Genomic DNA, 109,920 nt, shown 5'->3' with positions numbered 1-109,920 from the left:
AGTTGTGCATATGGGAGAAAAGCCTCCACGTCTCTTTATTTGCCCTTCATTTTTTTTCTATTTATTTCCTCCTGAGTCTCCACTGTACAATAACTCCCCTGCCGAGCAGTGACAGGGTGGTGCTCCGTGCTGACAGGGTGTTAAATAGGTTATGAGGAGGTCTGGAGGTTATTTAAGATTAACTGTTAAGTGTCATTAATTACTGTATAGTTCATGATGTGTACATTAACCTATATGTGATTAAACCAGAGCAAGACTTGCTCTGTTGGAAGTCTGAATCGCATGAGCTAAATTTCTGAGATATTATAAAATCTAGCTTTCTGCTTGATCTTAAGAGCCTTCTGTGCTCCTGAACGCCTCCAGCTTTTCTACTCCAACAAGTTTTAAAAAGTAATGATATATTTGAAAAAAGTCTCTAATTCCAGTCTTATTTTTGTTCATTGCCTTTTATTATAGTACAGTGGAGGCTCTTCATTTGGAGTTTCACTCTGCAGTATATTAAAGGATGAATGTCACGTGAATGATTTGTAGTGATACATATTTTAAAAAAATCACTACAGTGCAATTCTTTCATATAATGGCATCATATATTCAGAGGATTGGATAGGTGCCTTTGCAGACTTTGTGACTGACATGAGAGAGCATGTTCAGCTCTGATCTGTATCTGTGATATCTGAACTGACCAGAATATAGAATTGCATACAGTATTATGTTTGTCCTCTGAGACATATCAGGTTTTAAAACTGAGTGACTGTTTATTATATATTATCACATCCAGGCTCATATAGTATATCATGCATGTTAGCAAGCAGTTGCTTATTTACACATCCAACACACACAGAGCAACATTAGCATCATATTGGATGAATCTAAGTGTAAAGGGTGTGTTTAGGACCCGAACGCAGTACCACCAGGGATTGCTTATAGTGACTTTAATCTCAGAATTGGCAATGTCAGATAAGCAGCAACAACTTCAAAGCTTGGATGTAAAGTCTCTCAATATATTTGATGCTGCAAAGCATTCAACAAATATCACCCAGTTCAGTCTTTTTAGATGGATCCAAAGTCTCTTGAAATGTGAAGCCAACACCAAACAATCAGAGGCAAACAAAGAACCAGGGAGTGTAGGGCAAGACTCATGGTCAGAGACAGCAGACTGATGCACTGACTGCGGAACAGAAGGCCGGGCGTAGTCAAAGGCGGGCAGGTTCAGTAACGAGAGCTCAGTCCAATGGTGAACGATGGAGAATCTTTCATGGAAGCAAAGAAACAATCTGGCAATGACTGAGTGTGTGAGAGCAGCTTGATGGGCTGATTAGAAATGAGGATCAGGTGAGTGGACAGGTGGGCATGGCTGGCCAGGAGAGTGTGTGTGGAAGTACTGTCTGAGCAGGTGAACAGATGAAAAGAATGGCAGCAGGTAAAAGACTGAGGACACTGTGACACAAAGTCCAATATTTTCTCTGTTTTTGGTCTCTACTGACTACTGAAGGAAATATCTGTCTCTTCAGCAGCTAAATGATCCACTTTGTTCTCTGTTTAGTTGCTGGGCAGGTAAAGTACGCTGGGTTCAGAGTGTTTTCATTAAAAAGATGGTGTGGCTGCAAACAACTCTGTGAGAGCGAACCAAAACAGCAAAGTTTCAAGCCATAAAACTAAAACAATTAGCTGAGAGACGCAAAAACTGGAGCTGGCAGTCCTTTCACATGCAGGTAGTCATAGCAGCTTTAAATACATTACTGTCATTAACTGGCTTTAACGATGGATAGTAAAATCTGGGTCGTCTTCGGCTGCTCTCCCCATCTGTATGCTAATTAGCTATTACTGTGTCTGATCACTCACATCACTTGGGTTAATGTGGAGCCACACAACTGGATATAATAAGTGTTTTCACATGCTGCGTATCAGTCCACATGATGAAGAACGTGATTTTAATGTGTGAAATTTAAACGTGCCTAAAATTTCTTAATTCTAAGAAGCACGTTCTGTTTTCACACTTTGAAAACACCAATGCTTGGATTTTTTTAAGTCTAGTTCTAGTTATATGTGACCATATAGAACTATCTGTGTGACTTGGCTTTTACTCTCTTATGAGCCTGTGAGTTCTCTGCAAGCCTCAGCTGAAACTTTTTTTTTCTTTTCTTTTTTTTTTTCTTTCTTTTTTTTTTTTTTTTTAATCTTTTTCTTAATCAAGACTGAAGATTAAAGGTGGCCGGTGCTTTTGCCGTCAGGTCCCAGTAGGCTTTCTTCACCAGACGAGCTCACACTGCCACACTTTAAATCACCTTTGCACTGTGTTTTATGGGGAAACCATTATCTTTTTTTTTTCTTTTTACTTTCATTAGTTCCATTTATTCAAAATTTAATCTCAAATTTTCTGTTTCATATATTTTTGTCCTTTGTTTTGAAAACTGCTATTAAATTAGAAGCGCATCATCATTCTTTGTGTATATGTATGATGCACAGCTGCACAGTGATCTTTACGCACCATTAAAAGCACAATATGACGCACATTAAATTAATATTAGTTAAAGTAACGTGAAGCGGTTTATGATTTGGTTGAGGTGAGCAGAAGGCTGTAATGTATTTTAGTTCTGCTCTAACAGCTACAGTATGTCTGATGCTCCAGGTTGTGACACTCTGGAGTTACTGTTGGCTAAAGCATATGGCGGCCTCTTACTCTGCTTTGTGGACCCTTTAATTAGCCCAGCGGTCCAAATGAGGTTACTGCAGTGAAAGAAAGAAAAATCTAATGAAAAAGAGCAGGGAAGAGAGAAACTGTGTGTGTGTGTGTGAGTGTGAATGGGGTGATGTGGGGCAGCAGTGGGGGTTGGGTGTCCTCAGAGCACAAAATGTTATGTAATTCATTGCCTGGTTATGTAAGGGATCAATAGTGTAACTGTAAGAGAAGTCAAGCCCCCCCATCTGTGTGCACACATGCTAATCATTGTTCTCCTCTGAAGTTCATGGCTAATTGTTTCTCAGGAGAGGTGTCTGCCATCCTCTGCTGCCCCTGCTGTGGAAACAGAGATGGTGTTGCACGCTGTGTTGTCAGACATGCACAGGAAGAACTGCACAGCTGTATTAGACAGGATCCCCCCAGTGCGTTTTAACATTAAAGAGATGGGTCATAGAGAATTTTCTGACATGACTGGCAGAAGTCTTCCAAACCTTTAACTCCAGCTGAAATTAAATGCATGTTTTTTTTTTCTCCTACAGCATTCATGTCTACTCTGAAAATCATGTCCTTTGCTCGGCTTTGAAAGAAAAAAGCATTCATATTTCATACTTTTGGTTTCATGATCGCGCCCATGACCCAGCTCGCAAGAAATATCCAGGCCGGCAGCAGCAGAGTGAAGGCAGATCTTCTGGCTCCCAGCAGGCAGCCAGCACGACGCCTCACCGGTTTGACTAATACGATTAAATGCAGAGTGACTTTATGGTTCAACATTGGCCCTGAGTTGTCAAGACGGCAGGTCTTTGGCGGTTCTTGGTCGGCCCTTTCTCAGCATGCGCCTCGGAAAGCAAGCAACCCCCTCCCTTCAGCTCAGTCTGCTTTGTTATGCTAATATTGTGGTTCACAACCACCCTCCACAACGCTAGCCTCAGCTAACTCTCCACTACTTATTAATATAATAGCCTATAGTATAATTTCAGATAAATAATTTCTCAAAAAAAGTACATATAATGGTTTCATCATGAGTTTCAAGTGAGGCTTCAGAGTAATTTTAGCCATGTGTGGAAAAAATGTGGGCTCCTCATTATTTAGAATGAGGTCACTCCATCAACACAGTGGATAAGTGTACAAGTTAGTTAGCTAATTACCTTCAGCTGCAGCACATTCAAGAAAATAAAAACTTGCCCTCAAATGGCATTTTGGTCAGTTTAAATGCTGGTATGGTCCCTCCTCTTCAACATCGCTATTAACAAAACATTGTTTGCCGATGGCTACCAGGCTACAGCTTACTGCCAGAGTTTGCTCACTTGTTTCCCCAATCCAGACTCAGCCTGCTAGCTGCTGTCAGTTGTTGTCAGTTTTCCTTATCTTCTGAGGGGAACTCAACTGATTTCACACAACAAAGTCTGTTTACAGGTCTCAGGGAATACTGAAAAAAAAAAATGTTGCTCCAGAGGGAGCTACCTGAATTTTGATCATTGCCTCAAGTGATGTCATATGAGGCAACGTCAGTTTGAGTTGAAGACTACAGTTTTGAAAATGACAAAAATCTGGATGTATATAGTTAGGACCAGATCTACGTAGACCACCGCTCGTGGCCTGAGTCTACATCAGCACAACACCTCTGACCAAATGATCAGCAGATGAGTTACATTGTGGGTAATGTAGGCTCCAGGTTTGGACCAGGGATATCTCTGATTCCATGAGAGTACAGTCAGTTTTAAAACCACTTTTTACATCATTTTTGACAGCAAAAAGGACTGAATGATTGTAATTTATGTTCATGTATAACCTATATTATCACCTTAACTTACACTGGAAATATATATATATGTATGTATACACTGCATACATGCTACCACAGCTTTAAATGCTGTTAGGAAACCAAGCTCACTACAGTGCAGTGCAGAGAAGAATTGGCATTTCACTTCAGCTGAATGTCTATATGTGTCAGAAACTCAACGTCATGCACTGTGGAACTCTACATGACACCTGTCAAGAAAGGGAAATGGCTGTTCTCTGTTTTCTAATTCCCCTGCTCCATCAGGATGGCCTTGTATCTTTTCTCACTGTGCAGAGACAGAAGATCACAGGCTCTCCTTCTTACATCTCTTTCATTCACACTCTCTCTTGTCTTATTTTAACACTTTTGCACTCTCACATCTCTTTCATTCCCCTTCTCTTTATCTAATTTCCTAGCTTTTGCTCTCTCTTGCACTCTGTTGCCTTCTTTGTCTTTTGGGTTTCTTCTCTCTCTCTCTCTCTCTCTCTCTCTTTGTCGTTGTGGCCTCACCTCCTTCTTCTCAGCTCAGCTGCTCTGGGATTGTCCCTGATCATTCGACATCAAAATATCTTCTCCTCACTGTTGCCCTGTGTTCCCCTCATCTCGACCATGTAATATTAAAGTCAGAGGGGACAGCCCTGCTGTTTTCAATGAGCGCTTGTTCTCAGCGGAGGAAAAAAAAGATCGAGAGCAGGAGAGGGGAAAGCGATGTCACCCACAGCCGAGCCAGCGAGATGAATGCACTTTGACTAAATCTCCCCTTTAGCCACTTATTATTATTCAGAAAGTCCAAACCCTGCTCTACCGCAGCTCTAAAGCTGCATATAAAATGTGAGGGATGCATTTGTAGACGGTCAACAAACAAAAGCTTTTAGAGGCAATGCTGAGACTGACGACAGACTTAGACCTTTTTAATTGATTACTGATGTTTACTACTGTATCTACATCATCTGCCATAAATGCAGCAGACCACAAAATGTGAATGACAATCATTGTATTTTTCGTTTCCTCATTTGGATCGGTCATTGAATTTCATGTTTCTGCTTGATGGTTGACTCAACTATTTTAGGGAGCAAATGAACCACTCACATTCACCCATTATCAAGAAAAGCACAGGGGACGGCCTGCTGGGAGAGAAAACGCAGACTTTTATTATGTGTCCCTCTGTAGTGAAGCCCACCGATGAGGCTACATAGCAGCACATGTGCAATTAACGCAGGGCAGATGGTCCAAGTTCACATCAAATCAATGCCAGGGATGAAGTGATGGGGAGGGAAGCCTGCATCGCCCCATGAGGCCGCCATGGCTTCACTGTCACTGATGCATGGTTCAATTTGACATGTTTGATCAGGTGACTCCATGCAAGTGTATCCACTTTGAAACTGAAATGTATGCCAGAGAGTATTTACAGTACCCCTCTGTGTTTTGTAACACAGGTGGATCCGCATTACAAAATCTATAATTTTATATGACTCTCATGCATTATGCATGCGACATGCCATTAGTGAAGACAGGTAGAGGTAGGGCCAGGGGGCTTTAATGAATTTTTCAGTTGATGATGATAGGAGGATTTGCATTTGCGGGAGGTGACATTGTGTTTGTTCTGGAAAATCGGTTGAGATTAAGGTTCATGGTCATGGTGTGCCTGTACCAGCTAATACTGTTATAAAGAACTGGAAAACATCAGGTTGTTGGTGTGTATGTGTGTCTGTGTGTGTGTTGTGTTGTTATCCTTGTATTTGGTTAAATTAATTAATCTCTGCAGTAATCCTGACCTTGTTAAGTTAATTTCCATACCAATGAAAAATGTAATACTGATTACTGATACTGATTAAATACAAATGTGACATGTTGTGTCACACAGCATTGCTTCACACTGTGTTTGATCATCCTGGCATATTGTTGCAGACTGCATTGTTTTATTTTTGCTTTGTTATATGACCGCCATCAGTTTGTAAGAAATTAACACCCACACAAGAAGCAAACGCAGGTAAAGAAAGTAGAATTACAGATCTCCAGAAGGAAACTGTTCTTACACAAATGTAATGCACCTTTTGGCATCTTCTGTATCGTCCTTGTACATTAAACAGTAAGACACTAGATTGGCTTTACAGCTCTTCCCCGATCCTTCAAACTGCAGTTAACAAAACAGTATCAACTCAAGGTTCACCTGCTTGTTCCGGAGCTTTCAACTGAATCACAAAGTCCACATCAGATAGGAAATATCATCAAAATGTACCTGTAGTAAAAATAAAGTGAGGCAAACTCCATCTGCTGATGAAGCCTGTTTGATTTAATGGAAAACTCAAAAGGATCTCACAGATCACAGAGCAGTCCAATTAAAGTAAAACAAATTGATAGTCGGAGATAAATATATAATGCTTAAAATAATATGAACCCATTTGAGTGCTGTAAAGGTCATTATTCACCGCTGCAATGTTACCCACTTACAGGAAGGATAGAGGGCCACTGGCTGTGTGAGGCACAGTGATGGCTTGAGCTAAATGCTAACATCAACATGCTAACAAGTGCAAAGTGACAATGCTAATATACCATGTGTAGCAGGTAATTTTGCATTTTACCATGCTAGCATTTGCTAATTAGCGCTAAACACTAAACACAGAGCACAGCTAAGGCTGATGGGAATGCAGTTCTAATAATAGACCACTATACAACATAGAAAGCAAGTTCAGTGCTTTACTGATGCAAATTCATTTCAAAATTAACTCTGGATGGTAAATATTTTATCATAGCCTGCCACTGGCAGCTGAACAAAAAGCTTAATCTCAGACTCTGTCAGTCATAGATTTGTTTAACATGATAATGGTGTAGCCTACTCCTTCCTCCAACAATGAAAGAGACATCAGAGGTCATAAACTGGTTTCTCCATTTGCGACAGAAAGTTAATATTCTACCAGAGGCTGTAGTTTAAAATCAACCAGCCTTCACCAAGAAGAAAGGAATATTTATATCTCACCCTCTGCCAGTACAGCATCAGCGCTGAGCAGCCGTGACTGTAACTGAAGTGTTGCGATAATGACCTTGCTTCGGGTAGTCAACAAAATATTAATTAGAGGTTGCTGTGTTTATGAGTCAGCTGTGGTCGTTATGCAACCCGGGCGAGCAAAACAGCCAACAGTTTGGATGTGAATTCACCAAAAACACAAATGTGTGAGGCTGGTCTTTGTGCATGAAATGAAGCTGCTGTTTCAGAAACCACATCCTTAGCCAGTGCAATGTTTTCCTGACACATATTCAACAGCGCTGCAAAAGCTATGATGGAAAATCAATACAGTAAAAGAGAAGAAGTCTTTTCATTGGCAGTTTTAATAGCAAGCTTGTTGCGTGGCTCTATCATCCCGATGATTTCCTTCAGCACCTGCAGTCACAGAGGAAGCCGTTTGCAGGGGAGGGGAGGCGTTAAGAGTCGATAGCATTATGAGCATCCTCGCTAATTAACTGTTTCTCTTCCCTAACCAAAGCCTGCAGTCTCTCTCTCTCTCTCTCTCTCTCTCTCTCTCTCTCTCTCTCTTTCTTTTTCTGTCATTCCTGCCCCTCCTTGTGTTCGACAGCCCAGTCTGATTTGTATTCAGGTGGCTTCCTCTCCTCCCTGTGTGTGACTCTGCAGAGCAGGTGTCCATGGCTGTGGCTCAGACAATGATAGCCCACTGATAAGCTGCCTCGCACAGACTGATAGATAGGCAGAGACCCTGTGTTTTCCACTGACGAGGATGACATGTTTTCAGTGGGTATTTTGCAGACATGGACGCTTATTTAAATGCGGGGAACAAAAACTTGCAAATCCCCTTGGATGTGTACTTTATCTACACACACACTAGCTTGTTTTACAGCTGTGTGGCACAAAGGACTTTTTGACTATAACTCTGAGCTAAATTCACTTGTATAATTAAAGTTTCTAATGTCTGTCAGCTATGAAATAAAATTTAGCCCTGTGTTAAAGGAATCGTTCATCATTTTGGGAAATACAATAAGTCACTTACTTGCTGAGGTTTACAAGAGATTATCAATTTCACTTTCATGTCTGTACGATAAACATAAAACCAGCCAATTATCTCAGCTGTGATCAGCTACAATGCGGTTCTGTGCCCTTTGTTCAGTGGTTTGGACTCATCAGACACGCCTCTCTAACAACTGCCATGTCCCTCGCTCTGACACTGAAGAGGGAGGACTATGGTTATTTGACTGCATTTACCTCAGACAGATGCACTGATGTTCTTCAGGACTGACGGGTTTGTTTGTCTGCTTATAAATCGCTGGTTTCACAAGCTCCAAACTGCTCAACTGCACGGCAAAAAAACCCTTTGGAACGGGCTTTACCCAGACGGCGCTCTGGGATAAGGTCATAAAACTCTGCATGGTCAGGTCCCCCAAGGACGATATCACGTACCCACATACTCCATTTTGGAATTGGTGTCTCCCTCTCTTCAAAGGCAAGAAGAACAAATGCAAACTTTCTCTTGTCCATTTGTATTAACAGCGTAGCATAATGACGTCATGTGGCTTGCGCTCCAGCACACCTGCACGCAATGCTTAGAAAGCACGTTGTATGTGATCTCAGCCTTAGTAGGTGGACTTTGTGGCAACTGGACGAAGTTAAGCTAGCTCTTTCCGCCTATCTCCAGTCTTTGTGCTAAGCTAACTGCTACCATTTATCATGCAGGAATGAAAGTGGCATCCATCTTTTCACCTAACTTTCAAAAGCGAAGCACATTTCCCAAGATGTCAAAGTATGACATGAGCGAGTATAAACAGCCTGTAAAAAACATTAATAACTTAGATTTAGTCATTGTCTGGTGGATTGTCAGTCAGCCCATCAGTGTCAGCAGCAGGTTCCAGTCCTATGTTGTGAATTTTGGTGGTGTATTGACCTTTTTGTTTGTATATGGATCGCAGATCGTACCTTTAAGCCTCCTGAAAACGCCTGCTATACTTTAACAGTTGTTGCTTATGGACAGATCCCACAGGTCGAAGCGGTCCAGTGTTCCCCAAGTGAGCTGTTCATATGTGATGATATTGCGCTGCCTGGTCCTGGCATCCGGCATGATACCGCGGCGATTATCTCCTGTAATCTTTAATAATGTCCCAGGGAGGAAGACAGAGTGCAATAAGCTGCATCGGCTGTTACGGGCCGAACAAGGTTGGGGGGGGGGGTAGACAGAGATATCTACTGCTAGCCTTCAGTTGCTTGTAGGTTTGCTGTGGCGATGAATCCTCTAACCTCAGTACAAGGTGAAAACTCCCTGTACCTCTTTTGGCGATGTTAATTTTGCAGATTAATTGGAGAACAAAATCAATTTCTGTCCAACAGCCCTCACAGTTTAACTGGTAGAAAGCCGTGGCCTCAGGGCCATTAATTGTTCTTAAATTTTACCGTTTATCATAAAAAATAAAATAAAATAAATTAGTAAAGGGTTTGATACTCAGAAATTAATTTATTTTGGTTCCTGATAGTTATTTTTTTTAAGCAGTGGGGTTTGTGAATTGTAGCTTCAAGATCCATTTTTCATTAAAATAAAGTAACTTTGTGACTTTGGTCACAGGAGCAATGTTTGTGCCTAAGTTTATTTAAGAAATGAGGCCTCAGGGTTTGTCACTCCCCACTGGGCTGCAACATTAATGTCAGTGTGTGCATCTGGGTGTATAATTGAAAAACGACCACATATAAATTAAGGGTGCCGAAGCAACAGCATGGCAATGTGATGTAAATGAAAACTGATGGAAAAGTGGTCGAACATTAAAACACCAACAATAACGTTGTTTGAAAGTGAACCTAAATTACAACATGTAGCTTAGAGGAGCATCCATCTTTGGAGATGTTTAACGTTGGTTTTACACTCTTGAGAGAAGCTGCTAATCTCCAGTAACTGAGCTCAGCGAGGCTAATCTCACTGTTTCAAATATAGATCGAGCTATTGTCCTGAAGGAAATGGGACCTGAGTTCTAAACTTTAAAGCTGCACTAATTCATATTTTCATTTTAATGATGAATCAACTTGCTTTGTGAAATGTGTCGCTCTTCATGATGAACCCAAACTCTGCACTTCCCCTATGCTCTGCTGTGCATTTTTCTGATCAATGTTTTGGTTTTACAGCCCATAAATTTTCTGTTTTTGTTCACTCTCTCAACTGTCAAGCAGCAGGCCGCTGTTTTCAGCGAAATAAAGGTTCAAATGATAGACAATGTTAGCAACTATCTTGCAACAAGGGAATCATTTAGCTCCTAAAGAGATTTCACTGAGGAGTTGGTGGAGGCCAAAAACAAAGCTAAAAGGAGAAAGAGTATTGAATATTAACATTTGTCCAGATTAAAGCTAATGTTGCTCTGCTTACTAACAGGTTCACCATAATGACTTAATACGTCAATACACTGTCAGTGTTGTGTGTACTGCTTGTTGAACTGCTCCCAAGTGGTCAAAGAAATCCATTAAAGCAGGTTTAACAACGATGCACACAAAGCATTTTACAGCTGCAATTTAAATTCCTTCTTGTTGATGAAAACAAATGTCTTTTCCAGTCTTCCCTGTGCTCAGTTATATTTTTTTCTTTGTAACTTAATACTAATTGTTATCAGTGAAGCTTTGACTGCAGCTGCTAACTCATCATTTTTAGTCTCATGGCAGTTTGTGAAATAGTCACAAAACTTAATCTATGGGATTGTTTTTTTTACCTGGACACAAATTTTCCATTTTTTTCACGACTCTCAGCACAAATTTCAAACCAATGTAATCCATTGGGAAGTATCTTTCGTGCCGGCAGTGCTGTGTTTGAGCCATCCATCCACCCTGTCCGCCTCCACATGTGGACTTTCTCCCTCTACTAGATATTTATTATATGACATTCGTCCTTATTAGTTTGAGAGTCGTGTCCCTAAAAAAACTGCACATTCACCCACTGCGAGGGGGGGGGCTTGCAGGCTACTTATTCCATTTTTTATTATTACTTTTCAGAGCTCTACATTAACACACATGCAAATACAACACAGAAAAGGGTACGTTTGTTTTAGCCAATAAGGGAACAAAAGTAAAACTCCCCACAATATTAACTGTGCCAGTTTTAGTGTGTAAATGTCCCTAAAGTCCACTGGATAACAAGGCAGGCTGTCTGCATTATCAGCCTGTGTGGAAATAAAAATGAGCAAACAATCAAGAGCACGTAATAAACTGACAGTATTGATCATGTTGTTTGCAGAGGGAAGGAGGAGAGGGTGGTGTTTGCAGGTGATGGCGTGCTTTTCAACCAGGCTGATGGGCTCAGGTTTTATCTGCCTGTGATAATGGATGACGATTCATGGTGGCCATGGCTGCTCCATGTCCGCCGCGAATCCAGGAAGGATATTTATGTTGACAGCGCTCCTTCTCCCACCAAGCCCAGAAGGAGGATCACACAACCTGTCACTCAGATTGATGTCTCCCCTGACGGCACAAGTTAAAAGGAAAGGAGGAGAAGGTAATGAAGAGAGGATAGAGGATGGAGAGGGCTCCCAGGTTTTCAGACATATGAGGATGATCTCTTGCCGCTGCATCATCGGTATTCAATTCATCACATTGACATTCACATACATACACAAACCATGCCGTATGTACTGGGAGTAGTACCCAGAGCACTGTTGTGTAGAGCAAAGCTGCTCTATTTCACAGAGGATTTGTTGAATATGTCTTTGATGTGCAGCCTCTTCATGAGAGGGGGGAAAAAAACGCATGTAGAGAAGAGCTCGGTCATACAATATGGATCAAAAAAAGGGGAAATAAAAAGATGCAATGTAATGTCAAAGACGTGACCTCATTGCATATTGCTGCAATATTTATTATTTGGGATGTGGTGAGATGGGCAGCAACACAGAGCGGCGTAACCGTTATCCAGTCCCATCACCTTCAGAGTGGGATGTTGTTTGCTTTCGCAGGTACCTTATTCAACCACAACCCAGACTGAATTTTATATCTCTGCATGCTTTGATATCAGAACTGATTTGTTTTCCTATCGTGGCCCTGCATTGTGCAACAGGCAATTTTTGTGCATGCAGAGTGCTTCTACATAATGATGAGAGGAAATATAATCTAATTTCTACTTTCATTTACAGGACAGATTGTTCAAATGGAGTAATAACTATCTCGTCGGCCCCTCGCTGCCTCTGCTCGGCTCTGTCTCATCCCTGCCCTCCTTCTCGTGCTCTCTGCCTATTTCGGCCCTATTCATTCCTTGAAGAATGCATTTGAAACCATGCAAATGAGAACAAGTGAACAAATGAATGTTTCATGAATGCTTTTATGATGAGAAAATGCAAATGAGGATGAGTGAATGAATGAATGTTTAATGAACGCTTGTTTAATGAAAAGGACTTATTAACTAGAGCGCTGACTTAGCACTGCGCCACAGCCCAGGCCTACCACGCATGAAGGGATCACATTATATTTTGGCAAGGAGGTGATATAACACATTTAGATGAACAAGCGCTGCTAATCAGTCGGACCTGATTGACAGGACTGAGACATATTGAATTAGCATTTAACTGTCACTTTGCCTCACCCGCCTCTATTTGTTTTGGACAATATTGCACAAAATTACAATCTGATGGAGTAAAATTGGATGGGCCGTGCCAGCCGAGCCACATTTTTTGGCTTCTGTGCCTGAGCTGGGGATAGAGGCCCACACATGAGGGAGATATATCAATTGCCTCATTAGCTGTTGTTGTCGTATCTCCCCGCATCTCACACAGAGAGCTTGAGAAAAATAATACTTAATTTCACCCTAATGTCCTCTAGAAGATGCTTGAGAGTAGAGGGTGTGTGTGTGTGTGTGTGTGTGTGTGTGTGTGTGTGTGTGTGTGTGTGTGTGTGTGTGTGTGTGTGTGTGTGTGTGTGTGTGTGTGTGCGTGCTTCTCTCACACTCCGACTTACGCTTGCGTTTGACTCGGCTTGAAGGAACCTTTAATCGTATGTTGTTTGTTTAAGGTATGTTTAAAGCCACTGTGGTGCAACTTCTATCTCTTTATGGGATCTTCCTGCTGCCTCCATCGCTCTCTGCAGACAGGCCTCATCACCAAGGAAAACCCGCCAGGAATGGTTGGCTGAGGGAAGTGACTGGAGTGTCGTTACTTTTTCTCACTTCAGTCTTTTTCATTTTGTAGCTCTGTTCCGACGTCACCATGCTCTTGTATAATGACAGTTTTCCCTCCAGGTGCTCTTCCTGTAGTTTCAATAAACTTCTTTCTATTAAGAATTAGCAATTATGGGTTATTTTTTTGTCTTGCATCAAGGGTGCCACTCTTCCCCTGCACCTTTCAGTAGCTTTTTTACTTGAAATGAATAATATTTTAGATAAAGATTTGTTGTTTACTATTAGGGCGGCACGGTGGCGCAGCAGGTAGTGCGCGTGCCTCACAGCTGGTTCGATCCCTGGGTTGGACAGGGCCTTTCTGTGTGAAGTTTGCATGTTCTTCCCGTGCATGCGTGGGTTCTCTCCGGGCACTCCGGCTTCCTCCCACAGACCAAAAACATGCTCATTAGGTTAATTGGTGACTCAAAATTGTCCGTAGGTGTGAGTGTGAGTGTGAATGGTTGTCTGTCTGTGTGTCTGTCTATGTTGCCCTGCGATCGGCTGGCGACTGGTTCAGGGTGTACCCCGCCTCTCGCCCATTGCTAGCTGGGATAGGGTCCAGCCCCCCGCAACCCCGAAAGGGATACGCGGGTATAGAAGATGAATGAATGTTTACTATTAATCTTGGTTTTTCTTAGCTGCAGAGATAAAGTGGCACACAGGTCATAGAGACTTTGTGTGCTCCTATTTGTAGTACTCTACATATCATTTCCAATTAAAATGTGAGTGAGTGATCCACAGTGTCTCCAACATATCTAGTAACTGTATCTGTAACACAGTTGCCTCCATGTTTGTGGATTGGTGGATGTGTGTTGTGTGTTGTTGTGTTGCATTCACCATTGCCAACAACACGTTTCACATTACACACAGTCATTTGATCCATTGTTTTCATAGAAACATGTGTTAGTACAGCTTTAAGAGATATTGTTCTATTAGTGTGATAATAGTTAGTTGTCTGCTTGATTGACAGGTGTCTCAGCCTACCACAGTTAGCTATTTTGAGTGCCATTGCTCATTTGACGTCAGCTCTTCCAAGGGTTCCTCCAACCCCCTCCGTAACCCAACTTTGGAAGTTATGCATGTATATGGATGGATTTCTGATACTGCAATACTGCATGTCAGCAGTTTCACAGTCCAGCAACCACACTGTGTCCTTCAGGTCAGCCAGCAACTGTAAAAAAAAAAAAAAAATAGAAAAGGCTCATCATCTAGTGGCAGGGTGGCACAGTTTTATAATCCCTGTATGAATTTAAACCTTTCACCTCTAAACGCCACCATATTTCTCCAATAACTGTCATTATCCCTCATATTAGCTTAGCAGAGAGAACATGCCAGATAGCAAGGGCCACTCTGTCTCCTGTTTGACCTTCCACACCCACACTTACACTCACTGCAGCCCCCCCCATCACCAGCCCTCCCCTCTATCTCCACATCTCCTCTCTCTCCCCCGTTGCTACAGTTGCGTTACGAGGAAATGGGGCTTAACAAAAATATTGTCAAACTGCCTGGAAAGCCGAGGGGAGGAAGCTGGGCGAGCATATCCAAATAGCCTCCATTTGAATTGCTAATTTGAGCTCCAAAATAAAAAAAAAAAAAAAAAATAGAAAAAAAGTGTTGACAGAGCTGAGAGGAGAGTAGGTCCTTAATAAAACAACAGTGTTAACTCTTGGGTGAGCGGCTTCAGAGTGAGATCAAAGCATTTTCAAACAGGGTGGACTTAAGCTTCTTCAGGGGACCTTCCTCACCCGTCCACACCTCTCTCTCTGTTTCCCACTAATTCTGTCCCTTCAGTCGCTAGCCTCCACAATCCCCTTTTCTCACAGCTTGGGCTTTTGGATGGGAACCACTACTTCCTCAAAGAGCATGCAAATGTGTGAGTGTATGTGCGAGAGAGACAGGGAGGCAGCGAGGAGAGCGAGGAAGAAGGCAAGCTTTGTTAGAGATGTCTAAATTGGGTTGCCTTTGTGCAAACCCGCTGATCTCTTTCGAATGAAAAAGGGAACATGTGCTTTTGTCCCACTAATGGTCTGTCCACACTGGAGCGACCCCCACACCAAAACCCACAGCCACTCGTGGAATAGGAGTCAGGTGACACTACTGACCTAAGAAAGACACCTGAACTATGTTTCAGGTCTCTTTAAACCTACCAGCAGAACAGAAAAGACCATTTTCTAAGGCCCTGGTACACTAATGTAACAGTAACAGTTACAGGTCCATTATTTTGGTGCACCTGACAGTAACAACCTCAGCATCCTTCCTCCTCCTCCCCTTTGCCATGTCTACCTGTCTGCACTCTGGAGAGGGCACCTGATTGGTCAATGCTAAGCAATATGTCGTGGGTGATGTCACACAAGACAAAAAAATTCTGACATGCTCGATTCGGGGGGTCGTGACCTCCTTGCTATACCGTAGTAACTATATATATAAATCCATGCTTGTGCACATTAAGCAAGATTCATCCATCAGCCTTGTTTTCCACTCAAAAACGGCCAATTTACAACTTCTCTCTTTAATAAACGTTTTTGATTTTGTCTGATTGACATGATGTTTCATCTTTCACACGTGTTACTAAAACATTTAAAATACAGCACACTGAAGCACACTTCAGTGGTGTGAATACAAGTGTCAAGGATTGAAAAGGTGCGGTGTTCCTTGTCAGATATGACAGGCCGCAGAAAATTAAAGAGCCCCTCCAGACATGTTTTAACACACATGCAGGTGAAGTAATGATAAGCAGAACACACTTTTGAGTGGAGGGAGACTTTAACATATAAATCTTTAATAGAGAGTAAAGAACTGACACACGCACACACTGGCAACATCTCTTATCAGTAACCAAATATTTCAGGCAAAATGTTAGAAAGATTAAAAGATGTACATTACTGGCATCTACTACAGTCACACATTGACACTCATATATCCCACTTCTCTCCTTATGGGAACCACATATTACAACCAAAATAAATCTGTCTGCAATGGGATCAAACAGAATATTGTGTTCAACCACAACATGACTTGAGACTACACTGATCTCGCCTCAATGAATAAATAAAGCTGCTCACATATCATTCTGTGGGTGTGCCACATTGATTTAATTTTGGATCACAGCCCTGATGAGGACGAGGGTATTATATATTTAAAGAAGAAGTGGTGGAGGAGGAAGTCTTTAAAACGAGGATGCTGAATCTGAAAAATGACTTAAGAAGAAATGTGTTTTCTTGATCAATTAGATGTTTTTTTTTCATTTTGTCAACACACATTATGTATAGAAATGATCGTCTCTTTGTATCCTGTTTAGATAGTTACTACAGTACAGTATCTATTTGTATATAAACACAAAGTCATATGTGAACTGTGCTTATTTATCCAAAACTAGGTCATAAATTAAATGACATCTAGACAGAACAATATTCAAATATATGCTTAGGAGTTCTTATACTTAGTAGGAATTAATGTAGTTTTATGTCTTAATCCTTTAAAAACACACAGAAGTAGATCAAATCAAGAATAAAAATGTACAAGTATGTGAAGTAAACATACCTCACACACATCAGATACTCTCTCGGTACTGCAGCTGATGTTTTCCAAACTCCGTCCAGAGACTACTGCATACTGGAGCACGGCTCATGCAGGCTACATGAAGTGCAATGTAGGTCAGATGTGCGAGCTGCAGTGCCGGTTCACAGCGCTGACCCAGTAACGAGACCTGTCAGCCCACCTGACCTGGCACACGAGGTTAGGTGAGTCCCTCTGACTGTGTCATAGAGGGACTACGAGGCAGGAACATCCAGCTGTCTGATCAGCTGCACCATCGGCAGATGAAGGCATCCAGGATGTCAGTGTGTGGACAGCTGGTTGTCAGTGGAGGGTCTAGAAGACAAGGTGGTCATTTAATGATCCACAAGATGTCTGCTTTTTGAGGGGCGGGGCTGTGGGTGTTGTGATATTATAAGCTCAAAAAGTCTACTTAATATAAATAAGTCGGACATAGCGGACTATTTGATCACCGTTTAGTATTACAATGTTCCAATGCAGTGAAAATAAATCTTCATGAGGAAAAATAAGATATGCCAAGACAGAAATTACTGCTAGGGTGGTTCTGGACCGCCTTTGAGACTAATTCCTGACCTTGGAACAAACCACAAGGAAAGCTTTTGATGTTGTTACTCCGAATGCATTAACCAATCAATTGCTGCAACAAAATAGCCTGCACGATCAATCACATGATTTCTGCAAAGGCAAGTGACTGCTTACAATAATGTTTGCTTTGGTGCAGAACAGTGTTGGTCTAAAGTCACTCAATATGGACTAAACCTAACGACAACAAACACAAAGCTCATCCTGTCAAGTCAGATCATCAGTCTTCAGCCATGCCAGCAGCTCTGGCAGGTTGCACTCAGGCGAAGCAGTGCTTTGAATCAGCTGACTAACATGCGCACAATACTGATTGATAACCGATATTTATCATTGTCACTGTGTTAGTTTAGCATTTTAGCATGCTAGCTTTTGCTACCTTAGTACTGTTCATTCTCTGGGCACCATCAGTCATTCCAACAGTTGTCCAGACGTTACACTAAAAACGTCATTGTCACTCGAGGAAAAGCTCTTCAAAGTCATTAGGCTTCATCCTCTGGACAACATGAATATCTGCACACAGTTTCATGGGAATCCATCCCATAGTTCATCTGGAACAAGCTGGCAGACCTACCAACAGACTGACAATGAGATCTATAGAGCAAAACGACACATTGGTCTATTTGTATTTCTTCTCATTTCCTTCTCATCTTGTTTTGATCTTGGAAAGGCGATGCCCGGTTTCTTTTTCTTGTTCAGCTTATGTTGAAGTTTAACCTCTGTGGGGGCAGTTAATAGCCACAGTGTGTATCTCTGCTCATCTTAACTTGGCAGTTTTACTTATTGCAAACGAAGCTGCTGCTGCTGCCCATTTTGCTGCTTCTTTAAAAAGACTGCACATCATTTCTTGCCGACACAGAGTTTTTTTTATCAGGAAATTGTTAAGAAAAGTTAAGTGAAAAACAGGGTTTGTTTTGAGTTACTGTTATGTTCTAACCAAACTTAAAGGGATAGTTTGACATTTTGTGTGATGCACTTAATCGCTCTCGTACCGAGAGGTCGTCAAGATTGACGCCGCTCTCGTGGCAGCACGGCAATATGAAGCTACTGCTGATAAGTTGAGCTTTGCACAAAGACTGGAGACCAAAAGACACAGCTCGCCTGGCTCTGACCAGAGTTAAGCAGCAACTATCACAATCTGTGGCAGCTTATAGAAATACATCAAGATGTGATAAGACCCAAGTACATAGAACTCAGTGCTATTGCTCCATAAATTAAGTATGGAACAAATTGAATTCTTTCATGGATGCTTTGTATATCTCACAAACCTTAGACAAACCTTTCACAAAACTTAAAAACATAACTGTACGAACTGTAAGAAACAAAAAATATAAGATCATAAAAAAGATGATTGTAAAAACCTTTTCCCTTTTAACTAAAAATACTGTGTCATGTGACATTAACTGCGAACATGGTCCACACTGGCTGCACGGGGCACAAAAATACACTGCAAACATGAACGGCAATCAAACCCAATGTCTTGAAAAAGGTCAAACTCTCCGAACGTCACAACATCACCGTGAAAAGGTAAGACATGTGTGGGTTCACGTGTCCTTTTCACCACACCTGCTTTTTCTCCTGTGAAAAATTGAATTAGCAGGTGGTACATTAAGCAGCTTATGTTTAGTTTATGATCATCGCCCTCCCCCCTCTTTCTACCTCTGTTTCTCGCTCCCACTTTTCTGACGGATGTCGAGTCTCTCCTCGAGCTGCTCCACCTTACTCCTGTACCTGCCTGCGAGGCTCCACCACGGCTCTGTGTGTTTGTCGACTTAAAGCCGGAGCAGGGCTCTAATCTGCCATTAAGACAGGGGGAGAGAGAGGCTTACTGGTGTTTCTCTTACAAATCCACTTCCAGAAAACCCCGGCAGAGATGCTGCACTGCATCCCAACGGATTAGTGATGGGGCTACCACCGACAGGAAGGGTGTCGAGGAGAGGAGAGGAGAGGAGAGGAGAGGAGAGGAGAGGAGGAAAAAAAGGTCAAAAAGAAATGATGTAATGAGGGAAGATGTGGATAAAAAGAAAGGAATGACACAGGCTACAAGTGTGTGTGTGTTTGATCATTGCCTTTGTGTGCGCTTACGTGGGAATACGAGAGAGACGTGAAAAGGAAAATGGCACAGGAAGGCAGGGGTGTAAGAGCAAGAAAACGAGGACAAAAGGGAGAACAGAGAGAGGTGGTGGTGCTGTGTGGGTGCGCTGGTTGTAGAATGAGGGGTTGTGGGCTGAAACATTTAATATCTGGTATCCACACAGCGTTCACTTAATGTTGTGTGCAAATATCAGTTACTGACAAATCCCCGCTCTGCGTCTTAACCCCTTTCAACCTGTTCAAATATACAACAGATTTACTCCTGCCTCCCTCCTTCATCCTCCTTTCTTCGCTCAGCCTTTTGCTTTAATGATAGCCAGACTGTGCGGCCCTCCCAGTGTCACTGTGATGCAGCCCAGGCATGACTAACACCTTTCTGAAGGCTGTCCATCTGTGGTGGGAACACCGGAGAACCAGAGCAGGGGTCTGAAATGGAGCAGTCCTGACAGGCAGATGGCTGAGCTCCTCCGTGCCAGGACTGTGCCCAGTTCCCTCCACCCCCGCAACTCACCCCCTCTTGGCTCAGCCCATCTGTGGACTGGCCTTGAGGGGAATGACTGTGGCCCACCTGGGCTGACTGGGGGTCCCCGCTACAGTGTGCATTTTGTTCTGAGTCAGAGGTCCGTCAGAGCCTAAAACACACACTTAGCACAGGAGAAACCACCCACGCTCATCGCAGGAGCTGCCCCTCTAAAGGTAAGTGAAGGGTTTCTTTTTTTTTTTCTTATTCTCCATCAAACACTCTTGGTTTTCCGTGGGCAGTTGCCATGGCTACAGTAAAAGTAAGCGACCACCTGTGGGCTCGCTTGAGATGTACAAGAGAAAAAGGCAAAAAGAGACAAATCAACAGACTGCAAACTGATTGACCGAGAGTACCCTGGAATAAATCCAACATTTCAGAGCCTCTGATGTTTCAGGAGATTCACGCAGGCAGATAAAAACATCTTGATTCAGCAGACAGGAAAGTCTCTGAATCAGTCAGAGAGAGACACAGAGCTCACAGTGGAGGTGGGCCGCAGATTTGAGCCCGGGTCAAAGCAGCCCGAACCCCCAAAGCAACTCACTCCACAGACTCCTCTGCTGCTGGACATCAATCTCCAGAGCTGCTGTCTAGGCAAAGAGCAGATTTGATTTCTCCAATGAACAGAAGTCAACCCTTGACCCGCCTCCCCTCACAGCCCTGGTAGCCCAAAGTAGTTGCTATGGTTACTGTAAAGCTGGTTGTAACAGTGGTTGCAGCCCTGCAGGACGCAGAGCCGCGCTGAACATTATAGCAATAGGTATAAATTTGTACAAGCCCCTCACAAAGTGTAATTGAATGTATTCAGGAAGCCTGCCCCTGTCAATAAATTACCTATTTATTTCTGGCCTTGAACAAGGTGACTGTGTGTAATATGTGAGAGCCAGAGTCTGAGCAAGAGAGGATCCTGTTTAAAAACACAGTCATGTCTGAGCACTCTCCACTTGTGTATGCATGTGTGTGTGTGTGTGTGTGTGTGTGTGTGTGCGTGTACTGTATGTGTACATACATGTGTCCAAGCGTGTGAGTATGTGTTGACTTGGTGCCAGTGGGTTTCCTCATGCCAGCACCACAGTCTGGTGAGGCAGAGCGGCATGTCGGCTGCACAGCTGCGCGCGGGCAGCTCCCATTGGTTGAGGTTAACGAGGTAGAGAGCACATCTGCATCGGAGCAGGACACGGATGAGGTAGGCCACAGCAGAAGCCGTCATGCTCTCTCCCCCTGCATGTGTTTGTATGTGTGTGAGAAGTGCATGACTATGGATTTATTTTACATCAGGAAGGGTGTCAGTGTGTCACCGGAAGGAAAATATCATTTATTCTACAACAGGATTATTTGCATTAGCCTCTAAAATCATTTCCTGCATGTGTGTGCATATGCATACAGCATTCACTGTGCAAGGAGCCAAGGCAATGCATAGTTAGACCTGCTTCATATTGAAATATAGTTATTTAAATGCAAGCAACCAAGATTTTTTTCCAGAGCTTTCAACCACATTGCATGGTCTTCATCAGTGAATGGAATTCTATTTCCATGTCAGCTCGTCCATAGCACATTTAGGACTTCTCATCCCTGTTGGCAAATGCAGTAAGTTAAGCCTGACATGTCATTCCTGATCTTGGACGTAGTAGTTTGACAAAGCAACCCCAACTCAAGGTCATGCTAGCTTTTTTCCATAGCTTTGATCTTTATTGCACGGTTTGCACCAGCAGAGCTCAGTAGCTGTTGTGTTATTTTATCCATTTAGCCTGGTAACCTCGACATCTAGACATCTTTTGATCTGCAACACGGCAAATCAATGATGCGTGTTCATGTAAAGGGTGGCCAAAATTAACAAAACTTCTCATGAAAGGCACCTCTGATTCAGAGTCTGGAAAAACAACCGTTATTTTCACATCTTTAATCCACAATTACAAATAGAGCTGAATGGTCACATGGACACAGGGACACATAGAACAGAGACATTGTTAATGCTGTTAGTAACACCTGTGCTTTTCCTACTATTGCACACAATGTTGGCAGATTGGGAAGAATATTAGAACCTCGTGAAATTCTCACTTGGGAGTAATCCAGCTTTATTCTAAGATGGGAGTCCCACTGCTGACCTTGTAGTCACATTCTTTGAATAGTCTTATGTAGCTACTTTAGCTGTGCTACAAATTTGGAGCAGTTCTCTAACAAATGACCTCAGATATAAACAGTGAATTTGATTTAATTCACAGTATTGTTGGATTTTATTTGGGTGTAGCAGCCAGCAATTCGTTACAGGTTTGTTGATGCTTCTGTACTTCTTTTCATCCGGTGGGAGATACTATCGCTGTCAGAAATGCCTGATACACTGTCTCTGACTCTGAATTACAACTCGGAGGCTGGCATGAATGTTTTTTCCCACTCGGCTGCTCATAATTACAGCCTTAAAGATATGAATGTGGCACATGACAAGTTAAAATGTCTGCTGTGAAAAAGGTCTGCTCCAAATGAGTACTTCAAATGAAAGTAGTATAAACGGTCTACATGCTGATACTGATAAAACTGATGATCAGAAACCTGCGCAATGTCAGAATCGTCAATGAATAATCAGGTCGTGTTAGGTTCCATCCATTATATGATCAAAAACATTAAAAGATTCAAAATTTGAACACGTATTTACATATGGACATATGTCATCTTTAAGAGAGAAAATCCCTTCTTTTTTACATGGATTTTCAATGCAACATGAAACGAGTCACTCCTGGAACTACAGGTGCATCGGTTTGAAAAACTAAAATCAGCAAAGTTATCGCGGCGAGTGGTGCAGTCATGCAATGGCAATAAACTGTGGGAGTAAACAAGTGCAAACTGAACAAGTGATGCTTCCATTTACTGCTCATCAGATGTCCGTGGTTTCCTACCGTGAACACGAAGGTTCGTTAACACGCCTTCAGTGAACATTTTGCCCAAGTTTTCACATCCCCTCAAGAAGGGGAGGCTTTTATTGTGGAAACATTGCCCTATATCCCACTGCAAACAGTTCAGGACACGTACTGCAGCATCAAAAGAGGACTGAATGACACACAATAGGCCTCCTCATTGTGGACTTCATCTAAATGAGAGCTCATGTTTGTTCATGCATGTGCTGTCCTTGGCCTCACTACGGTCTACTGCTAAGCATGAATGTGAGTGTACCCAGTCATGCATAAATATATCTTTGTGCTTAATTGTGTTGCAGTGCACAGTAGTATCTATCTAGGACAGTAGCATGTAGTGATTGTTGTTTACACTGCCTATTTACATTAGAAAGCCTGGTAACAATAGACGGTCTCACCATGTAGATCCGATAGCCGGGGGTTTAAACGTTGAAGCCCATGGTCCTTATTGTCGGTCTCACCCAGGGAATGTAGAATTAACAGATTAGCCAACAGGAGGGGGGTAGAAGAAGAAAACGCCTGCATCTGCCGTTTGATTTAGAAAAGGAAAGACAGTGGTGATTGTTTGAGCGAGCATGCATGAATTCATATGTCTATTTGGGGATAATGACTGGAATCGTATGTACACAGGACCTGATGAATGCAAGCAGGCCTCGATAATGCGCTGAAACAAGTGTCTCCCTCTCTGTCTCTCCTCCTTTTTTTTTTTTTTTTTTTTTCCAGAGTTTGCATTTGTGCGTGGAGACGAGCCGATGAACCGAAGCGTGTGTGGAGAGCGAGACGGAGAGACAGACAGAGAGAGATAGCGCCGAGATGCGAGGAGAAAGAGAGGGCAAACATATTCCTCTTTACCTTGGATCCACTGGCTGAGTCACTGCAGATGGAGGGCATTTTTCATGCTGCATTGCTACACAGTTCTCTTTACTGCGTTATTTTTTATGACATTCCTCCCCAAGGATGTTGGAGTCTTAAGGAGGCCCCTGACTGTGATTAATATAACAGGCTGCCCATTACCGACTGACATTTGAGTTCTTCTCCTACACCATTACACATCTGCCTCATTCTTCATGGGGCGGGTTATGGCGACAGCCGCCCGTCACGCTACGGTGCATGTGGAGGGATAGCAGTTAGCAGAATATTCAAACCTCCATCTGGCTCTTTCTGGATCTATTTTTCATTTTGCTCTGATTGTCTTCTACCTTTGTCTCTCCTTCTGTCACTCACTGCTTCCCTCAGATGCTGTTTCTCTCCTCCTCCTTCAAAGACTCTCACGAGCATGTAGCATCTCTCTCAAACTGGGTGATTCCTCATATACCAGCAACCGTTTCCATTGCAAGCAGGTTGCAAATATCATACTTGGCCGACCAGCTTAAATGAAATTCAGCTATCCGTCATCAAGCATCACTTGTTAGCGGCAGGAAAGTTTCTGGTGTAATAATAGAGCAGATTCCTTGTTTATTAGGATTTAGGGTTGCGTTCTGAAGCGATGTATCGTAGTAACGCCCCCTGTGGAACAAATCAAAACTGGGTCAGAGCCTCAAAATATCAGAAGAGGAGCCTTATTATCATTTCTGTGTATTGTCAAGCTTCATATTCTGCCAGATAAAAACTCTGTAAACAAAAGGTTGGCACATTTAGGATGGAGATGTGGATGCAGTGGGAGGAGAGGGAAACCCAGAATCCAGATGTCGGAGAGGCAGGAGCTGTAGTGCTGTGTGTTTGTCCAAAGCAGCCTCCAGCCTCTAAATAACTCATAGTCAACATCTTGGTGAACTGACTCCTGCATGACGATCAAAGCCTCCAATCTGGGCCCCGAACCAGCTAGACTCCTGAACCTCTGGGGAGCTTACTGGGGCAGCCCTGCACACGTGGAACAGTGAGTGGAAAACCTACCTGTGTGTGTCTCCATTTGCATCTTGCATGTGTGTGTGTCATGTAAAGTATGTGTGGGTGGTTAAATATATATGTCAGACACAGAGAGGTGTGCAGCAGCTGCACCCATCTGTCTGCATGTGCACAGGAGTGTGATGATGCGAAGATGTGTATGTAGGTGTGCCTGTCAGGGCTGTGCAGGGGAGGTCTGAAGGCATTTGAATGCGCTTGATGGAAAATCAAATGCTCCCTGGCTCCCTCCTCCATCGCCTCCACTCCCTGTGCGGAGCTCCACTTTTCTGACGCGTTCCTAAAAGACCGGCGTGACATCTGGGTGCCGCGCCGCAAAATATACCCATCTCAGCTCGTCATTTATCTAGGATTGAGCCTTAACATCTCGTTTTCCTTATAAAAAGCGAAGGTGTGTGGCTGGAAATGAGAAAATTTGAGTTGTCTACAAAGCTCGTTCACCTGTTTCAAAAATGTTATTGTCTTAGAATATGGCACACTACTGCATTAATGATATTCTTAAACCATGATGATTTGCATTGGGAACAAATCTCAACCCTACTGACTGTTTTTCACTTGCTTTAACAAAAGTAGTTTTTCACAATTATGTGGACTTCTATGGAGGCCTGAAGCTAACAAAATGTTGTAAAGGCTTATCAGAATAGTCCAAAATATAATAAATGCAAAATATACATAAACTGTTCATTAAAAAATTCAAGTGGAGAGAGAAGAAATATGTTTTATACTTGTACCACCAATCAGTTGACAAAATTAATATATAAACCGCATCCAGTTAATAAATCCCTATCTTCCCCATGCAACATTTCTAGTTTTCCTTGTATGATATTGAGATGGATGTGAATCCATGAATGTTCAGGTCCATGACTGGTCCTGGATTTGTGTGTTTATGTAACATCAATGCAGAAATCAAGAGGGCAGTATGGCTCACCAAGCTGCCTAGAAACAATAGTGACTAAACACCCTGCAGCTTGCAACCAAGCTGCAACTACTACTTCATAGTTTTCATCATAAATCTAAAGTGACGATGTTATACCGTGTTCAAGTCATATCGTTCACACCTTTATCACAAGCAGCCAAGCGGGGGGGAAAAGGTCCCCCCTGCCTCTGCATTGTAATTCAGTGTTAGCTGAAAGCTGCCACCATCACTTGCAGTCTAATGTAAATAAAATTAATTACTAGCAATAATCCAGTCTATTGAGCAGTCTACAGTCCATTCAGCTGATTTAAAATTAGCTACACAGAGTCAGCACTTGGTTTTAGTTGTTGATGAACTGCTATAAATATGTAGAGTTCCAAAAGTTAAACTAATTTAGGCTATATCTGCTGTGACTTGACGAGAAAGCTAGCAGTGGGTAACCAACGTGGAATAACACGTGAACTAGTGATGCATGGATCGTAGTATACGACTCTTATAGACTCTTGTAACAGAAGCTAAACCACGTTAGCTGGCAGACTTGTGCTTAAAATGTTAGCTAACTAGCACTAACCAAATGTGCTTCTCACATTATCTTCATCTTTAAGTGCGGGTCTGATAGACTTTTTTGTCAGTTTCGGGCTCCACAAATTGAAGGTCTTGTCAAGATGGACATTTTTGCTGTCCAGCAGTGACAGACACGACATACAATTTGTGAGGCTTTTTTTCTAGAAGTGCAGAGGCACGACTGAAGATGTGATCTCCTCCTGTCCTGCATTTACTGTCTTCAGTTCGTCCCTCTCTGATGCATCACTTTAAAGAGCATCAGGAGACCCATTTCTCTCTCTTCCTCACATCCATTTGACACTCGTGTATGCATCTTGGGATTTTATGCATTGACGTACAACACACACCCACACTGAAAACTCACACTCACACATGCACATCTGTACATTTACACAGCCACAACCCCTCGATGCATTGCAGTAAATACAATGATTGTATTTTGGCTCCATTTTCTTCAGGGTGGTGACAAGTCTTTTTTCCACTCACATGGTTGAAATGAAATCCAATTATATCTGTAATGGCTCTCCAACTCTTCTTCTGCTTTGAAGGAGTCAGCTTGCTTGAGTCACCACTGTTGGACCCAAATGTGCTCAGTAAATCAGTGATGCGCAATGGTGCAAATGTGCAATGGAGACAGATGTAGTGTGTGTGTGTGTGTGTGTGTGTGTGTGTGTGTGTGTGTGCGTGTGGCAGTGTCGTGTGTGCGCATGTGTGTGTATGGCCCATGGAAGTGACTAAACTCCTGTCAAACTTTGTTACTCTGCTAAGTGTGTCGCATGTTACGACGATGGCTGACTATTTGCATATTTTAATTAAATAGCTGGAATTTAGAATTAATCACTTCCTAAATTTATGGGGTAATTATATGGTGTTTGTCCTTGACTTGGCAGTGTCACCCACCCATGAATAAATTCATCATAGCCTTGTGATGGCAGACAAAGTTACGCTGACACCTGCAAACTTTGTTTCCTCCTCTTACCCCTCAATTACCCTCTCTTACTTTCTTTTCTGACACAATAAATCACACACTGTCACATTGTCTTCCCTCTGACAATTTGATCACAGCGATGTGTGGGTGGAAAGAGCATGTACAATACATGCTTCTGCGTGTGTGATGGGATTTCTAAATACTCAGTGCACTGACTGAAATAAAGGGCTTCTTTGACAAACCGGACATGAGCAAAGTGTCGTGTGTTTCCATGGCACCCCAAACAAGCTGATGTGTGCTCAGAGTTGCTGATTGGGCAAAGACAATGCCACCTCACTGTTTTCACTGCTTCACATGTGTAGCAGAGCAGGTTAAAAAAAAAGAAAAAAAAAAAGACCAGATAAGTGATTAAACCTCTTTGGATGATATTAGTTTTCAGAAAAACGTGTGTAACATAGTCTATTAATATATGACATTTACAACTATGGCCTATTGGCACAGGACAAACACTCTAATGACTGATTAATATTTTCAAAATATGCACATCTGCTCATATAATGAGATTAAACAATAAGATGTGATAGCAAAAAAGATGCTAATTGCCCATGGAGTTAAGACTTTGCCAGATTTCTCAAACAATAATTAAGATGTTCAGACCCCAAATAACTGGCAGAAGGCATCTGTATACTATCTTGTATCCATATGTACAGATGCAGTGTAACCACATTGTGTTAGTGCTTTTAATTAAGAATGAGAGTTCAGCAGATGGATATAAATCCATTGCTGTTTCCCTCCCAAAATAAAAACTGGCACCTGTCAGTGTCCATCTGCTTTACTTCCTGTTCCTGTGATTTAATGTCAGCCGCTAATAAGCTGTTGCACCCTGAGCTTGATCTTCAACTGGATTGTTCATGCTCTGCAGCATAGAGAACTTCTTTCTAGCCAAACAGAAAACAGAGCTCACATTTTCACAACTGAGTATTTAAAAAAAGCATTTGAGTGGCTGCATCACAATTTCCATTGTCTGATTATCTCAAGATTTATGAGCAAGATTTTCTCCGGACCTTCATGACCTTCAGAAGACAGCTGGTCTGGCTACGTGAGATTAATGAGCTGGTGTTGTGGCTGTTGGACTCAGACAAGACACAACAATGGCAGAGAGCAGCAAGACACAAGAGCACAACAAAGCTGAAAGTGTGTCCCAGTGCGCAATCCCAGTGAGCCCCAGCACTGCAAATGTTCCACAGCAGTCTGGCTGCATTAATCCTCTGCTGCTCCTCACTTCATGCCTACTGTTTCAAGGCACGCATCTGGTCAAGTGACAGCTGAGTGGGAAAAAGAAGGGCCGAACACTACACCTAGTCCTTCGAGGCAGAAAGTTGCTTAAAGCAGTATTAATGGATTTTTGGCCATTTGAGAGCAGTGGAACAAGCTGTAAACATATTGAGCAATGACATAAAAAGGTGAAGCAAACAGCTGCCTTTATACACATCCTGCAGACACAGAGCAACATTAGCATTCATTCAATCATCCAATATCTCATCTCCTGGCTGGGTGGGTCTCCTCCACTCTGCTGTCTCCTGCCCAATCACCTGCACACCTGATTCGGATCAGGCTCATCAAACCAGCAGTATGTAACCCTGGCTCTCTTCACCTCTGGTTGTCAGTTTGTCCTGAGACCTCCTGTGTCAAGCTTTCCCCTTTGCCTGCCAGCCACGTCCAGCCTAAGTTATCCCGCTCTGCCTCTACTCCCAGTTTTCTCCAAACGGCTCACCATCTGCCAGTCTGCATTTTTGAGGTAACAGGTAAATGCTCTACTATGTTTATCAGCTAGTGGCTAAGTTTGTCTGATTGCTGTCTGATGCTGAACAGGTAGAGTACAGTGGGTTTACAACTGCTTTTTGCATCTGGAAATGAGGCTTTTGTCCAGAAAACGAGCTGAAAGATGCTAAAATGACCTATAAGGCTTAGGGGAACGTGGGCCAATAACGAAACCATTACGGTTTCGTTATTGGCCCACTGGATATGAATCACAGTGCGGATACACAAATTAGTTTCATTATTTCTTGTGCATTATTAAGCTGTTGTGTTGTTAAATGTCTCACTTACTGCTCATCCCTCAAAGCATTTATGCTAAATGTTAGCATATGTGACTGACAGTTAGTTTGAACAACTTCCTTATTGCCCTCAATAAAAACATGGATGTATTACTTTACCGCAGGTGCTCCCTCCTTTGTCCTCAAGACCTGCTGCTAATGTCTGAGTACATGATGATTGGCCATGCTACAGGAAATGAAGAGGTCTGGGGTGAGACTGATAAAAGGACAGGAACTTTTCAGCAGCTGGAGCAGTCAGGGTCAAGGGTCACATGTCATTTATCGATGTCAGGCTTCTCCCTGCCAGCCCTTCCTGAATGCTAATCACTCACACACTGCTCCGACAATACGATGAGACTTGATTAAAACAGTCCATTAGCATAGAACTGAGTGGAGGCCGAGCACAATGCTCAGAAGACGGCCGGCTCTCCTCGATAACACGCTCATTCTGCCACTGTTTTCCTGTGTCAAGAATACAGCTGAAAGGCCTAATCAGCGGTCAGATCTTTAGCGAGCTACAAACACTGGAGCAGATCAGCATCGCCTGTGTGTCCAATAAGCATGTTTTCTGCTGTTGAAGTACATGTTGTGCTGTGATCCTAAAGCTGCTACTCTGTCATTGTAACCAGGAACTAGTTATTGATCAGCTTTCACTCCAAGGTTTCACAGAGAGGTGGGGGAGGGGGGGAGTTTACCATCCCTCCTCTGGGAGATGACTAATCATTTGACCGGGAGCGGTGATGAGAATTTTGACTGCGGTAATCTCTGGATTGAATGGAGATTAACCGCCATGTGGGGTGATGACTCTCCTCTTTGTCTTTTTTGTCTGGATGGGGATCTGCTCGCCTTATCTTATCGCTCTGCCTCATTTCTCCGGGGCAGTTCCCCGCCGTTATCAACACAGCTCCATCTACATGGAAATCAAAGCTTTTGCAGAAGAGGAATACGATTAGGGAGGGGGAGAAAAGTCTAATCTCTCCCCTCTTGATTCATGCTAATAATGCACCTAATGCAGCAACCTACAGTATGAAGAGCTGAGAGACTGGAGGACAACACACGCTTGCTGCAGTTGTGAAGGTGGATGGATGGATGGATGAACAAGGTGGCAAAAGAGCGATGTGCTCGTGTGTAACTCATGAAACATTTCATCTGCAGGGCTTCTTTATGTCTGTGGGCCTTGAAAATGAGGATTAACTCTCGCTTCACAGAACCCAGCTGCCTGATACTGACCTCCTTTGTTTTTTTAATGACCAAAGAGTAGATGCCTGTGTGCATTTGTGTGTGTGTGTGTGTGTGTGTGTGCATACACAGTGGCTGCTAAAGGGAGGGTGGGTTACAGAGGGGATTAGAACCCACACAGCAGTCTCCCTTCAGAGTAAACAAAAGTACATGCTGCTGTACAGTGTGTGTGCCTGTGTGTGTTTGTGTGTGTGTGTGTGTGCGTGTGTGTATAAATGTATAACATGCCACTGCCACTGCTGGTGACACCAGACAAAAAAGAGGAAGACTGAGTCCATCTGTGAAAGCAGCGGGATTAAGCTGTGCTGAAGCCAAGAGCTGCACGTCAATCAACCCGCTAAGTGTATGTGCAAGTGCGTGTACCTCTGCCAGCGTGTGTGTGTGTGCGCGTGCGCGTGATACTGACACAACTGTACACCCACGTACACACACTGCTCTGGTCCGGCAGTGGGGGAGGGAGGACCCCAACACTGTTGTTTTCATTTGTAATCTCTGGGATGGAGTAAAGCCAGCGATGCATCAATCACACTCAGTGGCTGCAACAGGACAAAGAATTGAAAGTTTTTTTGAGCACGTGTGAACTCTCGAGCTGGAATCAGATATGAGTGACTGTGATGTGGAGCTGAAAAACGCCTTATGAAGCAAAACAAGAAAGCTGACATTGAAGACGAAACAAAATATATTTCATGCTGGCTGGTATCTGCTGGAATGTCCCTGACAGTCTTGTTTACACCCTCCATGCATTGACTCCCCCTCCCCTCCTATTGGGGCCTGTCTCTTTGAGAAGCTTGTTGTTGCTCTGTCAGGACCCCCGACTGTTCCCCCATAATGCACCAGCACTTCTGCATGGCCCCCTGTGGGGGCCGTTCTGAAGCCACTAGTGTGCCCGCTGCAGCCTTGCACAAAGGTCGAGGCCGTCATGCAGTAGGTGTGTATATACGTGTGTTTGAGGGGGCTTGACCTGGATGTAGCAGCCCCCTCAGTGGCCGGGCATGAAGGTGGGGGGTCATTATGGCCCCGCGTGCCGTGTAGCAGTGATTGAAGCTGGCTCGCTCCCCTACACCTTTCACCCCGGCTGGAGGGGGAAATTGAAATCAATACAGCCTATGATGAGGCGACTGGAGTGGGACAGGGAATGGGGGGTGGGGGGGGGGCGCCTTGATGGATGGCTGGTTTAAGGGGGGCGATCAATTACCCTGATGGATTGCTTTTTGGGGATTTTCAGAAATGAGACGGATCTGTGCTCCTTAAAGAGCGATCGTCCAGTGAAGGAGAAGGAGTGGAGGGGACGCTGCACCCCGCGAGGCTGGAATATCATTCACTTACATCTTTGTTGTTGTGAGAAGTGGCAACTGGTCCCTCCTCCTCTCCCCAATCCTTTATTTTTCGAAAAATGTTTAATCCCCCCCTGCACACACACACATACACACACACACACACACTCCCTCTAACGACCCCCCTCTCTCTCTACATTATTCTCTGTGCATTTTAATTTTTTTTTTTTTCTGTCACCGGGGGCCCAGTTTCCCCGCCCACTCTCCTCATTTTCGCCTGAGTCTAGAATAGTGGAGCCAAGAAATAGTTAATCTCTCCGGCTGCTGCTATGATTGGCCGCTGTATGCAGCCTTCAGCCTCCTTGAATGAGAAACAGGGGTAACCAGGCAACTTCAGAGCCGGAGAGGAGGGGGAAAAAGAAGAAGATAGGGCTTTACGGGATCTTAGAATTATGGAAGAATTCTGAACATGTAAAAAGCGAGGCAATGTGATTTCACCTTGTGTGTCCGGCAAATGGAATTAACAAATGGATTTTCTTAAACACGCTCTCTCCCTCTCTCTCTCTCTCCCTCTCTCTCTTTCTCTCTCTCTCTCTCTCTGAATGGGGGGGAAAATAGAGCGCTCAAATGAAGGGGACACAGATGTGGATTAAAACGCATAAATGGGACACTCCAGAGAAGCATCCGCTGAGAAAAGGTGAGTGACATGTCAGTTCTGAGCTTCTCTATTAACGGGAGTCTTTAAAACTGTGAAACTGAGGAGCTGTTTAAGGATGCCAGGCAGCTCAGCGACATGGCAAGATTTATGGATAGGATGCGTTGGCCGCTGAATGAAAATGGGTTGCGGAACCGTCCGCTCTGGATGACTGAGACACAGTCACACAGAGGGTCGAATGACAGAAATAAGATCAGAAATGAGCTTGTGAGTAAGATCATCGGTGCTGCTTGGTGGATTTGAATGTGGAGTCCTTTAAAAGCGCAAACGCCGGTCGCCTGTCAAATAACCTGCTGTCCCACATTGAATTGCGCACAAATTGGAAATGGACATTTCGTTTTGAAATGATTTCGATGCGTGACTCTCATGTACACATTATGCTGCTTTACAAGATGTGATCTAAAGATACAAGTATGAGCCAAAAGCTTTTTCAACCACGTCTGAACCCCCTCCCTCCACAAATATTCAAATGAGGAGATGTCCTGCTGCAACAGCAGTAAGTCATCTTCAAACGACTGCCTGTTAACCCGCTCCGGTGGCCGGTGAATGACTGAACGATGACGCAAATGTTGATAAGTGTATCGATTTGTGTTCAGAAACCGTTAGATGATGCTCAGCGGGCTGCATTGGGGGATGAGTACCTGTGGATGGAGGGTTGGATAGGAGCGCGCAGCGCAGCAGCGCCGGTCTGACCGCCAGCGCTGAGCCAAAGTCTGCCTCAAACCAGCGCATAGGCCTGTGGAAGAGTGGCTCCTCTGGTTCTCAATCACGTTCAAGGGTCATAATGGGGATAAAAATCCTGTCAGTTGTGGAAGCCTCCAGGCGTGGGGGCGGTGGGGATACGTGTGAACTGCGTCAAGGTAGGCAGTAGCGCCCACATTTGGATTTCCCGATGGGAGATGGATGATATCAGGGGCCAATGATTCTTCTTTCCCCCTCCTTTTTTTTGCACAGAACACTTGGATTGACTTTTTATAGGCTGTTATGGTTTGTGGTTCATTATGTAACCGTATTGATCCTATTAAGATAATCAGCAGTATAGAAATATTTCGATTAACGCGGCATTTTCTCTTATTGGAGGCGTGTTTTATTAATAAAATTCAAAAATAAAAGTTATGCATTGCAAAATACTTTGTTGTAAGACCAATCTTGAACAATTTCCTCAGTGACCTTTATGAGGCGGGTACTAGTAGAGAGTTTAACCCCGTCCTAACGTGATTTTCCATGATTTTAACCCCTCAAAGCTCATCCCCCCGCCCTTGGGTAAAACTGAATCTGAGCCAATAAGACCAGTTGAAATTTTCAATGCAGCGCTGGACCATATGTCTATCATGATGCCCTGTGTTTTCTGCTTGAGTGCTAATGTAAGAGCAGGCCTGGATGGAAAATGGCTTTGACTATGGCTGTGGAAAAGCAATAACAAAACAGCTAGCAGTGATAAAACAAGCTGCTGGTGAAATGATTGGGCTCACCTCCATCTTGTTGGCTCAAATGACCACAAATCATGTTTATGTTGCGGCTTGGCGCGACATAAGCAAAGGTCGTCGTTTGACATTGGTGCCAAAGTTCATTGGCCACTTCTGCCCATCGGCCAAACTGCCTTTAGTAATCTCCTTACAGAGGATGTTCTGCAACAGATTCTAAGCTGCACCCACTGGCTCAATCGTAGGACACATGTGCTGCACATGCACGCACACACATGCACACACACACGCACATACACACACACACACACACACACATGCATGCATACAGTACAATTTCCAGTTGTCATCCCAAGACAGTTCTTCAGCCCAGTGTGAGTTGTGGGGCTTAAGATGGAGCTGAACAAAACACTAGAGAGCATTAACGTCTCCAGTAGGGGTGTCTTTGTTGGGTCTCCCAGTGGAATCAAGACACTTAATTTAACTCCTGACAGCAAAAGCAGCGAGTGGATATGGGAGCTGGATCTTATCCGATTAAGACCATAATGCCTTTTCCCCTTTTGCAATTATTGTAAAACGGTGAAAGTGGTTTGGTTATTTCTTTCTCATGTTATCTCAGCACAATTACAACAATGCAGGGACAACATTTCGGCTGATTGTTGTTTTGCACTCCTCCTGAAATCCTTGGGGTTGTCTCGCTCATTTGCCGTAGTGTTGCTTCTTGCCTTTTGTCGCGCTGAAAGCTTGGTGTATCATCACATTTGTTGTTTCTCTTCCTACTGCAGTGGCATTACCTCAGCTTGAACTCCCTTAAGATTTCCCAAGTGCTCTGTGATAATGCATCTAACGAACAGGGGTTACAGTGACATTAATGTGGCGTTTCAACATTAGACACATGATTCTTGGAGTGGCCTAAATCTTTTATAAAAGTAGTTCAAATGAGATTGCAAGATTGTGTCTGAGTTCCCATTTTGCTGGCGGCCTTATCACTTCAAGTCTGTTCATTAATGAAGATGTGGCCCTTGGCAGCGGCAGGTCAGAGGTGATCTCAGTTGCCTCACTTGAAAGGGTGGGAGATTGCTGAGATAGTGGTGCACTGTGGGATGCTGAGTGATGCACACGCTCCGTTGGGAGTGTAATCAACATGACAGGTGCATCTGAAGTTGAGAGTGCAATGGGAGGGTTGTGGCAACCAAATGTGTCAGAAGCAAAGGCTCAAACTGCAAGCTGTAAAAGTAGCTAAAGAAAAGGAACTCAGATGTCCTCCATGGGAAGTTTAAAGGGACAGTCCTTTAAGTTTAAGTTTGCTGTTTCATGTGCCAGACTGTTTCTTGGTCTGGGTGAGGCTTATACCAGGGTTGGCCAACCCTGGCACATAACTGCCCAAAACTTTTTTGCACTTATCATTTATACGCATTAAATAAACGAGATATAAAGTGTTAATTAGTGAGCTTTAGAGGAGCTGATTGGTGGATTTTGCTGCCTTTTGACAGAGTCAAGCCAGCTGTTGGAGTCTTTATGCTAAAGTAAGCTAACAGGCTGCTGCCTCCAGCCTCAATTTAGAGTAATTCCGTGACTGCAGTATCAATCTTCTCGTTGAACTCCCAGCAAGACAGCAAAAAGAAATATATTCTCCAACATTTCAAACTATTACTTAAACACATTCCAGGAGAAACATCCTTCAAGGAGTCAAATATGTAGCTTGGACAGGCCTCGGACAGGGCGGTACAATAGTCTCTTGCTGATATCAACACGCTGTTGAGCAAACATAAATCCTGAAATTGGAAAATGTTTTAATGAACATTTCCAATATGTTTGGTCTGCACCTGTTTCAGTGATGAAATTGGAAATAGGCCCACACTTTTAAAAGTGAATACAGCTCCCACAGAGGACAAGATACTATCTTGCACTATTATTATTATTATTATTATTACTATCACTTTTATCTTGTTTTTTTTTTATTCATTTTTTATAATGAGGCTGTGAATTGCAATTCTATTTCCATTAATATCTTGTAACATGTGAATTCATGAAATTCTTTCCAGTAGCCATTTAGACATCTTGCAAGACAAATGGGACGATACTGTTTACAGACGCATCAAAATGGTCAAAGTCATTACCGAATTACTTGTTGAAATGAGAAAAACAATGAGAAAAGTGCAGGTTAGTTAGCTGAAGAATAACAATTACGTCAGCCAATGTTGCTAACGGCAGACGAGGCTTACGTAATGTTTCCATCAATTCACATGTAATTTAGTCATTTAAGTGTACATTCTGCAGTATAGCAGTCAAGCACCATTGACTTCAAGTGTTTTCTCACAGTTATATCCCTTGTTGCACTGACCCTGTTGAGTTGACGATGAGGCGGTGACCCCACCACTATAGAGTGTGTTACTGCAATCAAATGGGGCAGTGAATTGCCAGCCCATCACACAATTATTTCCATTGTGTGGAGCTGGGTGGCTAGTTATCCTTGTGCCTTGGCCTGTAACATCTGGTGAGTGAGTGAAGTGTTCAGGGTGAAGCAGGCAGTGTCAGCCTGCCTCCCATGTTCAGCCGGAATGACCGTCACTGCCGGTTTCACTTCCAGAGGACTGGGCATCTTCAATGCATCAATGACACCAGCCATCACAAGGGACATGTAGCATGCCAAACCAGTGATTCATTAGGACTCAATTAGCTGGGAGGCATGGGGCGTCCTGCCATATGCCTCGAGGTTCTACGGCAATCTGTACCCACTCCCTACTACTGTACTCTCAACTGTCTTTGGCACTGTACAGTCTGTGCATGTGTGTAGCATCAGTGCTGTACAGTACCAGCACAGGGCTACAGTCTGTTCGTTTCCACAGAGCCGTCGTCTTTGTACTATTAAAACAAGTCAGTAGTAGAGATTTAGCGGCTCTGTCTCTAGCCGCCCAGGTTCTGAGCTGGGAATGAGTCACAATGACCTTCAGCTCAACTCATGTTGCGCCAGTTGGCTCCATATGAAATGCTCATCCATCTACTGAAGTATGAGGCTGCGGAGCTCCAGATACTGTAAATCTTAGGAGGTAAGAAAGGGCCCCGCTCAATATCGACTTTGCCTCGCCTGCCAAGAGGCAGCATGTGCTGCCGACAAGATCTATCCGCCCTCAAATCTAGTTTGTCTTCTTATCTGTGCCAAGGTAAAGGACCCCCTTGCCCCATTCCCCGTGGCTCCGCCACCCAATCACACTCCTCAAGAACCCGAAATTAATTAAATTAGATTGAGCAGAGAGGAGCCTTAAAGAGAACAAGGGCAATGAACACACCAAGCTCCATATTTGTGATGTGATGTGATGTGATGTGATGTGATGTGATGTGATGTGGCACATGCACATGTTGCCCATACATGTAAGCTGGCATGTGATACGTATTACTGATACTTCCAAGATTTTAAAGGTCAGTACGTCTAATTTGGTATCAAAGCTGCCACTGGGCTATTTGTTGCACTCATGTTCAAATATTAAAATTTATGTAGCCTACATTCATCAACATGTGACTTTGTTGGAGTGAAATGGAACATGTGTGTGGGATATCAGTTCAAGAGGGATTTGGTCAAATCATTCAGCTATTTGATTGAACTGCTACAAAGTGGCTGCGGCTTCAAGATCATGATTCTAGAGAATTTTTACATCCACCTGCACCTCCCTCACCTGCATTGTTAGATGAGGAGGTGGAGAGTGAGAGAGAAGTTAATAAATGAAACCTCAACCACACACCAAATCATCATGGCAAAGCGTGTGAGCCTCCGATCCACCGTGTGTGGCACACTTTACATCGCCGAGGTGTGAAAAACATCACCTTCTTATTCCGCCATCAAGTTAGCAATAATAAATGTGCAACACCTGGTTTTCCTGTTTCACTCAAACCAAAGCTTGCTGAGAAATGTTTCAGATGATGGTTACAGTTTGTTTAGGTTTAAGCAAATTTAGGAATAGATCTAGTTAGTTTAAAATAGCTACTTCCTTAAAACAATCAACACTGACTGTTGGTTTCACGGTGACATTGGCGGGTCTATTACACACTTTGGCGTGAGATTGGGCTGAGCTATAAATACCTACTAAGACCCACAAGCTAAGAAATCAAGTACACTTTTACAGTACATAGTAAGATGGCTTTGCTGGTTATCAATTCAAAAATATCTAAATAAGTTGTTTTTTTTTCCACTTATATCTGACATACACAGAGAGACAATAAATACAGGGACACAGAATAAAGATGAGTATTTTTACGTCACTAGATCTTTCATTTTTACATATTTATTTATAACAGAGGAGCAAACATCTGACACTAGACTAGACTGATAATTATTTTAGGGTTAGCAACCTTTTAAAGGTTTCTACAATTTGCGGGGAAAACATTACTTTTTCTAAATGAATACTGAATTTTCAAACATATAACATATAGAAACATTGCTGCACATGTCAATAAAATAGAAATATGCTGCATACCTTTATGATACACAGTGATTATGGTCAGGGAGGAATCAGCATTTGACAACATGCCTGGAAGAGAACAAGTCAAATGTTGATATCTCCCTGATGCAGTATGTATTAATCACCTTGGTGTTCATTGTGTAAAGGCCTGATATCAGAAGTCTATATTAACCTAAATATATGCATCAACCTGGTGTTGGTTCATCTCAATAATTTGTCAGTGTACCTTTTTATTACAGTAAAAAAAGGCAAAAATTATAAAGCAAGGTATCAACAAACAAGGTTATTTTTGACTTGGGTCCGTTTTAATTGTATGTGACTTCCTTTTAGTGAGTGACTTCAAGAAATGGAAAAAGCAAAGCATGTTTTTGCGAATTAAAAGCGTAACTTTTCAATAATGCCAGGAGCGCGAGAGGAGCCAAGAAAGGAAATGGAGTCAAGTTGGAGCAGCTCTGCCCCAGTTGTAGACACGTGCAGCCACCCAACTGCACTCCTCCAGCGTTTTCACCGCATTACCCAGAAACGCTACGTTCGTGTGACCCAATTTATCAACCTCTCCTCCCCATTCATCTGCTCTCACAGATGCACTACAGGAGGCTCCATAAGCAGCAGAGCATTCATCACCTCTGAGTAGTGAGGTCCTCCGGTTTCATCCCGTTGGCCCGTTGTGCAGCCCTATTCCCCACAGGCGGGACAGCAGCTCCATATGTGGCTGATGATTATAATAGTGTGGCGGGCTGGCAGCAGCAGGCACTACTGTAGCTGAGATGCATTTGTGCGTGCATTTGGGTGTGTGCTCTATAAAATATGTAATCAAATATAAGCTTAGCCGGGTTTTTCTTCCACTGACAGTCAATTTAAATATTGTTTCTGCCACATCTCCTTACTGCAGTGCTTTTTCAACCCCCTGGAGGTAATTGAGATGTTTAGTTCAGCCTAGAGGAGCTATCAAACTCAATTCTCATGTGATTTCATATTCCCTGATTCTTGTTTTGTTTTGTTTTTTTTTCTTATTAAGCACAGCACGTTCCTGTTGTTTAGATCATTTAGAGATTTGAGTAATCAAATATTAAATGACAACAGACTCTCTCGCATACGACTGAAGCATTGATGAAACTGTTTTAAAGGGGGGTCCATTTAGCTTTGTGGTCATTTTGGAGGCTGCAGTTTATGGTGTTTGTGTACTTTAGTCTCCCCTTATTGATATAAAAGAAACCCCTGTGTAATGCAATGCAATGCAACAGCACCAAGGACTGCAGCCTCCAAAATAATCATACTTTGAATTAACACCTCTCCTAAACAGTTTCAGCTACAACTGAACATTCAAACCTTCACGGAGGTTGGATTTATTAGGCTGCATTAGCTTTTTTTAGCTTTGTGTACCAAATAAACTGAGTGTATAATGAAAATTGCTTTTATATACTGCTAGCTGGAATCAGCAAAATCCCTCTGCGAGAAATATAATGACACCTGAGTAACATTGCGTCTTTTTAATCCACACGATAATGAAACATACATTTTAATGAATGTATCTGCAAAATAGTCACCCAACAACTTGTTTAATCGAATTTGTAAACCAGTATCTGCTTGTTGGAACTAAAGCACAATGAAAAACCATAGCACTTCCATCCTTCCTCCATTAAACGTAATCTAGGCAGCCCTCATAATGTATTGAAAAACCAAATTGGTAGCACATAAATGTCATTTCTAGGAGACGAGGTTGCTCACCCACTTATTTACTGGCTGAGGCAGAGGGGGAAAAGAGCAGAAGTGAAACAATTTCTGAGATACTGTATTTTTGTTAATTAGAAGCACAGGCACATCTGTTAAATGTAACTCTTAAACGTGAATCAAATAGAAGAAAAATTAATCCCCGAGCAGGAATGGATTAACTTGCTGGGGGGGCCCGGGGCAAAAATAAGCTGCGGGGCCCTGTTGAGCACCCGGTTTCTCTCACTCTTATTCAGGAATATTCACCAAGTAAGCCATTAAACTGAAAAAATGAAGTCCATTAAACTAGATTTCAACCTCTATGCAAAACGGAGCCTCAGGATTAGCTCATAATACAGGTGCTGCCTTAATGTCCTTATTATTTCAGTTTACTGTATGCAGTGAACCTGGATCCTCGAGGTCCCATAAAGTTCCCATTGCAGGTGGTTATTTATTAATGTCATTATTAGGCAAAGTGGCGAGAGAAGGCTGTATTTAACTCAATGACTATCAGCAAAAACTATAGCAACTGACATGTAACTAAAACCTAGGATGAATGCATCTCTCTAATTGCTGATGACATTTAATTTTCCTAAATGTCTGCCCAGGCTGAGTAATTGCAGATGCTCTAATTTGGAACTTTGTACCTTTTTTAATTAAATGGAGTTGTCTCTAGTAGCTGTGCCTGCAGGGGACAGATTCTATATTTTTGATGTGAAGTTGCACTGAGCGACAAGCATCTGGCACAGCAACAGCGGTCAGCATGACGTCCTCTGACGAGACCCTTTAGATCACTTCTCATCAGAGCATCACAGTTGGAGACTACCCTGATGTTTCACTCTAATCAGCCATCAAGTGTCATATTCAGAGGGCTTCACTCGGGCTTGTATCCGGCCTCCGCTTTGGGTTTATACAAAACAACATGAGCGACTGAAGAAGCAGATCCTCAGAGAGACGGCGGTGGCACCGCTTGTTTGTGTTCGCGGTCTGTGTGAGATCTTGACCTTGCGATGGCATTGTAACGAGAGGCAGTGGAATATTTCACTTATCATTAGCGGCATGATTAGCTGCCAATGGGCTGTGCCTGGCGTGGTTTAATCCTCCCAGTCTCCAGAGTGCGATAACATATGAGATGACAACAGTTTCACACCCAGTTTCACACCTCCCGTGGTTCCATACGTCGCAGCAGCCTAATCACTCATGAGAGATTAATGAGAGACGTTGAGGTGTGGCGGGAGATTCGCTAATTACACCCTCACATACTATATTGTAGTCAGAGGAATAAACAGCTCGTGTGGGTGGGTGGGTGGGTGTGTGTGTGTGCGTCGGTGGGTGGGTTGTGTGAGCTTCTTTGAAAGTACAGTTTTAGAGACACCTGTTTCTTCACAGCGGGGAGAAGTTGAGCTACAACAACGGCGCCCTCAAGAGAGAAGAGGGAGCAGTTAAAAGCACTTTGTGGAAATGATGATTTCTACAGTACAGCTGCAAAAACCAAATCACACCACTGCAAAAGACCACTAATTGGGATGTTAACAGCAGTCATAACGTAATTTATTTGAAAAAAGGATTCTTTCTTCGCTTGGAATAGCTCCCACAGCTGGCTATGACAAAGCTAGAGTCATGAAAGGAAACCAGATCACCCATCTGCGTTATCACAGCAAAAAGTGTTCGACATGCTAACTTTCTTTGTATGTGCTGTCAGTCAATCCTAAAGTTTCAGGCATATTTCTGCCAAACACAGCAGTCTAAAAGGCAACCCCAAGCAACTGTGGAGTTTTCATAGTGGAATGACAGATATTTCATAAATGGATGATTTGAGACATCTGAATTGTGTACAGCATCGTCAAATCAAGAAGATAATCACCTCTTTTCTCTCTTACACGCAGAAGTTTGGCCTTTAGGGATTGTATGACAATGATTGAGATGGGGTACTTCATCATCGGCCCTTGTCTTTGTAGAGCTTTATAGTGACTTTCGGCTCATTGTTTAGCTGTCCTTGACTCTGTTTTTGTTTACTCTCACTGCTATCATTCTTTAAAATTAAGTTTTGTCCTGAGAAAGCAGCTGTCTTCAGTGAAAATGCTCTAAAAACTGATTATCCTCTCCCTGCCCAGTATCTAAAGGTAGACAGACACAGCGGAGTATTTAGCAATCAGATATTCCCTTTAGGAGCTGGTAGGGACCAAACACAGAGCTAAAAGAGAGAGAATATTGAAATTACATTCATCAAATGGCCAGAAACACAACTCCAAATGAACAATAATGTTGTTCTGTAACTGAACAAGTTCATCATATAAACTTAAAAGGTGATGATATGTCAATGTTAAAAATAGCTATCGCAGGTTTAAACTCCAACTGTTCATGAAACAATCATTTTCACAATATGGCAAACTTGGAAGAATGCCTTTACCAAAGTCCAGCTTAAAATTGAAGCCTCTATTTTTGAACCAATGGCCACGAAGTGAACAGTTATTACAGCCATGACTAAATGAACCAGGCACTGGCAGCAGCTCTGTGCCCCTCAGAGGAAGGCTGAAATAAAGTCGGAATCTGGGGAGAAATTTCAGAAGACTCTCCCTTCATCAAAAAGAAAAAATACATAAGCCTTCAACACCTTCATTTTTTGGGCCTCTTCTCCCTCCGTAATTCATACATTTCCTTACAAGGGACTTAGAGTCCCTTGAAAAGCTCAAAATGACAACAGTAATGAGGAACCAGAAACTCGTACTGTTCTTTCCATTTAAATCGAGTGAAACTCCCACTCCACATTTCAACATTGTGTGTGTGTGTGTGTGTGTGTGTGTGTGTGTGTGTGTGTGTGTGTGTGTGTGTGTGTGTGTCAACATCGATGAGACTGTGAGACAGTAAGCAGAAAAACAGAGAGGTTCCTGTTTTTAGATGGCTGCTCTGTGCTTCCCCTCAGCTTCATTATTGTTGTCTCACCGACTGTAATGTTTTTGTGCTCAGCAGTTTTGATCATGGCAACTTTTATCTCAGCTACACTGGATCTCTGTTGTGTTTGATAGTCATATTGCTTGTCCACAATGTGGCAGAATCAAAATCATGTCTTTTAACACTTGAATACAGTCAGAACAACAAACAGCGAGACAGTGATTCACAGTCGAGTTTCATAAAGAGGCTGCTTGTGTATCTTAATTATAATCATGACCCATGTGCAATTAAAGAGGACACCTTTTGGCTATTTATTTAGTTCAAAGAGAACACAGAGGGAGGAAAAACCCCTAATTGTCTCATTAATTACTCTCTCCATGAAATAATGACCAAACCAAGGTATCCACAGTTCTTTTGAAACTCACAAAAGAAGGCAGGGGTGGGGGTGGCAGCAAAATAAAACACGTTTCAACCTCTTTTCACAAATAGACATTATGTTGGAAGTGAGGCAGACAAAGGAAAAGAGGGCACATGAGAACAGGAGTGGGATGGAGAGAAAAAGGGGTAAATATGGGATAGAAAGAGTGAGGGGAAAAAAAGCTGTAGAGATTAAAAAGATAAATAGAGAGTAAATCAAAAACAGAGGAAAGAGAGACAGAAGGGGAAAAGATTGGCTGTGAGGTAACGTGGTGTTTGTCCAGGCCTTCTGGAGCCTGCCCAGTTCTCTCTCCCACTGAACGTGGTAAATAGCCTGTTTTAACACACTGTTCAGACGCTGAGACACAGCACAACAACAAACCAAATCAACAGTGAATTAAAGACTCCTCGGGGAAGCCACAGAGTAACATTAGAGGAGGTGTTTTGGAGAGACAGATCCACCAATTAACTGTTCTGAGGGGTCCAGGAGTCTCACGCCGGCTATGTTTCCAGACCCGCTGCACGAGCTGGGTGGAATTAGATGAATAAAAGTGGAAATGTAGCCTATCTTGTTTTCATGCTATTGTTTACTGTCACCATAGGGAGCTAGTGACACTTTATTAGCCTGAATATGTCTGTTATAGAGGCAGAAGCAGCCTAAGAAATGCAAACTTTCAAAATAAACCCCATTAATATTTGCATCTTGAGACGTCTGCTGTGCGAGCGGCTGTGTGTTTGTTCGTGTCTCAGACTTGAAGAGACCACCACACACACACACACACACACACACACACACACACACACACACATCCTCTCCTCGCTCTTCTTCCATCTAAATTGGGCCCAGTTATCCTGCAGCTGAGCTTGTAAAAAAGGATAATGCAGGAGCACTTCAGAGGGCAGCTCCTCACTGCCCTCTGCGTAGCTGTGCCCGGCTATGCTGGAGCCACGCCTAACTGAGTGCACAGCTCCGAGGCCTTTACTGACATAAATCTGCACAGCAAAGCAACTGTGTAGCAACGCTTATTTAGTTTACCAGCTGTAGCTGCTGAACCCGAAGCAATGAAGCTTCTCTTTCCCTCAGAAAGTAAACGAGAGCGCTTGAAATGCCCACACTGAATTTTTTTGTATGTTATTTTCTTCCCCCACTCCTCCTCGCTCACACACTTGACTGTTCCATCGTCAGAGGCCCTCCATCTTGTCAGAATGAGGTGAACTAATGGGCCGTGGCTGAACAGCCTGAGCTCAGAGGCTATCAGTTCCCCCTGGAAGGCCAGGAAGGCAGAGGAGGCGGAGAAGAAAGGAGAGGTCCTTCTCTTTCTTTGGCTGCAATATTTTAGTTTTGCCTCAGATAAATCCTTGCAAGTACCAGAGGGAATGGTTTAGTTTATTGTGCGACATTAATGCAGAGGAGTTGTTCCCGTTTCTTCTGCTTCAATTATGTGTTAAAGTTTACAATTGCTAGAAGAAAGCTTGGTAATTTACTTAATGTCACTACCTATTGTCATTAGGCAGCCCTTTCATGCCTTGATGCTTCTATCATGCTTTGGTTTACAGCCATGCCAACAGTGTGTCTGTGTGGATGACAGTGTCAGTCTGTTGGCTGGTCTGTTGGTCCGCTCCTTTAGTCTAGACCGAAATATCTCAGCAGCTATTGGATCAGTTCTCTTGAAATCGTGCAGACCTACAGACATAGGATATACAGATTTTGGTAATCCCCTGACTTTTCCTCTAGCGTCACCATGAGGCGCACAGTTTTTTGAACAGTGATGGTTTTGAGTGAACTATTAGATGGATCACCATGGCATTGATGACAGTCCCATCAGCCTCAGCTACACTTTGTTTTTAATACTAAATAGCACGTGATAGCGTGAAACTAACTACTAACATGGTGAACATGGTGAGAATACTGTACCTGCCTAACCTCAGCATGTTAGCATTGTCAACATGCTCATGTTAGCATGTTCGTGTTAGCATTGTGAGCATCAGCTCAAAGCACCTTTGTGACAAAGTACTCACAGAGCTGCTAGCATGGTAGACTCCATGTTTGTTATTGTGCATTATGTCTCTGTGGCTTTAAAACAAGCCATGACTGCGTGTAACATGATGAACTCACTGAATCATACGGTCAGAAGTGTTAATAGATTGCACTGTTACCCTAAAGACCCACATGTCAGTCAACCACTCGCTGCTTAGGAATCTCATTAATCCAGAAAAAGCAAATTAACCTTATCTTAGATTCCAGGGCTATCAGCTTATCTTGTAAGGCCACATGAGACGACCTTGTTGTTGATTGTGAGGCGGCAGTAAGGGCTGTTGTGCAAAAGAATAAAACATCTAGCCTTGGAAAAAGAAAACATTTGGCAGCAGTACAGATTAAAGGCTTTAGGTATGGAGAGGATATAGCAGAAGTTGGATGGCCTTCCCTGCCATAGGTGACACAAGGTAACACAGCAGGGCTATTCAGAGGAGCTTTGCTAGGCCAGGTTGTGACAGTTGTGTCCTACTCCATAAGCTGGGGGGCGTTTTGTAACAAAGATGACCAGCGCGAGGTGCCAAAGCCGGTCTGTCGAACAAACGTTCCACCAGCCCCGGGCCATGCCAGCCTTGGCCAGGAAGAGACGGAGATAGTCCGGGGGATGGGGCCTCCCTGCTCCTCTGCAGTCACATGCAAGCTGGAGAGCACAGACTGCGCCTTCCGTCGGGACCACAGTGAATGGAGGTGTAATTGGCCATATCCAGTGATAGATGGCTGTTCAACCTTTGTTACTCATCGGTGGCAGGATACACGGCGGCTTGTCTCACAATATGAGGTTGATTGTGCAGTCTATTAAACACCAGTCTCAGGAGGAAATGTTACTTACTGGAATGCTGCAGCTTGAAAAAATCTCAAGAATGATCCGATTTAAAAATCAACGCGTGTTCGGTGATTGCCCATTATATTTCTGAGACGGCGAACATGACAGAAATTCTGATCAGACTTAATGAATCGTTTTCATTCACAGAGGCGAGGAAGATAGAACTCAATGTAATTGTTGGAAATTACAACCCTTTGTCTCACTAACATAAATCAGATAAATAAATTATAGTCTTTATTTTATTGCAAACAAATGATCATATTAAGCAAAGTCCCCATTGCGTGTGCATTAAATACATAAATATGAAGGACTGAAAGCCATAACACAATTCTGTATGTTGTTTTTGATCATTAAGGCAGTTTACAGTGTGATTGGTAGAGTGTTTTGATTGACCTGCACTTCAACTCGCTAGAGGTTGCAGGCATCTTCCTGACAAACTGATCAAAATAACAAAGAAAAAGGGTTTCTAGTCATGAAAAAGATTCAGATCACATGTTCTCCCAATACACCCAAGCTGCATGACAAGATAAATGTACCTGCATGTTGCCCAGGGGGTCTAGTTCATGGTGTGAAGGTATACGGTACACTCCAACGCTTTGCCTGAAAAATCAATGGCGTGCATGATTGATATGCTTAATGTTAAGGAAGACAGAGTTTCCATGCATCAGGTTTTCTCACTGCATGCCTGTTTTTGTTCAATAATCCAGTCACAGGATAAAAATTCTGACGCAAGCAGGAAACAGACATCTCAAGAGATGATTTGTGAAATACAGGCAGACAGAGACAAAGACAGTGGCGGGGTGATGGAAGGAAATAAAGAAATGCAAGCAGAAATAAAACTGACTTCCCTCAAGGAAGTTTTCTTTTGCGCTTGAGAGAGGTAGTACTAAAGTGAACAAATTAATAAATAAAGGGTGGCTTTTGTCAAGGGCTTTTGACATCCCCTAACAGTTGAGAGTAGCTGGAGAAACGAGTGATGCTCGTTAACTCTGACCCAAATCATAAGAGACACTGGGAGCTGTTAAAACACAGAGCAGATTGGGGAGTCTGGGTGACCTAGATAGCATTGCTTTTGACAAGCAGCCGTACATCACATTAAATCACTCTTCCGTCTAATACAATGAGGCATATCTCCCTCGTTGGTAATGAAAATTACATTCTGATAAGGTTCTTTTTGACATGGAAAATACCTCTTCCATCGCTGACACTCCAAGGCTCTTTCTGAGACATACTTATGGGGAGATTGCCCCTTACCCTGGTCCTGGGTGACATTATCTGCCTCATAAGCACACATGAGGGGTGACACATGGGCTAGGACAGCCACACACAAGGAGAATGGGTGGCAACGAGGCAATCGCATTGAGCTGTTGTTCAAGAAATGAAATGTGTCTTCACATCGCAGTTCAATCTGGAGTAACGGGAGGGTTGAAGGACTTGTCTGCAGGAGACACTGTAGAGAGATCAATTTGTTTTTTGAATATGTAACGAAGGGAATGCACAAAGCTATGCATCTGTACGTTGAAAAAAAATGTTCATCTGGAAGCTCGTACTGCAAAAGAAAAAAGAAAAAAGGTAGATAGGGATGTAGGTCTGTTTGTGACCTAGAATCAGGGACTTAACGTAGAGTGCTGGGCAAACATTTTATCATTCTGGACAGACAGTAGACACCTGTGGGATCACAAAGCTTTGAAGACACAGCAAGCGTCTTGATAAATGGTGCAATAGTAACATTAGATTTTCTCGTAAGGTTTTTGCGAAGGTAACACTATGTGACCAAACCATGGGCAAATTTAGTAGTGAAGTCAGAAATGTGGCTACTAGCCCTGCAGATAGTTTCGGTTTTATGTTCCAAAGTTATGATATATCCCTTTCTGAAGATTTTTGGCACCGCCTCAATACAGTGGTGATGAATGGAATTCCATTTGTGGCAACGTCTTAACAGCAACATCTTTATCCAGAGACAGTGTCCCAGTTACTCTGGATAATCCACAATCCTCACTGTGAATAGCTTCTCTTAGGGACTATTTTTTTCAATAGACAGTAGTTCCAATGAAAACTGCTCACATTGAGGTCTGTGGATTATCCAGATTAACGAGGACACTGTTTCTGAAAAGATATATTGCTGTTATATTGAATTTTGTAAATGATATGTTTAAATTATGTGAGCAGCAGAAATTTAATTTAATTTACTGCTATTCTGTTATTGGGGTGGATGAGAGGTCTCAAGGTACGTTCAAACTGAGTGCAAAGAAAGTTGTCGCAACTAAATGGTTGCATTTAAAGTCAAGTGCAAGTGGAGATAAATCACTCTGGGAGGCACAAATGTAGGCAAAGACACGACAATGCAAGGTAGCTTTATAGGAAGAGACTGGTAGAAATGAATAGAAAAAAACTTGAGTTTCTGGTGAGCTCTAAGATCAGACACAGGTTATTGATCTGTACGTTGCAGTACAAAAAAAATGTAAACAGAATATTTGCATGGTTGCTGAAACCAACCAACCAGCTATCACTCAAAGCAGCCATTCCCTTAATTATGTGTAAATTTAAGCCTTAATATAGTTTGAATGAGTGAGTTACATAAAAATTCTCCCTCTTACAGTTGTCATTAAGTTAAATTGAAATTAACTATAGAGAGCAAAACTGTCTTTTGTACCAGGCTTTAAACAGGTTTATTTCTGCTCTAAAGTCAGGCATTTTAATGTGGGGGTCTATGGGAAATGACTCCTTATTGGAGCCAGCCTCAAGTGGCCACTGATGGAACAGCTTTTGTCACTTTGGCTTCATTTTTGAGGTTGCCACGTGAGGATACGCTTATTGTAATTTAAGTAAGCATTTTACAAGCCAAGTATAAATCTTACAACACAGAGAGTTTCATCGAGACCAAAATATCTACTGTAAATAAAATGAATTTTTAAAACACATTAAAAATGACACTCACATTCCCACTCACTCTCACCACACACACTCACAATGTCACACAATGTCACACAGGATAATGTGTTCCCGGTGCTCGATGTGCAGCGGCTCTTTTCAGGCCAGGGTAGGCTGAAGGCCTCTTTCTCCAACAATGGCCTATCACCATGCCAACAGAAACGGTGCCAGCCACAGTGCCAGCTTGGCACGGCCCCGTGTTAGCAGTGGATGATTCAAGGGCATTAAAGCACAATGTGGGGGGTTCCAGTTTATGGACGACGGTGCCAGGATTTCTACCAGAGTTTGCTTTGAAACAGCCTGTCATTCATCGCTCTCTGCTACTTCCCCTCCTCTCGTGCTGTTTGTCTGAGCTGGGAGCATTTACAATCCATCTTCTGAAAATTTGCTTTGCATGCACAGAAGAATCGGTCATGCTTTAATGTTCTATATTTACTCACAAGCACTACATAAAACAAGAGCATCAAATATTTTGCCACAGGTCTCCTTCAAGGGTGGGCACTGAACAGCATGCATTTGCTGCACTCTCATTAAGGATTGATGATCCAGAGGACATAATAACATCTTTGTTGATTTGTTAAATTGCTGCATGCCATTTTGTATGTTAGCTTACTGCTGTAATGAGTGATCAAGGAGCATGTGTTTGTCATTTTAATTTTTAACCACCCCTAATTTAACATTAACTGTCATCCCTGTGTCTTCATCTTGCAGTGCTCGGAGCAAGAGACTGTGATGGGCTGTTGGACTGCATCTGAAGTACTCTACCAAAGAATAATATCCACTCCTGGCCCACTCTGAAGAACAATATTTCATTCAATCAATGCTGCAGTCTCCCCTGGGGGGAATTACTCCTGAGTAATAGGTGGACCCTCAGAAAAGAGCAACAGTGGACCATGTGATACTTGACCTTCACGGATAGAACTCAGGTACACTCCAGAAGATGTCATATCTGATCTGAGGCTGCTCTCGAGCGGATCACCCAGCCTATGATTTAATTATCTTTTCATGTGTTGTTTAGCAATACTCAGACACCATGGGCCAATAGCGACAGAGCCGATTTATCAATGCTGGATCTTCATTTCTTGAGGAGTACCAGGCATCTCACCATGGATTTGAACAAGATTTCCTCCACCAAAGAGTGACTGTGAGAAAGACTGGAGTGGGGGGAATTGGACACTGGGAGTTGGGAGGATTAGCTAGTGTGCTGCTAACTCATGGTGGATCTGCTGTGAGCAGGACAAGGGACTCAGCAGTGGAGGATGTCAGCGGAGGCCGAGCTCCAGCCGGGTGTCAAAACCAGCCAGCGAAAGGAGTCTAGGAGGATCAAAGGTACGTCAATTCTACTTACCAATCTCACCAAGCTCTGCGTTAGGGCAGCAATTCTGTGCTTTAGATGCATGTAAAATGTTAGGTTCATATGGTGTTTGTATTTGATGGGGATTGAGATAAAATGATTTATAATGCTGAGAGAAAAGTACTCAAGGGGCAGGAAACGTAGAAAAGGGAATCAGGACAAAATGGGAAACTGGCAGCTTGCTCGTGTTTGGCAGGCACATAACCTTAAGTCATGTTTGGATGCAGCTAAATAACACTGGACTACATGGAAAGAAGCTTCACTCAATCAAGCCTGCTGAGAGTCTCCCTGTCTCGTCCCAGGGATCCAGATGTAGTAACAGCTATTCCATGTAGCCCCAGGGTTTGGTAGCGCCATGATTTAGGTGTCATGGACAGGGTAATTCACACCCTGTCGCTTTGATGAACAGCATAAGTGATGTAATAGGACGAGGCATTCTCCGAACGTTCACTGGGAGAATGAAATGGGATTGAATTGGCAGAGAGGAGGAAAGAAGAGGAGATAGAGAGGTAGAAAGAGTGAGATTCACAGGGAGGGGGCATGATGAGGATGCTTTCTCATTTGCCTTCCCTCTCTTCATCCTCTTTTTCTCATTTCTCCATCCATGAATAAACCCACTCCAGCCAGTCCAGTAAATCTGGCTTCTGTGGGCTGGCTGTAACGAGGCTGTGGGGCCAGGTCCTCTGCGGCTGTTTCACCGGCCCTGTCGGCTCACTCAGATAAATGGCCGGGCTGGAGGAGGGCCCATTGATTTGAGTTAAGTGGAGGGGGAAGAGCTGAGCAAGGGAGCTATTACACACGTGGCCATGCGGCTCATCAGTTGGGGCTATCAGCACAGGCTATCACCCTCTGATTTTACCATGTTAATCACATGTGCTGCAGGGCCCATTGTCACAATCAGAAAAGATGCTATTTAGATCCATATAAATGGAAATGTGGTAACATGAACGCATGCAGACTGTCGGCAGCACAGCTAGTAGTGGTTGTGAGCAGGATGGGGCCACGTGAAGGTGAAGGACACTGCTGAAGATCAGGTTAATGACTTGTATTTAGACAAAGAACTATTAATATTTATATGGTCTGGAAGCAACAGAAGAAATTGGTGTGATTTAAGAGACAAGGTTGCCATCATTTTATAGTTTTCATCTCGTCAACAATCCCCATGGAAAGACCAAAAGCAAGTATGTGTAAATCTGTTATAAATAAAGTGGGAAGGTTGTATGTGGGATTGACTGTAATTTATTTAACACTGTTTGGCCAGGAACTTGAAAAGTAGAGAGGAATGGATGGAAGTCTTGTCTTCACCATAAAGAGACTTCATGAAATCACTGACCCGGCCAAGAAATAGCTCAAGCATGCAACTGCCCATTGTCATTGTTTTGGTTTGGTTTTGGTTCGTGTACGACTTCAAGATACAGCGTGATATTTGGTGGTGCGGTTTTGACAAGGCCAGGCTCGCTGTTTCTCCCTGCTACCAGTCATTAAACTAATCTAAGCTATCTTTAAACTTAATGCACAAAGCAAAGAACTGTCTTCTCACCTAACGCTAGCCAAGGAAATGAATAACCATGTTTCCCAACATGTTTAAGTATTCAACATGTAGAAGTAGAAAATAACAAAAATGTTACTTAACAGGCAACATGTTAAACTTTACGTTGAGGTTACTGCTAATCATCAGCAGCTAGCTTAGTTGAGTATCAGAATATCAGAGACAAACAGAACTTTTAAGGCTGCGTTGGACACAATATCTTGTGTTTTGTTTTGGGGATGTAATGGCACTCACATTTGGAAAAATCAAACCTCACTGCAGTAAACTCTGCCTGCCGTGGTAAAGCCAACGCTCCCCTCCATCCATCAACAGAATTGCTTTACATGGGTGACTTTACTCTATCTCCATAGCAACTGTTGCTCTCCCACTGTAATCTGTGCACAAAAAGATGATGCATTTCAAAAGGAGAGATGGGGAACGGAGGACAGGGAGACATTGAGAGAGAGAGGGGGAGAAGGACAGAGACAGAGCAAACAGACACAGAAAGAGGCAAACAGCAGATTAAATCACCCGTCCCCTCTCCTACTGACTGCATGACATTTGACATTTGAAAGATTGTAAGAGGCAATAGAAATACTAACCATTTCACCCTGTTCAAACACTATTTCACATATTGGACCAAATCATCTGCTGGTACACTCGTCCAGCTGTTCATCACACTGCTTCACCATGAAAGTGATAATAGCATCATGGAGCCCCTACCTGACAAATGATCTCAGCCATCACCACCCAGCACACATCAATACCTGTGTGTAACTCTGCAGTGATTCAATGGTCTATCTACTGCCCTGACGATGTGCACAATACCCCTCATTAACTCTGTAACTGCTTTAACGATTAGTCATTAAACCAAAACCTGGATCTTGTGTTTAATGCCAAAGTCGGATAGAGGAATTTTGACATCAGTGTGGCTTGGACGAGGGGACACGTGCTGCTGTTAATGTTTGTGAATGTGTATCTGTGTGTTTGCTGAGGCTTATGAAAGTTATTTTGTGCACATGGGGGAGGCAGATGGCGGGGACAGATTTGCCTTCCTCAGACATCCATTCTCTTTACTGCTGCTTAAAGTCATCAGCCCTCTGCACTGATAGTGTTTTCATTTCAAATGTCCTGTGCAGAGACACGCACAATAGTGGTTAACGTTGTACAGTGAATGTAGGTGAACGCATGACTTAGTAGGCATCGCCATACAGTCTCATTATAGCTCAAAGGATGGCGTGTGTGGCCCACTAACAGACAGGGACACTGACAGGAAGAGACATGCAGACACAGATACACACTCAGAGAGGTTCAAAGGTTAAGCTGCCTCGATGCCCGGATCCCCAACAAAAAGTTTCTTGTTGCCAAGTCCTTATATCTGGAGGGGCACTTCTGACTCTCCATCTGTTGCCATCTGTGCCTTCACTGTCCCCATTCTAGTGTGGCAAGGAGGAGGATGCAACGCTGTGATCAGAGACAAGCCCTGAAACAGTATGGAGCAAGGCGAACAGTAATTGTTCTCTCCATGGTCCTGGTGCAGGGCCTGTGTGTCGGGCGGGTGATAGTAACGTTTGATTTGAGGCCCTCTGATGTCCAGGCTGTTAAATCTCAGCTCTGTTTTTTGAAGATTTGGCAATTTTAGGGCATTCATCTTTTTTGTTAAATGTTTGGAAAATAAAGGCAACAGGAAATATTGGGAGCAAAGAGATGTGAAAGATCCCAAGCTGGATTCTAACCCAGGACGCATGCATCTCAGACCACCAGGACTCCCAAATGGCAGGCATGTTGTCCTATGTGTAGGGTACACTTAGACGCAGACTAACAGTAGACAATGCTTTAGGCAGCCCTCTGTCAGACAAATTATGAGCATCGGACTTATGGGCCAGAAATATTGTGTGGACCATTCAACCTTGGGTAATTGTAAATCCAGAAAGCCAGAGGAATATGTGTCACCCCAACACACACGCACCTTCTCCCGCTCTCTTCTCCTTTCTTACAGTGTGTAACAACATGAAACAGCATGCCCCGCAGCTCTTATGTTTTCAAATACAGCGCACTCGCTCGTCTGGATTTGAACCCAGAGCACGTAGCGTACGAGTTATGCCACTGTGTCAAGACTCTCATTCGGTATGCAAGGCCTACTTTTTGAGGATCTGTGCATAAACCTCTAAATCTCTCCTGAAGTGTTATTAGGGGAAACGGCACTCTGTATGTAAAGAAACAAATGGCACAGAACATCTGGTTAGAGCTCATCTGAGAGAGCTGCACTGAATTGGACCGATCGTGTTTAAAATGCAACTGGAGCAGCATGCATTTTACATTACATTACAGAGTGTATGAGTCAGTAAAATCAGGATGGAATACATAATACTGTATGCATAGACTACAATCACTGTGTGAGGGATGGTTTGAATCAGGCACAGCGATACTTATCGTAGGAGTCCACCCTCCCTTGCATCTGTTCCGCAGGGTTTAATGAACAGCACTTACATAGCAGTCTCTACAGTTTGTCTTTTTCCTCTGTTTGTCATCAAAGGGGGAGTGTTCATTTCTCCACATGCTTGCATGCCAGGCTGCGTCTGGTTGATGTTCAGAGGTACACGGTGGCTGTATATAAGACTCATTATTCTCTGGCAGAGAAACAAGTCTGAATTAGACCCAGATTTGACATTCACTTGCTTAGAGACTTTAATGACTTTAGCATCGTTGAGCCCTCCCCCCTCCTTTAGAGAATTCTGCCCTCATGAATTAGTGAGAGGGTGTGCATAGCCAAGACAAGAGCTTGCATTTTTTTTTCTCCATTTGCACAAGCCAGTTAATTTGCTCTTGTTCATAATTTCTAGTTTTTCTTTTAGATTTTTTCTTGGAAGTTGCAGGGATTGACCAAAAAATTGCCTTTGTCTTACGGTAGATGTAATATGGATGGCAATGTGATTGTGATGTGATTCTGGGTGAAATTAGGTCATTTTGGTGTAATGTGTCTATGATTGCAGCCTGCGTTAGGCATGTTAAACCCTTTTCTCTTCTCAGACACAGCGTAGCCAGCTCCTTAAATGTGCCGTTAACTGATGTACTGTAGCCGCTCGTGACCTAGAATCGAGCGAGCAAGGGCCCTGAAAACTCTTAAATTCTCCAAGGTGCCAGTGACCTTGATTTTGAAATCCTGCTATCTCTTTGTGTAAATGCGGCGGGAGTCGGTGTTTTGCGGCTGACAAACCCAGCACAGGTTATGAGGGGATGGTTTACACATTGTAGACACACGAGACAGCGCTCGAGGCTCATACCCTCGTAATCAAAACGGTACGACGGCAGACAGCACAGAGACGAAATGAGAAAGGTGTCAGTGTCAAGGTGGTGTCAGGGCAGCCGCAGAGACTGACAGACAGAATAATCAGCAACAGGGATGGGAGGGAGAAGGGAGGCAAAGCCCGAGGCCATCCAGACACACATTTGCAAATTCCCCCCTGTCTCACACCACTGTCCCACCACCCAGCATCCATCACCCAGGGAGGGCCTGGTGGATTGTGAGCGAGCACTGGACCGAGATGATTCCCCTCAATAGCAGCCATTCAAGCTGGTTTGTCACCACCAATAGCACCCATGGGAACTATGGGCGTGGGTGAGGCGTAGGCGTAAGCATCCCTTCTCAGCCAACTCGTAACCTTCCACCCGAGCTCTCTGTGTGGATGCCCCACAATGCCCTGCAACAGGGGACGGCAACGCGTTTTCAGTGCTCCAGTTGTTTTCTCATTGAGTCCACTGCCTCTATCCAACTTCATTTTCAATTTCAAGTTCAATTTTCTTTCAATCTTGCTCGCCGCTGCTAATTTGCTATTCATTCTGCATTTCCTATTCCATAAATATTTATACGGGAGCCGACTCACACACACACACACACACACACACACACACACACACACACACACACATTAGCCTCTATACCTCAAGCAGGGCAAAATACTAAAGTTGTAGGATTCAGTTGAGCTCACACAACCTTGTTTCCTGTAATCACTCTCTTTCATTTTCTCCTCCTTATTTCCCATCCTCCCTTTCTCTCTCTGTCTCTCCTCCCGCAGGTCAAGACCGCAGTGAGGCGGGGCTTATTAAGCGTTTTCGTGGAGATGGCGTGCGCTACAAGGCCAAGCTGATCGGGATTGATGAGGTGACAGCGGCGCGTGGGGACAAGCTGTGCCAGGACTCCATGATGAAGCTGAAGGTGCAGACTTCTGTGTGTTTGTAGATGTGTGTGTGTGTGTGTGGGTGGGTGTGTGTCTGTGGGGACATCATTGAACCTCTTCACTCATCTCAGTCAGATTTGGAAAAGGCATGCTTGGGCATGTCTCTATTGTCTGCTGAATGAGTCATGGGAGCTGTCTTGTCCTGTATATGACTCACTGAAGCTCTGTAAAGAACTGACCAGACAGAACAAATAAAAGTCCAACTGTATTATTCTGTAGCTCTTCGTCGTGTAGAAAAAGCTACTGTAAGGTTGCTTTTATATCTTTTTGCAAAGTGGTAGCAGCTTTGTGTTTCATTTTCCCTCCAATAGGCTGCTGTATTTATAGCGCTGCTCAGAGCTCTGCATTTATTCATACAGATTTTTTGACCTTGGAGGCAAACTGGCTTCCTATTCTGAGAAGCCTAAAGCAGTATGTCACTTAAGTAGGAAATTTTCCCTTTTTAGGGTTTGACTGCAAGAGAACTAACTATGTGCACTTGACAATGATAGTAATGATAGTTGTAGTTTTACCACTTGAATTAATATTTTCAAAGCAAAGGGTCTTTGATATGAGACAGAGGAAGACAAAAGCAGGCGAAAGCAATTTTGTCAGCTGAAATGATGACTGGGGCTAGCAGAGTTTAGCAGCTGTAGCTCGCTGCCTAATTAAACCAGCATTAGCTCCATGACATGGTTGAAAATGCCGTCTCTTAAAAGTTTTGGTTTTTTTTTTCACAAAATGAGAATCTTTTAAAAGGGGTCTTAAATATGTGCTTGATGGCTGCACACATTATATAATGCTAAAAGACTGAAGCTAAAGCTAGAAGTCCCAGTTAAAAACTTCAGAACTTTATTCTTGTATTCCAGCGTGGGCTAGTTCGTCCTCATATTATATGATAATTACAATTACAATTTGTCATTTGGCAGACGCTTTTATCCAAAGCGACGTACATAAGGGAAGACAACTCTGAATGGCTGTTTAACCTAGCATAGACACTGATGTAGTACTATCCAGGACCAGTGTGTAACTACTGATTAGTAGATTACTACTGTAGCTATTAATCTAGGTCGGCAGAGATACTAAAGTTTTTAGCTCACATTAGAGCAGACTTAAGTAATTCCTTACACCTTTGCTGTTGCACTATTGGGGTAAAACATAAACCATCATCCAAACTTTTTAAATGCTGTAAATAGAGCCCCATGTTCACCACTTCAACATGTGAGGAGCTTGACAGACCTGCTGTGCCTGGTTACAGTTGCTAAGTTGTGATTGAACAATTGCTGTTCAGGCGAGAGGTTTAGCAAATGGTCAATTATCAAAATAAATTACATAGTACTCAGAAATAGCGTGTTTCCACTTCCCAAAAGTTTATTCTCTATCCTCTTAAATGTCAGCTGTGTTTACTTGCTCCAAAGTAAAAGGCAGGAACTACTTATCAGTCTCTATGTTTGGGGAAAAAAAGCAGCACATAAGCATCTTTGCAGTACTGTAGGTGGCTATGGGATAAATCCCTCTCCAAAAGGGGACGCACTGTATATGCATGGCTTTTAAGTATCTTCTCACAGACTTTGCTGGAGCTTAAATGAGTGGGAAGCCCCACATGAAGAGCAGTATAGCTAGAAGGCAAAGCCTCTCATCACCCATATCCATTCCAAGTGATATAAAACAACTTTTTCCTTGCCTCAATCTGACATTTCAGCAGTGCCCTCCATATGACTCCAGTAGTTACCAGCCACCAGCTAGTTACAGTCAATGGAGCGGTCGATACAGACCTGCTATTATCTGGACAGGGGATAGAGGAGGGGACAGGGTCTCTATTGAGCTGCCTCTTGCTGCCTTGAGGACTAATCCACCAAATGGAGAAGCCGATGGCTGATTGACAACATCCATCGACTCTCCCACCCGCCTGCCCGCCTCTCTCTCACTCACTTCATCTCTTCCTTACGCCTGTTCTTTGCCCGTCTTTCTTTCCCTCTTCATGCTCCTTTTATCCCTTCAGTGCCTCCTTTTCTCAGATGAATATACATTTCTGCGTGTAAAGATGGATGGATATTTTTTCTTTAACATCTCTCTGCAGAAGCGGAGCTTGATGGTGATTAATGTAAGACCAGTAATTGGGTTTTAAATATTAGCTGAGCTTTAAAAGGGAAAATCTGCGGTGGAGGGTAGCTGATGTGCAGAAGAGGTCGACCCTCGTCAACATTACTGGGCCTGCAGTTTTGTCAGACTTATTCAGCGCAGCTGGCAGGTCTTTCGTCTCCTCTTATCTCCTCCTTTCTTCCCTTCTTCTCCCTTCTTTGTTCTGCGAAGACATGTCAAACACACAGGTCGCGTCAAATGGAAAACGGTGGAAATGTTAATTGTTTTCTTTATTACAGCTGAGAATGTAAGAAAAAGGAGCTGCCGAGATCCATGGGAAAAGCGCACTTCAAAGGCTGGATTGGTTGTTCAGTCAGCAGTATGCGAAGTTGTCGGAGCGAGCTGGTCGGTCAGCAGCGCGATCCATTCTGTCAGCAAATCTCACCTTATTGTTGTTAGCTAGCACTTGTGTATGTCACGTTGAAGTGCAGTAGACCTACTTTATGAAAAGGGAAAGAAGAAAAGGTGCTTGGGAAAAAAAAAGGCTGCAATAATAATAAGACTCACTGCACAAGGCGACGTGTGAATTCCTCTGAGAGTGAAGCTTCAAGAAAAGGCACATGAAAGAACATTCTGTCCTATCACACCTTATGTAACTCCTGTCACCCTACCCCCCCAATCTCCCCCTGAATCTCTCCCCCCATTTCCCACTGTCACACTCACCTGAGTCGGAAGAGAAGAAGGCTCACTGTCTTTCATGCTGAGCTCATATCCTTTCATCTCCTCATGTCGTTTGCCTTTAATCTCCTGCAGGGAATGGCTTCCTCGGCACGTTCCAAAGGGGAGCACAAGCAGAGAGTCTTCTTGACGGTCTCTTTCGGCGGGATCAAGATTTACTGTGAAAGATCAGGGGTGAGTAGCATGTCAGCGAGCTGCACCACGAGGCCTCTGCCAGCTGCTGTACTATGAACCTACAGTATAGGACATCCAGAGGGCAGACGCTCGCACGGTTGAGTTCACAACGGCTGCCAGGGCCGCCATCTTGTAAGCCTGGCTGGCAGGGTTGACATATTAGTACAACTTCAATACCTGCACAGAGGGGAGATGATTCACAAGGTTATGCTGAAGAAAAAAAAAAAAACATGCCGCTTTCCTCACTGCATTTGCTAAAATCCGAATTCTTCTCCACTGTCACAGAAAAGAAGCAATGAGAAGCTTTCCACGGGACAGTTCGCCCTTTAGCTCATACAAATTGAACTTGACAGCATTAAATTACAGGTCTTGCATTTGATATTTGACCCTGGGTAAACTGGTTTAACACATACCCTGGTCTGATTAGGGGTATGCTGCAGGACCTACTTAAGATCACTCTGGCCCTGTCTGCCTGCTAATGATAGCGCAGTGAGCAATGTTATGGTGATGTTATGAGACGGGCTGTTTCCGCCTTCATCCTGGCTTCCATCCCCCTGGCGGACTCAGCGGCCTGCTGTTCCATTACAGGATGATCGAGGGGCTCGACTCTCCCCCGTCCTGGGGCGTAGTGTTGGCTAGATAGGCCCACTCTGCTCATCAGTGCTAACCGATAATTAGCACTCAGTTCCGCCCCTTAATGATCATTGCCGCTAATGCTAATTACACCACGGCTCCACCTCAGCTGTCGTTAGCGCTAAACTGATAATTATGCAACAGCGTTTGTCCCATGGCTGCCGACCCCCACCCCACCACCAACCGCCTATTCCCCAAAAACACCCATCTTTGATAATATCTCTCTCTAATACGACTGGTGGCGATAGCGGTGTGTCTTTCGCCTGTAATGAAAAAGAACATTAAGCCTCCCGCCACGGCCAACCAGCTCACCAGCTTTTGACATGCTCATTTGTTGTTTTGGAAATCATGCCCCTAATGCTCTTCATTTTATTTACTGATTACTGGCAGTAAATAACACTCCACACTTAATATCCCTCTTGAGTTATTATAGTGGAAATGGGGATCACTCCAGTGCAGGCAGCGTCAGCAAGCATTTAGATGGAAATACTTTATGTAAAGCTGACATGATTCTCTGCTGAATCGAGTAGACTAGTCATATTAGTTTTGTATTTTACATTAATCTAAGGCGTTACTAGCAACGCTTCCCTCTGAATATCAGCTAATATTCAAATGAAACTCCTCCCCAGTGCCTCGGCTTATCTCTGCTAATAGTGGAGCGGCAGGTGGGTGTGCCTGAGTGACAGCTGAATTACTCTCGGCGTGTGTATACGGGTGTGCGTCGATGTTTTATGAGCTTTTTCGGGGTGTCTGTTGTCTGCTGTGTGTTTTAGAGCCGCCCATTAGAAATACTGCGAATACATCATATACCAGATGTTGAAAATGTCTCCTGAATTTGGTATTTCCCATAAATAAAGATGAGAAGGACTAAGAGATGTCAACAGCAACAGCACAAACATACTGGATTACAAATTCTATAGTAACTAGTATGTGTAAATACAGTGAAAGAGATTAGAGCAGCCTTGCACCTCCTCCCTCTGTCAGAGACTTTTTGGCTCACTCTGTGTTGGTTGGATGCATTTGGCTCAACAATATGCAAAGATGTTTAAAGTAGGTTTGACCTACTTTTCCTGCCAACACAGTGTGCAGTACTTGTACTTGTAAAACATTCTATACAAAAAGGCAGACTTTCATATCAAACAAGACATGGTTTTTCTGCATCTTTAAGAAGACATACAGTAGATTGTGTGATTAAATGATTTCACATGGCTCACATGGTCTTTACCGTAACACATCCACTGCCATGTAGGTCCTTCTGCATCACCACTCGGTCCACGAGATCAGCTACATTGCCAAGGACACCAGGGACCACCGGGCCTTTGGCTATGTCTGCGGGAAGGAGGGCCACCACAAGTTTGTGGCCATCAAGACGGCACAGTCAGTAAGTGCTTTTCAACTCTGCTACAGCTGCTTATGAGTTATTGTAGGCAAGTCAAAGTCAAGTCTCAAGTCCTCCACAGTCATCCCCAACCAAGTCACAAGATTGCTCAAGAAAATTTAAGGTCAAGGATTACGTCTTTAGAAATTTCTAAAGGCTGATGTTGCAACATCAATCACCACCCATGGCACGATATTTCACATTTTTCCCTGTAAATGTCCAGTGTGTAGGATTTAGTGGCATCTAGTGATGAGGTTGTGGATTGCAACTAGCTGAACACCGCTCACCTCACGCTCCCCTTCCAAGCATCGAGGAGAGCATATGGTGACTGCTAAAACTGTGAAAAGTCCTCTCTGGAGTCAGTGTTTGATTTGTCTGTTCTGGGCTACTGTAGAAACATGATGGTGTAAAATGGCGGACTCTGTGAAAGAGGACCATCTACCTCTATAGATGTAACGAGCTCATTCTAATGTAATGAAAGTGTAATGAAAACACAAATCTTATTTTCAGGTGATTATACACTGATGAAAACATATTTACAAGTATTATATGCTGCCAGTAGAGCCCTCTAAAATCTACACGCTGGACCTTTAATGCTGCCTTAAAGTATTCTTACACAGCCTGACAGACTGAGGCTCATTTTTACTGCAATGCTCTGAAGTTTAACACCCCCTTAGTTTTTCTTATCTAAGAAATACACTAATGTCAATGTTAACATGCAGCTTCTAACCTGTAGTTACAACAAGACACCAGTTGGTGAGATAAATGTAATGTAATGTAATGCAATGTAAACAAACAGATATTAATTTAATTTCTCTTTGACCTGTTGATTGAGCATGAAATATTATCATCATACCCCACAAGACAGAGACAGCAGAGGTCAGAGCCAGATACCAAACATCTACAGTACACATTCTACAGTCACATAATCTATTCTACGAGAGCGCACTGGCAAAAATATCTCTCCATATATATAAAAATACCTAAAAAATAATTACATAACTTACATAGAGGTCACTCCACATAACAGAACATAGTCATTCAATTGTAGAGGACAATACAAAACTTTAAGTCTTAAGTTTAGTCCCCCCAGAATTCTGTTCAAGGACTAACGTTTTGTTTTCTAACGTTATTAAAGATTTTCAGATCATTTTCAAAAAATTTACATAATCTTCCTGCCCTGCTTTTCTTCTCCTGCGCCGGATTTGCCATTTTTCCCTCTTCCACCTGTTTCTGCCTGCTTGCCTCTACGTATTCTTCTTCCCAAACATTTGCACTTTCTGTCCTTTCCTACGTCCCTCCCCTCAATTCCGTCCCTTAAATTTCCACGTCCTCTCCTTCCTCTTCCCGCCTCTCTCATCCAGGCGGAGCCTCTCATCATTGACCTGCGCGACCTCTTCACGCTCATCTACGACATTAAACAGCGGGAGGAGATGGAGAAGAAGGCCCAGAAGGACAAGCAGTGCGAGCAGGCAGTCTACCAGGTAGGCCGCTCGGAGCACATTTCTGCTTTTTTCTCAGTTTCGTTTCTCGTTTGGAGGCGCGATCACACGTTTTAACTGAGCCAGCGATTCATTCACACAACAGAAATCTTGACACTTTCCAGCTTCCTCTGAAGTGCATCACAGACTGTGTTTGTCTGCACCATTGATGTTGAATATCTAAATATAATGGAAATGCAACAGGTTTAGATTTGTTTTTTTGACTGGAGTCCTGTATGTGTGACAGGAAATGTAAGCGTTGGGGTGTCTGCGATGTACCAAATCTCTGTTTCATTAAAACACAACACACTGTCAGTCTGTAATTCTGTTCGCTTGCAGGAGAAGAGACAGTTTTCCATGCTTTCGCCGTTTATTTTCTCATGAGACTGTAAATTTGGCTGCACTGTCTTACTGATGAAAAACAAAATGTGTCGTCTGCCCTCTGTCCCACCACTGCACAGACCATCCTGGAGGACGAAGTGGACGATCCAGTTTACCAGGTAAGTCTTTGGGCACACAGAGCAGGAAACCAAACACTGCTGACCTTAATGCTTTTCTAGCTTCACTGGTGCTGTTTTCACTCTTAAAGCTTGGAATTAAAAAAAAAAAAAAAGAGAGAAGAAAAAACAATTAATCCTTAATTTAAATATCTCCCCCAGTCACTGATCTGCTTGAATTAATGATTCATGATATTCCACCATTCCAGTAATACACAGTAGACCATCCTAGTGGACAGTTTTGTTCAACCATTCAACTCCCATTTGCCAGTGCAGTGTTGTAAAACCATATTTTTTAAGTTGATCTGTGTCAATGTTCTGATTTCTTCCAAAGACATGCCCCCCCTGACTGGTTGTTCCCCCCACCCTTTTTGCCCTGTGCATTTATTTGGCTGAACATGATTTTTTTCTCTGTGTTTGCTCACACTGAATACAGACAACACTAACTCTTACTCTGAATGCTATGTTCAGTGGTACGACCAGCCACCTCCCAGATCACCTCTGTTCTTTGAAAGTGTGTTGTGCATAAAGTCATTCCATTTGCAGCTTTTGATTATGTTGATGTTGGTTGACAAAACTCCAGACTGTGGCCGGAATCTTTAAAGAGTACTTTGACATTTTGGGAAATACACTTCAGTCTTTCTTGCTGAGGAGATTAATACCACCCCTGCAGTAACTATCTAACTGGAGCCACCATTTAGCTGCCTTAATATGCTACTAATTAATATGCTACATCTCGTTTGTTTAATAGCAGCTATAGTGTTACTTTTGGCACCTGATTTTGATTTTGTTTTAGTCTGTGAAGATAAGTTTGAGTCAGATTTGTGTCACTTGATTTCTGTTAGTTACAGTCATTTGCAATAATACAAATGACTGTTCACTCGGCTTTGTTTCTGCTCACCTGCAGCAGCATTAGCTCAGCTATTGCACCTTTGTGCTCGAGCGTTCACTCACTAAAATACTGTTCATTGTCTGAGTTTAGCTTGAGAAGCTAAATCGCTGAATAACTTTGTGATCCTTCCTTAGGGAGCATCTAGAGGAAGATTTAGATGGTTGACCGTCAACATTAATCCTACATCCTACTCATTTGTTCCAACACTAAAGATAGCTGACTAACAGTGACATTACACCCACAGCACTTGATAATGTTACATTAACTTACCTTTCTTTGAATGCTGGTGTGCTGCCTGCATGTTTTTGTAGTTTGTTCCAGCCATTTCACCTCTGCTTCCTCTCTTAGTTCTCAATGGATTGCGGAGGAATTTAGCCCATGATGCAAGATGCTTCTTATTGATGGTAGTGCAACAGGTCAAACAGCTCAACATCTGAAACAGAGAGATGTTTGGGCAGTGAAGGATAATGTTTCACCAATCAGGAACTTGGGTACGCTGTAAAACAATAATCAGTCCATTTGTCCATTCTTCCGCCTTTCAAATTATTGTTTAGTTTTTATTTGTTGATGAATATCATTGTTGTCATTGTTGTCAAAGGTTACTTTTTACTTAAATGGGTTGTCAACAAATATTTTTCATCATTGTTTTGAAAAAATAAAAAATAAAAAATAAATAATGCTGCCGAGCTGACAAATGTCACGATTGGACAAAGCCAGGCTAGCTGTTTCCCCGTTTCTACTTTTAATGCTAAGCTAAGCTAACCAGCTGCTGGCTCCAGCTACATATTTTTCACACAGCTGTGAGAAAGGTGTTGATCTTCTTCTCTTACTCTCTGCAAGAAAGCAAACAAATGCATTTACCAAAATGTCAAACCATGCCTTTAATTTGAGATCCACAAAGACACCTCTTAATGTCAACCTAAAGAGGAGATGCTGACCGATTTGAGGACTCATGAGACTTCACTTACGGATCTCAATCGAATATTCTGACCTCGGGTCTATTGTCTCTCAGAGAGGTGGAGCATCACATGCTGATGTTGAAGGGAGACCTCTAGCTAAGACCTCCACATTGCCTTGAACTACTGCCTGACCTATTATACTTGTGCTCTTTCCTCTTCCCACCTCACTCTTTTTTCTTTCTCTCTTCATCTCCCCCATTCCTCTTTCCCATGTCCCGTTTTTTTTTTTTCACCCTTCATATTCCTGATCTCATTTCACTCCCCACTCAACGCCGTCCTCACTCCCCTGTGCTTTCATTTATTCTCGTCATGTATCACTCCTTCGTTGTTTCTCTCTATTTTATATGCCAACATGCCTCTCTGTCTTCCCATCTCATTCTTTGCACCTCTACGCCTTGCCCACTACTTCTGTTCTATAGTACATAGTGTTTGAGGCTGGACACGAACCCCTCCGTGGCCCCCAGTCAGAGGAGAGCGTTTATCAGGTACAAAGACAAGCATTGCCCCCTTTTTTCTCCCTCTTCATACCCTGTGATAGATGATAATAGTGACAGTACTAACAACGTGACTTCATAGAACCTTGTAAGAAGCTACAAAGTGCAGATGGTTCTTGGAGAAAGGATTTTCTGGGGATTCAGAAGTAGATCAAACTAAGTTTCTGTTTCTTTAATGTGGCTAGAGATGAAAAGCCATTGAGGAAAGAACTAAGTGAATCTTTGAGAGCTATTAAAAAAGGTTCGGTTCACGTTAATCTTCTACTCCAGAAGATTTTAGTCCTGGTTGATTTGGTGAAACGTGGAGGACCTGCTTTACAATGCAACCTAACAAACTCATGTAGTGACATGCCTTTTTGATGCATTTTTGATGAAAGATCATGGCCAGAGCTAACTGACAAATATTTAGCATATCCTGTGGCTTTTTCCACAATAAAAGCCCCCCAGCTGAACACCTTTAATGTAAATCAGCAGCAGTGAGATGTTCCATTTTCATTAAGTTAATACACCTCTGAGGTTATTGCATAATGTAAATATATTGAACGGCTACTGCTGAAGAAAGTGACCATTTGAATGCAGGGAGATCTTAAAGATTAGAACTTTAAAGAGGCTAAAAATAAGAAGGCAGCAGCTTTATGTTTAAAACAATGCCTCATCTAAAAGCCTTTAAAGCAGCTGCAGAAGAGTCAAGGTCAGTTGTTTAGTCTGGATAGTAAGCCAGAAAATCACAGTTCTTTTATGTATCCAGCACTTTGACCTTTTGGCTTTAGACCATTTGAAGGACCAGCTAGGACTCCAGGGACCTGTCGTATGGTTTAATCCGAACCCCCTCCCCCCCTTTCTCTCCCTCCGCTCCTCCTCCTCCTCCTCCTCCTCTTTTTGCCTCTCTGTATCTTGCGTTCCTCTGAAGATGAAAGATGCAGAGAGAGATTAATCACTTGCCATGCCATTTGATCTCAGAGTGAAACAAGATCAATAGACTATGGGAAAACGTAACAGAAAGTTAACCAGTCGAGTGAGCGATAGGAGAGAAAGGCAACGAGGCTACGAGCAACATATAGCTAGAATAAATTTGAGGGAAGTATACAAAGGAGGCCAGAGCTGAGGCATTTTCAAATTGTCAGATGAACCAGTTGAGACATTACTGCTGCAGAATAACAATAGGGTTTCTTAATACTCACAGAACCGGCATGCACCGTCCTCAAGCATTGTCTGCAATCAATATTGATTTAAGAAGAATTGATTCAACAGAACAGCTGTAGAATTTGCGTAATCGCATTGCTCTAAAAGATAAAATTACATCTAAAAAAAAATGGACTGAGTGATGTAGTAAGCTTTTTCTTACCAATAGACTTGTTTCAGTTCTTGTAAGCTCCTGTTTCTTAACAACGCAGCCTAAATATAAAAAGGGTGTTGCTCTGTTACTTATATTTGAATCGACCTCCAATCCAATGCAGGTCCCAACCAGTCAGCAGAAGGAAGGGATCTATGATGTCCCAAAACGCCATTTCATGACTGTAGGTGTTTTTTATTTTTTATTATTTGTTTCTTTACTCTTCTACTTGCAAACCTCTCTTTAAGATCCTCTTGAAGGAAGTGCTTCAAGCCCCCCTTGACAGTGTCCATTTCTAAGACGTTCGCTTTACTGGATTTACAGCCTACAGGCTCTAAAATACATGTCCCAAGAAAACAACGACACGGGTCCATGTCTGTGTCCGATTTCTGTGATGACGATGAAACAAGCTACTTGAGCCTGCTTGAGGAATTAAAACTAATTGATTGGTCAACCACAGTCAAACATGTCAGTAATTTCACAGGACATTAGGGAGGCAGGCTTCATATCCAAAATCCGGTTCTGTGCAGAATCTGACGCATGTCAGGACCAGATGGTCGAGTCAAAATCAACTAGATCGGAGTCTTTTTGCTGGTCTCATCGGACTGCTCCATCGGACTGCCTGGATGAATAAAGGGGTGGCTGTTCTGTCTTCCTCAGAGGATGAGGACGAGAGGTTTGTAGGTGGGGTGGGTGTTGGGTTGAGCTGCATGCAGTGCAGTCACGGCTACATACAGTACAATCAAGGCCACCAGAGACTCATAAAAGCTGTGCCTTAATGAATAGCAATACATTTTTCTGCAGTGAATTGATTTGATTGGGAAACAGCGTAAAGAGCATTTTTTGATTTCTTCCCTTTCATCAAACTGAAATATATTTCATCTCATCCTGGTAGGTTTTATGAGTTCTTCACCACCATGCAGTGACCACGCTATTACATCTCTCAAATTGCTTATAAAAACATTCATTCAAGCCTATTCTGCCAAACATCCACCCAGAGAGAATTTCCACGCAACTTTTGAAAACAGCCCTAGCAAAGTGCTTCTCAGCTCTTCGCTGTTCGTGTGCTTGTTGCTCAGCATATCAAATAGATACACTGTCCCGGCCCCCTCGCTATCTCACCCAAACAGCCCATGCCAGTATAAGTAGCAGCGCTTCCATATCTCTAAGTGTTACTGCTTGTCTGTTCATTCAGTTGGAGCTTTTTGAGAGCCTCGAGCTCCCCTGATGTGTGTCAGTGCCTGCAGGGAGAGACCTCTGTGTACAATGTTTACCTTTTTTCCAAATTCTGACTCATTCTGTCCCCCTCAATGGTCCCAAAGTGCCATGCAAACTGTGCGATCCGCTATGTCCCGACTTCTTCAAGGAGGACATAAACACCCTGTTAGCAGCAACACGGATTGCAGTGATTCCTCCCTTTTCTTTCTTTTGTTTTAATATGTGTGTGTTCGTATCTGTTTATTTATAGCATGAAAATCCTGTGTGTTCTGTGTGTCTTTGTGCTTTTACAGTGACTCATTGTCTGCTTGTGCATGGCCCCAGAGACATTTCATGCAACTTAGCCATTCCATAGTCTCTTCCATAGCTGCGTCCCCTCTCCTTTAAGTAGTATGAGTGGAGGGCAGAGGGGACTAGTGCAGGGGTCATGTCTGCATATAGGGTGAGGTGGCCTCATTGTCTCGGTTGGGTAGTTCCAGGAGCTTCTTCTTTCATTCATTTGATGAAATAAACACACTCCTCTGTGTATGTGTCTGCTCAGGGAGTAGAATCAGCATGATAAAGCAGCCCGGGCTCTCATGGGGGCCCCTCTTGATTGGCAGACATAAGAATATCTAATCAGAGCCTGTTTTATGGGACTGAATAGCCTTTTTACCCACTCAATTATAGCGAGCCATGAAAGATTCATTTTAGATCCATTTTCTGATAATGAAACGAGGGGATACTTGTTTCTTGCCATCACAGCACAAACTGCCTTTGTGAATAGATTTCACTCCCCACACCTACCCATCCATGCAACCACCATACCCTATCTGGAGATGAATTCAAGGTTTCATGACTGTGCAAATCTCATTGTCGTGGTGTATCACTGGACTTTGTCTCTCTCTCCCTCATCCCTTGGTTTCCACTTGCAGAATATCAACCACTTTGATCTTTTCGGCGACATGTCCACTCCTCCCTCGGTGAGTGCTACCACACAAAGCCAAAGCCAGGCTAACTCTGTGAAACTGATACCAGTTTATAGAATTGCACAGAGAAAGCGCAGTCATATTTCATCTGTAGTGATAGGTCATTTCATTAGGACAGTGGCAGAGACATAAATGACCTGATTATCCGACAGTACTGCAGATTAAAGATAAATGTGCAGCGCGATGACTTTTAAGTGACTTTGATGGTGATGACATCTGTGTGTGTGTGTGTGTGTGTGTGTGTGTGTGTGTGTGTGTGTGTGCGTGCGTGCGTGTGTGCTTTGCCTCCCAGATGCCCCCATCACCTGCCAACACACTGGACCCTAGCAGGAGCAGCCGCCAGCAGCAGCACAATCCTGCTGAGATGTACGCCCCCTTCAGCCCCACCTCTGTGCCGTCAGGTAGCTACCCAGACTGAAACGCTGCACCTTTTCCACAACACAAAACATAAAAGAGAATATGCATCATTCTTTGATGTGCAGTTTTGTCAAATGCCCTGCCAAGATTTGGCAGGATGTGGATTTATCTCAGTTTTTATAAGGACCACACATCAAGCAGCAGTGTGATTATGCTGTAACCCACTGAGATACTGTAAAGTGATGTTTCTTGAAGGACCAGACAGGCGGTTTTGCATATTTTAGTGAAACCACTGACATTGTGGTTTTCCAAGAACATTCAAGAACATTCCAGCATCCGTCAGCCTTCTGAAGGGCGTCCTTTTTAATGGAAAAAAAAAAAAAAAAAACTTAATTCACATCATCCTTGTCACAATGTGCCTGTTTATGATAACACAGCTTATGAATGCTGTTTGACGGCTGGCTCTCAAATCTCAGATGTTGTCCTGGAACACTCCTACAACAAAGCACTTTCAAGATGCTCTTTGCTTGCAAGTGCATTACTGTGTAGCAGTAACATGAATTGGACAAAAATGTGGATGTGACAAAAAGCCAGCTTACATTGAACTTAATTTAACAAGTATAATTATATATAATTTTCACAGATGTTTTTTGTGAAGTGATTGAGTGATTGATTTTGTTATAACTATCGTGAATGATATCCCTGCCATCTGTGTGATATCTGGGTTAAATCAGGTCTACATATGACATGTAAACTTTGGCATGCTTAGTTTACCTGAAGACATAATTCTGAAATGTCATAACGGCACTTAATGAATCTTTGAGATGTGCATTCGTGCCTTGTGAAGCGGGTTTGGTCGTGAAATCATCGGAAGCCTGTGGCTGTTTGGAAGGCAGGCAGTCAATGTGAAAATATGTGATCTGCTTTAGAAGCAGCAAGATTAATAGAAGATCATGCTTTAATTTTGAAAATCAATGTATTGAACTTATAATTGCAGGAGACTGAGACTGAGATTGTATTTTGTGCTCCTAATAATTAGAATCTCCACTTCCTTTCCTGCCTTAATATCCTTTCATTGTTTTCTTTCTCCCTCCTTCTCGTGTTTCTACTCCAGGATATATGACCATGGGTCCGGTGCAGGCAGCCCAGTGGGCGCAGCAGCCGTTTCCCGCCCAGGCTCAGACTCTGGCCTTCCCCGTGCAGGGGCCCCTCCAGGTGGCTCAGGTTCTCCCCGGTGGTCAGCCTGTCATCTGGAGCCAGGCCAACATTTTCCCTGCCACTCAGCAGCAATGGGCGGCCATGGCAGCCTATATGCCAGCCCAGACCGTGGGCGTCGGGGGGCATGCCATACCCGCTGCCATGCTCCAAGGCCTGGTACCCATTACCACCATGTGCCCCCAAGCCTGCGACCTATCAGCCCCGTCCTCTGCCATCACCAGCCCCCAGCATACGGCCGACCCCGCCCTGCTGCAGAGGCAGCTGAGCCTGGGGAAGGAAGGCCTCAGTCTGGACTCAGATGCCGGCGAGGGGCCCTCTACATCAGGAGCTGGAGCAGCAGGTGTTGGACCTGGCATTGCTTCAGCAGCGGTGAGCAGGTGTGGGACCCCAGGCCTCATGAGTGTACCGGACACACTGGCCTGCAGTCAGCTGCTACCACCTTCAGCTGCTGTGACCCAGGAAGAGGAAGGGAGCTGTAGTGACCTTGATCTCTCTAGGATGACCTTGAGCCCAGGTACATCCACATCACCGTCTACTGAATCACGTAAGTGCTCTCAGTTCTTCTCCTCCCACATAACGCATGCAGCTTACTGTCTGTACCACCGTGTATGAAAAGCATGAAGCACTCTGCTGAACCTTAGCTGTTGTAGCGGAGTGGCTCTATGGATGGCAATGAGTATCGGCCAGTCCACCTCTTTGGTCCAAACTGGACTACCTTAACATCTATTAGATCCATTGTTATAAAATGTTGTACAGACATTCATGGCTCCCAAAGGATGTATCTAACTGACTTTTCCTCTGGCACCACTGTGGCATGCTCACATTTGTGATCTTTAAGGAAATTTCCTCACGACTATTGAATGGATTGCTATGAAATTTAGCTGTGCCCCCTGATCCCCCAACTGTTCATTTAGCATCATCATCGTGTCAAAATTAACATTTTTCCAAAATTTTGGTTTATGGCAAATAACTTCAAAAGTGATGACATTACATCAGCCTCAGCTGTACTTTGTGTTTAGTGCTAATTGGCAAATACTAAGATGGTGAGCATGGTGAACTGCTAAACAGCAGCATGATGGTGTTGTCATTGTGAGCATGGTAGCATGCTGATGTTAGCATTTAGCTCAAAGTACTGTGAGCCAAGCTGTGCGAGTGCGAGCCGTTAGCATAGCTGGCGACTCTCGGTCTTGTTTAATTCTACAGCACTGTGGCTCACAAAAAAGACAACAGTTTGTGTGTGACCAAAAGCTCCACTGAACTCTTGCAAGACAAAGAGTTATGTCAAGTCGCGTCAGTTTCATTTATATAGCCCAATAACACAAATTCGCCTCAAGGAGCTTTAGCATCTGTACATCATACAACACAATCTATCCTCCTATTGAGATAAGGAAAAAGTCCTTTAAAGGGGAAAAAAGAGATGGAACCTCAGGAAGAGCAACAGAGGAGGGATATAAGACAGGCAAAAGATGGGTGTATAGAATAGATCAACACAGTAAAATTACTGTATGGCAAAATAATGGACAGATTGTAAACATGTATGTAGAAAATGGAACCATACATTTAGGTCCTGAGCCACATGACCTCCTCTTCCCCCATGTAGACCTGGAAAGAGGACAGACTGTACAAACACACAAGAGGCAAAGCTCAAGCTCACCATTCACACAGATAGGAGAAAAATAAACACACACGTGAGGAAGAGCGAGACAAGCATGCAAGGGAGACAAGACAAGAGGCTGAACCTTCATGAGGACGAAGCTCCAAATCCAGAACATCTGGAAGAAGGCACAGATAGAGAGGGAGAGAGGGAGAGAGAGAGGTCCACAGCACAGCACAGAGAAGCCTGAGTGAAAAGAGAGGACACGGAGGAGAAACTGGAGAGACAGAGGCACACAGCTGTGCTTGTGGGACACAAACAAACAGAGGGTTAGAGAGATGCAGTGGTTTTCAGAAGATTTACAGTATCCTCAATGGCAGGATAAACTGCAAGTACTAGGCTTAATAGATTCAGTGAGAGTGAGGCCAAGTCCTGACGGATAATATCTAACAGGTACAAGCCTGAAGTAATCAAAGAATAAGGAACTAAGTGAAAGTGAAGTGATGGAAAAGATGAGTTTTAAGTTTGCATTTAAAGACCTCAACAGAGTTCGACTGTCTGATATCAGCAAGGAGGTTATTCCAGTGGAAGAGGGCATGATAGGAAAAGAGTCTGCAGCCTGCTGACTTCTGTTTAACTCTGGGGTAGACTGGAGCCCTGTACTCTGAGAGCAGAGAGCGTGGGATGGATTATGAGGTTTAAGGCGATCGGACAGGTATGAAAGGGCGTTGGAAAGTCGTGCTTTATTTGATCAAAGACACGATACAGAATGTCAGGTATAATAGAGAGGAAAAGTCGAGGGGATGACATACAATAAAGGTCATGATCTGGATTTGAATCCACTGCTTCTCAGTATAGGTTATGCATGTCACTAGCTTGATGCTAAAATATGTTCACAGAGCACATTAGCATTAAACAGTAAACACTCCACATTTTGGAAAGTGGCACAAAACAAAGTTAAAATCCTTCTATATGTCTTCTTACTGCATTTCATGCATCTTTTGCCCCATGCATTTCCTGAACACTTCTCGTTCTCTTCGCAGCATCCACTCCAGCCCCGCAGCAGAGCTCGTCTTCAGACTGCCCCCCTTCCCAGGCCAGTGACCCCCCCACAGATCACTCCCCTGTAGACCCTGAGGGCAATTCCAGCAACGCCAAGGAAGAGGAACAATCGGTGAGCGCCGTCCCCCAGGATCTCATCCCAGAGGATGAGATTCATGGATTTGAGTTAACAACTGACTGGCATGATGCTATAATCTGTTATTGTCATATGGATGATCTGCTCTCAAGTAAACTGCATGTAATCACACCGGGTAGAATGTCACATGATTAATACCACCAAATGGGATTGAGGTCTTTTTTTTTTTTTTCAGAAGAATGTCAAGTCAATTAAACATGAAAGGTCAAAGATGATTTAAGTCTCTTGATTAGATCATATATAATAAGGTAGAATTATGTTTCATGGTAATCATGGTTGTTTTTCTGGGAGATGTGGGGGAAAAGTCCTCACAAGCAGGAGAATAGTTCATTTTGCCTGCAAAATACAAATTTCACAGCTTCCTCTCTCTCTCTCTCTCTCTCTTTCTCTCTCTCTCTGTGTGTCTCTCAGGGCTCTGTTGGCGCAAGGTCGAACTCCCCAGTGCCCAGTGGAGACCCTGATCCTCCGCAGGATGAGACCTGTCCACAGGAAGACAGCTAGAGAACAGACGCTGAGTGGGTAACTCATGGTCCCCTCCTTTCTCATTTGTTACCTGTCAGCCACTTTCTCACTGAGGCATTTCATGTATTTTCTCCCTTGCTTTCTTTTTTCATCTCTTATGTTTAACTTCTCACCTTCTCTCATTTTTTCATAACCCTCCTCAGTGCTCCTTTATTAGCTTTATGTTTTCATCTGTAGTGCATCTCCTTTTTCCTTGCGGATGAGTGGTTTTCTGCCAGTTGGAGCAGAGCCTCGCTTTAGCTCAACGTTTCTGTCATCGAGCCTCTCTGCGTCACCCAAATGAGAGATTAAGGAAGGCAAAATGTTGCCACCTGGTGGTCAGAGTTGTGACTGCTCCAATACAGCTTCATCATGAGGTTGACTGTGTCTGTTTGTCCTTTAGGGGATGGAAGCTCTCAAGGCCACAGCAGAAGCTCATGAGAAAGAGAAGAAGAGAGAGACGAGTGACTGTGATCAGCAGCATCTCTCACAGCTGGATTACACAGACTTGTTCTGTTTTTTCAACCTTGAAAGGATATTTTGGCAGCTCTGTAATAAGCTGGCTGTCCTAGGATCTGCTTTCCTCCAGAGGCCACATACTGTACTGTACTCCTCAGCATGACAACCAGGCTTTGGCTTTATCGTCCAATCAACTTTGAACCAGGAAGTGACCTTTGATCTTTGACCGAAACCTACTCTAGGGGGTGATGGCACCCTCCTGTAACGGATTAATGAGTTCATATCAGTGAGGATACGTTACACAGCCATGGTGACTCTGATGATGCAAATTATTTTTTGGAACCTTTCAGGAGGAGCAGCGTCCTACTGTACGTGGTTGACCTTCAGTTTGTCAACTGCCACCAGCAAAGACTGACTGTACGCAGCAGATGGATTTGCCAAATGTTCTCATCGTGTTGCTCCACCGACTCGTCCATTTGCATGAACAGACTAAATGTGGATTCAGCGAACTCAGCTGTGAGCAAAACTGTCCTCTGCAGCTTCCTTCTAGATCTGAAACGAATCAACCAAGTACGATCTCTTTTTCTTATTTTCTAAGAATTCTGTGTTGATGGCGCCAAGTCATTAGAGATATCGAAATGACTTTGAGGCATCAATGTCGAAATCAAAATTTGCCAAACATCTATTTTGTAAATACGAATCTTCCCAGTCCCCCATACCTGAGCCTCTGTGCCATAAGATAGCTCTCTGCCTCTTTGGATGCCAACTACCTGTGTTTCTCTCAAAGCAATGCCCTACCAGCACCTCCATTTTTGACGTCTGGATGTTTGTTTCGCTTTTGCTGCCATTTCTGTTGAATTTCTTCGTTTCTGTTCGGATGGTGAGATATGAACTGTGAATCTGTGTTACATGGTCATTCAAAACGAAGCCTGCTCTACCCGTCTCGCTCATTTTGAGCTCGACAGATGAAAGAGATGAAGGAGTCGGCGAACGTAAGAATAGCGACAAAAATCCTACTACTTCTTAAAGGTTACAGACTTTTTTTTAGTAAATAGGAGGCAGATTTTCCTGCATCTCTTCATTTTTAGATATTCTACATTTCAAGCTGAGGTCGCATTGTTTACAACTTGCCTCTTAGAATCATATCTCTGTTTGGTTTCTTGAATAAGTAAGCAGAATAAACCCATACTGATGTGACATGGCTTAATAACCACAAGCTCAGAGACAGTAGAGTGCATTTCTATGCCTTATCAGGTTTATTTTCTGTTGTCCAGTCACTGTTCTTCTCGTCAGGTCATTTGTATACAGTAAACAGGTCATTGTTGTAACAAAGCACTCGGGCGTGTTGTAGGTCTGCTCCACCGAAGCGAAACGGTCAAAAAGAAAGGCAATGTTATATAATATGAACAATAGAGATTTCACTATTAACTGCTAGACTTACAATAACAAATGGTAACTGTACCCCTGCTTGTGTAAGAAAAATGAGAAATAGTCCAAAATATTTTGTAAATTTTATTTATGGAATTAAGAATTGTCTTGAACAAGAGAAAAAAAAAGGACTTTTGTACGTCTATGACTTCCCCATACACTGTACCCATGCCACTGTTCAGTCACAAATAAAATATCATGTGATTCCCACTTTTCTACGTGGTCTCTTTCAGTTCTTACCATCTGTCTCACGACGGACCGTAAAGAGCTCTGAAGCAGCCAACAGAGGTTGCTCTCCTCACACAAATACTTCAGAAGTCAGAAAATATTATATGATATGTTGGTCCAGTCATCACTTGTTCTGTTTTGTGCTGATTATATTACTAAATCCTGCACAGTGTCATTCAAAATCAAAACGTTTTAGAGCAAAATGCATTTCAAATATCAAAAGTCAAAGTACTCATTATACAGAAAAATGGTCCCTGGTACTAATTTATATCTGCATATTAAATAATGAAGATTTTTAATACTGATGCATCAGTGTCATAGCAGTTGGTCAAAGTGGAGCTAGATTAAACTTCCTTTTATACAGTTAGGTTGTTTATTTCACTGTTTCCCAGCATAGGGGTTGGGACCTGTCCAGAGGGTCACAAGATTAATCTGGGGGGGTCATGGGATGATAAATAGGGTTGGAAAGAATGTCTGTATTCATTTTTTGGACTCAAATCTGTGCTTTTGTTGTGAAATACTGGACACTTTGACCTCTTTGAGCCTCATACTGTTATTCTTGAAGAAGCCATCTGAGAAGTTAAGAGGGGAAATCACATTCGGTGGAACTGCCAATGACTCATCTACTTTTTATGAAGGGTCACGAGCAAAAAAGGTTGAGGACCACTGGTTTAATGCTCAGTAATGCTTTGTATTTTTTAAGTTTATCATGTGTTTAAGTTACTCCAACTGTCAAGTAAAGGCAGTGGGGTAAAAAAGTGTAATATTTTCCACTCTGTTGTAGTGGAGTGTAAGCACAAATATAATATAAAGTACCATGAAATTAAAGTACTCATGTTGAGAACAATTGTGCTAACTACAGCTGGTTCATGGGATTGTGTCATTCTGTAAAATCCAAAATGAGCCAAGGTGGACAAAGCTTAAAGGTCAGAAGTACACAAACATGACTCAAATGATTTAACCACAGATGAGTTTAACAGGAATCGACTTCATTACAAAGCCTTCATTTTCCACCAGTGACATATGTTGTCGAAATAAAGTATGTTTTCTGGCCATTTCAGATTCAAATTATACTTGATACAGTTTATGATAACTGATAAGACATCCACACCTCCTGGTTACCTAATAAACATGCCTGCCTTATTTAACTGCTTCATTATAAACCCGGGGTCTGTGTCATGTGATTAATACACTCTGACACAAGACCTAAAACCACAGCATCGAGCCCTGTGACTCTGAGGCCTGCAGGATTGTGTATTCGGCTCCACATCTGAGTCTAATGGCAGCAGTGAGTTCATATCCAGGCCAGTATTGATCAGCAAGTGTTTACATAGAAAGCTGAATAGTGTCGTCTCCTCGTTTGCAGTCAGTCACAACGCCCAGTCATGCTTTCTGCTAGTTTGCAGTGCTGTCTACTCCATGTTGCTTTGAGCTTGGTGCTGCTGAGGTAGGAGTTTTATTTGTCTGTTTGGTTAGAGACTGTCTTTTTTCATTTGCTGGTTTAAGTTTGGTAACTAATGTAACTTGCTCTCTCAGAATCTGTTAGTAATCCTGTCAGCAGTCGATCCCATAGCAAGATAATTCTGAGAGATTAAAAGCCCTTTTCTTACAAAGTGATAAAAATATCTGCTAATGTTCATTTGTTTGATTTGATTTTCATCTGCCTGTCGCAGTAAAGTTGCCGCCACAGCATCGAGCCATGAAGCGCCTGGTGTCCGTGAAGCTCGCTCAGTGGGCGAGCAGGTGGTAGTTCATCCGGTGGACTGTGTTTTATCAGAGTGGAGCGCATGGTCACGCTGTGACATCTGTCAGAAAAAAAGAGTAAGTATGACAATGCAGGGCAGGTGATAGTGGGCCAGAGGGACAATGCATGGCATGTGTTTGCTCGCCCATCAGGACACTCCAATGATGGCCTGATAATCTGTTTTTAAGAAGGAATAAAATCACCCACATCTGTGCTGCTGTTTAACATGTACAAGTACAGTCAGAGACGCATTAACAACATTAACAATAACATTAAATCTAGTGAACTAAATATATGGCCGATGTCCCTGGCCAGACAAATTGATGCCCGTTGTAATGCAACAGTTAACATAAATCAGATTACATTTGTGTAAATATATAATTCCAGTACTGTTAGAATTGAGAGATAAGTATGAGGTGTCAACATTGACCTTGTGGGCTGTTTATCTGTGAGGTAGAGAGCTCTGCTGCTAGCAAAGGGGTCTCAGCTGATGTACTTGAGCGCTCTATCTCATCCACTTTACAAGGAGTGGGATTAATAACCTTGACATGACAAAGTGAAAACAGCCTTCTAATGGGATTACAGCCGTTATAGTTCCCCCGGGCAGTTTCCAAGCTCTTCCACCACCTTTATTGGGTAGTGGCGAGGCTTCCCCGCTGTTTCTCTGACCGTTTATGTGTTTGTCTCTCTCAACCGTCCAGTATCGCTATGCTAAACTGGACCAGCCGTCTCAGTTTGGAGGGCAGCCGTGCAATTTTCACGACAGGGAGGAGGAGGCTTGTCCTGTTTCAGCCCGCTACACCTGTAACAGTGTTCCTTTGTGTGAGGGATTCCTCTGCAACCAGACAGGTATCTCTTGCACCAATCTCCATTTACTCCACGCTCCTTTCTGGAAAACCATATAGCATCATGAATGAACAAATCTCATTTCATTTGTTTAATCTGTCCTAAAACATAGTTGTTGTTCCCCAGTGTCATACTGTTCATTTTGTTTTGGACTGAACCATCACTTAATGCCGCCTGACCTCCTTCAGGTCGCTGTATTCCCAGAACTCTGCAGTGCAGTGGAGAGGATGACTGTGGGGACATGTCAGATGAAGCCGGCTGTAAGAGGGTGTCCAAGCCCTGCAGGGAGCAGGTAGAAGAGTACTGGGGAATCGAAAACCTTGCCAAAGGGTGAGTCACGTTCCCATTAGTTTGTAAGCTGAGTCCCAGAAATTGGACGTAGTTATGTATACATGTTGCTCTCTTCAAATAATCTTTCAGAATCAACATCTTGAACAGTAACCTGGAGGGAGTGGTGCTTGATAACAGATACTACGCTGGCAGCTGCCTGCCACAGTACATCCAGGATGTCAGATTCAGGAAGCCTTACAACTTGCAGCAGTACACTCTACAGGTGAAACCTGCTGGAAATCACACTTCAGTGTAATGAGTATGGAGTTATAGCTGTTTTCTGTGCCACTTTCTAACACATCGGCCTTTATAACGGGTCACTAAGGTCTAACTTTTGTTTTTGGTGATGGTTAATGACCTCACCTACAAGTACTTGGGTAAATCATTTGTTTAATTCATATGATCCTGCTTATTGCACTGCTCCATTATTGCAATATGTTCCTGTTTGTCACTAAAAAGGAAATTTTGCTTCCCATGCATTCACAGACAAAAGGCTCATATGATTTCACCCTGCAGTCCTTTGATTCATACTCTGACTACATCGACTACACCATGAAGGAGCGCACCACCAAAACCACTATTTCCTTTGGCTTTGCCATCCCAGGCATAGTTGAATTTGGCTACAACCACAATAACGCTAAATACACCAAGTCAGTTCAGAAGATTCGCCGTGCTTCTGGCAAGGTGAGATATTGTATGTGTTTTCTTTTCTCCTGAGCCCTATACCACAGACTGAGTCCGAAAACCAAAGCAAATCAAACCAGATTTCCTAGATTTGCAATTAATACAAACACATAAAACATGAAAGTATCTCCAGATTCCCTTCTGAGTCTTAACATGAATGCCGTGAAGCATCCAACACCTGCCTCCCTCTGATCCTCTCCACAGTCTAACAGCTTTGTGAGGGCCAAAGCAGAGCTGGAGTTGGCCCAGTACATGTTGAAGTCAGATGATTTGATGCTTCACCCTGAGTTCCTGCAGCGTCTGCGCTCCTTGCCACAGTCCTATTCTTATGGGGAATACAGACAGATCTACAGAGACTATGGCACCCACTACATCACAGAGGCAACCCTCGGAGGGGACTATGAGCACACCATCATCCTGAACAAGGAGAACCTTGAGAAATCTGGTAATAGATATGAGTGACTGACAAACTGGAGTCTGTCAACCTCAGTCAGTTCACTGCATGTCATAAGAATACCAAAGATCATTTATTATGATCAGATACTGTAGTTTGGCAGTGGCATCCTTTATATCATCCCATCCTCACTTACACCTCGTAACCATCTCACTGAAATGTTCACAATCATATATTATAATGTGAATGATAACATAATTTTGAAAAGCAGCCACCACCCCCTGACAGAGTTTTGTTGTTCTAGACTATTCTTTGGAAGACTACAAGAAATGCACGCAGTCAGGCCTTAAGGTTGGCGCCAACATATACGGCGTTTATGTGTCAGCGGGCTTTCATGGAGGATCCTGTGATGGTTTGCTGAATGAGATGGGAGGTGAGGTTCCATGTTTTGTCCCCTGTTTAACATCAGACACATGAGCTGGCATTAAAAGTCTGACGTCAATCTGTCTCTCTCCAGAGGACACACAAAGGGGCAGCATGGTGGAGGACTTTGTTGCCGTTGTACGTGGTGGAAGCAGTGAATCCATCACAGCTTTGGTGTCTAAAAAGCTTCCCACCCCGCAGCTGATGGGGCTATGGGGCGAGGGCGTTCACTTTAACCCCGACTTCATTCGCACTACAGTGAGTTTCTCTGTTATTCTCTTTTTTCTCTCTTACCCTGTCCATTTGTGTTTCTTGTCCCAGTCTCCTGTGACGTGAACACCATTAACACCTTTTAGTTCTTCCTTTGTAGTTCACCATCTCAGTTTGCAGCTATAATAAAACTGTCTACAGGGAATTTGACCTGAGTAATTGATGCAAAAGCACTTACAAGAGTTAGTCAGTGGTGGTCCCAGGATTGGCACAATTACAGAGAGGCCAAGTACAGCTAGGCTGATCAATATCAAGTCAAACAAACAGCAACACATGCCAAATAGCTACTGTGCCAAACACAATTTGGCTGTCTTGCTGCAACACGGTCAAGTTTCAGCATTTGTTGGGCTTTCCGGTTGGTCTAAAAAAAACTCAATTCAAGAGACTTTGAACAGAACCTGGTTTAATAGTGACATTTGTTTTTCATTAGACACGGCCGCTGTATGAGCTGGTGACCTCTAGAGACTTCTCCCAAGACGGCACCCTGAAAAGAAACCTGAAGAAAGCCCTGTCAGAGTACCTGGCAGAGGCCAGTTCATGTCGATGTGCTCCCTGCCACAACAACGGAGTAGCTGTTCTGAGAGGTACCTCACAGGATGTTACTGTTTGGTCTTCATGGCACTTTTTATGGTTCCACGTCCATCAGCTCATGACTGAAAACTCAATGCATTATTCTGAACTTCTTTCCTTTGCTGTGTTCTGTTTTCACTGATAGTTTGTGCCAAAGCTTATGGTTTAGTTTTACTTAAGGAACCATGGAAGCAGGTAACATCAACAGAGCTTCTGTCCTGCATTTTTAGAGCTTTTTCCCCCAAACACAAAAGCGAGTGACTCTGATGATGATTATAGTGATGGTGAGAGTTAAGATGGTGAGAGAAGTATCTCCATCTCCCTCAACAGGCACCAGGTGTGACTGTGTGTGTCCTGTTGGCTACACTGGACGGGCCTGTGAGATCACTCAGAGGCAAAAAGGTTGGAGCTCAAGATCCAAAATGCATAATACTGCATACGACATGACATTTTTCTATCTCTAAATCTTGCCTCTTCTGACAGATATTGCCATTGAGGGCAGCTGGAGCTGCTGGGGTGCATGGTCATCCTGCAGCGGAAGAACAATGACGAGGAGTCGACAGTGTAACAACCCAGCGCCCAGCAATGGAGGCCTGACCTGCAGAGGGCTACAGCAAGAGTCTACTGAATGCTTTTAAAACTGTCAAATGTCAGGTTTGACATAAAGATTTATAAATAAATAAAAAATCCTTGAAATTAAATGTTTCGTCTGTCCTGTGTTTGTCTTTTGAGTGCCTTTTGTGATGTAATTGTAGTCACATGAACGGAATATCGTCAATTAGTATTTCATAAAGAATGTTAAACCATGTGTGTCATTTCCTAATATGTAGCATTGTAACATTTAACTAGATTTACCTTGTGCACTGACCTGGAATCTGTAATTTAACCCGCATTTAACCTTCACTTTGGAGGCAATTTAAGAAATGTCAAATATAAGCATCTAAAATCTCACTGTGCTTCAAGTTCAGACAGAAAAACACGAACACACACGCAGTAAAGTCTGCACAACACACATTTATTCTACCTTGAAAAACAGTTTGTCATACAGCGTGTTTTGAGAAGAGACAGATTACAATTTATTCTATTAATGTTTGAGAGTTCCAACATTTCAACAAGGATTGTGAAAGACCCGTTTTTGTTCACTGAAAAAAACATATAATAGATTATTCTGAATTAGCACCTAACAGTGTCTGAGTCTGAAGAAAAGGTCACTCTAACAGCGCTGAGTCTGCGAGGAAGAGCCCAGGCAGGTTGCTCCACCTCCATCAGGAGCAGGATTGTCACAGGTTCTTGTCCGGGTCCTCCTCCCTGATGCACAGGATGACCAGACCCCCCAGCATGACCATGACCCATTTGTCTCGGTTTCTGTGGAGAAGAATGAGGGAAATTTTGAGCTGATCTTAACAAAACGACATAGATCTGGAAACAGGACGTGTGTGCACAATGTCGTTACTGCATTACATCCTCTGACCCGCCGAGCAGGTGAAACAGGCAGCAGATCAGTCAGCAAATGGACAAGAACAAAAGAAAAAACGACCGCAAATGCATGAGAAAGAGGTTTGCTCTTGTTGTCAGGCAGTGAAAAGTCTCAACTGATCCAAGTTAAGGGAGAACTTTAGTGCAATTAACAGATAATAAGAAGTTTGACATCCTACCACTCTTATATCTGTACTTCAAATCTATCTAATCTAATCTGGACGAGAATAGCGACTTCCAGCAGTATCTGCCTGCTTTTAGTTTTGGCACTTTTGGATTTTATACGGATTAAACAAACAATATATAAATTCATAATTAGTAATTTTTAAAGTAGCTGGTAGGCACATAGTTTTAATCTTTAGACTAACCATCTCTTGTCTCCAGCCTCAAATTTTTCATATTACTTGTATGTGTTTACCTCCACTGCTTTTACTTGAGATAAAAATCTCACCTCTTCTGCGAGCCTCTTCACAGGCCTCTCCCTGGTAGCCTGACTTACAGATGCATTTACAGGAGGTACCCATGAGGACAGGAATCCCGTTGTTCCTACAGGGGGCGCAGCGGCAGGAGTCGAACTGCTGCAGATACTCGTCCCAGCCCCTCTGCAAGTTGGCCAGTCTTGCACCTACATGGTCAGCAGCTGTGCTGAGGCGCACTAGCTCATAAATTGGCATGGTCTGGGTCATAGGGGAGGACGAGAAAAGTTAATAAAAATCTGATGACCACACCAGCAAAGGCTCAAAAGCAGAGTGAGGTCATAAATTGTTTTTCTTCTGTTTAATGACTGTTTGTTCCAGTAAGTTACCTCATATTCAATGAGTGTTGGGTTGTATTTGAGGCTGGCGCCCCACCTCCTGTAGGTGTCAGGGTTTCTGACAACCAGCAGGCCACTGCTGCTGTCTGTGATCCCCCCTTTCACTAGAGTAACGATGTCTTCAATCATAGCTGAACTGGAGTCCTTGCCTATAAAGGAAAAAAAAAATCACAATTGTAATACAAGCTGACACATTACTGCATCAATCGTTCATAATTTGTTAGTTGTGTAGAAATTATATATACTGTAGCTACAAATGAAGCTAATAAACTCAAACTAATTAGACATTATCAGGACCTCAGAGAGGGTTGACTACTGATAGAATTTCAATGTCTCACCTTGACTAAACTTTCCTTCCTTATTGCATGGATTCACACCCACTTTGAGATCTACTGATGCCTGGCCGTTGATGGGATAGTTTATACCAATAGTGGCACCGATGCACCGACCAGCTTGTTCAGCCTCAAGCTCTGTGAGAGTTAGGGGAGAGAATTAAACAAAGGTTTCTTTACATTGCATTTTCTGGAGGATGATATTGATGAACAAGCTGGAAAATCCACACTACTTGATTCTGCCATCGTTGTTTTGTTGACAACCACAACATATTCAAGGGTTCCTCCCATAGTTCCCTCCGTAACGTAGTGGGTGCCAAATGTGTTGAAGAAGCGGGAGTACATCCCAAAGTCGTACTGCTCGGGGAGCTCCATGAGGGAAACGTAGAAATCTTCATGAAGCATCAGCTTATTAGTTCTCATTTTGAAGTGGGCTGTTTGCACTTTGGACAACAGCCTAACGAAGCCCAGGTCCTGAGGACAAAAAGCAAGTCTTTAAATAATGTGCTGTCTCTTGGCCATGCAATTTTTTTTGGTAATATATGCACTTAGACGAGAAAAAAGATATTGCTGTCATATTTAAGCACTAAATGTTACGATACAGCTAGGAGACTGTTAGCTTAGCATAAAAACTGAAAACAGGAGGTACCAGCTGGCCTTGGCTCTGTCCAAAGGTAAGAAAATTTGCCAACCAACTCACTAATACACACAAGCTAGCTGTTTTCACTTGTTTGCAGTCTTTATGCTAAGCTGCTTCATATTTAACAGACAGACATGAGTGTTAGCTTACCACTCTCTCCATCTAACTCTCTGCAAGTAAGCAAACAAGTATATTTTCCAAAACTAACATGCCACACTATTTAAAGTATTTAAAAAATGACCAAACCGTGACCTCACACAAATAGTAATGATGTATTTAAAACACGAAACAAGACTGATTGCACTTGTTATCATGTAAAACATGTTGATCTGTGGGTCAGTAGATCATACCTGGCTTTTATGTTGTGTTATGTTCCGAAGAAACTCAGATTCCTGACTTCCACTCAGTCCCACTTGCACGTAATAGATCCCAATCGAGCCACCGCGGCTGGAAGAACTCATTTCTTTCCTGGCTTTCAACAAGCTCATCACATCGTTAAAGTATTCCCGAGAGCCCTCTGACGTAGCTTCAGCCTGTAACAGGTTAAAGTTTATGTCAAAAAGCCTTAGTCCAGACAGCCCATTTAAGTTACACAGAGGAATAAATCACCACGTTACAATACCACAAATCGGTAGGTGTGGTAGTTGTAAGGCTTCCTGTAGTTCTTCTCCTCTTCATTGTAGTGCAGGTTCTCACAGAATGAGTCATAGATGAATTTCCTCCATCCGCCATTATAGACATATTCACACTGTCCTCCAAAGTACCTCTGGTCAACTACATGATCCACAAACTCTCCAGTCAAGACGTTGTAGCTAGGCAAAACGGAAAAATCCAAATCAGTCGTGAAGTAAAGGATGAGGTTAAGTGAGACATATTGAGAAAAAAGACATAATAGTGCGACGGGCAGATTAGTGAAATTACATGTATGATTTTCACAGCAATTTGTTAGCCAAAGAATATTGATTTTGATGTGTTGATGATGAATATCCTCATTCAAATGGTTTTTTGCAACTTCCATTGAAATTCATGGCTTTCCATTGCCTTTAAAACCTTTTTTCATGTGATGATATATGAAAAAGTGAAGCAAATAATAAGAATAACACAAATTCTAGCTATGCAGCATTCACCCCTGAGTGCCACGCTCAGCACCAGGGATTGGCAGCAGCGTGGAACACTTGTCGTCTCTCCGGTTGAAGTCTTCACAGTCGTCTTCATCAGAAAAATCATCACAGTCTGGCTCTCCATTACAGCGAAGGGACTGGCTGATGCAGCGCCCTGGAGAGACAGTGTGACAGTCTCACTCAGTCAGATTTACACCTTCTGTTCATCACACCTGCAGACAGAGAATGTGTTGTCTGGGTGGTCACTGGTGGGACTTGCCAGTTTCTCTGCAGGTGAAGCTCTCGCCACAGTAATCTGGCACCAGACACTGCACAGTTGCTGTTGGACATGCCAGCTTCTCCCACAGTGTCTCAAAACACTCTGTGCCACCAAACTGAGAAGGCTTCTCCAAGTATCGGAAACGGAACTGAGGCACAGTTGAAAATGAGTTAGCACTCACTCAGTATGTCCATTCCCTTATACCGCTGTCCAAATACAGATCCACACAAAAACACCTCCAGTATATTGCATTGCACTGTGTCCATAGTGGTGCTGTTAAAATCATACTGACTGATTTCTGCAATTTATTGAGTTAAGCACTGTTACCTTGTTGTCTGTGCAGGAGGTACAAGGAGTCCAAGATGACCAGCTCCCCAGCATACAGTTGATGGGTGTCGGTCTGATTACGGCTCTGGTCCTCCTCATTCCAGCCCCGCTGCCCTCCCAAAAAACACCCATTATCATTTCAGACCCTCATCTAATACCCATGGTGCTATCAAGATGTTATCAAGTGAATGTAAGAGGTATAAGCGAGGAATACTGAACCTGTTATCAGCTGTTGCCCATGACTTCCTTGATGCATTCACAACCGAGCTAAAATTGATAAACAGATAAAGTGTGCATAGCATCAGGGGTAAATGAATAGATATCTCCATACTGAAAATGAGTAGCTAGTCCTTAAGATTGAAATGCAACATCGCAAAGCAGCTGTTGTGATCCTGTGGGGAGTTCTGCCACCGCAGTCTTGACAAATCATGGTGAATGATTGATCAAGAGTAAACAAAACTCTTACAACAGTCGGGAAAGTTGTTTCTTTTTTTTTTTTGTAATGATCAATAACCCCCATTTCTCATCTTCACCCCCGCAAACACAGCCAGAACAAACACTTCCACTGTAAGAGTACAGCAAACACCCCAGACATGTTTCTTCTCACATGATGATGATGATGATGGTGATTATATTATTATCATGGTGATTATATATTATCATTACTATCATAATAATACAGCTCAACATACGATGTGACCTCCGACCCTTCTGATTCGTCAATCAAACAGCATGAACGCGCACGTCGTCAGGTAACGCGCAGCACGCAGGTGCGGGCACGTCTTCAGGCGGCGCTTTCAAATTGTTTGTTTTAGCATAAACAGTGTGTCGGACCCATCGCGCTGCGTCCAAGTCACGTCACTTTAGACTGTTCTCCTAATGTTCAAACCTGAACAGTGATGAACAAACTGAGCTACAATGGAGGAGGTAACTTTTAAAGACTATTTTATGAGTAATTTTAGCTTCTTGGTTAGAGGAAACTAAATGTAGGTAGCCTTCCTTCCAAGCCCTGCGCTAGCTTAGCTGTTACCCTGTGTTCAATACACTGTTTTTAACACGGTTTAGTTACTGTAACTTAAACCGTGGACGTTTATGGTTTTGCCTCAATTCTGACGACTCTTCTTGGTGAATCATTTCATTGTTTTGTTTATGAAATGTCAGAAACCTCCAAATGTCTTGTTTTCAGTCCAAACACCAAACACAAGGAAATCAGCAACAAAATAAAAACAATGAGTTGATATCTAAAATGTAAACAATTAAACAGCCAGTCATTGAAGCTCGACTCTGTTCAAAGACAAACTCCCTTCACCTCCATGAATAAGGACAGACATCAGACACCTAGAGAAAGTGACAAAATGTTGTTTGTAATTTTGGTAAACCAACCCTCTGCAAGTGTTCAGTTTTGGCTCACTAAATTAACCATTTTATCTAAATTGTCTGTGAAAGCAATAGACATTTCAGGTAATCTAGTGATTAATGATGTGATTTTGTCTTTGTTTGTTGTTTATTTTCTCTTGGAGGGCCAAATCAACTTCAAAGCTCTGAGGGCCAAGTTCCAGGAAGAGGCCCTCCTGGCTCAATCCAAAACCAGTCGACCAGCTGTGGCAGACAAGCCTAAACACCTTCCTCCTCCTGGAGGTCACTGCAGCTCCGTGGTTAGCAGTATTAATATAGCTGTAGAAAGCAATGCAGCAATGGTTCCCCGGGTCATCTTCAGAGATGGCCTGCGGGCATCTGGAGGCAAGCGACCAATTTCCTTTCCACCGCAGCCTCGGCAGACCTCCCCCTCATCCCAGCTTGCTACTGGAGACGGCACAACAAGGCAGTCCCTCAAAGACCGACACATGCCGCTGGTGCTTCCTGCCCTGCCTGTAAAAGAGCAAAAGACAGAACTGCCAGCCAAAAAGGAGCACAGAGAGCCAGGCAAAGAAGTCCTGCCGCAAACTAAAATCAAAAAGAAAGGTTTGCTGCTTCCTTTCAAATCAGCCAAAACATCAAAAGTCAGTGCAGAAAATGGAGAGGAGCCTACGTATGCTGATTTGACCACCAGACCCTCCAGTGCTCCCGGCGAGTTGCCCTCTGTGGAAAAGCAAATCACAGACGATAGAGTTTCTCTTCAAAGTGACCAATCAGCCACTGAGCTCCACCTCTCCAGCCCAGATATCCCAATCACCCCTTCTTCAGCAGAGACAAGCGTTGACTCCGATAACAAAATTATTAGCACCTTGGAGAGGGCCAAAAAGAAGTTTTCACGCACACAGATGTTGATCTCTGCCAAACCAAAGAGCTTGCCTTCCCCTGACTACATCTCAAGAGGTAAAGCATTCCTTTCGCCGCCAAAGAGCGGTGAAAGTGTTGAACCTGAGCTACCCGTACCCCCACCGGTGTGTCTTCCCCACCTGGCTTGTATTTCAGCCCGGCCTTTCTTCAGAGCCAAAGCCTCTTCACGCAGTAAGTTACATTCAGTGATTAACATTTTTTGTCCACATTGACATCTTTCTGAATCTTTGCAATATTGTATTTACTCATGGCTAGAGCCTGTGCTGGATCAGCAGTTTGGCAGGAATACAGCTGAACTTCCCTCTGTCACGACCAGTGAACCTCACCCAACCTCTGCTCCTCCAAAGAAGCCTCTACCTGACTTGAGGTCACTGGGGCCGTTGCCACCAAAGCCCCCCCGACCTCCATCAGTAGATCTCAGCAGTTACCACCTACTCACCGTTAACGGTATGTTAGCTTGCTTTAATATTGTCATTCTTTTTGTTTTCTATTTGTGTAGCTTCGCTTTATTTGACTTTTGCTTCCTGTTTTTTGTGGTGACAAAAAAGTGAAGAATATGACAGCACAAAGTTGTATTTTACTTGGACCTCACTCACTGTGTATCATCCATACTGCAGTTGACATTATACTTATTTGTGGTAAGCTTGAGCATCTGTTCAAGTGCTGATTTTGGTCTCTAATTATAGAGGTGTCACCTGGTCTTAGCCAAGCTCCAAGTGAAGAGCCAGAGCTTGAGCACCCATCATCTGTACTCGACGTTCCAGAGTTTCCAGACTTTGAGAATTCAGAGATGGAAACAGCAGAGGGTGAAGCTGTTGACATTGGTGCACTCGATCTGGAGGCCTTAGACTTAGTGAGCACCGACCCTCCCATAACAGAAGACTGCAGGGTCACCAACTTTGAGGATCCGCTACCCGACCTGTCAGTGTGTGATCCTGTAGAGCCCCTCATGAGCACGGGTGTCCAAGATCTGAACCTTGGCAGTCAAAGCATAATACCTCTGGATCCAGCCAGCTTCCCTGAACCAATAAACCTTTCAGAGTTCCCACAGCCTGCTGTGCCAGAGCAGTGGTCTCAGAGTGAGGAGGTGATCATAGATCCTCTGTCTAACTCTCAAGTTGATGAGACTGATCTGGGAGCTGCTGAGTCTCACTCTACTGCACAGGAAATGGACAATGGTAACCACGCAGCATTCAATGATGACTCAAGGTGAGTTTTGATGTACCTGTGATCCCACTTTGATCTTTTTTTTTGTTTGCTATGACATTTCCTGTTTGTGTAATTTGTTTTTCTCGCCTCCAGTGCCAATCAACAGGACAGCTACTATGAGGCGTGCGACAATGTGTATGAGGATGTCGAGAACATAAACAAATTCATCTTGGGCCAGAACTCGCGTAAGCGAAAAGGCGGCCTGAAGAGTAAGAATTTTGACTTAACACACTCTTTTTTTTTGGTATAAGATATTTTTTACCCATTTAACTTTATTGTTAACCATTGTTTCAGATCCATATGCTGACAACCACCCTACGGTAACTACTCCTTTAATTTAATAGAGTATTTAATCATCTTAGTAAGTAATAAGAGAACAGTCAAGTTTCTTGCCAGAGATACACTGAAGAAATGAAGAAAGAACGAGCTTCTCTCTGTGACAATCATCTGTGGTAACTCAAAAATCCTCTGTGTTTATTTCAAGAAGGAGGAGGCTTGTCTTAACATATGGCCTCGGAATCCTTGGTATGTGTTGTTGTTTTTTTCAAACATACAAGCCCTCTGTTCTATCACTGACATTGTTTTTTGCCAGATGGAAAATTGATTTTTTTCTCTTACTTCGGTAAACAAACTGCAGGGGCAGTGTATCAGGAGAGCACGCTCATTCAGCCCATAATCATGTCCTCAGGTATGTTACACACCTCGCCTCTCCCACTGGTGTTCCCTTTTCCGTTTGTTTTTATTTTTAAAAATGCTTTTGTTGTGTCTTGTTCAGATATTTTTTTTATGAGCATATGGTCCGATTTCTTATTTCAGGTGGTGCAGCTAATCTGTGTGGAAAATCGTTTTTGCCACTGAACAGTCTGATTTGTTTTCAGTAAAGAGCGCCAAAGCCCCAACACCGCAGATCATAAAGAGCAGAAGAAGAGGGAGAAACAGCGACTGGAGAAGGAGAAAAAGGAGCAAAAAGAAAGGGAGAAGAAGGAAAATGAAATGAAAAAGAAGTTCAAAGTAAGTTAGGCAATCAAATAACTGAAAGGCTGATCATTTCTTCCCTTTAGCAGAGCTGCTCTCTCTCTCTGCTTTTACAAGGCCTGTAGTGGTTAGTTTTATTCAACATTTTAACCGCTTTGTTTGGTTGAAACTACAGATATAAAAGCTGAAGAAAGAGTGTTTTTGTAAAATATTACATTTCAGTAAATATAATGGTATCACAGCAATGGTCATTAGTGGTTCAGAATTGTTCAAAGCTATAATTTACAGTAATTTCTCAGCATGGCATCCCGCATGACAGCACTCTCATCGCTGAGATTTGACTCTAGGTGACCGGCGAAGAGGAGCCCATGTACCACGCCAGGGTGATGGTGGCTAGCAAGGTTCGCAAGAATGACCTGCCGGTGAAGAGCGGGGACACCGTCAGCATCATTCGCACCACCAGCTGCCCCAAAGGCAAATGGCTTGCCCGAGATGCCGACCACAAGTGTGAGTTTAGAGGCATTGTTTTGTTTTCATGTGATTAGGAACCCAGCGTTGTCCTTTTCTCGTTCTCACCCTCAGTGTTCTCAGTAACTGCTTCGTCCTGGGTATTGCAGACGGTTATATTTCAGTCATGAATGTGGAGCTAAATATCAAGGAGATGCTGGAACTTGGCAAGAAGGCCCAAGCAGCTGGACGAGGAGGCAACCTGGAGGGAGATACCATCAGCATTGGGAGCAGGTACTGGGTAGCTCGTTGATAAAATTCTTTGCGTCCTCAATTCAAAAACGACTTGTACCCAGCTCTTGTTTGCGAGTCCATCAGTCTGTGTCATGATTAATGATTAAAGTAACTCTTTTCTTTCTTTTGCAGATCCTCTAGCCACCCTGTGCTAACAAGCAGCTGTAGGTATCATTAGCCTCTGCAAAGGCATTAAGCTCTGGGGTTAACTTACTGTTGTTCAACAGGTTGTACAGTGTCCTCTTACCCTAACTTTATATTAGCTATTTCATCATCTCCAGAAACAACTGCAGCCTAATAAAGACAGAACATACAAAGTGAACTGGTTGATATAATGTATGGACTTGTGGACTGACACAGAACAGTTGCACAGAGGTTGGCAACCAGCCCACAGACTCACGCAGGGCAAAGCCTGGTCCTGGTGTTTCTTTCCTGCCAAACATCCATCATCAGCATGCACCCTGTGTTCAATCACACTAATTTGTTTTTCCACAGTCACAGATGACAGTGAGGAGTGGGCCTGCGAAGATGAGACCCTCTCACCCTCCAGTGAAACCCAGTAAGACCGACAAGTTTACTGTGTCTTAAACTTTCAAATCAGTGTTATTCCAAAGAAGAATGACAGAAACCATTGACCACATAAGGGTACACTTAAGTCCGTCTAAAAAGCTGTGATTGAATTTATGTGGTAAACAGTGTCTGTACTGTATTTTCTTTCTCTTCATTCTGTGTAGTAGCTTCCCTCAGCAGACTGCTGCAGTGCCCGAGATGTGTGAGTACATTTTATATCCAGCCTTCTGAAGTGAAAACATGAACAGAAGATGCCCCCCCCCCCCCAGCCTTCTGGTTTAGAGGTTGTTTTATGTTATGCGCTGACATATGGTGGACTCTAACATGCCTTTGATGTGCACTTTTACCATGGCATTTCCTGACTCCCTCCCTCCTCTGTATTACTGTACTTACATAACTCGCCGTCATCTTTCCTTTACCCACCTCTGCCCTTTACGTGTTGGCTTTGATAGCGTGTGGACATGTCAGCACCCAGCACAGTCTCAATGATGCCAACCTGGAGGACCTACAAACACAGTAAGTCAAAGCAGAAACCTTGGCACTGTTCTCTTGCTCTTCCATATGCATATACATCTTTCTACATCCACCTCGTCTCAAGAAGGTGAGTGTATACGTATGATGTATGTGCATATTCCTTGAAGAATAACTAAATATTAAACATTGGAAAGAGGAAAATAATGTGGAGAGCTAAATGGACTCATAATGGGAAATATTATACATTGGTCCTGGAGGGGAGTAAAGCTGTTTGATTGGACTGTAACATGTTTCTTGAAACATTTTACACAGCGTCATATCTTTTTTGGAGTGTGGGTCGTATTTCAGGGTGACTGTATTTGATTGTAATACATTGTATAGGTGCTCCTCGCCCTGTCAGCCATTGATAAGTATAAAAAGTAATAGTTGTAGCACTAATATTGAATCTTAACAGTGTTTCTGTCTTCATCCTTTAGAACCAGACTTGAGGCCCTGCAGAAACTAGCCATCTTCTTTCAACACAGCAAAGAAGAATTTGGTGACATCACTGATAACGGAGGAGTAACCCCTACAAAGTACAGTACTCTCTTATCCATCACCTCAACCACTACTGTGTTGAAAGTTGTCTTATTAAGTCCACTGTCATATTCAAACTTTGCTAATGATATAAAAAAAAATTCACAAATTAAAAACCTTTTTTTTCCATTCTGTCCTATGAAAAGTGCGGAGCCACCAAGTAAGTTTACAGAGTTCATTTTTTTTCCATGATTGCACCGTTGTCACCACCTCTGTCACTCTCACTGATAATGATGAAGCTAAGCGAAGGGTACTTACAAATCTCTTTAAAGATGCAACAGTCTCAACACTGGTGTTTTGCGGCTAATGGAAAATAACTTGAGTCGGTACATTTATCTGACTCCTGTAACCTGGAGACATGGCGCGGGGTGGATTGCAGAGACAGTTCAAAGTTAACATGACATTTGTATCTGCTTGTCTTTATCCAGACTTCTTGTGTGCTGTTGAGGAGCCTCCATACCCGTAAGTGTTGGCAGTTTCCTTCTAATCACCAAGAGGAGCTTGGCTCTCTTTGATCTTTTTCTATATCCAGAGTACTCACAAGTACTTGAGGTTCTTTGGCAGTCTGCTCATGAACTGTGATGTCCCACTGTGTTTTGTATGACAGTGAACAGGAGGTTGACTTCACAGAACTGCAGCTCCTTCCTCCCCCACCACTGTATGCTGACACCTTCTAATCAGGACATCGGGTAAAACAGGGATTGTCAGTATGAAAGACTGTACAGTTCACTTTTGGGATTTGATACCCTCCACAGTGGAGAAAAGAAACCGCTGCTGATGTGTACCAGAATTCTGATTTCACCCCTTTTGTTTTTGTTTGGTATGCACTTTGGTAGATTTTCACATTGTATTCTGCACTTATTTCTTTGATGTTACTGTTAATGGAGCACAAAATTGAATCATTGCACTTTATCCAGATGAAATGACAGTGACGTTAAGCAGCCAACTGTTCACTTGTTGGAGCTTACATTTAAGCATTTGTTTCTGAATATGTTCTCTGGATTTTCCTTTGTTTCTGTGTTACATCGAATAAATATTTGTCATTGATAAATGCTTTTGATTACATTCTTATGGCGTTCTCACAGATTGAAACAGACTGCTGGAACAGTCAGTGTGTACAGTGGAGCTGCCACAGACTTGCATCACATTTAGTAATCCACTCCTGAGATTAGTGATACAAGGTGGTGTTTATATATGCCTTGCACCACCTACATTTTGTTGTTTTTTGTCATTGTGTACAGTATGTCAGATGGAGGTTCTGTATCACATCTTGACATTTTTAGTTGGTTTTCCACAGACCATGGATGGTTCACTGATTTATAACCTCTCTAAAGAGGGAAAAACAACAACATCAGTGGTGGAAAACCGACCTCTTGTGCTCCCATCCCTGGATCTTTTTCATTGTCATCTGGCTGACTTTGCCTTGTGAAATCCCCCTTGTTACTGCTGTGCTGCGGTGAGAGCTGCCCAGAGGTGAGTGTGGGAATGGGCCTGAGAGAGAGCTGGCATATGGCATTAATTGAAAGGGGAGGGGGCTGGAGGAGTGGCTTCTTGGAGGGCTGTCACAGAACTCTCCAGTCAAGGATGGTTAGAAGTTAGAAGAGAGCGAGCAGGGATTGTTAGAAGAGGGACAGGAACCAGAGGGTACACTTTGAAAGCGAGTTTACGTGAGACTTGCATGACTAGTCCTTCTTAGGATTCAAGTAGAAACGCCAGCCTCAGGTAGTAGGAAATAAAATCATCGGAGCACAGCGAGAGCTAGGAAAATCTTTTTTTACCCTTTTTTATTTGAACCACATAACACGTTTTAAATGCAACGCTGTTTGATATATGAGAAAAGTATGGCAGCCGAGACGAGGAACGGCGGGAGTTCACTGAACAACAATAACTGCAAAGACCACAGCAGGAGAAAGTTACTGGTCGGAGTGGACCTCTTCTGCCTGTTTTTAGGTAAGAGTCCCATTGTTCATTAGCGCCGTGACATTTGGACTTTTGGTATTTCTGGCTTTTTTTAATCGTACTTTGTTGACCAATATTATTCTTTAAGTTACAGGTTAACTTTTAACATATATATTTTTTACTCCTCAGCGCATACCTTCCAATGGATTTTCCCTTCATGTAGCTACAATACGATATTTCCTGTCGTTCATTTGTGCTATTTAGCTAACTTCTTTATTAACATATAGGCTTATAATACTTGTACTTGGAAGAAAATTACGTTTCTTCTGATAATATCTTGATGGGTTAAGCTAGCTAACTGACAGTTAAATTTATGAAATTTAATTGAAGCTCTTAATATATTGAAAAATTTATTTACAACTAGCTAATTAGCCTATTTTAGCCCTTGTTTATCACCGTGCTTTATACGTTTTAGCTAACGTTACACCATCTCCACGAGCGGTGTTACCTTAGCAACAAGTGATGCCCCGTCAGCAGAGGTAGCCTGTACACTTAGCTGAAGCAGCGATTAAGCAACATATTTTCCTAAAATTACATGAGTTTAGCCAGTGGAAGTCTGTTTTCTTCAGCCCCTGACTGAAAAAAAGGTGCTGGCAAAGAGAAAACTAATAAATTGCTCCTGGAGGGATATATTTCTTTGGCCTCCACCTACACCTGTACTGTGCCTCTGCTTGCTTTGACTCATTATATTTTCCAGAGTGGCTCACATTCCACACCGGCAGGGATCCTCTTGATCTTAACATCTGGCATAATACACACACATATATGTGTGTGTGTGTGTGTGTGTGTGTGTGTGTGTGTGTGGAGTAATTAAGGGAAATGGTGAAAAGGTCAGACCTGAGTGTGTGCGCATGTTCATCAGCACAGGTCCTGTGATGTGCAACAGCTGCAGACTTTGGGTTAATTTTGTTATTTTGGCTGAAACTTTTTTTTTTTTTAATGCATTGAAGTTTGTACCCATAAGTCCTGCAAAGGCTTTGCCAGTGCTTGGGGCTTAAACCTTTGACCAGTCACTAATTCATTGTAATCTCTGGTATAACCACATGTCTCCAGTGTGTTCTGCGCAACATTAGTGTAGTGATTGCAAACAGCACTGTTCAGCTGCAAAATAAAACTTTTGCAACCGCATGGGAAAAGCACCAGTCCAGTTATTGTTAAAACAATCCTGTGAAAGAGCTACAGTATAAACAGTCTTTTTCTGACAAGTTATATTTAGTTTTGGTGAAGGTTTTGTCTCCTGGAGGGTAAATCCCCATGATTTGCTCTCTATGTACATAACTTCCCACAGAGAAGCTTGTCAACAAATCAGCAGTGTTTTTCTGGCTAAAGATGTGGTGTAAAGAGAGCAGCCACAAGGAGGAAATGGTGGGTCTGTGCTGGTAATCACCACTCCTCCAATCTCACACACTGATTGCAGTTGTAGTATCGCTGTATACAGGGAAGTATCACTCGTTCCCTCTCATACACATGAAGTATCTGAGTCACTGCAATCCCAGTAGACCATCAGTGTCAGTAAAGATAACATCAGTCTATATTCACCACGATTCAGCGGTGACTGGAACTAGATCCTGAAAAATAAAGCAGAGGAAAGCAAAGGGCTGGTGTTTCGTTTCTTTCCTTGAAACCCCAGTGAGGCGATCAGGTTCAGTTTACATAAAGCTGTTGCAGGTGGCTTTTGTTTTTACCAGTTAATTGTCTTGTAATGTCTCCATGTGCTTTTGCCCTGGTTCAGCAGAAGGTAAAAGGTGGTTAAACTGCTACAATTACATCTATATATTTAAGGTTTGTCAACACAGGCCCATGTTTTTTATGTTGAGCCAGGTGAACATTGTGGGCAGTTGGAATTAATTGGTCAGTTCACTCAATAGTCGCAAAACTTCAGCAAATAAAACAGAAACTGAAAGCATCTCCATCTGAAATTGTTCATTTAAAGCATTTGAAATAGTACAAATACTGAGAGGAATTGAAGTGTCAGTTGATGAACAGTGAACTAAACAATTTGCAGTGGCAGTTAAAATGAAAGGACTGAAAGAATTTGAACTTGAACATGAGATGAAGCGGTAAATTGAGCTGAATGGGTCTGTTTTAGTTGAAGTCCTGAAAGAAGCAACTGCTGTGAGCAGTGATATCAGTCAATTTAAACAGTTAAAAATGGCACTGGGTCATCAGTCCCAGTTTAAGGAATGGTCAAACACATGTAGCTGTGGAGACATTTTAATTTGTCACACTTTACGACTAATCAAACAGTAAAAGAAAAACAAAGACGCGACTGTTATATGTTGCACATTTTATGGCGTGCTGATACCAGAAAACAGAGCTACACAATGATAACTGCTGTGTCAAATGCTTAAGTTGAGTTTACTACATGTACAGTATGGACATTTTCCACAGTTAGTACTGAATGACGTCTGCAATATTTTTTTTAATGAAATTAATCCCAACAAACTACATGCATGTACTTCATATGTGACGTTGTTGTGTATGATGTATTTATGTTTGTATGTGCATACGTGTATTGTTAGTGCCAATGATGTATCCGCATTACCTTTTTGTTTGTTTGTTTGTGTGTGTGTGTGTGTGTATTTCAGGGCTATGTGAATAGAGGAGGAGTAGATATGTGAACTGTAGACCGTTTCATATGTAACACTTCCTCTTCTTTAGAAATGAAGCCGAAAAGCTGAATAGAAGCAGCAGTCACAGGCACCACTAAGTCCATGCGAATGTGCTTTTATTTAACCCAGGCAGGCAGACCTGGTTTTCCTTCCACAGTGAAACCATGAGTGAAGTTCTGCAGCAGGCCAGACTGACCGACAGGCAGGCAGGCAGGCAGGCAAGCAAGCAAGCAAGCAAGCAAGCAGGCAGGCAGGCAGGCAGGCAGGCAGACAGACAGACAGACAGACAGACAGACAGTAAGGCAGGCAAGGGGCAAGTTGTGTGGGGGCTGCTGGGACTAAAAACAACTGCATCTGTGTACACGCCACAACTACCTCAGCCATGTATACATTTCTACACCAGACAGTGAGAGATCCCTGCATGTGGAAAATGTGCGTCTGTTTATTTTAGTAGTCACACTTGGTGTTTTGGCCAATGCCTTCAAAATATGGTGGGGATTTAAAATTCAGCGTGACTCTAGTTTCCACAAACTGCAGCTCCATGAAACTGCCAGCGCTGAACTGGGGGAAAGGCAAAGGGGCAATTGGAATACATTCTCACACTCGCCTCGTAATAATAAGTTTTCTCCCATATTTTGATGTGAGACAGTTCCATGAAAAAGTCGTCATCATTCTTCATTTACAGTGTTTCTTATTTTCAGTTAAGGTTCCCCAGTTGATTGTTAAGCAGACCTTTTCAGGGCGATACTGAGTAGAAGACACCTGATGTTGGCATTAGGAACTGAAATCTCAGGGGAAAAAATGTCTGCCCCCAGCTCCATTTCCATTTCCATTTTGTTTGTTTCTGTTGTCTTTGGGTTGATGTTGAGCTAATGCAATAGACATACCCACGCCTGCTGACTGGTGTTGTTGTTGGCAGGACAAGGACCCCCTCCTCCTCCTCCTCCTCCCCCGGCTGTTAGAAGCGGGAAAAGAGGAAGAGGGTAGGAGGGGAAAATCCTAACATGCTGGACTCACTGCTGATGCTGCACTGTTAAGACGGACGGAAGGGATCGGAGGACTGAGAGAAGAAGAAAAACCCCATGAATGTCTGGAAAACAGGCCCTGACAGTGTCTCATCATGGCTCTGTTTTTTCCCTTCTTTCCAGTCAGCTGTTTAAAGCACTTGACCCATGCAGGTCCCTAAAAGACACTTTATTTCATCAATCCATTTGCCACTTCTCTGTCTCTCTCCATCAGTCTCTGCCTCTGGCCTTGTGTTTCGAGGTGTCTGCGGGGGTCACGACTCTGAGGTTAATGTGTTGTACATCCAGCAATTTCAGCACTGTATGCTTTTTTTTTTTGTTGCTGTTATTGTTTGGGCAGCCAAAGTCCCTGTTTTAGGAAGGCCTCTGTGGTTCTGTTCATGGCTAGTCTAAGCAAACTGGAAGGGGTCAGACAGTCAGGATTAAGGCATTGTAAAATACGGTATATTTTTACAGTTGACTAGACATCACCGCCCTGCTTTTTCTCTCAGCACCAGACTTGCTTTGGAGCCGATTGTAACTCCTTCCAGATATTTGTTTGAAGGGAGAGAATGAAAACAAGAAAGTTAATAATGTGAATCCTGCCGAATGTGGAGGGAAGGCCAACATTCTGGAGCTCCCATCAGGCAGCAGCGCTCGGTCTGTAACCTGAGCTCAACCCAGCTGGACCTTCAAAGGCCAGAGTCAGCTGTGTGTGTGTGTGTGTGTGTGTGGATGTAAGGGGTTGAGGGGCTCAGCAACTGAAGCGTGTGTTGACATTTGGTTTGAGAAATCATGCCCCCCCTCCCTCCGCTGCTGCCCCCACAACTGTCCAGCCTTCAGCAGCTCTCAGCACTGACCTCTGCACCCCGGTGCTTTTTAGCATTTGAGACAGAGAGCCAGAGGAAGAGAGCGTGTGAGCGAGAGGGAGAGGGAGCACTCGTGTTTGTTTTCCTTTGTATCGGCAGATTGCAGAATTATTCAAAGAGTGACTTGAAAGCTCCACCATCAGTTAAACGGCGCTTTGAAGTGATTTGAAAGTGTGTTTTCCAAATTCTGTCAGAGATTTGAGGCCTCTCCTGGGTACCACGTCCACACTCAAATTTCAAAGTCCCTCCATTGAAGCCTTTGGTAAATGGGGAAAATAAGCTGTCCTTTTTGGCTTGCATCTTAGTTACACCCACTCTGTGTTTGTTGTCAGGAGATAAATAAGATCTTTTTGCCACTTTTAGTGGCGAAAGACACTAAATTGATCAGACGCAGACACCCCCCAAGGCGTCTTCAAGTGGGCCTTTTTAAGTGCACTTGAAAGCCTCGGCAGGGAAGGAAAGAAGACTCTGATAGTGTTTGAGGGTTTTTTCTTTTTTCTTGTCAGTTAGCAGCAATGGTCTTTCTTAACATGACACATCCAAACCTCTTAGCGCTAACTCAGCCTGTTTGAGATCAGTTGTTGTTATTTTAAGCATGAGAGATACACTTAAGTCTAAAACAATGATGTAGCTTTGATTCTGGCACTCAATTCAACAGATTCTGTTTTGTTTATTGTGGTTCCTTCTCTCCTGACAGCATCAGTGTCTGTTCTGAAGATGGGATGGGACACATAACTTGAATACATATCTGCTTTTTAAACTGTTTGTATGACTGTCTGAGATTTCTGTCTTTGTGTGTTCTTATGTTGATATTCATCTATTGGTGCAGCTCCCCACTGTTGGTGTAAAGAGCCGTCTGACCTCTGCTCATGTGTGTCCAACCATACAGTGTTGCTTGTTGCCGTGTTTTTGCACAAATCTCCCTTCCCGCCATACCAGAGAGGATTCTTCTGCAATGACAACAGCATCAAGCTGACCTATAAGAGCAGCACGGTGTCCAACACCGTGCTCACAGCTGTGGGCGTCACTGTGCCTGTGGTTTCAGTAAGTCCTGCTGTGGTGCTGCAAGAGAACTAGAGAGCATACGCTGGGACACCGTCAATTCATCCAATGGTTGGCTTGTGACACCTTAGATGACATGATTGGTTCCGCAGACTCTGACTCACAGTCAGTGGTTTCGCATGTTGGACCTCATTAGCTTTAAATTATGTATGTACTGTGCATTAATGCCACCATTTTCCAAAGCTACTGTATATTAACATAAGCTTTCAGATGCTCTACCCTGGAGCTGAGGCAACCATTGCTTTCCATTTGTTTCACTACTGTAAAAAAATTATTTACTTTTACATTTTTAGCAGCCTAGAGAGATAGATGTCCATTTACAGGAGACATGGTGTGCTTTGGGAAGTGGCCAGCAGTACAGTAACACATACATGATTTATATGGCTAAAACATACAGAAAACACAGGTATGGTTCTTTAAAAAGTTGCGCTCGAATACTGAATATTGAACAAATTTGGAGTCATTATTTCTTGATTAGTCACAGATAACAGCCACAGAATGGATTGAGTCAGTCCCAGATGTTCCCTTGTTGCCTCTTGCTTGTACCCGCGACCTCTGTAATTTGTGTATCATTAACCCAGCACCTCCATCTCTCTCCCTCACCCCCCCTCCCCCTTCTCTGTGTGCCGCTCACTGCTTCCTCACACTAGCCGGCCTGCCTTTCTTGGTCATTGAGACCAGTGCTGTTCAGCCTTACCATAGAGGGTTTTACTGCGACGATGAGTCCATCAAGTATCCGGCCAAAAATGGAGACACCATTAGCGACGGTGTGCTTAGCGCTGCTGGCATTCTTATCACCATCCTCTCTGTAAGTCACCTCACTCTGATCACTAATGTCATCATCACTTCTGATGTTTCAGCAGCCTTCACCGTTACTAGCAGCACCCACTGACACCCAATGTAGATGCTGACCGCATCGTTTCTCATCCTCAGATGACATCTCTCAACAAGCCCAGTATGGGCTTTAATTTGTTCATGATAACAATAACATTTCCAGCAATATATGATAATATTGTAATGATATAGTGATTGTAAACTGTTGGAGTGAATACAATTAATACATGTTCTTGTTTTTCTCCAAGCAAACCACGTAATTTCCCATTGTGCTCATGTTCAGAAAGATACCCCATTAGAGAGCTTTATCTGACTGTTGACTCATTCTGGATGTCAACTCAGATTATCCTACGCTTACTGAAACAACAGCTCTCCATACCTGTGTTATCAGTTCCTCTGATTGGCTCCAGCAGATTCCAGATAAAAAACAATCAACAGCATTTGTTCAAGGCTTTCTCTTCGGGGCCTTAAGATGACTCAGTTGATTAAGGCACTTGAATAAGTGGAGCGTTGAGTAGTTTGTTGCATTCTCCTGGGAGACAACGGTGAGGATGTATCCAACAACTGCACACTAAATCATCATCCCAACATCCTCTAATTCAGTTTCATTTTTCTCTATTTGCTACTGCTCACAGGTTGAAACACCCCATCTGCTCTGGATGCTTTCCCGCCACAGTTTTCAGACATGTTTTCATTTTGAGTAATGCGTCTGTCTACACGACAAAGTGTTTTTTCAGCCATAATTTGTTTCCTGCTTCCGCATCTAAGTACGTGATTGTGTACTGGTCTTTGAGTTCTCTCGAAACACTGAATTCCCAGCAGTACTGTGGCTAAAGAAACCAGAATAGACACTGACACACAGCTTCTGGTGTGCTCCTGTGGACGCTGTACACAATGTGTAATAGCAGTAGCCTTTGCAGAACTCTATTCTGTATTTCCACTAGATTTGTGTAGCGAAACATAACACTACAGTATATCATCGTCCATATCTTCACATAAAGAAAAAAAACTAGTACATAACACAGAGAGAACAAACCTTAATGCAGCAGCCATAGGTGGGCCTTCTTCCTTCCATCTCATCGTTCCCCCTCACACACACAGGCTTGTTGACATGTCTGCGGTGGCGTTAAGCACTATTTTCCAAATTATTTTAATTATGGATGATTGAGGCAGCAGCAAAGTGAGCATTTAAAAAGTGTCTCGATTTGTTGCTCTCTGTCTTGACTTAATACAATTTGTTAATTGAATTGACCTTTGGACTGTAACACCTTAGCAACCACTCTGAACAACTTAGCAACCACATGGCAACCATTTACTAAAACTCTATAAGTCTCCCCAAAAGCATAGCGACCACGTAGCACCCACTAGTAAACACACTGGAACCTGAGTCTGACTCACAGGAAGTACACTGTGGGTATAAGAAGTGTACCATCGCCTCATCCTGGCCTCAGTGCCACTCAAGACCGTTGTGGTTGGTTTAAAGCCAGAGCATTTCTCCCCCTATATCAGAATAATAATGGTTCAGCAAGACCTCTCTCCAGCGCTGGAAACCTGCTAAAATGGAGGTGGACATAAGTCTAGCGATGCGAAACTACTAACACCCAATTTAGCAATCAAAGAGCTACCACGTGACAAATACTTGTAAAAGTTAGCGACTATTTAGCAAACAACTAGCCAGTGCACGCATTTCCTTAGCAACTTTTTAGCAACCTAGCAATGTCTCAAGGGGTACTGACATATAAGCTACCACATTGCAAATGCCAGGTGATAGGTAATATGCTAGCGATGGGTTAGCAAAAACCGACTCCTGAGATATGGACTAAGCAGCAGTCACACTTGAAAATTCTCCAGGAACTTTCCAGATGCTCGGTTGTGTTACTCAGCACTGTCATAGCATGTATAGTTGGCACCAGACAGACCAGCAGTGGAAAGGTGTCCTGTCTCATGGCACGAATTCTCCATTGTCTCCCCTTGTTAGCCAGTAGTGGCCTCCCCCTGGAGAGCAGACTACTCTACAGGCTTGGGGCCACAGGGGTTTTCATGGTGAGAAGGAGTGCTGGCTCCGTGTAATTATGGTTGATGCAATGGTTGTTCAGTGAAATACTGTAATTGGTGGGGTGGAATTGTGGTGAAGGCCCCAAACAACAAGACTTTGCCAGATATCTCATTTTCCCCCTGCAAAACGTGACTTTACAATCCATCTCCCCCTGAGAGTGTTTTGGCCAGCAGCATCAGGTCATTTAGTGCTTCATTTCCCACTGCACAGAGCTGAGAAACACAAGCGGCCACATCTTTAGAATTTATGCAGATCTTTTGCAGAAGAAATGAAAACACCATTGTGTCATTTTGGAAATCCAAGACATTTGACATAGGCCACAAATCAACGTCTTGCCCCCACGATTATCTCCTGAGGTTTCAGCGCAACAGCTACAAATCCTACAATGCCAATTCGTTTATTCATTCACACAGTTAAATCTTTCACACAAGGGGAACCAGATGTGTTTTCTCCCCCTTCCCTCGTTCCCATGAAAGCAGCTGGGCTTTATCGAGCTGGCTCTAAAGGCCTGGATGGTGGAAACAACACACTCTATCAGCTTGTTAAATCTCTGCAAAGGCGATCCCTCTGCAGAGAGTGTTTCCCAGACTGAGCCTTATTTCTGCGCCCCTCCAAAGAATGTCTGATGAAACTGAGATACTAACATGAAAACAGCCCGACATCCCCTGTGAAATCGGAGCTGTTTCAGACAGACAGCCGGAGCGGTGAAAAACAAACGTGCCCCCGACGTGCGCCTGGTGGAGTCTGGCCACCAAAATCAGACATGTCGCCTAGCTCAGCATTTCTGCTGATTAGAACCAGTGGTGCCTCCCCCGCTCCCTCCCTACTCCTCTTCCCACTCCACTCCTCATTCCTCCTCTCACCTTCCTTTCTCCTCCTCTCCTTGTTTGCACTCCTCTCCTGTTACTCCTTTCTTTTTCACTCTTTTTGCTTTCCATCCTCCCTTCCAGTCACTCTGCCCTCCATCCCTCCACTTTCTCCCTGGAACTCCTCCGCACTGTTGTCCTGGCTCCTCTTCCACGCTCTCATTTGTGAGCTGCTGGAAGACAACAGGGGTTGAGGGGGTTGGGAAGGCATTTTTTGAGCTTGAACAGCTGTTGTGAGTTATAGCTCTCCACCTCCTAAGTGCGCCTTACACGTCAATCGTCGGTTTTAGATGGCGGTTTATTTACACACTTACAGAAAACTATACATGGCGGATGATGTGAGTTGCCTCCCACGTTGCCTCACCGTTTTGTCTCAGAAGTAGAATGGCTCAGGTAAACACATTCAGCTATAAATTAGCCCTTTTCAAACCACTTCAGGAGGCATAAGTGAATCTTATTTTAGCTGTTCATAATTACATCTTGATCTGGAAAAAAAGGCTATTTTAGTCACACACATAACTTAAATTCCCCACTCTGACCATCAGAGTTCCCGGTCCCAAATATCCACCCTCACACACATTTCCAAGTCCACAAGAGCTTAGAACTGTCCTTCTGTGACATTTGGCAAGAGCTCGATGGATGGCTCATGACCATTTCCACGTCTTTTACGCACACATTCTATATTTCTGCAATGCTCCGATGTTAAAAAAGCTGATGACAGACAATATCTAGATTACTGAAAAAAAAAGACCTTACAGGAACAAGTTAATAGTTTATTATTATATTCAAATAATTAGCAACAAACACTTAGACACTCACATTAAAGTACATGTGAAATCTGAGTGAGACACTTTACTGGCCAAGCAAACACTTCTGTCCAAGTAACATGATTCAACGTGCTGAAATCCTCATAAACTGTTTTGGCTCTCCTGCACTCACACATTTTCACTGAGCACTCAGGATGAGGATGTGAATGAAGAACTCAGGAATTAGGGTGGACACTTGGATTACATCAAAATCGTGATATTCGCTGACGTTACCACCTCTTCTGTCCCTTCAGATCATCATCGGGGAGAGCTACAGGATCTACTTTCTGAACGAGGGCTCCAAGTCTTTTGTCGGGAACCCCTACATCTCCGCCCTGTACAAGCAGGTGGGCGTGTTCATCTTCGGCTGTGCCATCAGCCAGTCCTTCACTGACATCGCCAAAGTGTCAGTGGGCCGTATGCGCCCTCACTTCCTGGATGTGTGCAAACCTGACTTCTCCACTATCAACTGCTCCCTGGGCTATATCACTGACTACCAGTGTCAGGGCCCAGAGAGCAAAGTTCAGGAAGCCAGGTAACTGCCAAATATAGAAACATTTCAACATTTCAAACACTTTTTTTTTCATTTAGTTTACCTATGTATCTGTACTCATGTGGACAAGTGACAGCTTTTACATTGTAAGCTGTGGTACAATGCTGATTGTACTCTATTCTCACAGGAAGTCTTTCTTCTCTGGACATGCATCATTCTCCATGTACACCATGCTTTACCTGGTGGTGAGTTACTCAGTTGCTTTTAATATTCTGATGTTTAAATGGACCTTCCTGGATAATAGAGTGTCTGTCTGTATGGACTCACAATCCTGTCTCTTTGACAGTTTTACCTGCAGTCTCGTTTCACCTGGCATGGGGCTCGCCTGCTGCGCCCCCTGACCCAGTTCACCCTCATCATGATGTCTTTCTACACCGGCCTGTCCCGTGTCTCCGATCACAAGCACCACCCCACTGATGTCCTGGCGGGTTTTGTACAGGGAGCCCTGGTGGCTTACTGCATAGTGAGTGGGGTTTATTGTGTTATAATATTGTTCTTCTGTATTAGATTCGATCAGAAATCATTAAGCACGACCTGTCTGTTCCCTCCACAGGTTTTCTTTGTGTCTGATTTATTCAAGGCCAAAGGTAGACGTTCGACCCTGTCACCAACCCCGGTGAAGAAAGATCTTGTTCCTCCAGCAGACATCAGAGAGCGGAGCAACCATCTCATCATGGCGTAGAGAAGACTGCAAACTGACTGTACACAACCCTGACCTGTGCCATTCAAATCACTACTACAGCCACTGGCCAATACTGGATAACATAAACTCCAGCGATCTGGATATTACAGACAAATATGGAATCTTGAACATCTCAGAGGATGAGAAGAGGCAATGGAAAACAGTCGAGCAAGTTTTGCTTTCTCGACGGAAATTTTCCTGTTTTCCCTCAGGCTCACCAGACATTTTAATGTGGAAAAGAGAGAGAACCAGGGATATTTGTCGCTCTTCTGTTCTGAAGATTATCGGAGATTCTCCTCTGTCAGGGCCTTTCTGTGTCTGAAATCAAACAAAACCGAGAAACGGCAGCTGCAAACAAAGCTGTGTGTGGCCTTCGTGCCTTTCTCCCCTCGGCTGCATCCGGCAGTGGGAGCTATAATAATATTCCTGCCACTCACTCGGTGAGACTAATACTAATACATCATGACAAAAAAAACAAATGCCTTCATTTCGTGAGGGATGTTGTTTTTGTTTTATTACAAACATAAGCATTTTATGTGTGATTTATAGCACTACTTTAGCTAAACTCAGTACTGTTTGTCACCACTTGAATGACCTGAAGTGAAGCTTTTGGAAAGCTTTGTAAGACTTTGTAAGCTTTTATTACGTCCATAATGTAGTGTTTCTTAGGAGGTGCACATAAGTTAGAGTGGGTGGAAAGTACAGTGAGAGCGTATGTGTTGGATGTGGGCCTCTTTCTGCTGGGTAGGACGAGCCCCCACTGAGCCATTTAATGAAATGACTGTCTGTTATATGTACCAGACGGGCGCTCACAAGTGTTAGGTCAGTGTGTGTATGTGTCTCTTGCGTATGCGTGTGTGTGTTTGGGTGAGGTCTTTCTGTGAGCGTGCCAGTGTGTATTAATGTCATGTCTATATATTTCAGTGTTTATAGCCTACAAGTGTGCCTCTCTTCAGCCAGAGAACAGACACCTGCTCCAACAGACACATGTAAGTGGAGACGGGACCACTGTGGAAAAGAAGCATCAAATACAGTTCAAGTACTTTAATGTTAGTGATCATAGTGATGCTTCACATCACTGAGAAATGCTCTGATATACTGTATGCTACACAGGCCTGCACAGTATACACAGTATGTCTTCTTAAAACTAAGACAGGGACGTCCTAGAAGTTACAGTAGCTTTTCACCAAAGCACAATTTAGCAAAACAGCAAAAACTGAAAATAACAGTTTATTATTCTGGCACATTCTAACTGCTTAATATGTCATAAAGTCTTATAAGGTAATAAAATAGGCCTGGCAGTGAGGCTCTGCATTATATTAGACGAAAATCAATACATTGGTATACAATTTAAAAAAAAAATAATAAAGACGCTAATATGTTTGCGTGACATTAATGTAATCTATTTTTTTGAGTAAAAATAAATAATAATACTTAAAACCACTGACTGGAAGCATCCCCCTAGCTTAGTTTAAAGATACTCAGACAAATTTTGACCTGACGCTTACAGGGAAACTTTCTCTTTGTTTTTTTACATACATATATTCAGCATCAGAAAGTTCTACATGCTACCATAAATTGTATAATACTGTATCGTGTGTGCATATACAGTATGTCTTCTGAAGAAACGCCCACTATGACTTTGCGTCGAGACCTGTGTAAATGTAAAAGATGCTGCTTTAAAGAGGCAAAGCTTGGCAGGTGTCACCCAGTAAAGCTGACACCTTGTGAATATGAAGTTTTATGAAAAACAAAGCTCTCGAGACAGACAGCTTCAGTACATTTTTATTAAAAGATAAGATGCCTTTGGATATTTTTGTAATTTGTCATGTGAAATTTTGTACAATGAAACTGTAAGACGTATCAAAGATGTCTTTAATAAAACACAAAAGATCAAGAGCAGCGTACTGTGGTGATTATTTTACTGTCTGTGTCATACATGCGTAAGAATCTCTTACTTTTCTACGATAAATCAGTAGCCGGCCAACTGTGCGTGTGATGGAGACATCTGGGCGTGGAGCAATGGTAGACTTCCATGCTCGACTTCCTGTGGGGAAATAGTGTACATTCCAGGCTTTAACCCCTCTCCCCAATGGCTCCCTGGAATAATATAGACTCCATACAGAAAGTATGCCAGAGCGGTGAAGTACATTCACATGTGAGAATGCTTAGAAGCTATATAATTTGCCTGTAGTGTCTTGTGTTACGCTTGTAGACAGCTGTGTTCACACAAAACCTGAATAAACCGTATGTATATATACACATATAGACCATCTACAGGCTGGACCATTTAACTCAACCTTACTGTAAGTGCCCGCGTATGGTGAGCAGGGCTCTGGGTGTGTGTGTTCACATGGTATGCCAAGCTGTTTGATTTCACTGTGAATCAGGCACATTGCCCAGAAGGAGATTAGAGTTGATTAGTTTAATAAGCTGCAAAATGTGTTTTGTTTTTATGACCACACCAGGGGTGATACTATAGTTGTAGCAGCTGTCTTGTGTTATGACTACTACTAAATGACTGTTTCCAGCGTCTTAATTGGGCACAAGACTACACCCAGCAGAGTATGCGTTTAGTTGTTTTTTCATTTTTTTTTAACCACACCGTCGTCATGGCTGTAGGGATGCCAGTGTTGGTCAGAAGATTTATTTAAAACTGAAATACCTCCACAAACTGTTGGATTGCCATGAAATTCATTGATGGTCTTTAAGGGGTGACTGACTGTGGTGATCTCCTGGCTTTTCCTCCAGCACACTACGAGGTTGAAATTTTGGTTTTTTAATGAGAACTGTTGAATAGATTACACGAAATGTGGTACAGATGTCCATGCATGGGTCCTGATTTCAGCAGGCCAAACTTTTACAGGTCCAGCGTAATAATTCAACGTCAACATTAGCGCACCAATACACTTAATTAAGCTGATTGTGCTAAACATGAACCTTTAAACACTGTCACTGTCAGCATATTAGCATCCTCATGCTAGCATTTCGCTCAAAGCCTTCATGTCATGCTAGCCGCTGGCTGCTGTGTCTTATTGTGACACACTATTGTGTAGCAGTTTCCTCGTGTTATGACTACTACT

At 43.1% G+C, this 109,920-nt stretch overlaps 4 protein-coding genes across 5 annotated transcripts; 3 read left to right on the top strand and 1 right to left on the bottom strand.

Moving 5' to 3' along the window:
* The first annotated feature begins 32,487 nt into the window (after positions 1–32,487).
* c8b (complement component 8, beta polypeptide) lies at positions 32,488–82,378 on the top strand. Its single transcript, XM_076745037.1, has 26 exons — positions 32,488–32,843; positions 50,262–50,879; positions 56,509–56,648; positions 59,545–59,643; positions 61,526–61,657; positions 63,019–63,138; positions 63,597–63,635; positions 65,903–65,968; positions 67,435–67,494; positions 69,443–69,490; positions 69,789–69,897; positions 70,968–71,615; positions 73,709–73,839; positions 74,275–74,291; positions 77,846–77,926; positions 78,153–78,300; positions 78,925–79,072; positions 79,258–79,399; positions 79,490–79,622; positions 79,886–80,083; positions 80,288–80,528; positions 80,782–80,910; positions 80,995–81,158; positions 81,601–81,754; positions 82,071–82,142; positions 82,224–82,378. Exons 2-26 carry the CDS (start codon positions 50,810–50,812, stop codon positions 82,376–82,378), a joined length of 3,444 nt encoding a protein of 1,147 aa, XP_076601152.1. The 5' UTR covers positions 32,488–32,843; positions 50,262–50,809.
* Positions 82,379–82,953: 575 nt separating this feature from the next.
* c8a (complement component 8, alpha polypeptide) lies at positions 82,954–87,038 on the bottom strand. The gene is made up of 11 exons (XM_076745692.1): positions 86,929–87,038; positions 86,710–86,818; positions 86,383–86,530; positions 86,130–86,277; positions 85,625–85,814; positions 85,353–85,535; positions 84,596–84,836; positions 84,369–84,500; positions 84,022–84,179; positions 83,668–83,893; positions 82,954–83,105 (listed from the first exon to the last, which is right to left on the bottom strand). The coding sequence occupies exons 1-11, from the start codon at positions 87,036–87,038 to the stop codon at positions 82,954–82,956; spliced, it is 1,797 nt and encodes a 598-aa protein (XP_076601807.1).
* Positions 87,039–87,627: 589 nt separating this feature from the next.
* LOC143329228 (uncharacterized) lies at positions 87,628–94,308 on the top strand. Its single transcript, XM_076745035.1, has 19 exons — positions 87,628–87,636; positions 88,230–89,160; positions 89,245–89,436; positions 89,676–90,198; positions 90,292–90,407; positions 90,493–90,518; positions 90,683–90,723; positions 90,836–90,886; positions 91,077–91,209; positions 91,521–91,680; positions 91,791–91,914; positions 92,047–92,078; positions 92,410–92,473; positions 92,649–92,686; positions 92,937–93,000; positions 93,435–93,533; positions 93,681–93,694; positions 93,963–93,996; positions 94,142–94,308. The coding sequence occupies exons 1-19, from the start codon at positions 87,628–87,630 to the stop codon at positions 94,209–94,211; spliced, it is 2,721 nt and encodes a 906-aa protein (XP_076601150.1). The 3' UTR covers positions 94,212–94,308.
* An 823-nt stretch (positions 94,309–95,131) lies between these two features.
* LOC143329635 (phospholipid phosphatase 3-like) lies at positions 95,132–108,189 on the top strand. Of its 2 annotated transcripts, none has more exons than XM_076745628.1 (6): positions 95,132–95,484; positions 100,868–101,022; positions 105,857–106,137; positions 106,283–106,340; positions 106,442–106,618; positions 106,709–108,183. In XM_076745628.1, the coding sequence occupies exons 1-6, from the start codon at positions 95,346–95,348 to the stop codon at positions 106,835–106,837; spliced, it is 939 nt and encodes a 312-aa protein (XP_076601743.1). In that variant the 5' UTR covers positions 95,132–95,345; the 3' UTR covers positions 106,838–108,183. The 2 variants fall into 2 exon arrangements, with proteins under 2 accessions (XP_076601743.1, XP_076601742.1); XM_076745627.1 differs by lacking the exon at positions 100,868–101,022 and adding an exon at positions 101,691–101,848 and having other exon boundaries at positions 95,153–95,484; positions 106,709–108,189.
* Positions 108,190–109,920: the final 1,731 nt, after the last annotated feature.

The sequence above is a fragment of the Chaetodon auriga genome, chromosome 12 (assembly GCF_051107435.1).
Source record: "Chaetodon auriga isolate fChaAug3 chromosome 12, fChaAug3.hap1, whole genome shotgun sequence".
Classification (NCBI taxonomy): Eukaryota; Metazoa; Chordata; class Actinopteri; order Chaetodontiformes; family Chaetodontidae; genus Chaetodon; species Chaetodon auriga.
This window is presented reverse-complemented; position numbering and strand designations above follow the sequence as displayed.

Coding starts and splice junctions, on each gene's coding strand:
- c8b (XM_076745037.1), top strand. CDS start 50,810: ATGTCAGCGGAGGCCGAGCTCCAGCCGGGTGTCAAAACCAGCCAGCGA. Junction 69,491..69,788: donor ACATGTCCACTCCTCCCTCG/GTGAGTGCTACC, acceptor TTTGCCTCCCAG/ATGCCCCCATCACCTGCCAA. Junction 80,529..80,781: donor GGAGAACCTTGAGAAATCTG/GTAATAGATATG, acceptor TTGTTGTTCTAG/ACTATTCTTTGGAAGACTAC.
- LOC143329635 (XM_076745627.1), top strand. CDS start 95,346: ATGCAACGCTGTTTGATATATGAGAAAAGTATGGCAGCCGAGACGAGG. Junction 95,485..101,690: donor CCTCTTCTGCCTGTTTTTAG/GTAAGAGTCCCA, acceptor TCCTCACACTAG/CCGGCCTGCCTTTCTTGGTC. Junction 106,341..106,441: donor ACACCATGCTTTACCTGGTG/GTGAGTTACTCA, acceptor TCTCTTTGACAG/TTTTACCTGCAGTCTCGTTT.
- LOC143329228 (XM_076745035.1), top strand. Junction 90,408..90,492: donor GCGAAAAGGCGGCCTGAAGA/GTAAGAATTTTG, acceptor CCATTGTTTCAG/ATCCATATGCTGACAACCAC. Junction 92,687..92,936: donor TGCTGCAGTGCCCGAGATGT/GTGAGTACATTT, acceptor TGGCTTTGATAG/CGTGTGGACATGTCAGCACC.
- c8a (XM_076745692.1), bottom strand. CDS start 87,038: ATGGAGATATCTATTCATTTACCCCTGATGCTATGCACACTTTATCTG. Junction 84,837..85,352: donor TAACACAACATAAAAGCCAG/GTATGATCTACT, acceptor TTTTGTCCTCAG/GACCTGGGCTTCGTTAGGCT. Junction 84,501..84,595: donor AACAACGATGGCAGAATCAA/GTAGTGTGGATT, acceptor TAACTCTCACAG/AGCTTGAGGCTGAACAAGCT.